At 51.5% G+C, this 109,470-nt stretch overlaps 2 protein-coding genes and 3 non-coding genes across 5 annotated transcripts; all 5 read right to left on the bottom strand.

The window, feature by feature from the left end:
- Positions 1-3,824: 3,824 nt before the first annotated feature.
- On the bottom strand, positions 3,825-44,048 carry SEPTIN4 (septin 4). The gene is given in 15 exon segments (XM_038759280.1): positions 3,825-4,077; positions 5,321-5,420; positions 5,586-5,748; positions 5,869-5,965; positions 6,916-7,017; positions 7,105-7,222; positions 7,314-7,448; positions 7,624-7,747; positions 7,883-7,969; positions 8,175-8,268; positions 8,603-8,905; positions 39,016-39,023; positions 40,397-40,441; positions 41,927-43,154; positions 43,156-44,048. Coding segments are annotated over 15 exon segments (3,480 nt in total). The 5' UTR covers positions 43,972-44,048; the 3' UTR covers positions 3,825-4,017.
- A 3,331-nt stretch (positions 44,049-47,379) lies between these two features.
- Positions 47,380-105,505, bottom strand: TEX14 (testis expressed 14, intercellular bridge forming factor). Its single transcript, XM_038759743.1, has 28 exons — positions 105,370-105,505; positions 96,918-97,032; positions 96,115-96,280; positions 94,496-94,632; positions 92,838-92,919; positions 91,507-91,640; positions 90,527-90,640; positions 89,726-89,849; positions 87,965-88,143; positions 87,710-87,861; positions 85,859-86,049; positions 85,297-85,429; positions 83,612-84,468; positions 82,291-82,397; positions 80,198-80,283; positions 76,111-76,371; positions 71,473-71,573; positions 68,011-68,130; positions 67,327-67,489; positions 63,730-63,814; positions 58,435-58,506; positions 54,995-55,122; positions 53,552-53,626; positions 51,810-51,915; positions 50,135-50,230; positions 48,953-49,062; positions 48,454-48,511; positions 47,380-47,560 (listed from the first exon to the last, which is right to left on the bottom strand). The coding sequence occupies exons 1-28, from the start codon at positions 105,503-105,505 to the stop codon at positions 47,524-47,526; spliced, it is 4,125 nt and encodes a 1,374-aa protein (XP_038615671.1). The 3' UTR covers positions 47,380-47,523.
- Positions 61,368-61,583, bottom strand: LOC119939871. Its single transcript, XR_005454827.1, has one exon. It is a non-coding gene; the product is annotated as a small nucleolar RNA U3 (small nucleolar RNA).
- Positions 101,372-101,587, bottom strand: LOC119939869. Its single transcript, XR_005454826.1, has one exon. It is a non-coding gene; the product is annotated as a small nucleolar RNA U3 (small nucleolar RNA).
- On the bottom strand, positions 103,172-103,388 carry LOC119939868. Its single transcript, XR_005454825.1, has one exon. It is a non-coding gene; the product is annotated as a small nucleolar RNA U3 (small nucleolar RNA).
- Positions 105,506-109,470: the final 3,965 nt, after the last annotated feature.

The following is a 109,470-nucleotide window of genomic DNA, read 5'->3' as shown; positions in this document are numbered from 1 at the left end:
TAACTGAGGCCCAGAGAAGTGAAGCGACTTGCCCAAAGTCACACAGCTGACAATTGGTGGAGCTGGGATTTGAACCCATGACCTCTGACTCCAAAGCCCGGGCTCTTGCCACTGAGCCATGCTGCTTCTCAAAACACTGTTCTAAGCGCTTGAAGGGGGAACAAGGTAATCAGATTGTCCCACGTGGGGCTCACAGTCTTAATCTCCATTTTACAGATGAGGGAACTGAGGCACAGAGAAGTGAAGTGACTTGCCCAAGGCCACACAGCTGACAAGTGGCTGGGCCGGGATTAGAACCCATGACCTCTGACCCCCCAAGCTCTATAGCACTTATAAGAACAATGATGGAATTTTTTAAGTGCTTACTATGTGCCAAGCACTGTTCTAAGCCCTGGGTAGATACAAGGTACTTAACTTGTCCCACGTGGGGCTCACAGTCTTTATCCCCATTTGACAGATGAGGTAACTGAGGCGCAGAGAAGTCAAGTGACTTGCCCAAGGCCACACGACAGACAAGTGGTGGAGCCAGGATTAGAACCCATGCCCTCTGATTCCCAGGCCTGGGCTCTTTCCACTAAGCCATGCTGCTTCTCATGATAATGATGGCATTTATTAAGCGCTTACTACGTGCTGTTCTAAGCACTAGGAAGGATACAAGCTCATCAGGTTGTCCCACGTGGGGCTCACAGTCTTAATCCCCATTTTACAGATGAGGTAACTGAGGCCCAGAGAAGTGAAGTGACTTGCCCCAAGTCACACAGCTGACAATTGGCAGAGTTGGGATTTGAACCCATGACCTCTGACTCCCAAGCCCATGCTCTCTCCACCGAGCCACTTACGTACGCATCTGTAATTTTACACATAATGATAACCATGGTGGTATTTGTTAAGCATTTACTATGTGCCAGGCACTGTACTAAGCGCTGGGGTGGGTACAAGCAGATCAGGTTGGACGCAGTCCCTGTCCCACGTGGGGCTCGCAGTCTCGATCCGCATTTTACAGATGAGGTAACTGAGGCCCAGAGAAGCGAAGCGTGTGAGCTCGTTGTTGGGTAGGGACCATCTCTATTTGTTGCCCATTTGTACTTCCCAAGCGCTTAGTACAGTGCTCTGCACATAGTAAGCGCTCAATAAATACGATTGATGATGATGATGATGATTGTAACAATAATAATAATAATAATGGCATTTATTAAGCGCTTACAATGTGCAAATCACTGTTCTAAACACTGGGGAGGTTACAAGGTGACTAGGTTGCCTCACGGGGCGCTCACAGTCCTAATCCCCATTTTACAGATGAGGTAACTGAGGCCCAGAGAAGTTAAGTGACTTGGCCGACGTCACACAGCTGACAACTGGCAGAGCCGGGATTTGAACCCATGACCTCTGACTCCAAAGCCCGGGCTCTTTCCACTGAGCCGCGGTGCTTCTCAAGCAGCTTGTAATTCCCAAGCGCTTAGTACAGTGTCCTGCACACAGGAAGTGCTAAGTAGGATTGAATGAATAAGGACACACGGCAGAGACGGGATTAGAACCCATGACCTTCTGACCCCCAGGCCCAAGGTGTAGCCACTACGCCCCGCTGCTTCTCTATCATCATCAATCGTATTTGTTGAGCGCTTACTGTGTGCAGAGCACTGTACTAAGCGCTTGGGAGGTACAAGTTGGCAACATAGAGAGACGGTCCCTACCCAACAGTGGGCTCACAGTCTAAAAGGGGGAAATGTATTAACGTGGGGCTCACAGTCTTAACCCCCATTTTACAGATGAGGTAACTGAGGCTCAGAGAAGTTAAGTGACTTGCCCAAGGTCACACAGCAGCCATGTGGGGGAGCCGGGATTCAAACCCATGACCTCTGACTCCAAAGCCCGGGCTCTTTCCACTGAGCCACGCTGCTTCTCTATGTATATTAATGTCTGCCTCCCCCTCTAGACGGTGAGCTCCATCAATCAATCAATCGTATTTATTGAGCGCTTCCTGTGTGCACAGCACTGGACTAAGCGCTTGGGAAGTCCAAATTGGCAACATATAGAGACGGTCCCTACCCAACAGTGGGCTCAAATGTGGGTAGGGAAGGTGTCTACTAAATCTGCTGTGTTGTACTCTCCCAAGCTCTTAGGACAGTTCTCTGCACACAGTAGGTGCTCAGTAAATACCTACTGTATTTATTGGGCCTGGAATGCCCTCCCTCTGCCCACCCACCAAGCTCGCTCTCTTCCTCCCTTCAAGGCCCGGCTGAGAGCTCACCTCCTCCAGGAGGCCTTCCCAGACTGAGCCCCTTCCTTCCTCTCCCCCTCGCCCCCCTCTCCATCCCCCCCATCTTACCTCCTTCCCTTCCCCACAGCACCTGTATATATGGATATATGCTTGTACATATTTATTACTCTATTTATTTTACTTATACATATCTATTCTATTTATTTTGTTTTGTTGGTATGTTTGGTTTTGTTCTCTGTCTCCCCCTTTTAGACTGTGAGCCCACTGTTGGGTAGGGACCGTATATGTTGCCGACTTGTACTTCCCAAGCGCTTAGTCCGGTGCTCTGCACACAGTAAGCGCTCAATAAATACGATTGATGATGATGAATAAATACGACTGATTGATCGATTGGATCTATGGACGACATACCACTGCCCAGCGTGTGGAACTTTTTCCTCGTTGACAACTTTCAAACGGATTAGGGATAGGGCCGACAGCAATCTCCTTTCCGCTTCACCTGTGCACTTCGACCTCTACCCTTGAAACACCTGATAATTACCTGACCCTCAGGCCCACGGGATTTAGGGCTCTCTCTGCAATTTATTTTAATGCCTGCCCCCCCCCCCCCCCCCCCCAATAATGATGGCATTTATTAAGCGCTGTTCTAAGCGCTGGGGAGGTCACAGGGTGATCAGGTTGTCCCACGGGGGGGGCTCACGGTCTTAATCCCCCTTTTACAGATGAGGTAACCGAGGCACAGAGAAGTGAGTTCCTTGTGGACGGGAAACAAGCCTTCCAACGCTGATGTATTGTACTCTCCCAAGCGCTTAGTACAGTGCTCTGCAGGCAGTAAGCGCTCCATGAATTCTACTGATGGGTTGAAAACTTACCAGGGTTTTCAGCCGAATCCCAGCTCTGCTCCAAGATTCCTTCCCTCACGTCCAACGGGCCCCCTGCCCCTTTCCATCATCTCAGCCTCAGTTTACCCGGGTTTGCCTAGAGGACCCCCCAAGTATCAGCAGGCCCACAGGGCCCGGATTAGGAACCAGCAGCCTCAAGATGGTAGCGGCCACCCTTGGGCCAGCTCGTAGCCCGTGGGTCTCCGATAGCCTTGTTTCCCGGCAACTGGCGGGGTTGCCCAGCGACGGCCATAAAGTCCAGCTCAGCTGGGGAGGTTTTGTGCCGCCCGGTTCCCACGGCTCCGGCGTCGGAGGTCGGTTCCCCCCGGGGGTTGTTCTGCCCAAGGTAGGAGTGCTAGACTGTGAGCTTGTTGTGGGCAGGGAATGCCTCTTCCGTCTCTATGTACTGTACGCTCCCAAGCGCTTAGTACAGTGCTCGGCCCACGATCGATCGATCGTGCCCGCTTGGCGGGCACGGCCTCTGTCTGGGCAGTTGGGGCCTGCGGGGCCGAGCCGGGCGGGGGAGGCCCCCAGCGGGCCCTAAGCCCCCCGCCCTGTTTGATGGAAAGGGGTAGCGGAGGAGAAGAGGGCACTGACCCGTCGGAGGTGAGGGAAGGAATCTCGGAGCAGAGCTGGGATCGGGCTGAAAATCCCACCAAATCCCAGATCCTGCTCTCCGCCCCGGGGGCTGGGGCCAGGCGGGGACGGCAACAGGGGAGCGGAGGTCGAGTTCGTTAGACTTTATTTCCTCTAAGTCTCTGGGGCCGGGCCGCGGGGCGAGAGCGAGGCGAAGGAGCGCTAGCTGGAGGAGCCGGGAGGCGATTGAGCTGCGGTGAAGGGCCGGCGCAGGTGGGCCCTGGAGGAGGCAGGCCGGACGGGGCTGGGGGCGCGGCGTGGCGCTGGGCCGGGGGAGAGAGGCTAGTGGGATTCCTTCATCTGCCGCTGGATCTTCTGCAACATCTCCTGCATCCGCCGCAGCTGAAGAGGACACCCGGGTCAGTGCGGGCCCCGCTGCCCGGGCCGCCTCACGGTGCCACGACCGCTCCGGCACAGACAAACGGATCTGCTCTTCGGACATGCGAGCCTAGCGTGGCTGAGCCGCTGCCCCGGGATGCGGCCCTTCCTTTCTCTCCTCTTCCCTCTCTCCCTCCCAGCAGGGGGACGGTGCTTGGGACCCCCTAAACCGGCTGAAGTGGGGGCTGCCCCCTTTGCTTTCCTTGTACCTTGTGGCCCTGGTGGGCTTGGTCACTCTTCTCATCTTTTTTTTTTGTTGTCTCTGAGTTTTTATTGTTCCATCTTTCCATATTTGCCTGTGGCCATTCCCCCCACACCACTACACCCAGAGACATAAACACCCCCCTGCCCCACCCTCTTATTCTGAGAGAGGGAAACTCTTGAAGGGGCCAAGACCCCCATTTTAATCTCCACCCACGGATTTTTCCCTGGGACTTAGTCCGGCATTCGGCACCCAGGTGCTTAATAAATCCAACGGTGACTACTCCTACTAATTGTGTTTGTTAAGCGCCGACTCCGTGCCGGGCATCGGACTAAGCACCGGGGCGGATACCAGCAAATCAGATCGGACCCAGTCCCTGTCCCCCATGGGGCTCACAGTCTTAATCCCCATTTCACAGCTGAGGTCGCTGAGGCACAGAGAGGTGCGGTGACTCGCCCAAGGTCACAGAGCAGACAAGCGGCAGAGCCGGAATTAGAACCCAGGTCCTTCTGGCTCCCGGGCCCGTGCTCTACCCACTAGGCCACGCTGCTTCTCCAACCCGGCCAAGTAGGAAAAGCGCAGGACTGGAGGTGAGGACAGCTGGGTTCTAACCCTGGCTCCGCCACTGCCCCCCACCCCCCACCCCTTGGTGACCTTGGGCCAGTCACTTCACTTCTCTGTGCCTCAGTTCCCTCACCTGTGAAATGGGGGCTAACAACATGTTCTCCCTTCCCCTTAGGCCGTGAGTCCCAGGGACCTGCCTGTACCGAGCCTACCCCAACGCTTAGCACGGTCCTTGGCACCCAAGCTCCCCCGCAAGACTATAAGCTCACTGTGGGCAGGGAATCTGTCTATTCCTGTACTGTCCTCTCCCAAGCGCTTAGTACACCGCTCTGCACACAGTAAGCGCTCAATAAATACAACTGAATGAAACAGGATTGAACGAATGAAGCGCCGGCGATTGTGACAGTTCCCCTCCATGCCCCCGGCCCCCACCCCTCTCACCTCCTCATCTTTCTCCCGAATGAGCTTCTCGGTCTCGGCGTCAGCCCCGGGGGGGACGGTCGGGATGGGAAAGTCTGTGCCGCTCTCCCGCGTCAGCTTGCTGAGGGGGGAAGGGGCGGGTGGTGAGGGGCGAGCCCCGGGAGCAGCTGGGGGTTGGCAGATGGATCCCCCCCATTTCCACCCCCCGTTCCCCCGCACGCCTGGGGCTCGGGGTCTCCGAGTGGGCCTTCCCGCCTACCGCCCGGCGGCCTCCGGACGGGCCTACTTGCGGTTGCGCTCCTTGACGACCATGCGGGTCATGCTCTGGATGCACTGGGCTCGGTAGTTCTCATAGTGCGTCTCTCGGGTCACATCTTTCAGGTCCTGCATGTGGGTGCGAACCAGCATCGTCCGCAGCTTCACGAAGTCGCAGTGGGCCGGGTTCTCCACTGCGGGGCAAGGCCGCACGTCAGCCCGAGGACGGGGGGCCGCGGGGCGGGAGGGAGGGCGACCGCGACCCCGGCCCCCCCAGCTCCCCGCCCCGCGGTCCCCGCCGCCGGGAGCCTCACCTTCCACGATGCCCCAAGGGTAGAGCCTGCCCCGCACACGCCGCCCTCTGGCCTCCACCACCGTGTTGCTCCCGATGACGGCGAAGGGAATGCTGTCCTGGGAGAAGCCAGCCGGCCAGCCGGCCGGCCGGCCGTCAGCCGCGCTCCCTCGCGGCCCCGTGGGTACGGCCGAGGCCCGGGGGCCGACCCACGTTTGAATCCCGGCTCGGCCGCGCTTCTCTGGGCCTCGGCTTCCTCCTCTGGAAAGGGGGGATCCCGTACCCCCGTTCTCCCCTCCCTTTAGACGGCGGGCCCCGGGTGGGAGCCGGGGGGACCCCTCATCCCCCTCTCCATCCCCCCCATCTTACCTCCTTCCCTTCCCCACAGCACCTGTATATATGTTTGTACATATTTATTACCCTATTTATTTATTTTACTTGTACCTATCTATTCTATTTATTTTATTTTGTTAGTATGTTTGGTTTTGTTCTCCGTCTCCCCCTTTTTAGACTGTGAGCCCACTGTTGGGTAGGGACTGTCTCTAGATGTTGCCAATTTGTACTTCCCAAGCGCTTAGTCCAGTGCTCTGCACATAGTAAGCGCTCAATAAATACGATTGATGATGATGATGATGATGATGATAATAATAATAATGTTGGCATTTGTTAAGCGCTTACTATGTGCAAAGGACTGTTCTAAGAGCTGGGGGGGGGATACAAAGTGATCAGGTTGTCCCATGTGGGGTTCACAGTCTTGATCCCCATTTTACAGATGAGGGAACTGAGGCTCAGAGAAGTGAAGTGACTTGCCCAAGGTCACACAGCAGACATGGGGCGGAGCCGGGATTCGAACCCATGACCTCTGACTCCAAAGCCCGGGCTCTTGCCACCGAGCCACGCTGCTTCTCTGATCCGGGGCTCAGCCCGGAGAGAGCACCGAACCCGTACGGCCGTTCCCGCCGTTGCTCTCACGTCTATTCTCCGCCCCGCTCGGCCCCGCGACCACCCGCCCCCTCGGAGCCCCTTCCGCCGGTGAGTGCCCCGCTGCCGGGGGGCTGGGCCCACCCACCTTCAAGGCCTGGTCCTGCAGCTTGAAGTCCTCGTCCTCGTCCGAGTCACAGTCTGGGAACTGATAGATCCGGATCCCAAAACGTTCGATCTCTTCCCGGATCTGACGGGGAGATGGCTGCTGGGCCCGGCCCCTCTCCCGGCCCTTCCTCCCTGACTTCCTCCTCCTCCTCCAGCCCCGGCCCCGCACCTTCCGTTTCTTGTGCTCCACCTCGGGAGGCGTCAGGGTGTCCGCCTTGGCCAAGATGGGCACGATGTTGACCCGCTGGTGCAGGGCCTTCAGGAATTCCACGTCCAGGGGCCGCAGGCTGAGGAGGGAGAGGCCCGTCACCCGGGCCCCGGCCCCGGCCCCTCCGTCTCTGCCCACCCGGGGCCGGGCCGGGGTCGGGGGAGTCGTACCCGTGGCCGAAAGGGGAGATGAAGTAGAGGCAGCAGTGCACCCGGTTATCCTGGATATTCTTGCGGTTCAGGCCACTTTCATCCCGGAAATACTGCTCGAACTGCTGGTCGATGTAGTCGGCCAAAGGCTTCCAGCTGGGCCGGGGTCGGGGGTGGCGGGAGAGAAAGGGACAGACACACAGAGACGCGGAGAGACGGAGAGGAGATCGCTGAGGCCCCGCGAGCAGACCTGTCCGTCCGTCCGTCCGTCCCCTCTCCCCTCCCCGCCTCGGTCCGCCCCGGCGTTGCGGCGGCGTGGCCCCGGACGCACCACTCGGTGTTGTTGACCGCGTCCCCGAAGCCCGGCGTGTCCACGATGGTCAGCCGCAGCTTGATGCCCTTCTCCTCGATTTCTACGCTGTGCTTGGTGATCTCCACCGTCTGGGTGATCCTCTCTGATGGGGGGGCCGGCAGGGAGAGGCGAGGGACGGGGGAGGAGCTGGTGGGCGATGCCAAGGCCACCCTGCCCGCCCCCGCCCCCCCGCCGACAAACGAGGAGCCCGTTTCCCGGCCTGGGCCGGTCCCCTCACCCTCGGCGTTGAGGAGTTTGCGATCTCTGTACAAGTCGGTGAGGAAGAGGCTGTTGATGAGTGTGGATTTGCCCAGCCCCGACTCTCCTGGGGGGACACAAGGCGGGAGAGGCCACCTCAGGGGTCCAGGTCCCGGACGCGGGGGGCCTCGCCCCAAGCCGGGCCCGTCCCCTGGTCCGCGGACGGGGCTGCTCTCCCCTCCTGGCTAAGAACAGGCCCCTCCGCTCCAAGCCCGCCTGCCTTCGGCTCCCGTTACGCCTCAGTTTCCCTCTCCCGACCCCTCCGGTCCTACCTGCCACCATTAGAGTGAAGTCAAAGCCCTTCTTCACAGACTTGCGGTGGACCTGGTTGGGGAGCGTAGCAAAGCCCACGTACTCCTTGTCGTCCTGTCCCGGGGAGAAGGGCCCGGCTCCGGTCAGGGGAGGGGCCGGGGGAGCCCCCGCAGCCCAGCACCACCCTCCACTTCAGCCCACAGAAGCCGGAGGAGTCCGGACCCGCCGTTGGGACCGACCCAGGGCCGGACCCTCCCGTCCGTCTGCCCCGTGACTCCCCCGGCTGGGCCCGACCCCCGTGAGTTCCACCGATGGATGCCCCTCGGCAGGGGCCGGGCTTGCCAGCTGCTCCCTGGCAGCTGGTTCCCGTTGGCCTGGAGTCCTCGGGGTGGGAGATGTGGTGTCCCTGGCTGAGGGGCAGGGCCGGGGGCCTGGGGGGACACCCTACCTCAGAGGAGTCGTAGGGGTCAACCTTGCCCCAGGGGCTGCGGGGCCTAGTCAGGGGGCTGAGCGGGGCCGGGGCCGAGATGTGCTGGTGCCCGTCGGGGGGCCAGGGCCGAGCTGGGGGCCTGGGGTCGGGCTCCGGGCTGGGCTCCAGGGCTGCGGGCAGCGCCTCCGGATCCCTACAGCTGGGCTCCTCCGACTCCGGCCGCCGGCAGCCGCCCCCACCGCCGCCGCCGTCCCCCCCGGGGAACTCCTGGACGAACTGGGCCAGTTCTGCCTCCTCGGGGTCCTCCAGGAAGCGCCTGATCTGAGGAGAGGTGGGGACGGGGGACGGGGGACGGGACCGAGAGGGGGGAGCCAGCCGGGGTCGGGGGGGGGGGACCCACAGGAGAGGGAGGGGGGAGCCGAGGAGAGGGAGAAGGCCCAGGAACAGAAGAGGAAGAGGGACGAGAGAGCCCAGGAGAGGGATGAGGCAGCCGGGGAGAAGGAAGAGGAGGACGGAGGAGGAGGAAGAAGGAAGGAGTCGGGGGAGAGGGAGGACAAGGGCAAGGGTGGCAGGAGAGAGGCCAAAGGAGAAAAGGAAAAGAGGAAAGAGCTTGTTTTAAAAGAACTGAAACACAGAACAAATACGTTAGCAGCAAAGCGGAGGTAGGACCCGGCCGCCCCCGTTCTGCCCCAGCCCCGGCCCCTCGGAGCCCCCCTGGGGGGCGAATCCTGGGCCTCAGGACCGCTCCTGTGGGTGGGCAGGGTCTTTGGCACCCAGGGGTCGCCGGCCCCCCGGGGTCGCTCTCACGGCTCCCAGACTTGGGAGGGTGCTCAAAGATGGGCCCATCCAGTGGGCGGACTGGCCCAAATGTGTCCGCTCCCAGCCCCTTCCTAGGAGTGGGGGGCTGCGGGTGGGATGGAGGCCGGGCCAGGCCAGCAACAGAGGGGCCGGGGCCGAGACCAGAGGAGAAAAAGATGAACGCCTGTCATGAGGAAGAGAGGGAGAGCCAGGGGGAGGAGGTCAGAGGAGGCCACAGTTGGTGCCCTCGGGGAGCCTGGGGCCCTCTCGGGGCTTGGTCAACGGTGCCCGGGAGTCTACCGGAGGCCCCCGCAGCCCCAGGGACCCCCAACCCTTCATTCCGGGCCCGGACCCCCGAGTCCGGCCTGGACGGGAACCACACGGTAACTGCGGTGCCCAAGGGCTGGCTCCCCAAGAAGGCAGACAGGAGGGAAACCAGCAAGCGCGGGCCACAGGGGAGGCAGAGAGTAGGCACAGGGGGGAAAAGGCGTGAGGCGGGTGAATGGCAGAGAGGGGAAGGGAGGCTGATGGAGGCCGACTAGCAGCTTGGCCTCCACGCTGTGGAGTATCTGGGCGCCCAGCGGGCCCCACGCAGCCCAGCCCGCAAGTTGTGTCATTCATTCATTCATTCAATCGTATTTATTGAGTGCTTACTGTGCACAGAGCACTGGACTAAGCGCTTGGGGAGTACAGATCGGCGACAGTTAGAGACGGTCCCTACCCACCAACGGGCCCACCGTCATCCTCTACCCCCAGCGCCCCCAGCCCACGGGGCAGCCCAGCGAAGGTCTACCTGGCGCCGGCGGCGAGGCTCGGGGCTGCCGTCCATATCTCCCGCGGACGGACGGACGGACGGACGGACAGTCACTCCCTCCACCAGGGCAGGGCTCTGCTGGGCCGGGGGCGGGAGTGGGCCCAAATAGAGGAGCCTCCGGGCCCTCGTCAGCACAGCCCCACCCCTTGCCCGGAGGCAGGGCCACCTCTCTCACCTCCTTCCTTCCATCTGTCCGTCCATCCATCCGTCCATTCGTCCATCCCACCCTCCCCTCACCCCTCCCATCCTCGGCCCTCGCCCGCCCACGGCCTCTCCCTGGCATCCCCGCGGTCCTGAGGGCAGCCTCGCCCGGGGGGCTGGCGGTGCCAGGCTCGGCCCGGCCCTCGCCCGCTCAGATGTGGCCCTCGAGACAATGGACAAGGGCCCCGTGGCAGAGCCAAGCAGGGCACCGGCCCCACTCCCCGGAGCCGTGGGCGAGCGGGTGGGGACCGCGGGGACTCCCCACGCCTCGGGCTCGGACGACCCGGCTACCCGAGGGCTGACTAGGCCGGCGGGCGGTGGGGACGGGCCCCGTCGAGGCAGCAGGGGCCCTGGGGAGCCAATTCCATCCCCGAAAAGCAGGGTGGCCTGATGGACACAGCCCAGGCCTGGGAGCCCTTCTGACCTGGGTCCTAATCCCGGCTCCGCCACTAGTCTGCTGGGTAATAATAATAATTACTATTACAGTATTGTCTCTATATGTTGCCAACTTGTACTTCCCAAGCGCTTAGTACAGTGCTCTGCACACAGTAAGCGCTCAATAAATATGATTGATTGATTGATTGTTAAGCACTTACTATGTGCCAGGCACCGTACTAAGCACTGGGGTGGATACGGTCAAACCGGGTGGGACGCAGTCCCTGTCCCACATGGGGCTCAGAGTCTCAATCCCCATTTTACAGATACAGATGAAGAGGCCGGGCTTTGGAATCAGGGGTCATGGGTTCGAATCCCGGCTCTGCCAATTGTCAGCTGTGTGACTTTGGGCAAGTCACTTAATCAATCAATCAATCGTATTTATTGAGTGCTTATTGTGTGCAGAGCACTGTACTAATCAATCAATTGTATTTATTGAGCGCTTACTGTGTGCAGAGCACTGTACTAAGTGCTTGGGAACTTAACTTCTCTATGCATCAGTTCCCTCATCTGTAAAATGGGGATGAAGACTGTGAGCCCCTTGTGGGACAACCTGATCTCCTTGTAACCTCCCCAGCGCTTAGAACAGTGCTTTGCACATAGTAAGCGCTTAATAAATGCCATTATTATTATTATTATTATGAAGTAACTGAGGCCCAGAGAAGTGAAGTGACTTGCCCAAGGTCACACAGCAGACAAGCGGAGGAGCCAGGATTAGAACCCATGACCTTCTGACTCCCAGGCCCGAACTCTACCCACTACACCATGCTGCTTCCCTAATAATTATGGCATTTGTTCATTCATTCATTCATTCAATTGTATTTATTGAGCACTTACTGTGTGCAGAGCACTGGACTAAGCACTTGGGAAAGACAAGCTGGCAACATGTTAAGCGCTTACTACGTGCCAAGCAGTGTTCTAAGTACTGGGGGAGATACAAGGCAATCAGGTTATTCATTCATTCAATCGTATTTATTGAGCGCTTACTGTGTGCAGAGCACTGTACTAAGCGCTCGGGAAGTACAGTTGGCAACATCTAGGGACGGTCCCTACCCAACAGTGGGCTCACAGTCTAGAAGGGGGAGACAGACAACAAGACAAAAGAGATTAACAAAAGAAAATAAATAGAATAAATGTGTACAAGTAAAATAGATAGAGTAATAAATCTGTACAAACATATATACAGGTGCTATGGAGAGGGGAAGGAGGTAGGGCGGGGGGATGGGGAGGGGGAGAGGAATGGGGGGCTCAGTCTGGGAAGGCCTCCTGGAGAAGGTGAGCTCTCAGTAGGTTATCCCACGTGGGGCTCAGTCTTCATCCCCAATTTACAGATGAGGGAACTGAGGCCCAGAGAAGTGAAGTGACTTGCCCAAGGTCACGCAGCAGACAAGCGGCAGAGCCAGGATTAGAACCCAGGTCCTCTGACTCCCAAGCCCGGCTCTTTCCACTGAGTCATGTGGCTTCTCTACCCTCGGGCAAGTCACTTCCATTTCTCTGTGCTTAAATCAATCAATCGTATCTATTGCGTGCTTACTGTGTGCAGAGCACTGTACTAAGCACTTGGGAAGTACAAGTTGGTAACATAGAGAGACGATCCCTACCCAACAGCGGACTCACGGTCTAGAAGGGGGAGACGGACAACAAAACAAAACATATTAAGAAAATAAAAGAAATAGAATAAATATGTACAAGTAAAATAAATAGAGTAATAAATCGATACAAACATATATCCATATATACAGGTGCTGTGGGGAAGGGAAGGAGGTAAGACGGGGGGGATGGAGGGGGGAGGGGGAGAGGAAGGAAGGGGCTCAGTGTGGGAAGGCCTCCTGGAGGAGGTGAGCTCTCAGTAGGGCCTTGAAGGGAGGAAGAGAGCTAGCTTGGTGGATGGGCAGAGGGAGGCCATTCCAGGCCCGGGGGATGACGTGGGCCGGGGGTCGATGGCGGGACAGGCGAGAACGAGGTACGGTGAGGAGATTAGCGGCGGAGGAGCGGAGGGTGCGGGCTGGGCTGGAGAAGGAGAGAAGGGAGGGGAGGGAGGAGGGGGCGAGGGGATGGATGGACAGCCTTGAAGCCCAGGGTGGGGAGTTTTTGCTTGATTCGTAGGTTGACAGGCAGCCACTGGAGATTTTTGAGGAGGGGGGTAACATGCCCAGAGCGTTTCTGGACAAAGACAATCCGGGCAGCGGCATGAAGTATGGACTGAAGTGGGGAGAGACACGAGGATGGGAGATCAGAGAGAAGGCTGGTGCAGTAGTCCAGACGGGACAGGATGAGAGCTTGAATTAGCAGGGTAGTGGTTTGGATGGAGAGGAAAGGGCGGAGCTTGGCGATGTTGCAGAGCTGAGACCGGCAGGTTTTGGTGATGACTTGGATGTGAGGGGTGAACGAGAGAGCGGAGTCGAGGATCATCATCATCATCATCATCAATCGTATTTATTGAGCGCTTACTGTGTGCAGAGCACTGTACTAAGCGCTTGGGAAGTACAAGTTGGCAACATTTAGAGACAGTCCCTACCCAACAGTGGGCTCACAGTCTAAAAGGTAGTCACAAGGTTTCTGCTGCATAGGGATGGGGCACGGGCCTGGGAGTCACAAGGTTTGCTGCCATTTGTCTGCTGCTTGGTGTTGGGGCACGGGCCTGGTAGTCATCATCATCAATTGTATTTATTGAGTGCTTTCTGTGTGCAGAGCACTGTACTAGGCGCTTGGGAAGTACAAGTTGGCAACATTTAGAGACAGTCCCTACCCAACAGTGGGCTCACAGTCTAAAAGGTAGTCACAAGGTTTCTGCTGCATAGGGATGGGGCATGGGCCTGGGAGTCACAAGGTTTGCTGCCATTTGTCTGCTACATGGGGTTAGGGCACGGGCCTCGTAGTCATCATCATCAATCGTATCTATTGAGCGCTTACTGTGTGCAGAGCACTGTACTAAGCGCTTGGGAAGTACAAGCTGGCAACATATAGAGACAGGCCCTACCCAACAGAGGGCTCACAGTCTAAAAGGTAGTCACAAGGTTTCTGCTGCATAGGGAAGGGGCATGGGCCTGGGAGTCACAAGGTTTCCTGCCATTTGTCTGCTGCATGGGGTTAGGGCACGGGCCTCGTAGTCATCATCATCAATCGTATCTATTGAGCGCTTACTGTGTGCAGAGCACTGTACTAAGCGCTTGGGAAGTACAAGCTGGCAACATATAGAGACAGGCCCTACCCAACAGAGGGCTCACAGTCTAAAAGGTAGTCACAAGGTTTCTGCTGCATAGGGAAGGGGCATGGGCCTGGGAGTCACAAGGTTTCCTGCCATTTGTCTGCTGCATGGGGTTAGGGCACGGGCCTGGTAGTCATCATCATCAATCGTATTTATTGAGCGCTTACTGTGTGCAGAGCACTGTACTAAGCGCTTGGGAAGTACAAGCTGGCAACATATAGAGACAGGCCCTACCCAACAGAGGGCTCACAGTCTAAAAGGTAGTCACAAGGTTTCTGCTGCATAGGGACGGGGCAGGGGCCTGGGAGTCACAAGGTTTGCTGCCATTTGTCTGCTGCATGGGGTTAGGGCACGGGCCTGGTAGTCATCATCATCAATCGTATTTATTGAGCGCTTACTGTGTGCAGAGCACTGTACTAAGCGCTTGGGAAGTACAAGCTGGCAACATATAGAGACAGGCCCTACCCAACAGAGGGCTCACAGTCTAAAAGGTAGTCACAAGGTTTCTGCTGCATAGGGAAGGGGCATGGGCCTGGGAGTCACAAGGTTTCCTGCCATTTGTCTGCTGCATGGGGTTAGGGCACGGGCCTGGTAGTCATCATCATCAATCGTATTTATTGAGCGCTTACTGTGTGCAGAGCACTGTACTAAGCGCTGGGGATGTACAAGTTGGCAACATATAGAGACAGTCCCTACCCAACAGTGGGCTCACAGTCTAAAAGGTAGTCACAAGGTTTCTGCTGTATAGGGACGGGGCATGGGCCTGGGAGTCACAAGGTTTGCTGCCATTTGTCTGCTGCATAGGGTTGGGGCACGGGCCAGGTAGTCATCATCATCGATCGTATTTATTGAGCGCTTACTGTGTGCAGAGCACTGTACTAAGCGCTTGGGAAGTACAAGCTGGCAACATATAGAGACAGGCCCTACCCAACAGAGGGCTCACAGTCTAAAAGGTAGTCACAAGGTTTCTGCTGCATAGGGAAGGGGCATGGGCCTGGGAGTCACAAGGTTTCCTGCCATTTGTCTGCTGCATGGGGTTAGGGCACGGGCCAGGTAGTCATCATCATCGATCGTATTTATTGAGCGCTTACTGTGTGCACAGCACTGTACTAAGCGCTGGGGATGTACAAGTTGGCAACATATACAGACAGTCCCTACCCAACAGTGGGCTCACAAGTCTAAAATGTAGTCAAAAGGTTTCTGCTGCATAGGGACGGGGCATGGGCCTGGGAGTCACAAGGTTTGCTGCCATTTGTCTGCTGCATAGGGTTGGGGCACGGGCCAGGTAGTCATCATCATCGATCGTATTTATTGAGCGCTTACTGTGTGCAGAGTACTGTACCAAGCGCTTGGGAAGTCGTGTGACTTTGGGCAAGTCACTTCACTTCTCTGGGCCTCAGTTAGCTCCACTGTAAAATGGGAATTAAGACTGGGAGCCCCACGTGGGACAAGCTGGTTACTTTGTATCTTCCCCAGCGCTTAGAACAGTGCTTGGCACATAGTACACCAAGGTTGCGGGCCTGTGAGACGGGAAGGACGGTAGCGCCGTCAACAGCGATGGGAAAGTCAGGGGGAGGGCAGGGTTTGGAAGGGAAGACAAGGACAAGGATGAAGACTGTGAGCCCCCCGTGGGACAACCTGATCACCTTGTAACCTCCCCAGCGCTTAGAACAGTGCTTTGCACATAGTAAGCGCTTAATAAATGCCATCATCATTATTATTATTATTATGAAGTAACTGAGGCCCAGAGAAGTGAAGGACTTGCCCAAAGTCACTCAGCAGACAAGCGGAGGAGCAGGATTAGAACCCATGACCTTCTGACTCCCAGGCCCAAACTTCACCCACTACGCCATGCTGCTTCCCTAATAGTTATGGTAGTTGTTCATTCATTCATTCATTCATTCATTCTGTTGTATTTATTGAGCGCTTACTGTGTGCAGAGCACTGGACTAAGCGTTTGGGAAGTACAAGTTGGCAACATGTTAAGCGCTTACTATGTGCCAAGCAGTGTTCTAAGTACTGGGGGAGATGCAAGGCAATCAGGTGATTCATTCATTCAATCGTATTTATTAAGCGCTTACTGTGTGCACAGCACTGTACTAAGCGCTTGGGAAGTCCAAGTTGGCAACATATAGAGACGGTCCCTACCCAACAGTGGGCTCACAGTCTAGAAGGGGGAGACAAACAAAACAAAACATATTAACAAAATAAAATAAATAGAATAAATATGTACAAGTAAAATAGAGTAATAAATCTGTACAAACATATATACAGGTGCTATGGGGAGGGGAAGGAGGTAGGGCGGGGGGATGGGGAGGGGGAGAGGAATGGGGGGCTCAGTCTGGGAAGGCCTCCTGGAGGAGGTGAGCTCTCAGTAGGTTATCCCACGTAGGGCTCAGTCTTCATCCCCAATTTACAGACGAGGGAACTGAGGCCCAGAGAAGTGAAGTGACTTGCCCAAAGTCACGCAGCAGACAAGCGGCGGAGCCGGGATTAGAACCCAGGTCCTCTTACTCCCAAGCCCGGGCTCTTTCCACTGAGTCACGCGGCTTCTCTAGCCCCGGGCAGGTCACTTCCATTTCTCTGTGCTTCAGTCACCTCATTGGTAAAATGAGGATTGAGACTGTGAGCCCCATGTGGGGCACGGACCGTGTCCAACCTGATTAGCTAGTACTCCAATCCTGGCTTCGGTTTCCCGGGAAGGTAGTAGACCCGGACTGTAGTAGTCCCGGACCCCTGACTGGGGCCAGGAGGGAGGGAGGGGAAGGAAGCCTCATCCACAAGCACTGTGCTAAGCGCTGGGGTAGATACAACACCACCAGGGCCCACATGGGGCTTCCGATCTAAGTAGGAGGGAGAACAAGTATTGAATCCCCATGTGCCGATGAGGGACGGAGGCACGGAGAAGTGAGGTGACTTGTCCAAGGTCACACAGTACAGCTGGCATTAGAACCCAAGTCCCCCGTCTCCCGGGCCTGGACTCTATCCACGCTGCTTCTCGAAGACACTGGGGGATGGAGTGGCTGGGCGGGGGAGAGGGTGGAGAGATGAGAGTCAAGGAAGGCTTCCCGTTGATGTGATTTTGGAAGAGTTTTGAAGATGGGGGAGAGCGGGGGGCTTGCCAGACCTGAAGCGGGAGGGCGGGAGCAAGGGGCTGAAGGAGAGGAACGAGAGCGCGGCGCGGAGAGTAGGTTGGAGTTAACGGAGTTGTCTCTCCTGGCTCCATTCATTCATTCGTATTTACTGAGTGCTTACTGTTGCAAAGCATCGTACTAAGCGCTTGGGAGAGTACAGTATACCAATAAACACATTCCCCGCCCACAGTGAGCTCACAGTCTAGGGGGGGAGATGGACATTAATAGGAAAAAAAGAACCGAAGGCCCGGAGAGTTAGTTGGCGTTAGTGGAGCTGTGTCTCCCGGCTCCGCCCAGGAGCGGGCACAGAACTGGGGGCAGGTCCTCGGGGGGCTCCCTCCGGGCTCCGAGGAGACCCCAGTCAATCCCGGCTTCGGTTTCCCAGGAAGGTAGTAGGCCCGGACCCCTGCCCGGGGCCAGGAGGAAGGGACGGGGAGGAGGCCTCATCCGTGGGACCATTCTGGAGCGGAGCCGAGAGCCTTATCGACGTGAGGGAAAGCGGGGGAAGGACGTGGCCTAGAAAGGTTCTCTCCGTGCTGATGCCCTTGATGAGCAGAGGAGGGACAGAGAGAGGAGCGGGAAAGAAGAGAAGCAGGAGGAGGAGGCGGCGGCGGTTCTGGCCGGCAGCCCGGAGCCGGGATCCGCAGGAACTGCTGGGATTGTCCCTTCCTGCCCTCCCCAACCCTGTGGGCGGGGGGGCACCGGCTGCTGGCCCGGGCGAGGGGTGGCAGGCTGCCTCTTCTCCCCAGATCTGGTGAGATGGGCTCCACCAGGCTTGCCAGTTTCCTCCCAGCAGCGTTCAGTTTCTCCCCACCCGCCCGGTGATCGCTTCCGCAACAAGGGGAAATTGAGGTGCCAATTTACAGCCTCTCACTAAGGCCGCCCTGAGGTCGAAGCCAGGATCCCTGTCCCCAGACAGTCAAGACCTGGAACAGCTCCTAGGAGGCAAGGGTCCTGACTCCCAGCCTGGCAACCTATGACTCTGGTGCCTCCCACCCTGACCTTACCAGCTCAATCAGAGGGTGGACTGCAGACTGTCAGCTCCTTGACAGCAAGGTGCATATCTACCAGCTCTCTCCCAAGCACGAGAGAGAGAAAGAGACAGAGAGTGCACTGCCCCACGCTCTCTATGTGGCAGCAGGACATTTAGAGGAACCACGTCCTTCACGGTTGTCTCTACCATCACTAACCTTTCCATCAAGAAGCCCTTCTAGAGCTTTCATCCAGCAGCTCTCATGGAAAGAGCAGCACGGGCCTGGGTGCCAGAGGACCTGGGTTCTCATCATCATCATCATCATCAATCGTATTTATTGAGCGCTTACTATGTGCAGAGCACTGTACTAAGCGCTTGGGAAGTACAAATTGGCAACATATAGAGACAGTCCCTACCCAACAGTGGGCTCACAGTCTAAAAGGGGGAGACAGAGAACAAAACCAAACATACTAACAGAATAAAATAAATAGAATAGATATGTACAAGTAAAATAAATAGAGTAATAAATATGTACAAACATATATCCATATATACAGGTGCTGTGGGGAAGGGAAGGAGGTAAGATGGGGGGGATGGAGAGGGGGACGAGGGGGAGAGGAAGAAAGGGGCTCAGTCTGGGAAGGCCTCCTGGAGGAGGTGAGCTCTCAGTAGGGCCTTGAAGGGAGGAAGAGAGCTAGCTTGGCGGATGGGCAGAGGGAGGGCATTCCAGGCCCGGGGGATGAATCCCAGCTCGGCCACTTGTCTGCCGTGCGACCTTGGGCAAGTCACCTCTGTTTCCTCATCTGTAAAATGGGGATGAAATCCCTCTCCCTCCTACTCAGACGGAGAGTCCCACGTGAGCCCCACATCCAACCTGCTTATCTTGTATCCACCTCAGCCCTGAGTTCAGAGCTTGGCACACAGTGAGCGCTTAGCAAGTACCATTATCACTATCATCATCATCATTATTGCTATAAATTTATCCAACGCTTTTTGATGGGGGCCCTACTGATAGTTGCGGCTGCACTCTTACTGGGGAAAACAACTTCCACTATCTCCAGTGTGTGAAGCGTTTCCCTTTGCCTTAACCTTGGCCCCTTTGGCGGGAGCCACCTCACTCTCGACGGTCACAATTCCGAGGGTCCCGGCCCGGCCCTCCCCGCTCCACTGCATGCGGCGCACACCCATTCGGCAAATTGCCATCCTGACCCCACTGGGCCTGGCTCTGTCCCAACCTTTCTTCTCTAGGTCTCAGCTTCCTTATCTGCGAAATGGGGAGAACAGCCTCAGTCTGTCTGCCTGTCTTCAGAGCCTGGGGGGGTGCCGCCCACCTTGCCCTTCCCGGGCCCTCTCTCCGGGAGGAGTTCTCAGCACAGGGGCAGAAGGGGGGTTTTAAGGGAGGGAGGGAAGCGGAAGGGATCAGGCTTCAAAGAGCTAATCGATCAATCGATGGTATTTATTGAGCGCTTACTGTGTGCAGAGCACTATACTAAGCACTCAGGAGAGGCCAATACAACAGAGTCAGTAGAGTCATTCCCCGTCCGCGTGGAGCTCACAGGTCGGAAAGCGACCATCATCTGGGGATCCCTCCAGCCCCCACTGGAAATTCTCAGGCTGGGAGACTGGGGAGCCGAGGGGTGAGGTGGACAAGGAGGGCAAGGGGAGTCGTCTGGCTCAAACCAGCCCCGTGGAGCAGGGACCATTATGAGAGGAGACTATGTTGGCCTCCCGGGGCTCAGATGCGTCCGTCAGCAAGTTTCGGGTAATTGGGTTGAATTTTATCCCCCAATCTGGGCTCCTCCTGGAGTGTATATACAGTGGGGACCCGAGGCAGCTGGAGCAATCTGGCCGCTCGGTTTGTTTCCTTCCCTCTCTTTCTGACTTCCTGCTACTGGCAGCGCAGAGCAGGGCCTGTGGAATGTCCCTCCGCCGTACACCGACACCCCCCCCCACCCCTCCCCGGCACAGCACTTAGAGACGGTGTTTTCCCCCAAGGTCCCACGGCACGTCAGAAACATCGGGAGGGCCTGGAGGGCCTTAGGTATCCAGTCGTCTGAAGCGTGCTCCCTGACTCGGTTTCTCCGCTCCCCTCTGCTTCTAGACTCTAGGCAGGCAAAGGAAGTGTCCACCACTTCAACTCGGCCCAAACGTTAAATCGGCGGCGTTCACCGAGGGCTTCCAGTGTGCAGGGCACTGTTTTAAACGCTTGGGAGCAGACAGTACGGTGGAGTTGGTGGACGGGATCCCTGCCCTCAAGGAAGCCTACAATCGAGACAGAGAGAGAGAGAGGCACGCAGGCAGGCCCCATGTTTCCCCTGGCCCACTGAAGGATATAGGTACTTCTGGATGGGGCGGCCAGAGAGGCCTATCAAGAGGGCCACCCCCAACTCCCGCCCGACGCCCGTCTCCGCAGATCCCCCCCAACGCTTGACCCGTCTCATCGATGTCCCTGCCCGCTGACCCTTTCTATTGCCAGACGGTCCCGCTCGCCCACGGAGGGCTCCTCTCAGCGTCCTCATCCTTGGGGTGTTCCAGCAGTCTCCCAGGGTAAGGGGTGGGGCGATGACCGGTCCTTCCCGCCGGACGTGGCCCAGGAAAACTGGCTTGGCGGCAGCTCAAAGCGTTTCCCTCCGAGAGATTCCCAAGGCTAGGGAGGGCCAGGGCCGGAGGAGTCTGGCCGCGCAGCCGGCACCTGCTCCCGGAGGCAGCAACACGGCCGGGCTGCCGGGAAGCGGCGTGGCCTAGCGGCTAGGGTACGGGCCTGGGTTTTAATACCGCTCTGCCACGTGACTGCCGTGTGACCCTGGGCAAGTCGCTTTGCTTCTCTGGGCCTCGGTGACCTCACCTGCAAATTAAGACTGTGAACCCGTGCGGAACGGGGACCGTGTCCAACCTGACACCCATGTAGCTACCCCAGGTCTTGGCACATAGTAAACGCTTGACAAATCCCACCCAAAAACCAAGAGGTGGGAGCGAGAAAGAGGAGCCTGACAGAGAGGGGATGCTGTACGCCGGACGGTCGGTAGGCCCGGCTTCTAGTTCTGCCCCAAACTCCTGTGTGTTTTTAGACCGGGCCCGGGGATGGTGCCCTCTCTGTTTACCCTGTACCTGTCCCGGCGCTTAGCACGGTGCCCGGCACATAGCGAGCGCTTGGTAAATGCCACCGTTGAGGCGGAGGAGGAGAGATGAAAAAGATCGGCATTCGGGCCAGAGACCCGAGCTCGCAGGAAATAAAGAAGAATCTTTGCCCTCCGGGACGGTCTCCGGCCTTGACTTTACCCAGCGTGACCCTAGCCGTCGCTCTCGGACCCTCGCCTGGATTTCTCCAGACCCCTCTTGAACCTGCTGATATTTCGGCCTGTTTCCTGTGGGAATGAATTCCATACGCTCCCCACCCGCCGGCCTTTCTGCTTTGTCCCTTGCCAAGTAGTCTTTGCCTCTGGGTTGGGAGTGTTTCCCAGAGCCAGCCCCCCAGGGAGAGGGGGTCTGGGGCTGGAAGGAAGAGAGGAGGCTCCCATGCAGCAACCCTATTCCTAAAGAGGCCGGCACGGGGCCCGGACGGAGCATCCGGGCCCCGGGTGGGAGGTGGTCTGGGTTGAGGGGTGGGAAGGGGGTTTGCAAGGGGGAATAAGCCCCTCCAGTAAACACTGTCACCCGCTGGGGACACGAAGTTGGTCTTAAATAGAGAGATGGGCAGAAAGCATCGCGACCTGATCTGAACCGGACTGGGAGGCCACGCCGAGCCCCGCGCTCCCCCCCAACCCCCGGGTCCCTGCCGGCCTGGGAATCTGAGCCAATGTCCCTCCCCTCGGGGTTCCCATCCCGGGCACAATCCATCTGTCCGTCCCCCTGGCAGAGGGGGTGGGCACCGCTCTGCCCCTGCCAGACCCCACACAGACACCAGCGGGGGCCGGTCACAGGGTTGGCGGAAGCTTCCGGACGCGGCCTGAAAGTGGGTCGCGGCCCGGTCCCGGGGGATGCTGCCTTTCGGACCCGGGAGCCCTGGATCCGATCCGACGGGGCGGGGGGGGGATTCCTGCCATCTGGGATGGGCTTCCAGCTTCTCCTGCGCCGGGCACCGGGCAGACCTTTAGGGGCTGGGGAGAAGGGAGGGAAGGAGGGAGGCAGCATCACAGGCCCTCAGCTGAAGACAATTCTCCTGGTCTCCTGTTTGCTAAGCCCCGATCATCTGGGAATTGGGCGGGGGGGGGGGGGTGTTGGCTTGACGCCCTTCTGACCCTGGGGGAGAAGCTGGTAGAGGGAGGCGGTGCCAGCAGCAGCCTGGGCAGGCTTCCAGCAAAGACTAGCCCAGCCAGGAGACGTTTGGGGGACAAACACACACCGCCAGGACTCCGGGGGGGGGGAGGGAGGGCTTTTTCCTCTCCTAGGATGCCCACGGCAGGGGGGGCCGACACGAAGACTGCGAGCCTGCTGTTGGGCAGGGACCGTCTCTATATGCTGCCAGCTTGTACTTCCCAAGCGCTTAGTACAGTGCTCTGCACACAGTAAGCGCTCCATAAATACGATAGAATGAATGAATGAACGAACAAAGGGTGGGGTGTGCGGGTCCAGAAGGGGGCTGAAGTGGAGGGGAGGGGGCCTCGGCCCGAGGAGGAGGAGGAGGAAGAGGATTCCCAGCAGGAGCTCCCCTTGGCGGGGGCCAGACAGTGGGGTTCTGTGAGGAGCCTGCCTTGTGACGAGGTGTTGATGTGAGGAGCCCAGGTGTGTGTTTGTGTGTCTGCGTCTGTGTGTGTGTGTGTGCGCTCTCGCACTGTCCCCCTCCGCTCGCTCCCACCCCCCTCGTCCCCCGAGCTGAATGGCGCTGTTTTCGGCCGCAGCTGCGCTGGCCGGGGGAGCGTCGGTCGGTCTGCCTGTCGGTGTGTCCGTCTGCCTGTCGGTGTGTCCGTCCGCCCGTCGGTCCCCCCTCCCGGGGCCCGCAGGGAGGCTGCGGGCAGGCAGGGTCGGCGGTCCCCGGTCCCCCCCGCAGAGAGCCGACCCTCCCCAAACCCACCGAGCCGTCGGCTCAGCGCCGGCCCCGCCGCCCCCGCCCTCAGGGTGGGCGCGCACACACATCCACACAGATGTATACAGATTTATGTGTATATATATATATATGCATACATACATATATCTACACACATATGTATATATACACACATGTGTGTACGCACACACACATGTATACTTATACATGCATGTATACATATACACACACATATATATACACATATAATAATAATGATGGCATTTATTAAGCGCTTACTATGTGCAAAGCACTGTTCGTATGCATACACATATACACAAACACACATGTATGTATGTATGTATGTATATATATATAAATCTATGCAGGCGCCCCCGTGGGCCGGGCCGGGCCGGGTGAGATGAGGTGAAGGCAGGGCGGGGGCCCCTCTGTCCCGGCGACCGGTGGCCCCCGGCGGAGGGGGGGAGGGGGTGGTCCGGCCCCGCAGCCCCCGCTGCCCCCGGGGCGCCCGCAGTGCGGCCGCGGGGCCTGCGGGCACCGGGAGACAGGGGCCCCCACCGGCCCCGCTTACCATGTGTGCGGGCGGGCGGGCGGGATGGGCGGGCGGATTGATGGACGGACGGACGGACGGTCCGCTCCCCGCGGGCCCGGACTGCGGCCCGGACGGCCCTGCTCCTCCTCCTCCTCCGCCTCTCCTCTCTCTGTGCCCGGGCTCCCAGGCCGGCCGGCTGGCCGGCGGGGAGGGGGCGGGGCGGGCCCCCGGGCCCCGCTCCTATAGGCCGGGAGGCGGGGAGGGGCGGGGCCGGGACCCCCCCCCCAGGCCCGCTCCTATAGGCCGAGGGGCGGGGAGGGGCGGAGCCGGGACACACACCCGCCCCCCCGGCCCGCTCCTATAGGCCGGGAGGCGGAGAGGGGCGGGGCCAGGACCCCCCCCCCGGCCCGCTCCTATAGGCCGGGAGGAAGGGGGCGGGGCCGGGACCCCAGGCCCAAGCCTATAGGCCGGGAGGCGGGGAGGGGCGGGGCCGGGGCACACACCCGCCCCCCCCGGGCCCTCTCCTATAGGCCGAGGGGCGGAGAGGGGCGGGGCCGGGACACACACCCGCCCGCCCCCCCAGGCCCGCTCCTATAGGCCGGGAGGCGGAGAGGGGCGGGGCCAGGACCCCCCAGGCCCGCTCCTATAGGACGGGAGGAAGGGGGCGGGGCCGGGACCCCAGACCCGTTCCTATAGGCCGAGAGGCGGGGAGGGGTTGGGGCCGGGACCCCCCCCCCCCCCAGGCCCGCTCCTATAGGCCGAGAGGTGGGGAGGGGCGGAGCCGGGACACACACCCGACCCCCCCCCAGGCCCGCTCCTATAGGCCGGGAGGAAGGGGGCGGGGCCGGGACCCCAGGCCCAATCCTATAGGCCGGGAGGAAGGGGGCGGGGCCGGGACCCCAGGCCCGCTCCTATAGGCCGAGAGGCGGGGAGGGGCGGGGCCGGGACCCCAGGCCCAAGACTATAGGCCGAGGGGCGGGGAGGGGCGGAGCCGGGACACACACACACACACACACACACACACACACACACACACACACACACACACACACACACACACACACACACACACGTCTGCCAGCTCCTATAGGCCGGGAGGCGGAGAGGGGCAGGGCCAGGACCCCCCAGGCCCGCTCCTATAGGCCGAGAGGCGGGGAGGGGCGGAGCCGGGACCCCCCCCCCCCCATCATCATCATCAATCATATTTATTGAGCGCTTACTATGTTCAGAGGACTGTGAGCCCACTGTTGGGTAGGGACCGTCTCTCTATGTTGCCAACTTGTCCTTCCCAAGCGCTTAGTCCAGTGCTCCGCACACAGTGAGCTCTCAATAAATACGATTGATTGATTGATTCGAGTCAGAGGACCTGGGTTCTCATCCCGGCTCTGCCATCTGTCTGCTGTGTGACCTTGGGCCAGCCGCCTCACTTCCCTGGGCCTCAGTGCCCTCATCTGTAAACTGGGGATGAAGACTGTGAGCCCCACGTGGGACAACCCGATGACCCGGTATCTACCCCGGTGCTTGGAAAAGTGCTTGGCACATAGTAGGCGCTTAACAAATACCATCGTTATTATCATTATAAGATCAGGTAGGCAAGTCTTAGCTCAAAGAGTAAGCGAGGGGAGCCTGCCACGCTAGGATTTTGCGGGCAGGGAAGCCAGAGGTGGAGGGTGGGGGGCCCTTCAATCAATCAATCAATCAATCAATCAATCGTATTTATTGAGCGCTTACTGTGTGCAGAGCACTGTACTAAGCGCTTGGGAAGTCCAAGTTGGCAACATATAGAGACAGTCCCTACCCAAAAGTGGGCTCACAGTCTAAAAGCAGACAGGGTGGTGGGGGAGGTCCCTTGTAGTTCTCCTGCCCACCGAGGCTGGATCCTGCAAGGCCTGGGATTACTGACGATGGGCTTCTCACACCGCCCGGATCCCCTGCATCTCTGCGGACCCGGGGCTGGCGGGCCAATCAATCAATCAATCAATCGTATTTATTGAGCGCTTACCGTGTGCAGTCAGGCCTGGGCCTGGGGGCCGGCCGCCGCTAATAAGACCACCCCGCCTCCTTGGCCGGCGAGGGGAGGGACGGGCCGTCCGGAGGGACCGTCCCATCGGGCCCGGGAGCGCAGCGTCCCAACCACCGGCGAGAGGCCTCGGAGAGGGGACGGGACGGAGAAGCTGCAGAGGCCACCCTGGCTTTAAACGCATTAAAGGCCTAAGGGATCAGAGCGACAGCGGCCGGGGGCAGGGCAGGTCCCAACGACCGGGATTGACGGACATTCAAGATCGGAGTCTCTCTTCCCAAGGATTTGAGCCTGATCCCTGAGATTGATGGATTGATGGAGGGACGGAGGAGGCGAGAAAGAAAGCTTGGTGGTGCCCAGGGCCCCTTCCTGGGCTCCGTCCCGTTTCTTCTCCCCAGATGAGCGTGAACGGCCTGGGCCCCCCCGGCAGAAAGCTCCCATTTGAGAAGCAGTATGGCCTAGTGGACAGAGCCCGGTCCTGGGAGTCAGAAGGTCGTGGGTTCTAATCCCAGCTCTGCCACTTGCCTGCTGTGTGACCTGGGGCAAGCACTTCACTGGGCCTCAGTTTCCTCACCTGTAAAATGGGGATTGAGACGGTGAACCCCACATGGGACAGGGACCGTGTCCAACCCGATTTGCTTGCATCCACCCCGGCGCTTAGTACAGTGCTCTGTACATAAGGAACCACCTAATCAATTGACCGATTGTTCGATTGGGCCCAAGAGAACAGCCTCCCTCATCCCCAATCCTCTCCCCTGGCACCCAAGCTGGCCACTTCTGTCCGGGCAGATTTGTCCAAAAGGGCTTCGGGGCCTACAGGTCCCCCGGGAGCCCATCAGGACACGGTCCCATGGGCACAAAGTCCAAGCGGGAGGTGCGCTGCCCTTTGGGAGGGAGGCCCGGCCCCCTTGGGCCTCCACTGGTTCCGGGATTCTCGCGGCTCAGTCCAGGCAGGCCCCTTCTCGGCCTCTGTTACGCAGAGAGGACACGAGCTCTGTAGGGACTGTCTCTCTATGTTGCCAATTTGTACTTCCCAAGTGCTTAGTACAGTGCTCTGCACATAATAAGCGCTCAATAAATACGATTGATGATGATGATGATGATGATAATATGGGGCCGAGATTCGGTCTGAGTGCTCGATAATCGTCATTCTGCAAAGCACTCAAGTGAGCACTGGGGTACGTACAATACAATCCCATGGGACACAATCCCCGTCCCACGTGGGCCTAAGTAGGAAGGATAGCAGGAATGGAATTTCCACTTTACGGACGAGGAAACTGGGAAGTGAAGTGCCGTGTCCCACGTCACCCGGCAGGCAAGGGGTGGAGCTGGGGTCAGAACCCGGGAACTCTGACCCCTGGGCTGGGGTTCGTGCCAAGCGCTTAGTACAGTGCTCCGCACATAGTAAGCGCTCAATAAATACGATTGATGATGATGATGATGATAACATGGGGCCGAGATTCGGTCTGAGTGCTCGATAATCGTCATTCTGCAAAACGCTCAAGTGAGCACTGGGGTACGTACAATACCATCCCATGGGACACAATCCCCGTCCCACGTGGGCCTAAGTAGGAAGGATGGCAGGAATGGAATTTCCACTTTACGGACGAGGAAACTGGGAAGTGAAGTGCCGTGTCCCACGTCACCCGGCAGGCAAGGGGTGGAGCCGGGGTCAGAACCCGGGACCTCTGACCCCTGGGCTGGGGTTCGTGCCAAGCGCTTAGTGCAGTGCTCTGCACACAGTAAGCACTCAATAGACTGAATGGATGAATGAAGGAAAAGTCTGGAAACCTCTCCCAGCCCCTCCTAGCCTCCCAGATCAAGTCCACAGAGTTCAGCCGGCTTTCTGTTTTACACATCAGCTCTCCTCACCCACCATGTCCCAGCTCGCACTCTCTGCTCCTTCCAAGCCCGTCTCCTCAGGCTCGATCTCGCTCCCCCGCCCATCCCCAGCCTGGTCCTCCCTCCCCCTGCACATCCTCCCCGCCTTCAGAGCCCCCCTGGCCCCCACGAAAACTCCACACCCTCCCCCATCCAGTCATTTGACTAAATAATAATAATAATGGCATTTGTTAAGCGCTTACTATGTGCAGAGCACTGTTCTAAGCGCTGGGGGGGGGATACAAGGTGACAAGTTGTCCCACGTGGGGCTCACAGTCTTAATCCCCATTTTACAGATGAGGTAACAGGCTCGGAGAAGTTAAGTGACTCGCCCAAGATCACACAGCAGACGTGTGGCGGAGTCGGGATTCGAACCCATGACCTCTGACTCCAAAGCCATGCTGCTTCTCTAAGACCAACACCCCGGCAGTCCCCCCTAGCACCTCATAATCACGACGGCGGTATTGGTCCGGTGCTGACTATGCGTCGAGCACTAAGTGCTGGGAGAGATAATAATAATAATAATAATAATGGCATTTGTTAAGCGCTTACTATGTGCAGAGCACTGTTCTAAGCGCTGGGGGGGATACAAGGTGATCAAGTTGTCCCACGTGGGGCTCACAGTCTTAATCCCCATTTTACAGATGAGGGAACTGAGGCGCAGAGAAGTTAAGTGACTCGCCCAAGGTCACACAGCAGCTGTGTGGCGGGGTTGGGATTCGAACCCATGACCTCTGACTCCAAAGCCACGCTGCTTCTCTAAGACCAACACCCCGGCAGTCCCCCCTAGCACTTCATAATCACGACTGCGGTATCGGTCTGGTGCTGACTATGCGTCGAGCACTAAGTGCTGGGAGAGATAATAATAATAATAATAATAATAATGGCATTTGTTAAGCGCTTACTATGTGCAGAGCACTGTTCTAAGCGCTGGGGGGGACACAAGGTGATCAAGCTGTCCCAGGTGGGGCTCACAGTCACAGATGAGGGAACTGAGGCTCAGGGAAGTTAAGTGACTCGCCCAAGGTCACACAGCAGACGTGTGGCGGGGTCGGGATTCGAACCCATGACCCCTGACTCCAAAGCCACGCTGCTTCTCTAAGACCAACACCCCGGCAGTCCCCCCTAGCACCTCATAATCACGACGGCGGTATCGGGCCGGTGCTGACTGTGCGTCGAGCACTAAGTGCTGGGAGAGATCCAAGATAATCGGGTCAGAGCCCACTCCTTGATATCCTAGACTACTTGCAGGTCACTTGTAACGTCCAACGAGTTGCCTGTTTCTACCGCTTGCGACTATTTTTCAGTCCGTCTCCCTCACTACAGTGTAAGCTCTTGGTGGACGGGGGCTGGGTCTTGGGCTCCAGTTGTATTTCCCTGAGCAGTCAGTGCAGCCCACCGCACTCAAGAGCCGCTTAATCAATCAATCAATCAATCAATCAATCAATCAATCGTATTTATTGAGCGCTTACTATGTGCAGAGCACTGGACTAAGCACTTGGGAAGTACAAGTTGGCAACATATAGAGACAGTCCCTACCCAACAGTGGGCTCACAGTCTAAAAGGGGGAGACAGAGAACAAAACCAAACATATGAAGCGCTTACTCTGGGGTACTCTACTTTGGGGTACACTGTACAAACCTCTAGGGTAGACAGTAAGCTCCTTTCTCTAGACTGTCAGCTCCTTGTGGGCAGGGAACATGCCTACCAAATCAATCAATCAATCAATCGTATTTGTAAGCGCTCAATAAATACGATTGAATGAATGAGGATGGACTTTTTGCCCAGGTGGGGCAGGTGGGCCGGGGTCTCCCGATATATGTATATATGTTTGTACGTATTTATTACTCTATTTTACTTGTACACATCTATTTATTTTATTTTGTTAATACGTTTTGCTTTGTCGCCTGTCTCCCCCTTCTAGACTGTGAGCCCGCTGTTGGGTAGGGACCGTCTCTAGATGTTGCCAACTTGTACTTCCCAAGCGCTTAGTACAGTGCTCTGCACACAGTAAGCGCTCAATAAATACGATTGAATGAATGGATGGATTTATTGAGCACTTACTGTGTGCAGAGCACTGGACTAAGTGCTTGGGACGTACAAGTTGGCAACATATAGAGACGGTCCCTACCCAACAGTGGGCTCACAGTCTAGAAGATCTGCTATAGCATACTCTCCCAAGCGCTTAGTGCAGTCCTCTGCACACGGTAAGCGCTCAACAAATACCACTGATGATTGACGGATCGATCGAGGTACATACAAGCTAATCAAGCCAGACCCAGCCCCTGACCCACCTGCGGCTCACGGTCTAAGGATGAGGGAGAACAGGTATTGAACCCCCATTTGAAAGACGGAGGCACAGAGAACTGAAATCACTTGCTCAAGGTCACCCAGCGCGGAAATGGCGGAGTTGGGATTAGAACCCAGGGCTTTTGGCTGCCAGGTCCATCATCATCATCAATCGTATTTATTGAGCACTTACTGTGTGCAGAGCACTGTACTAAGCGCTTGGGAAGTACAAATTGGCAACATATGGAGACAGTCCCTACCCAACAGTGGGCTCACAGTCTAAAAGGGGGAGATGGAGAACAAAACCAAACATACTAACAAAATAAAATAAATAGAATAGATAGGTACAAGTAAAATAAATAAATAAATAAACAGAGTAATAAATATGTACAAATATATATATATATATATATATATATATATATATATATACAGGTGCTGTGGGGAAGGGAAGGAGGTAAGATGGGGGGGATGGAGAGGGGGACAAGGGGGAGAGGAAGGAAGGGGCTCAGTCTGGGAAGGCTCTCTCTACTAGGCCACACTGCTTTTCCTGCTAGAACTTCCTTCTGCCTGCTCTTGGCAGTTGAAAGATTTTCAGGAGCTCCCCGTCTCAGTCCCCCTTCTCTCCAGCTCACTGCGAAATACTTGGGACTGATCCTTTCGAATCTTAAATAGGAACTCTCCCGTGTCTTTTGTGCGATCTCAATACGTCTTGGGGAATTTGGGTTGAACACAGACAGAACGACGGGCCTAAAAATGATGTCCCAGCTGGGGACAGCCGGACCTAACCTGGAAATAACACTTTTTAGGCCAAAATCCTAGCCGGATACCAGCCAGGTCATGGTTATTGTAATAAACATAAAAAGGTAGGGTTTTTAAGGAAGAAACGGGCATAAACATAAAAAGGTAGGGTTTTTAAGGAAGAAATGGGCAGGTCTCTGCCCTGAGACCTGGGCCGAGGGGAGAAGCCTGGATTCACAGAGCTGTGCGGAAGGGCAAGGTTGGGTGGCTGGCTGGGGAAGCGGGAGGAGGAGGAGGAGGAGGAGGAGGAGGAGGGTTAGGGTTAACCAATACCAGTACCACGGCGTTTACGTTAATTGACGATCAGATCCAGCACCATCACGCGTGGGACTCACGGTCTCGGTGGGAGGGAGAACAGGCACCGAATCCCCATTTCACAGACGAGGTCACTGAGGCCCACGGAAGTGAAGTGACTTGCCCAAGGTCCCGCACCAGACAAGCGGCGGTGCCGGAATGAGAACCCAGGTCCTTCCAACTCCCAGGCCTGTCATCTATCCGCTAGGCCGTACTGGCCTCTCCAAGCCACAGACAAAGTTGCCAATTTGTACTTCCCAAGCGCTTAGTACAGCGCTCTGCACACAGTAAGCGCTCAATAAATGCGATTGAATGAATGAATGAATGACAAAGGCAGATGAATTAACGCCGAGACTCTCGGACTCATCGGCCGCCTCTGATCCGACCTGACCGTATTGGGCACCCGGAGGAGATCGCAGCCAGCCACTCCGGGATCCCAATCCTATTGCTCTCCGGCCACCGGAAGACGATAAGCCCCAAAACAGAACCACGAACCAGCTTTCTCAAGAACAACCTCCACGTGGGGGCTAAGTGGGTGACATCCGGCCGGCCTACCGCAGCGTGGCTCAGCGGAAAGAGCCCGGGCTTTGGAGTCAGAGGTCGTGGGTTCAAATCCTGGCTTTGCCATTTGTCAGCAGTGTGACTTTGGGCAAGTCACTTCACTTCTCTGCGCCTTAGTTACCTCATCTGTAAAATGGGGATTAAGACTGTGAGCCCCCCCGTGGGACAACCTGATCACCTTGTAAACTCCCCAGTGCTTAGAACAGTGTTTTGCACATAGTAAGCGCTTAATAAATGCCATTATTATTATTATTATTATTAAATATATCCTCTCCCAAGGCCGCTTGGGGTTGATTTTGACCCTCCCTGTAAGCAGGGGACGGGAGCCTCTCTAGACAGACTTCAGGGTCCTACCTCCTTACTCCTCTCCAGAGTCACCCCCACTTCCCCTGGGCCGGACGCCTGGGCCCGAGATCCGCCCACCTCCCCGCGCTTCCTTCTCCCAGCATGGAGGAAAGCTGCCGGCGGGTCAGGAGAGCCTGGGGGGCGGTCCTCCTCCTCCTCCTCCTCCTCCTCCCCCTTCCCGTCCTCCCTTATATACAAACTAGTCAGGTTGGACACGGTTCCTGCCTCACATGGGGCTCAGAGCCTTAATCCCCATTCTACAGATGAAGGAACTGAGGCACAGAAAAGTGAAGTGACTTGCCCACAGTCACCCTGCAGACGAGTGTCGGAGCCGGGATTAGAACCCAGGCCTTTCTGACTCCCGGGCCCACCCACGCTCTAACCACTAGGCCATGCTCTTTTTACCAGCCCTGGACCTCCGGCTAGGAGACAAGGAGCAGAAGTGGGGTTCGGGCACCGCCCATGCGATGATCTTTTGGAAACCCGGTGACACTGGGCTGAACCTTCACGCTTGCTCTCGGGAATCAATCAGTCAATCAATCGTATTTATTGAGCGCTTACTGTGTGCAGAGCACTGTACTAAGCGCCTGGGAAGTACAAGCTGGCAACATATAGAGACAGTCCCCACCCAACAGCGGGCTCACAGTCTAGAAGGGGGGAGACAGAGAACAAAACCAAACATACTAACAAAATAAAATAAATAGAATAGATAGGTACAAGTAAAATAGACCGTACGCTCGCTGCGGGCGGGGAATGTGTCCACTAAATCGTACTCTCCCGAGCGCTTAGTACAAGGCTCCGCACACGGTAAGCGCTCAATAAATGCCATCGACTGATTGTCCCCTCCCCTCACACTTAGCAAGCGATGAGAAAATACCACAGTTATTAAGGACAGGCAGTCAGGCCCAAGGACAAAATCAGCCGAGCCCCGTTGGACTTGGGCTGGTGTCGAATCCGTTGCTGCGAGCCATCCCCTCTGGCTCCCCTCAATCCGGGATTTGGGCGTTGGGGGTTCACCCGAGATTGACACGTGGAGCAGCGGACCAAATGTACCTTCTGCCGGCGGCCAGGGGTTCCCTTCTGGGAAGGGGCCTGGAGCGTTTAGAGCTCCTTGGAAGGGTAGCCCACCCGCCCGTCCATCCTCAGACACGTGCTCGGCACACAGTAGGTGCTTCACAAATATCATCGTTATTATGACTATCCACGTATCCATCAATCCGTCCACGCGTGCACGCACGCATCCATAGATGCAGGCATCCATCCGCAGAACGGAATTCCCGGCTCCAGGAAACCGTGTCCGGCCCAGTCCCCGGGGCCCTGTGAGAAGGCGGGAGGGGCTGACCGCACGGGGCCCGGCCGAGACTTTCCCATTGAGCCGCTGCTAATTGGGTCCCCAAATCGGCAGGAATGTGTTTCGCTTGGTCTGGGTGGAGTCCAGCACGCAGCTTCTCGGTCCGGGGACGGTCGGGCCCGGGGGAGGCGGGGTTGTCTGGACTCTTTCTTCCCACTCGGGGCGGCCAGAGGGATCAACATTTGGCCAAGGGGACCCGGGGTGGGAGAAAAGGGAGGGGGGCCTCTGCCAACTTGTACTTCCCAAGCGCTTAGTACAGTGCTCTGCACACAGTAAGCGCTCAATAAATACGATTGATTGAATGAATGAATGAATGAATGAATGAATGGGGACGCCTTTTCCGTGAATGAGGAGGAGGAGGAGAAGGGGGGGTCGGCTGGAGCACAGGACGCTCACCCCAACGGCAGGCGCTGCTTTGGCTCGGCAGGGAAAAAAAAAATTTCGTGTTTTTTCTGGTATTTGTTAAGCGCTTACTATGCGCCAAGCACTGTACTAAGCACTGAGGAAGATCTAAGCTAATCAGGCTCGGACACAGTCCACGTCCCCCGTGGGGTTCCCAGTTTTCATGCCCCTTTTCCAGACGAAGCAACCGAGGCCCGGATGAGTTAAGTTTTAGATTTTTAGACTGTGAGCCCACTGTTGGGTAGGGACTGTCTCTGTATGTTGCCAACTTGTACTTCCCGAGCGCTTAGTACAGTGCTCTGCACACAGTAAGCGCTCAATAAATACGATCGGTTGATTGATTGATTAAGTGACTTGCCACTGGTGCTTAAGAGGAAGCAGCGGGGTCTGGTAGAGCCCGGGCATGGGAGTCAGAAGGACCCGGGTTCTGATCCCGGCTCCGTCACTTGACTGCTGGGTGGCCTGGGGCAGGTCACTTTGCTTCTCTGGGCCTCAGTTACCTCATCTGAGCACCTCTCGGGGTGGGGCTGGGGGCGGGGAGAAGATGGCTGAGAGAGGGGGGGCCTCATCCCTCATCCCCGCCTGGTACCTCCACGGAGGCGGCCCGGTCCCAAACCCGGAATTCCCCCACCCGATCGCTGGGAGCCATCTCCTCCCAGCTCCTGGGAAGCGAGCGGCACTGCGGAGCGGTAATTGCCGGGACGGGATGAGAGTTATTTTGGGAAGGAGCTGTCTCGCTGCCAGGGCTCTTGACTTCCTAAACCAAAACAAAACGAGCCAAGCGGGGATGGGGGGGGTGGAGGACCACGGCGAGCTGGGCCAAAAATGTCACATCCGGAATGCAGGGGACGATTAACCCCACCGCTCCCCAGCCTTAGGTTGAAGCCAACGGCGGGAGACGGACGGGGCGGTTGCTGGCTTGGAGAGGCGAGGGACGGATCCACAGGGCGGCAAACCGGGAGCTGGACGCATTTCCCTGGACTCGCCCTGGGTGGGGAGCTCAATAGCCCGTGGCCCCTTGGGAGGCTCCAAAGCCTCCAGGGGCCACAGACGGCCCTGTCGCTCCTTCTTTCTTTGGGACGCTTTAGGCGGGGAATGTGTCCACCAACTCTTGCATTTTATCCTGCTCAATGATTTCCTCAAAAATGCTCCTTCGGGATATTTTGGGCAGGGACCTTATGGTACTGGACTCTCCCAAGGGCTCGGTGCAGCGCTCCGCACACAGTGTGTGCTCGGTGAACCCCACTGACGATGATATTTTGGCGTTCCAGGCGGGGCTCCTTCCTGAGAGGAACCCAGCTGGCCATACCTCATTAGCTGCATCCACTAATTCAGATCAGAGGAGCAGCGTGGCTCAGTGGAAACAGCCCGGGCTTTGGAGTCAGAGGTCGTGGGTTCAAATCCCGGCTCCGCCAATTGTCAGCTGTGTGACTTGGGCAAGTCACTTAACTTCTCTATGCCTCAGTTACCTCATCTGTAAAATGGGGATTGAGTCTGTGAGCCCCACGTGGGACAACCTAATCACCTTGTATCCCCCCAGCGCTTAGAACAGTGCTTTGCACATAGTAAGCGCTTAATAAATGCCATCATCATCATCATCTCCCTCATGGATCCTTTTAATAAGTTTATTTTTCAGCTTGTCTCCCCGTTAAGAGTGTAAGCTCCCTGTGGGCATGTATCATTTTGTTATCAAGTGGATGCTCAATAAATACTACTAATACTTCTACTACCACTACCAGTTTCCCTATTCCCCTGGTCTCTTGGTCCCACCTCTCCTCCCCCTCATACTCCTAACCCTCCATCTTTTATTCTTTTATTCTCTGAGTCATCTCTTCCCCTCTGCCCTTCACTTCTCAACCTCTTGCTTACTGTACGTGCCCTAACACAAGTTCTCTCTCCGAGAATCACTCCCCAGTCTAAAAGCCTCCTGAAATTCTCTCCTTTTGGTCCCTTGGAATGGGGAAGAGAAGGGGATGGGGACCCCCCCAAGCTCACTGTGGAATGCGTCTACCAACTTCGTTGGCTCGTACTCTCCCAACCGCTTAGCCCGGTGCTCCGCACACAGGAAGCGCTCGATAAACACTACTGATGAGGAATATAAGAGATGCTGAAAGGCTGCCAGAGCACCTGGTCGTTTATTTAGAGAGTAAACTCCTTGCCTGCTTACTTGGGAAGTAAATATAAACTTTCGGTCCCCATCCGGTAAAAATTAGGGCACTCTCAAGCACTCACTAGGTGTCGCGCACTGGGCTAAGCACTGAGGCCGGTACAAGATAATCAGGTCGGCACAGTCCCTGTCCCACAAGGGGCTCGCAGTCTGAGTAGGAGAGAGAAGGGGTACCGCATGTTACAGACGAGGAGACTGGGAAGTTGAGCGACTCGCCCAAGGTCATCCTCAGCAGGCGACTCTTGTACTTCCCAAGCGCTCAGTACAGTGCTCTGCACACAGCTCAATAAATACGATTGAATGAATGACAAGAGGGAGAGCCCGGATTCGATCCGAATCCCAGGTCAGTGCTTTTTCCGGTAGGCCATGCTGCTTCCTGCCCGGGCTCAATGATGCCATTCCTCCTCCTCCTCCTCGTCCGTGGGCAGAGCCGGCCGGGGGAGGAAACGGCACCCGGCTCTTGGGCTCCTTCGGATCTACGTGACGTGCGCGTGGCCCGGGAGAGGGTTAATCTCCACGACGACGGCAGCTTTGGGCAACAGCTGGGCCCCGGGCTGGCCCGGATGAGGAGCTTTAGCCCCGCATCCCGCCGCAGGGACAGTGGTGGCCGAGAACGATCCCGAACAACAGGCGCTTCCCCCGGCTGCTGGCCGCCTTCAATTCGGCCCCTGAAATAGAGCTCAGAGGCTCCGCTTTTCATTCGCCTGCCCGTCCTGACCATAAACCCGGACGCTTGGCCCATGTGCTGGGATTAATAGCATTTGAGAGAGACTAGAAACCTCTGAGAGTCGAGGGGAATAATAATAATAATTTTCGTATTTGTTAAGCGCTTAGTATGGGACGAGCACTGTTCTAAGCGCTGGGGAGGATACAAGGTGATCAGGTTGTCCCACGTGGGGCTCACAGTCTTCATCCCCATTTTACAGATGAGATCACTGGGGCACAGAGAAGTGACTTGCCCAAAGTTACACAACAGACAAGCGGCAGAGCTGGGATTTGAACCCATGACCTCTCACTCCCAAGCCCGGGCTCTTGCCCCTGAGCCACGCTGTGCTTCCCCAAGCGACATAGAGGTCAGAGAGGGACATAGAGGTAGGGGAACCCTGCCCCTAACCCCCAAAAGTCCTTTCCCCTAAGGAGGTGGAGAGATCAAATAAAATAAATAGTACATATCTATTCTATTTTATTTTGTTAGTATGTTTGGTTTTGTTCTCTGTCTCCCCCTTTTAGACTGTGAGCCCAATGTTGGGTAGGGACTGTCTCTGTATGTTGCCAATTTGTACTTCCCAAGCGCTTAGTACAGTGCTCTGCACATAGTAAGCGCTCAATAAATATGATTGATGATGATGATGATCCCTGATGACCCCAACCAGGGAAGGCTGGAAAAGAGACTTTCAGGAGGCAAGGTGGGGGGAAAGTGCTCCGGTTTCCCGTACCCGGAAGGCGCGGCTGCTGCTCTGAGTGCTCCCTGCTAGCCACAGGTTCCCAGCGCCCTTCTCCTCCGAAGGTGGCCTCCTCTGCCACCCCTATTCGGAAGGAACCGCCCGGGTCGGGGAGATGGCCCTCCTCTCCCCTGGGGCCCTCCATGGCTTTCTGAGGCCACCTCACCTCCCTGTTCCCCTACTACGATCCAGCCCGCGCCCTTGGCTCCTCTAATGCCAACCCGCTGGCTGTACCTCGATCCCCGTCTGGCTCGCCGCCGATCCCCTCGCCCACGTCCCGCCTCTGGCCCGGAATTCCTTCCCCCTTCATAGTTGACAGACCTTCACCCTTTTCGCCTCCAAAGCCTTAGTGAAAGCACGTCTCCTTCCAAGAGGCCTTTCCCGCCTAAGCCTTCATTTCCTCTTCTGCCCCTCCCTCCTGCATCACCCTTACACTTGGATTTGCTCCCTTCATTCATTCCATCGTCAGCCCTATGGCATTTGTGTCCATATCCGTAATTTATTTATTTCTATCGATGTCTGCCTCCCCCTCTTGGCTGTAAACTTCTTGTGGGCAGGGACTGGGTCTACCGACTCTGTTTTAGGGTACTCTCAAGTCTTTGATGCGGGGGGATGGACTGACGTCTGGACACCTTGGTGGGGCTCCCCAAAACAAACCCCCTAAACCTACTTCCCTGAACCTCCACACAACTCTCAGCTGGTTCTCCCTCCTCCCTTCCCCACTACCCAAGGAGCCTGTGATGGCCCCAGTTCCGGGATCAGCTGGATCCTGGGAGGCCACAGCCCAGGTTCTGACCCCCAACAGACTGTTTCTGACCCAACCCCACTTTCTTGGGTTGAAACTGGACTTCTTCCTTCCCCACTCCCCATCCCGACCCCTGCATCCAAAGAGATCTCTCAGTGTGGCTTATAGGAGCGCGGGCCCGGGAGTCGGAGGGACGTGGGTTCTAATCCTGGCTCCGCCACGTCTGCTGTGTGACTTTGGGCAAGTCGCTTCACTTCTCTGGGCCTGTTACCTCATCTTGATAATGGGGATGAAGACTGGGAGCCCTACGTGGGACACGGACTGTGCCCCACCCAATTAACTTGCATCTACCCCAGCACTTAGTACAGTGCCAGGCACATAATAAGCGCTTAAGAAATACCAGTATCCTTATTATTATTATCTCTCTGCCGCCTATTTCTGGTTCCACATCCTGCACTGGCACAAACCTACCGAGCCTACTTGCCGATGGATAGACCCACCCATCCGTCAGTGGTGTTTATTGAGCACTTAGTGTGTGCTGAGCACTGTACTAGGCGCTTGTGCTAGAACGATACACTATGTTAGGTAGACATGTTCCTTGCCCACGAGGAGCTTACTGTCAAGAGCGGTAGAAGGCTCAAGGCTCAGAACTATGTAATGTGGATTGGGGAAAGTGACCTTCTTTTGAAGGTTTACCAAGCTTGAGGTCGGGACCGATCCGACTAAGTGTCCGGGATGGTTTCCGGAATGAGCCCGCCATGACAGAGGGGAGCAAAGGAGGAGAGAACACTTCCAATCGCCCCCGTTATCCCCTGCCGAGCAGAGCACCTCCGAGCCCCCGCGATGCTCCCCATTCCGGTTTCTCGGAATCTGCAAGGTGCCTCTGGCCCCTTTACAAATGCCAGGCCGTTTGGGGTTGGGGGAGTCCGGGGGAGAGATGAGGGACACTGCTCCCTCCGAGCCTGGGGAGAGGCCAGCTTTAACCCAAGTGAAGGGCCAAGGCTGGGGGAGCAGGGAAAAAGGGCGAGAAAGAGCTTTTCGGAGAATCTCTTACCTCTTCATCTGTTGAAGTTTGGAAGGCGAGCAGTTCCCAAGAGGCGACACATGGAATTCACAGTCAGGCAGAGGCGGGGCAGAAAAAGACGACGATTGACTAGAGATGCCCGCTTTGGACCCTCTCGGCCCCCAAAGCAACGCCACCTCTAATAGTCCATTCGGCTCTGGGGTAGCTTTTCTGACTCCGTGAGGCAGGGCAGACCTCACCCTGCTATTTTCTAATCAATCAATCAATGGTACCTACCGAGCACTCACTGTGTACTACGGGTTTGGGGGAGTACAACATAACAGGGTTGATAGACACGTTCGCTACCCACAACGAGCTTACAGTCTAGAAGGGGAGACAGACATTGATATAAACAAACGAACAAAGAAAAGAATAGATAATCTCCCAAGGGTCTCTCCTCTGATTTCGGCTGGGTTTGGCCTCGAGTTGGAAATCTCAGGCCTCCTCTTACTCTGAGCTTCAACTGACACGATGCTTTTCTCCTTAGAGCTGCGTTGCCGCCGAAGCCGGGCTAGCTGACGCTCAACACCTTCTTTCCCCTATTACGAAAGGCCCCCACCGGACTGAAAGACTCGATGGGGTACGCATAAGCTAGGGGGTCAAGCCGAACCAGCAGCAGCCGGCTCGGGATGGATTCGATCCCTGAGAAGCAGGGGGCCTTAGTGGAAAGAGCAAGAGCACAGCCAGAGGACCCGGCTCCTACTCCCGACTCCGCCACTCTTCTGCTGGGAGACCTTGGGTGAGTCACTTCACTTCTCCGGGCCTCGGTTCCCTCATTTGGAAAATGGGAATCAAGCCCCACGTGAGACGGGGACTGTGTCGGACCTGATTAGCTTCTATCTACCCCAGCGCTTAGTACAGTGCCTGCTAATAGCAGGCCCTTAACAAATACCCCATTAAAATACCAAACATATATCCCTGCTCTTTCAGAAAGGGACAGAAATACCAACGGACAGAGCAATCATCATGGCCTGGGTTGTGTTTTAATGTTTCATCACTCCTGAGGTGTCCGTCTCCAATCCCTTCTCCCCACCCTAAATTCTTCAACTGGGAGCCTGCCGAGGGATAGGGAACAGTCTCATTCCCATCTGTGTATTCTCTCCCACCGCTTTTTTCAGGGCTCTACACACAGTAAGTGCTTAATCAGTACTACTACTACTACTACTACTAGCACTACTGCTACAACAACTACTACTACAACAAATACAGTTCCACAATCCCAAACCCCACACCAAATACAGTCACAATTAAAATCTAAACGCCCATCCTCGGAATAAAACAGCCCCTTTGGGGCCCAAATAAATGTCCCCCCGGGGGGGTACCGAGTCTGGTAAATTGTGGCGCAGGGACCAAATAGAGAAGAAACACAAACCTTTCAACCACCAGATGACCCTACTGTACATCTCCTCCGAAACATCTGAAAGAGGAAAGAAAGGAATCGATTTTTCTCGTCATCCCTTTCCCCGGGTCCCTCTCCCCATCCTCCCACCCTGGACTCCTGCTTCGGGAAAGATATAAAATCATTCTTGTTCTTTGCAAAACCCGTGACCAGTCAGCTGGCTCTCCAATTTGGTCCATCGGGAATCCCTCTGGTATCTGATTAGGTTCTTCTGACGCTCCTTCAACTTGGCAGTTCCCTTGTCATCCTGTCCACGACCAGCTCTGGACCCTCCCTTACATCCCGCATGCCCTTCCACGGATCATTTTTAGCTTCAATCTCTTCCTGGCAGGGTGGCCAGGCGGAAAGAGCACGGGCTTAGTTAGGCGTCAGAGGACCTGGGTTCTAATGCTGCTCCGCCGCTCGCCATGCTGTTTGACCTCGGGCAAGTCGCTTCGACTCCCCCGTCCCTCAGTTTCCCCATCTGTAAAATGGGGAGTCAAGACCCGTTCTCCCTCCCACTTGGACCGTGAGCCCCGTGTGGGACAGGGACTGTGTCGGATCTAGTTATCTTGTATCTATCTCACAGTGTTTAGCGGACTGCTCGGTGAATACTAAGCGCTTAACAAATACTATTATTGTTGTTATCATTCGCTCCCCGCTGTCCCTCACCCTTACAGAGTGCCCACACTCCACCCCCCAGGAGCAGCAGCATCTAGACTTGCATCATCATCATCATCAATCGTATTTATTGAGCGCTTACTATGTGCAGAGCACTGTACTAAGCGCTTGGGAAGTACAAATTGGAGATTTGCAGACCGGTTGGTACTTCCCTTAAGGTCCAGAGAAGTGGTCTGTTCAGACAACAAGAAGATAGTGGTCAGAGCCAGGCCTAAAACTGGTCTTGACACTCCCACCTCTGAGGAGGCGGCACAGGACTGGATGGGGGCCCCGTGCGGCCTGGTAGATAGAGCATCAGCCTGGGATTCAGAAGAACCTGGGTTCTAATCCCGGCTCTGCCGCTTGTCTGCCGAGTGACCTTGGGAAAGTCACTTCACTCTGGGCTTCAGTTCCCTCATCTGGAAAATGGGGATTTACACCGCGAACCCCGGGTCCATCCCAGTTACCGTGTATCTATCCCAGTGCTCACTAAGTGCACAGTGAGCGCTTAACAAATACCACAGTGATTATTATTAGTAGTAGCATTATCAGGGAAGGGGCCAATGGTTAATAAGGGGCCAGGCTTCTCCCCGCTACCACGCCGACCCAAACCAAAGGGTTTGGGTGCCGGGCACCCCATCACGTAGGTGACGGGAAGGCCAAACTGATTTTGGAAGGCAGCCAGCCAGCCAGCGCCGCGCTTCCCGGTGGGCTCCCTACTCTCTGCTTGGACCCGGAGCCGCCGTCCCGTGGGCCAGGGAACTCCCGACTCCCGAGCCCGCCGGTCCGACCTCTGCGGTTGCGGCCACGGCGGCTTTCGTGAGATCGAGGCTTTGGGGGACAGAGGAGGTTTCTGCCACGTACCCAGGAAGAACGCGCTAAACCTCGGGACGCTCCCCTTCTTGGCCACCCTGACGGGCCCGATCGCTTCCGAGAGGCAGCCGGGAATCCGCAGCACGTCTATCGGCTTTGCCAGACCGGAGGGCTGCTTGGGCTGGGAGGGCGGGACCGCCGGGCTCTCCCTGGGGATCACCAGCTCCTCACACAGGGGATCCAAGGCCACGTCTATCCGGGTCACGAAAGGATCCGCGGGAATCGTCTCCCCCGGAGGTGGAGACGGGCTCGTCTCCGGCTCGGGATCGGGGAACTCCACCTCGGCTCTCGGGGAAGAGGCTACCGGGCGGCTGTTGGATGGCGGGCCTGCTTCCGGATTCAGCAAGGCCCACCAGGGGGATTCGGGGCCGTATCTGGGCAGGGCCCGCGGGGGTAACGGTCTGGGACTGAATTCGGGGATCGGCTCCGGGTAGCCCACGGGGCCAGGGGAAGAGTCGAAGGCCGACTGGGCCGGTGGCCCCCAGAGGGGAGGTCCGGTCTCCGGACGGAGGGCGGCCCCCCAGGGGGTTTCCGTCTCCATCTTGACGGTGGCCCTCCGGGAGGCTTCCGTCTCCAGCTGGACGGTGGCCCTCCGGGGAGTGTCTGGAGCCGGCCGGATGGAGACCCTTCGGGGAGATTCGGTCTCCAGCTGGACGGCGGCCCTCCGGGAAGCGTCCGTCTCCAGCTGGACGGTGGCCCTCCGGGGGGTGTCCGGCGCCGGCCGGATGGAGGCCTTCCGGGGAGACTCGGTCTCCGGGTGGAGCGAGACCTTCCGGGGGGATTCGGGCTCCGGGCAGATGTGGACTCTGCGGGTGGACTCCATTTCGGAGCCCGCCACTACCCTGGAGGGAGATCTGACCTCCGGGTACGAGTAGCCCCGGTGACCGGCTTCGGGGTCCGGACGTCCCGAGGTCCGCTGGGCTAATTCGGCCTCCGTGCGGAGGGAGAACCTGAAGGCCGACTCCGCCTCTAAGCAGGACGAGCCCCTCGGGGGATGCTTGGCCTCTGGGTTTCCTGAGTCCCGGCAGGCCGACTCCGGGTCCGGGGTGGGGGCGGAGGCGCCCTTCTGGGACGGTCGGGTCCCCGGCGGGACCGAGGCCCTTCGGGTCGGGTCGGTTTGGGTCGCCTCATCCTTTGGGTGGATGAGATGTCTCCGGGGACACTTGGTCCCTTGTGGGGCTGAGGTCCCGGAGGGCGAGTCGGTCTCCGACTGGCGGGGGGGCCCGTCGGATGGGCTCGGCGGGCGTCACGGTCGTCTTGATGAGCGACGTCGGTCTGGGGGGGGACCCTTTGGTATCGGCGGAGAACGAGGTTCTGCGGGTCGCTTCGGAGCCCGAGAAAAGTGAACCTCTGTGCGAGGCCTCTTCTTTCTGCGGATTAACGCTCCGCTGCATGGCGATCAGCAGGGTGTCGGCTGCCATGGTCACTTTCCCGGGTTTGGAGGAGCCGCTGACGTGCGACGACACGTTCTGGGTGAACTCGGTTTTCCGCTGGGGCGGGGGGCCGCCGGCCGGTTCGGCCTTTTGCCGAGGAAGGGCGTCGGTTCTTCGCTGGGCCGAGCTTTCGGGGTCTCTTGGGGGAGAGGTAGCCCGGGTGCAAGAGGGTCCCCGGGGAGGGCAGGTGGCTGGGGCCGGCTCAGGTCCTCTTTGGGGAGAAGTAGCTCGAGAGACGTCGAGGCCTTTTGGTGGAGAAGACGTCTGGGAGGCGACGGATCCTCTCTGGGGAGAGGATGTCCGGGAGGCGTCGGGTCCCCTCTTGGGGGAAGACGTCCCGGGGGCGTCGGGTCCCCTCTGGGGAGAAGACGAAGTCCGGGAGGGGCTGAGTCCCCTGTGGGGAGAAGTCGGGGAGGCGTCGGGTCCTCGGAGGTAGATTTCGGCCGACTGCTGCGATGAGGCGCTCAGGGAGAACGTGGGGCCCCTCTGCGGGGAGGGGCTGAGGGAGACCTGAGCCGCTCGCTGAGCGCTCACCGACATTTTGGACCCCGCTTGGTTCATGGTACTCATGTGATAGATGGAGCCCTTCTGAGTGGAGCCCATGTTTGAATCCTCGGGCCCGGGCTCCGGTCCTGGCCCGGCTCCCCGGGAACCATCCAGCCTCAGTGACTCGGAAGGGACGATCTTCTGGTCCCCTGGAGCGGCGGTTCTGCCGAGAGAATCGAAATCGACAGTTCCCTTAGCGACCCCTCCAGTAGGTGATGTCACAGAGGAGAGAGCTTTCCCAGCAGGAGGCCCAGCCAGCCTCTTGCCTTTTTTCGCCTGTCGAAAGATCCCGGCCAATACCCAGAGGAGGTTGGTGATTTGGGGGGGTCTTTTCCCCTTTCTTTAACAGGGTTTGCTAAACCATTCAGTCAATCAATCAATCATCGGTACTTACTGAGGGCTTGCTATGGGCAAAGCATCATTCTGAGTGCTTGGGAGGGTACAATACGAGAGAATGAGCAGACTCATCATCATCATCATCATCAATCGTATTTATTGAGCGCTTACTATGTGCAGAGCACCGTACTAAGCGCTTGGGAAGTACAAATTGGCAACATCTAGAGACAGTCCCTACTTTCCCAGCCCATACTGAGCTTACAGTCTAGAAGGGGAGATGGACTTTGGTTCAGCGAAATGAGAGATGAAAAGCAGAATGAGAGAAGCAGCTCGGCCGGCCTAGTGGGTAGAGCGCGGGCTCGGAACTCAGGAGGACCTGGGTTCTAGTCCCGCCTCCAGCTTGGTGTCATCCTTGAGAGCTACCTGACATTCAGCGCTCCCCTCTTAGGGTCCAAACATGAGACCACGAGCTCATTATGGACGGGGAACGTGTCTGCTAACTCTGCCGTGCGCTACCCTCCCAAGCGCTCAGTTCAGTGCCCCGCACGTAGTCATCGCTCAATAAATACCACAGATGGATTCGAGAAGCAGCGTGGCTCAGTGGAAAGAGCCCGGGCTTTGGAGTCAGGGGTCAGGGGTTTAAAGCCCGGCTCGGCCAATTGTCAGCAAGTCACTTCACTTCTCTGGGCCTCAGCTACCTCATCTGTAAAGTGGGGATGAAGACTGTGAGCCCCCCGTGGGACAACCTGATCACCCTGTAACCTCCCCAGCGCTTAGAACAGTGCTTTGCACATAGCAAGCGCTTAATAAGTGCCATTATTATTATTATTATTATTATTATGGATTGATTGTGCCCAGTGGACCTCTGGACCTGGGCATCCTAGAAGAACTGGGGTTGGGCATTGCTCTCCCCTTCCCCTCTGCCCCACCACGCCAATCCCCTCCTATAATATAGTGGGATACAGGCCGTTGAGGAGGCAGGGGCTCGGACCAGGCCGCGGCCCTGTGCCATGTTGATTGTCCCGAATCTTCTACCTGAGGCTGCGGGCCGAGGAGCTGTCTGGTCTACCACTCCTCCCTCCTTTTCATCTTTCTCATCCTCCGTCTTCATCAGAAAGGAAGGGCAGAAATGGAGTATGACCAGTCAGGGCCTGGGTCTAGATGGCCGGGGGAGCCTCACCTCGTTATTTTCAAAGAGCCAAGTCTGTCTACTTCTGGGCGCTTAGTGCAGTGCTCTCTCCTCACTAAGCTCTCAGTGAGTACCGCTGATTAGTTGATAATGCCCTCTCGGGATAATTGCAGATGCGATTCAAACCAGCCTCAATAATAATAATAATAATAATAATAATAATAATAATAATGGTATTTGTAAAGCACTTACTATGTGCAAAGCACTGTTCTAAGCGCTGGGGAGGTTACAAGGTGACCTCAAGCTAGCAGAGCTGCAGTTTTTGGACCTAAGCCCTCCTTTCCTCTTCTCCCTCTCCCTTCCGTGGCCTCCTGACTTTCTCCCTTCATTCACGCCCCCTTCCCAGCCCCACAGCTCTTACAGGCGTGTCTGTAATTTATTTACTTCTATTAATGTCTGTCTCCCCTTCTAGACTATAAACTTGCTGTGGGCAGGGACTGTGTCTCTTTATTGCTGTATTGTACTCTCCCAAGCGCTTAGTAGAGTGCTCTGCACCCAGTAAGTGCTCGGTAAATACAACTGAATGACCGAATGGACCACGTTCGCGTAGGGAAGCAGCGTGGCTCAGTGGAAAGAGCCCGGGCTTTGGAGTCAGAGGTCATGGGTTTAAATCCCGGCTCCGCCAATTGTCAGCTGTGTGGCTTTGGGCAAGTCACTTAACTTCTCTGGGCCTCAGTTACCTCATCTGTAGAATGGGAATTAAGACTGTGAGCTCCCTGTGGGACAACCTTGTAACCTCCCCAGTGCTCAGAACAGTGCTTTGCACGTAGTAAGCGCTTAACAAATACCATTATTATAATTATTATTATTCGCTCCTTCCCTGAAAACCCACGGCAGGCCGTCGGCTTTTAAGGTCACGGCTTCTCATTCCGGCTAAGCTACGTTTTCCAAAGCGCAGGCTTCTTATCACGAGGAAGAAGAGTCTGCCCTCGCTAAACCGAAAACGGAAGGCGCCGCCTCAAGATCCGGTGGGCTTTTTTTACAGGTCTCACCATCATCTTAGAGAGTTGACCTCCCTCGGGGTACGACATCACAGACAGAAGCGTACTTTTTTTGAATCAACGTAATCAACTTTATTTAATTCTTCAAGAGGGCGCCTGTAAACGGGATGGCACGAAACGGGAAACCACGTCCAGCTGGACAAGCCACGGACACTCCCCGGTCCGCGTAAGTGAATGCCCGAATGGATTTTCGTGGACTGACTGAGGGATATTGTGGCAGTAGCCCATGCCTCTTCTCAAAACTACAGTTGGGTCAGGACCTCACCACCCTCTGGAGACCGGCAGGGATTGGCATGTCTGCTTGGCCAGGGGCTAGAAAGAGGTGGCTCCCATTAGTTTTGTCTACCCCATCATACACCGACTCCCGTATGACCCTCGTGGTATAGCTGGAAGGCCTCTTTCACAACATTTAGTTCAGAATTCGAAACCTTTCGGTGCCTTTGCCCCAAATCCCCCGGCCTGCCCTGCACGCGTTCTAGAAGACCAGAATTTGGACTTTCCTCAGCCAGGCTGCAACACTGTAAACACCCCCTGACACACGCACACCCCAAAATATAAAGAGGACTCCCATTAGGGACACAGGATTTATCGGGGAAACCTGCCCCGTGGAAATCCTGGCCTTCTATTTTTCAGGCAGAGATGGCATCTGAGGTTGGTCCCTCATCCAAAAACAGGGGTCCATTTCCTGACACTTGAAGCCAACAAAAAGAAGGGGCCCCAGTATCTTACGGTGCCACAATAAGAGCCGTGAATTACCCCGAACACATTCTACGGGTCGACGTTTACAGTATCTTCACAAACCAACCAAACCACGAGCCGCAGGCAGAGCGTGGAAAATTAGATCCCAAATACGTTTCCAAAACCAAACTGCCTCTCAAATATACGGCTCTTAAAAATAATGGACCGCAAAGACCGGTAAATAGACAGCCAGACCCCTTCTGTCTATTATCACTTCTGAAAGAAGTCTCAGTGTTGCAGGACCACTTATCTGATGAGGATCGTCGTGGATCACAGAGCCCTTGGCCCACAGAAAAGGGACAAGGAAAAACCGTCGCTGGACGCTCCTCCGGGATCGCCTTTCGCTCAGTCCGAAACGTCACTCTGATCCAGGATGATTATCCTATGTGTGTTCGATTCACGAAAGGGAGAAAGAAAAGAGGAGACAATCAGGTCACCAAGGGCATCTCTACACAATGCAGAAAGAAGGGGTCCCGATTTTTCTTTCTAACATGCCTAAGGCAAAGGGGACCTGCGGTCAGCTGCCTCGGACAAGAGCGCAAAATACTGCACGGGAATTGGGAATCGGTTTGCCTTCTCCCTCCCAAGCCACCCCCTGAGACTTTGGTACCATATATACTGCTTGGGACATCAAAGCTTGAGGCAATCTTCGCTTTTCATTTGAATCAGTCTGGAGCACGGGAGACCTTTTCATCATCTGAAGAACTCGAGGGTCTAACAGGGAATCCTTGGGCTAAACCCATCCTTGAGACACACTGGGGCTACCAGCCTTTGTAGGAGAATCATCATCATCATCATACAAAGGCTGGTAGCCCCATGTGGGACTGGGCTACATTAACAACTACTTAGCCTAAAGGCGTGGCTTAGCGGATAGGGCCCGGGCCTGGGAGTTGGAAGAACCTGGGTTCTAATCGCGGCTCTGCCACTTGTCTGCTGGGTGACCTTGGGCAAGTCACTTCACTTCCCTGGGCCTCGGTGACCTCACCTGGAAAATGGGGATTAGGACTGGGAGCCCATGTGGGACAGGGACTGCGTCCAACCTGACTGACTTGTAACTACCTCAGTGCTTAGAACAGGGCCTGACACATGATAAGCTCTTAACAAATACCATAAAAGAAAGAAATAAAAAAAAAAACAAAGGCCTCTCCAATCCTGGTCCAATTAGCAATTCTCCCACCTAAGGGGCCTGCCCTGGTCTAGGACAATGAACTTTAACCTGCTAATGAATTCATTCAGTAGTATTTACTGAGCGCTAATGAATCTGACTTTACTTACCTGGAGGGTTGGGACCAACCCAGTTGCTGCCACATTCTCTGTCTGTGTTCTTCTCCATCTAGTCAGAAAACAGAACACAGTCACTCATTCAATCGTATTTAGGGAGCGCTTCCTATGTGCAGAGCACTGTACTAAGGGCTTGGGAGAGCACAGTGTGACAATCATACAGATACAATCCCTGCCCACAACGAGCTTACAGCCTAGAGGGGGGAGACAGATATTAATATAAATTAATTAATTACAAAAATAAATAACCTAAATAAAGCCAAAAGCAGGCCTCCAGTCAAGCATAGGGTTTAACCGATTAATCCTGAACAACATTTTGATTTGGTCAGGTTGAGAAGGCCTGGAGCCGTTGCTCTGTGTATTTTTCTAGCCTGCGGCCACTTTAGAAATCTGGGATTAGGTTTCAACCTTCACATGGATAAACTTTCTTTTTTAAATGGCATTTGTTAAGCGCTGACTGTGTACCTGGCATTGTAAGAGCTCAAAAACTTACCTTCGGAAATCCCCGAATGACTCCCTGCTTTCCCTCCGTCCGCTCCGTTTCCTTTCCCTGCTTTTCTGTTCTTCGTTTCACCCGTTCCAGATTCTTTAATATTCGTCTCCCTTCAATGACAAACGGTTGTCAGATAAATACTTGATTTACCCCTCGTTCCCCTAGAGAAATGGTCCGGTTGGGGTTTGTCCAAAATAGAGTAATAGTGGATCCTCTAGACTGGAAGCTCCTTATAAGCAGGGAACACTTTAGAACAGTGCTTTGCACATAGTAAGCGCTTAATAAATGCCATTATTATTATTATTATAACACTTCTATCAACTCTGTCGTACTCATCATCATCATCATCAATCGTATTTATTGAGCGCTTACTATGTGCAGAGCACTGTACTAAGCGCTTGGGAAGTACAAATTGGCAACATATAGAGACAGTCCCTACCCAACAGTGGGCTCACAGTCTAAAAGGGGGAGACAGAGAACAAAACCAAACACACTAACAAAATAAAATAAATAGACTGGACTCTCCTTGGGGCTCAGTACACCATAAAAACCACCGATGGATATCTGTTCCTTCCGATTCCTTGAAGCGGTTCATTTCTCTCTGGCCCTATCTGAAGCTATGCCCTGAAGTCTATTTGCAGCCAAGAATTCAATTGAAGAATCGGATGGGAATAAACCTCTGTGCATTTTACCGCTGGGCTCGGTTCTGTAATTCACACCGCGAATAAAGGATGGCAATGAACAGGTAGCCCTCAATCCCGTGAGGGTGCTTCACGTCCACCCGTCTCCGTAAAGAGCGTCGACGGTCTGACCCGGTTGCGTGTCTTAGCCGAGTGTTTTGGCACACGGTGAGTTTTAACCACCATCCCCGGTGATAAGAAAAACTGCCCGGTAAAAGGCGGAAACCACAAAGTGCGTAGACGCGAATCAGAGAAAAACCTCTGATTTCCGCTAAGGCTCCAGGCTGGAAGGCAGACGCGTTTCTGTGCCCCGGCGCCGTGAGATTAAATTTGCTTTCTGCCCCGAGAAGAGTTCCCGAAGCTCGGACTGACCCGTCCTCCCCGGAACGCAGCCTTACTGTTATCAGACTTGGGTCTGATCCCCCTGAAAATCAAAGCGGGCCCGCTCTCTCCCCCGCGTAGTGAGGCGGGGGCCCATCCTTGGACCGAGTAGACTAATGACCTTGCGGAGCAATCTCGGGGATCTTGGCGGCTCTCTTCGCTCTTAGCGGTTGGTCCCAGCCACCCTTCTAAGTCATCGTCAAGGGTAGAGTGAGCTCTGGCCAAAGACATTGAAAAAAACATCAGACCATTTTGCTACATTCTGGTACGTGTTCCTCCCGTCTCTGCCCTGCTGTTTGCCCTTGGATCGGTCCCCTCTGGGCACTTGGTGGTCACCCCCAACCCCAAAGCACTCAATGTTGGGCAGGGACTGTCTCTATATGTTGCCAATTTGTACTTCCCAAGCGCTTAGTACAGTGCTCTGCACACAGTAAGCACTCAATAAATACGATTGATGATGATGATGTACACGTCCGCCTCCCCCTCTGATAATAATAATGACGACGATGGCATTTGCTAAGCGCTTACTAGGTGCCAACCGTTGTTCTAAGCGCTGGGGTAGACACAAGGTAATCAGGTTGTAGTCCCTGGTGTTTATCAAGAGTTTACTGTGTGCCTGATAATAATAATGACTACGATGGTATTTGTTAAGTGCTTACTAGGTGCCAACCATTGTTCTAAGCGCTGGGGTAAACACAAGGTAATCAGGTTGTAGTCCCTGGTGTTTATCAAGAGCTTACTGTGTGCCGAGCACTGTACTAAGCGCTTGGGAGAATCCAACAGAACAAGAGTCAGTAGATACACTTCCCGCCCATGAGGAGCTGACGCAAATGATGGCTTGTGGGGGTCTCCCCCATGAGCGTGCCACCCACCCCTCCGGGGCCAGACTGTCTTAGACGGCCACCTCCCTGCCAGGGGGCTCAGCAGCAGGTGGGCAAGTCGCTTCACTTCTCTGGGCCTCAGTGACCTCATCTGGAAAATGGGGCTTGAGACTGTGAGCCCCATGTGGGACAGGGTTTGTGTCCAACCCAATTTACTTGTATCCACCCCAGCGCTTAGTACAGTGCCTGGCACATGTAATAAATGCCCTAATTATCACTATCATTGGGGGATCATTCCCCACACCACGCACAACCCTGCCCACGGGACTGGGGAAAAGGACCCTTCTTTTCCGGTGGAAAAGAAGGCAGTTTTGCCCAGGGCAGTTTTGTCATCTACAGCTCTCAGTGCTTCTTTGGAAGGAAAGGAAAAGGTTTCTTTTAATGGCTGCGCCCTTCTGCTCATGGGAATTCGGCTGGGACTTGCTGTAGACCTGTTGGTTTGAAGGGGTCTAACAAGCTCTCAGAGTCCAAACCAGTTTGGAGGGATTAAATGTGTTCTCTCAGGTCACTGGGGTCCAAAAAAATCCCCCTCGCCTGTTTGGTTGCTTCCCAGACTTCCCAACCTAATTATCTTCTAACTACCCTGGTGCTTAGACCATTGCCTGGCACATAGGAAGCACTCAACAAGTACCATTAAAGACAAAAGGAAATTAAAATTTAGCCTAAATTACGAAGATACTTGCCATCGCAATCCTTTTTTAAGGCTACAGACCCTTAGACCAATTCCTGGTCACCCAGTACTTCGCTATTTCAAGTTCCATGGGAAAATCCAGCCCAGCATGCTATACTATGCCACGAGAACACACTCCACGTCGTCTGGTGCCAATGTTTTGAGAACTTTATATATGTCTATTATACGTGCCTGGCACGTAGTAAGTGTTTAACAAATACCACGATCATTACTATTAATATTACCTTTCTGTCTCTTCTGCCGTGTCCGGGGCTTCCTTTGTCCAGAAGTCGCTGGCATCCTTCCCCTTGGCCTCGATTTCTTTATCTTCCAAACGGTTCTGTTCTGCAGCTAATTCACAAGGCAATTTCATGAATAAAACATGATAAAACGGCCATACGATCCGTTGGAAGATATGAACCCGGTCGATCTGCCCTGCTTCACTCCATGCACGGGAATCTCTCCTTTAGGTCAAAGAAAGAAGAGGCCTTACTCTGAGGGAATGTGGGGAATCTCTGAAGGTGTGCGGCCTGTAATACGAACCGGGAGATCGAGGCAACCAAAAATAGACACAGTCCCTGCCCACAGAGAGCTTATAGTCTAGAGGCGGGGAAGGACGTTAATGTAACAGGCCTGGGGAATGGAATATCCCTCTTTTCCCTGGTGGGTTCTCAGTCCTTTAGTGTCAGAGTGGGGCTGGTTCTGGCCCACAACTTCACAAGGACTCCAGTGGGAGACAGGAAGGGGGCCGGCTGCCAGGATGATCCCGGGACAGGCGTTCTGGAGCTTCCTCAGAATCCTTCCTCTAGGCTCAACACGCGTCCGCTCGTTCCGCTCTCTCCCAAGCACCGAGTACAGTGCTCCACACATCCCAAGTGCTCAATAAATACCATCGATCGATCGATCCTTCACTGAAAGAGCACCCTCGGGTACTACCCCTTGGCCGGCTCTTCCCTAGCCGCGATCTCCCGCAGGATCTGCACTCTGAGTTTCCGACAGATTAAAGTGTTAGCGCCTGGACGCTTTTCTGGGGCCTATTTTCAGAAACGATCCACCCAAACCGAAGAAGCACCACCGTGGGCGCTTTACGTAAGCCCTGGGCTTACGTAGAGTCCAGGTTGGTAAAATCGGGACTCAGACCGTCATCCCCATGTGGGATGTGGACTGTGTCCGACCTGATTAGCTTGGCCTCCCCCATCTTTTAGAATAATAATAATTGGCATTTGTTAAGCGCTAGCTATGTGCAAAGCACTGTTCTAAGCGCTGGGGAGGATACAGGCTGATCAGGTTATCCCACGGGGGGCTCACAGTCTTAATCCCCATTTTACAGATGAGGGAACTGAGGCCCAGAGAAGTGACGTGACTTGCCCAAAGTCACACAGCTGACATGCGGCGGAGCCGGGATCCGAACCCACGACCTCTGACTCCAAAGCCCGGGCTCTTGCCACTGAGCCACGCTGCTTCTCTAGAATCAATCAATCAATCAATTGTATTTATTGAGCGCTTACTATGTGCAGAGCACTGTACTAAGCGCTTGGGAAGTACAAATTGGCAACACATAGAGACAGTCCCTACCCAACAGTGGGCTCACAGTCTAAAAGGGGGAGACAGAGAACAGAACCAAACATACCAACAAAATAAAATAAATAGGATAGAAATGTACAAGTAAAATAAATAAATAAATAGAGTAATAAATATGTACAGTGTACATATTTATCTAGAACAGTGTATGACACACAGTAAGAGCTTAACAGATATCATCGTTATCAATAAGGTAGTTCTCAAAACACCTCTCGCCTTGATGCTTTTTTTTCATACGTAAAAGTTGCATTATGACTGTTCTGGGGCCTCGTCTTTGCCCGTGCGGCAGTTTTTTAATTGTAGCTGTTTAGTCGCCTGTTTCACTTGTCCTCACGGAGGAAAAGGGCAGACTCCACCTCCGGTTAACAAAGCCCAATCCCAACCATCTCGGCTTAGCTGCCCTTACCGATTTCATCCAGTAGTTCCTGGGACGGGGGCGGCAGTTCATCAAAATAATGGCCCGCGGAGGCATCCGTTTCTTCTTTAAAAGAAAAAGAAAGCGACAAACCAGACGATTACTAATTTAAGGAAGTTGTGTGAGACCTAAGAATCGCAACGAACTTATCCACCCTAGGGCTCAATTCTTCCGAGTCATCAGGCTTCTCCGGTTCCCACTCTGAGGCTGTCCTCGCCAAGCCCAATAGACGAACTAAGGCGCTTAGATCATCATCAATCGTATTTATTGAGCGCTTACTATGTGCACAGCACTGTACTAAGCGCTTGGGAAGTACAAATTGGCAACACATAGAGACGGTCCCTACCCAGCAGTGGGCTCACAGTCTAAAAGGGGGAGACAGAGAACAAAACCAAACATACTAACAAAATAAAATAAATAGGATAGATATGTACAAGTAAAATAAATAAATAAATAGAGTAATAAATATGTACAAACATATATACGTATATACAGGTGCTGTGGGGAAGGGAAGGAGGTAAGATGGGGGGGATGGAGAGGGGGACGAGGGGGAGAGGAAGGAAGGGGCTCAGTCTGGGAAGGCCTCCTGGAGGAGGTGAGCTTAGATAAACTAGAAACTCCTATCTACACCCCGTGCTGAAGACAGTGCTTCTTGATGCTATTTGTTAAGCGCTCTTTTATGTGCCAAACACTGTTCTAAGCGCCGGGGTGGGTGTGAGTGAATCAGGTTGGACACAGCCCCCGTCCCGCGTGTGGCTCAGTCTAACCGGAGGGGAAATGGCAGCGAATCCATTTTCCAGCTGAAGAAACTGAGGCCCAGAGAAGTTAAGTGACTTGCCCAAGGTCTCACCCAGCAGGCAGGTGACGGAGCCGAGACTGGAACCCGGGTCCTCGGGCTTCCGGGCCCGTGCTCCTTCCACCGGGCCATGCTGCTTCTCGCATAGTCAGCCCTCGTCAATCAATCAATCAATCAATCAATCGTACTTATTGAGCGCTTACTGTATGCAGAGCACTGTACTAAGCCCTTGGGAAGTACAAATTGGCAACATCTAGAGACAGTCCCTGCCCAACAGTGGGCTCCCAGTCTAAAAGGGGGAGACAGAGAACAAAACCAAACATACTAACAAAATAAAATAAATAGAATAGATAGGTACAAATAAATTAAATAAATAAATAGAGTAAAAAAATATTTACAAACATATATACATATATACAGGTGCTGTGGGGAAGGGGGCTTCTTCCCTCCCCGCTCGGCTCCCAAATTTCTCCGTTTTCTTCATCTCCCTGCCCTTAGCCGGACGGAAAGATGGGCTGCCTGAAGCAACAAAGGGCACTTCTGAGGTTTTCCAAATATACTTCTTCAGACCACCCGACTGGCCACCAGGAAAGAGAAACAGCTCCTGAACAGCTCTTTTTCTCCGGTTCTGAAATTACCTGGGCCGAGCGGGGTGCTGACGCTAGTCGGTGCGTGGCTCGTTCTGGGCGTTTGACAGGTCGCTTCCTTTCCCAAATGATCTCGTTCGTCAGAAATGCTGGATAAATCCTGGATATCTGTAAAAGAGCTGAGGGAAACCAGCGGGGTCATTGGAGGGATACGGCTCAAGACGCTGAAAACCGCGTCATCAGTGGCATCGCTTAAGAACCGGCCCACTTTTTTGGTCATTTTGAAAAGGTCACTAAAAAGATGCCTAAGGGAGAACAAATTCTCTGAGAGGGAATGAATCCCTGACCATCACCGACCGTGTCGGTCAAGAAGAAAACGCTGCAGGTGGTCAGATTCTTATTTTTAGTATTGATAATAATAATAATAATGGTATTTGTTAAGTGCTTACTATGTGCCAAGCACTGCGATAGATACTAGATAATCAGGTCCCACCTAGGGCTCACAGTCTAAACCGGAGGGAGGACGCGTATCAATTCACCCTGGGCAAATGAGGGAACTGAGGCCCGGAGAAGTGAAGTGACTGGCCCAAGGTCACACAGCAGAGACGAGGCAGAGCCGGAACTAGAACCCAGATCCTCTGACTCTCAAGCCCGGGCTCTTTCCACGAGGCCATGCGACTTCACACGTGCCACGTAATGATGGCATTTATTAAGTGCTTACTATGTGCAAAAAGCACTGTTCTAAGCGCTGGGGAGGTTACAAGGTGATCAGGTTGTCCCACGGGGGGCTCACGGTCTTCATCCCCATTTTACAGATGAGGGAACTGAGGCCCAGAGAATCAATCAATCATATTTATTGAGCGCTTACTATGTGCAGAGCACTGTACTAAGCGCTTGGGAAGTACAAATTGGCAACATCTAGAGACAGTCCCTACCCAACATTGGGCTCACAGTCTAAAAGGGGGAGACAGAGGACAAAACCAAACATACTAACAAAATAAAATAAATAGAATAGATATGTACAAGTAAAATAAATAAATAAATGGAGTAATAAATATGTACAAGCATATATACATATATACAGGTGCTGTGAGGAAGGGAAGGAGGTAAGATGGGGGGGGATGGAGAGGGGGACGAGGGGGAGAGGAAGGAAGGAAGAGAAGTGAAGTGACTTGCCCAAAGTCACACAGCTGACAATCAGTGGAGCCTGGATTTGAACCCATGACCTCTGACTCCAAAGCCCGGGCTCTTTTCCACTGAGCCACGCTGCTTCCCATGTGTATTTGCATAAAAGTATATCTACTGATTCTGTTGCGCTGTGCTCTCCCAAGGGCTTTGTAAGAGCGCTCTGCACAACGTAAGCGCTAAATAAATACCATTAATGATGGCGGTGATGGAAAAGCATTAATTATCTGCACTTGATGATGGACTTTGCTACTCATCCAGGGGTCTAGTGCAGAGCTCTGCATTCTGGCGACCACTGAAATAGAGTATTTATTACTCTATTTATTTATTTATTTATTTATCTTGTACATATCTATTCTATTTATTTTATTTTGTTGGTATGTTTGGGTTTTTTCCTCTGTCTCCCCCTTTTAGACTGTGAGCCCACTGTTGGGTAGGGACTGTCTCTATATGTTGCCAATTTGTACTTCCCAAGCGCTTAGTAAAGTGCTCTGCACACAGTAAGCGCTCAATAAATACGATTGATGATGATGATGATGATGATGACGTTTACATACAAACAGCTTTCGAGCCTCAAGTCTGTCAGATCAGACTTTGTTCAGTACATCTAGAGCAGACTGGAAGAAGCCCGAGCCTGTGAGTCAGAGGACCTGGGTTCTAATCCCGCGCTGAGCTTTCCACTGGGCCACGCTGCTTCTCTAACGCCTGTTTTGCTGTCTGTCTCCCCCCTCATAGACTGTGAACCCGCTGTGGGCAGGAAGGGTCTCTCTTTGTTGCTGAATTGTCCTTCCCAAGCGCTTAGTACAGTGCTCTGCACACAGTAGGCGCTCAATAAATACGATTGAATGAATGAATGATGCCTGTTACATGTTTTGCTGTCTCCCCCCTCCTAGACTGTGAGCCCGCTGTGGGCAGGGAGGGTCTCTCTTTGTTGCTGAATTGTCCTTCCCAAGCGCTTAGTACAGTGCTCTGCACACAGTAGGCGCTCAATAAATACGATTGAATGAATGAATGATGCCTGTTACATGTTTTGCTGTCTCCCCCCTCCTAGACTGTGAGCCCGCTGTGGGCAGGGAGGGTCTCTGCTTGTTGCTGAACTGTCCTTCCCAAGCGCTTAGTACAGTGCTCTGTGCACCGTAAGCGCTCAATAAATACGATTGAATGAATGAATGATGCCTGTTACATGTTTTGCTGTCTGTCTCTCCCCTTCTAGACTGTGAGCCCGTTGTGGGCAGGGAAGGTCTCTCCTTGTTGCTGAATTGTCCTTCCCAAGCGCTTAGTACAGTGCTCTGCACACAGTAAGCGCTCAATAAATACGATTGAATGAATAAATCATCATCATCATCATCAATCGTATTTATTGGGCGCTTACTGTGTGCAGAGCACTGCACTAAGCACTTGGGAAGTACAAATTGGCAACATCTAGAGACAGTCCCTACCCAACAGTGGGCTCACAGTCTAAAAGGGGGAGACAAAACCAAACATACTAACAAAATAAAATAAACAGAAATAAATAAATGACTGCTGTGTGACCTTGGGCAAGTCACTTCACTTCTCTGGGCCTCTGTTTCCTCAACTGCAAAATGGGGATTCAATACTTGTTCTCCCTCCAACTTACACTGTGAGCCCGATGTGTGGACAGGGACTGTGTCCTCCCTGATTAATTTAGAAGACTGCTTGGTACACAGTAAGCACTGATCAAATGGAAAAAAATACCAACACACACACACACACACACACACACACACACACACACACACACACACACACAAACATATATGTCCGTAGGAAGCATGTATGTATATGTACGTCTGTATGTACGTATGCATGTACGTATGTACGTACGTATATGTACGTAAGAAGCAGCGTGGCTCAGTGGAAAGAGCCCGGGCTTTGGAGTCAGAGGTCATGGGTTCGAATCCCGCTCCGCCACATGTCTGCTGTGTGACCTTGGGCAAGTCGCTTAACTTCTCTGAGCCTCAGTTCCCTCATCTGTAAAATGGGGATGAAGACTGTGAGCTCCCCGTGGGACAACCTGATCACCTTGTATCCCCCCAGCACTTAGAACAGTGCTTTGCACATAGTAAGCGCTTAATAAATGCCATTATTATTATTATTATTACGTATACACACGTACATGTGTGTGTGTGCATATATAATTTACGTATACTCCATAGCTACAGTGTTTCAGGAGGAAACAACAAAAAAACCTAAATTCTCTGAGCCGAGAAGGCATCACATGCAAAGCTTTTCCAGCAAATCAAGAACTTAAAGCAGATTTTCAACAAAACGGTCTGAGTTTTTACATTTCTTTTTCCTTTTCCTTCCTCTCCTTGGGCGACTCTTCTTTCAACGTCTCCGCAGGTTCAGCTTCGAAACTGCGGAGAGAAAATGTTAGGTGATAAGGTTCATTAGTTCTGCGGGAAAAACTTGGGAACTGAAAAACGTTTTACATTTCAGTAGCCTAAAGCCCAATAATTATAGTCCTTTTATTTCAATATAACCATAACCGTTTTTTCATTCTTAAAAGTTGTTTTCCAAACACGTGACTGTTGAGCCCACATTTGTCGCTGGGAGTCGGAGCCCCTGGGTTCTGAGTCTTGGATCTGTCACATGCCTGCTGTGGGAACTATAGTAAGTCAGATAACTTGCCTCATTTTCCTCCTCTGTAAAATGGACTTTCGACACCCATTTTCCCTCCTACTTACACTGTGCCCGCTCTTCATGCAGCGTATCTAATACAACGGTTAGCGCAAAGTAATTATAATAATAATAATAATGGCATTTATTAAGCGCTTACTATGAGCAAAGCACTGTTCTAAGCGCTGGGAAGGTTACAAGGTGATCAGGTTGTCCCACGTGGACAACCTGACACAGTCTTAATCCCCATTTTACAGACGAGGGAACTGAGGCCCAGAGAAGTGAAGTGACTTGCCCAAATTAACCCGGCAGACAAGTTGGCGGAGCCGGGATTTGAACCCACGGCCTCTGACTCCCAAGCCCGGGCTCTTTCCACTGAGCCACGCTGCTTCCCTCGTGAATCAATCGATCAATCGTATTTATTGAGCGCTTACTGTGTGCAGAGCACTGGACTAAGCGCTTGGGAACTACAAGTTGGCAACATACAGAGACGGTCCCTACCCAACAGTGGGCTCGCAGTCTAAAAATGAATAAATATAAAAATCTATAAATGAATAAATAAATAAATAGGGACCTCCCTCGTGAATAAATTATTTATTATAAATTAAAATTAATATAATTGAAAGAAATTATTTATTCCCTCGTGAATAGTCACTAAACACGACAATGAATGAATGAATAAATAGTCTCTGTATGCGCTGACGGCCCGTACTACCCAAGCGCTTAAAGTACGCGGTGCTCAGTAACGTTTCACTAGATACAGGAGTGAATGAACTAATAATAATAATAATAATGACGGCATTTGTTAAGCGCTTACTATGTGGCAAAGCACTGTTCTAAGCGCTGGGGTAGATACTAGGTAAGCAGGTTGTCCCACGGGGGGCTCCCAGTCTTCATCCCCATTTTCCAGATGAGGGAACTGAGGTCCAGAGAAGGGAAGCGACTTGCCCAAAGTCACCCAGCCGACAAGTTGGCGGAGCCGGGATTTGAACCCACGGCCTCTGACTCCCAAGCCCGGGCTCTTTCCACTGAGCCACGCTGCTTCCCTCGTGAATCAATCCATCAATCGTATTTATTGAGCGCTTACTGTGTGCAGAGCACTGGACTAAGCGCTTGGGAAGTACAAGTTGGCAACATACAGAGACGGTCCCTACCCAACAGTGGGCTCGCAGTCTAAATATGAATAAATATAAAAGTCTATAAATGAATAAGTGAATAAATAGAAGCAGCTTTGTAGAAGCAGCTACAGCGTCAGAGGGCATGGGTTCAAATCCCGGCTCCGCCGACTGTCAGCTGTGTGACTTTGGGCAAGTCACTTCACTGCTCTGGGCCTCAGTTGCCTCATCTGTAAAATGGGGATTAAAACTGTGAGCCCCCCCCCGCCCCGTGGGACAACCTGATCACCTTGTAACCTCCCCAGCGCTTAGAACAGTGCTTTGCACGTAGTAGGCGCTTAACAAATACCATCATCATCATCACCAAATAGGGACCTCCCTCGTGAATAAATTACTTATAATTTAAAATTAATATAATTGAAAGGAATTATTTATTCCCTCGTGAATACATAGTCACTAAACACGACTTAATGAATGAATGAATAAATAGGGACCGTCTCTGTATGGGACAACCTGATCACCTTGTAACCTCCCCAGCGCTTAGAACAGTGCTTTGCACGTAGTAGGCGCTTAACAAATACCATCATCATCATCACCAAATAGGGACCTCCCTCGTGAATAAATTACTTATAATTTAAAGTTAATATAATTGAAAGGAATTATTTACTCCCTCGTGAATAAATAGTCACTAAACACGACTTAATGAATGAATGAATAAATAGGGACCGTCTCTGTATGGGACAACCTGATCACCTTGTAACCTCCCCAGCGCTTAGAACAGTGCTTTGCACGTTGTAGGCGCTTAACAAATACCATCATCATCATCACCAAATAGGGACCTCCCTCGTGAATAAATTACTTATAATTTAAAATTAATATAATTGAAAGGAATTATTTATTCCCTCGTGAATAAATAGTCACTAAACACGACTTAATGAATGAATAAATAGGGACCGTCTCTGTATGCGCTGACGGCCCGTACTTCCCAAGCGCTTAGAGCACGCCGCGCTCAGTAACGGCTCGCTAGATACGCGACTGAATCAACTAATAATAATGATAACGACGACATTTGTTAAGCGCTTACTATGTGCAAGGCACGGTTCTAAGCACAAAAGAGGCTACAGGGTGATTACGTTGTAAGCGCTTACTATGTGCAAAGCACTATTCTAAGCACAAAAAAGACTACAAGGTGATAAATTGCCCCACGGTAGGCTTACTGTTGCACGACATCACTACCATTAAGAAACTAATAACCGGTTTCTCAAAAGTATAAGCCCGCTGTTGGTTAAGAACCGTCACTACACATTACAGACTTGCACTACTCAAGCACTTACAACATTGCACCGCACATAATAAACACTCCACAAACACTATTGATTAGTGATAACAAAGCCCTTAATGACTTGCAGCACTTCGATATTTAGCATTAGCCCCGCGAATAAACGCGTAAGCCGCCATTTACTATTACTACTTCTCAGACAGAAACCACTCAGTATGTGTTCTCTCCCTCCAACCTTTACCGAAGAAAAGGCGGAACGGTCATCAATGGCAAGCGGCAGCTGTTCAAAACAGCACCGCAAGCCGGCTTCGCGCTCAAGAGAGAACACTCCAACTCCTCCTCGTGGTTTCAGTCTCTTTACACTTTCGATCTCACTTCTCTAGTTACATACTATAGAAATGATCCCTGAAAGTATAGTCTTAATCTAAACTCCCTCCGCGGGCCCCTCCAGCCTCGGGCCCGCCCGCTTTCAGCTCACGGTGACCGCCCTGGCACAGCCCGGCCCCCTCGGCCCCCTCACCCCCTTGGAGGGGCGGCGTGGGCGGCACCGTCCAAACAGTAGCTGCGGCCGTCTACGACGGGCTGGCGCGGCTGGGAACGGTTTCCGCGGAGGATTTCCCGGGAGCGGGCTTCCTCATTAGCATACGGCTCACCCGGCAGCCAATGGGAGGCCGCCGCCCCTCCCGCTTGGCCGCGCCCCCTGCCGGTGGGTCGGTCGTTGGGCACCCACCCGACGCGGGCGCCACACACCGGCCGTCATTCATTCATTCATTCATTCAATCGTATTTATTGAGCGCTTACTGTGTGCAGAGCACTGTACTAAGCGCTTGGGCAGTCCAATGAGGAGCAGGCTTCCTCATTAGCATACGGCTCTCCCGGCAGCCAATGGGAGGCCGCCCGTCCCGTCCCGTCCCAGGCCGGGGATCCCCAAGTCCCTCAGTCAGTCGCATTTATTGAGCGCTTCCTGTCTGCAGACCACTGTACTAAACGCCTAGCAGGGTACTATACAACAATAGAACATTCCCTGCCCAGCTCGCACAGACACAGACTTTAACGTAAATAAATAAAATTAGATATGTATAGTATGTTACTTAAAAGAAGCAACATGGTGTAGTGCTTTGAGAAGCAGCGTGGCTCAGTGGAAAAGAGCCCGGCCTTTGGAGTCAGAGGTCATGGGTTCAAATCCCGGCTCCGCCAATTGTCCGCTGTGTGACTTTGGGCAAGTCACTTCACTTCTCTGGGCCTCAGTTCCCTCATCTGGAAAATGGGGATGAAGACTGTGAGCCCCCCGGGGGACAACCTGATCACCTTGTAACCTCCCCAGCGCTTAGAACAGTGCTTTGCACATAGTAAGCGCTTACAAATGCCATTATTATTATTATTTGAGCCCAGGCCTGGGTGTTAGAAGGTTGTGGGTTCTAATCCCGGCTCCGCCAATTGTCCGCTGTGTGACTTTGGGCAAGTCACTTCACTTCTCTGGGCCTCAGTTCCCTCATCTGGAAAATGGGGATGAAGACTGTGAGCCCCCCGGGGGACAACCTGATCACCTTGTAACCTCCCCAGCGCTTAGAACAGTGCTTTGCACATAGTAAGCGCTTACAAATGCCATTATTATTATTATTTGAGCCCAGGCCTGGGTGCTAGAAGGTCGTGGGTTCTAATCCCGGCCCCGCCACCTGTCTGCTGTGTGATATTGGGCAAGTCACATCACTGCTCTGGGCCTCAGTGACCACATCTGGAAAATGGGGGTTGAGATTGTGAGCCCCGTGTGGGACGGGGACTGTGTCCGACCCGATTTGCCTGTAACCACCCCAACGTTTACTACAGTGTCTGACTCATAGTAGGTGCTTAACAAATACCAGAATTATCATTATTATCATTATTACTGCTAGATATTCATTCAGTCGTATTTACTGAACACTTACAATGTGCAGAGTGCTTGGGAGAGTACAATACAACAGTAAAAAGACACATTCGCTGCCCACGAGCTTATGCTCTGGGGTTGGGGGGAGAGGGATCACCCAAAAGGGGCGTGATACACCGGCTATAACACATAGAAAGACTGGGATAATGAACCACATATAACGGGAGAGAGGCAGTGTGGCCAAATGGATACAGCACCGATAGAGTTCTAACAGCGTTACTGAAGGCCCATCTCCTCCAAGAGGCCTTCCCTGACTGCGCCCTCCTTTCCTCTTCTCCCACTCCCTTCTGTGTCGCCCTGACTTGCTCCCTTTATTCATCTCCCCCTCCCAGCCCCACAGCACTTACATACATATCTGTAATTTTATTTCTTTCTATTGATGTCCGTCTCCCCCTCTGGACTGTAAGCTCGCTGTGGGCTGGGAATGTGTCTGCTATATTGTTCTGCTGTACTCTTCCAAGCATTTAGTACGGTGCCCTGCACTGCCCTGCACACAAGAAGAGCTCAATAAATACAATAAATGTGAGTGGTCCCCATCATCATCATCATCATCAATCGTATTTATTGAGCGCTATCACTGGAGGAGCCATTCTACGAGCCACCTAATTTGTGGCCCCGCCGCGGGGACCCTACTTCATCGTACCTTGTAACGGCTGGGGGCTGGAGTTTAGTGATCCAGTCTGAATTATTTCCAGGGATTCCTCCTGCTACTCTGCATCTCTTCCCACCTAAAAGCAAGATCCATCCATCCATCAGCCAATCAATCAATCATCAATTAATCCATCAATGGCACTGAATGAGCTCTTACTGTGTGCAGAGCACCAGACTAAGTGCTTCGGAGAGTACGTAATAAAAGAGTTGGCAAAGACGTTCCCTGCCCAAGACGGGCTCGTGGTCTAGACGGGGAGTCAGACATTAATATGAATAAATTAACTTTGGATAGGGATATAAGTGCTTTGGGGCAGAGGGAGAGACCTTCCTCTCCCCCTCGTCCCCCTCTCCATCCCCCCATCTCACCTCCCTCCCTTCCCCACAGCACCTGTATATATGTATATATGTTTGTACATATTTTTTTTTACTCTATGTATTTATTTATTTAATTTATTTGTACCTATCTATTCTATTTATTTTATTTTGTTAGTATGTTTGGTTTTGTTCTCTGTCTCCCCCTTTTAGACTGTGAGCCCACTGTTGGGTAGGGACTGTCTCTATATGTCGCCAATTTGTACTTCCCAAGCGCTTAGTACAGTGCTCTGCACATAGTAAGCGCTCAATAAATACGATTGATGATGATGATGATGATGGGGAGTTGAGGGCTCAAGCAGGGAAGGCTTCCTGGAGGAGATGTGATTTCAGCAGGGCTTTGGAGACGAGGAGAGTGGTGGTCTGTTGGATATGAAGGGTGAGGAGCAGGGGAGGGGGGGAACAAGAGGTCGACAGGGAGACAACCCACAGTGAGGCCCAGTGGGTGGCTTGGTCTTAGAGGAGTGAAGTGTGTAGCTGAGCAAGAGCCAATGACTCTATTCTGGGCACAGAGATGCTATTTTCCTTTTAGAGGAAATGTCTCCGCACAGCGTTTATGGCAAGCTATGGTGAGGTCGTCTCTGGGTTGACTACAATGTCATGCTTTGGGAAAGGTCATTTTATTCTGCACGCTAATGCCCACTCAATAAACCATTTATGACAACCAAGACGACGACTCTTCTTTTTAAGTCGTTTACAGTCTAAGCTCATTATGGGCCGGGAACGCGGCTACCAACTCTGCTCTTGCCCAAGCGCTTAGTACGGCACACTACACACAGTAAGCGCTCAATTGACTGGCTGACCCTGAATTCATCATCATCATCATCATCAATCGTATTTATTGAGCGCTTACTGTGTGCAGAGCACTGTACTAAGCGCTTGGGCAAGAGCAGAGTTGGCAACATATAGAGACAGTCCCTACCCAACAGTGGGCTCACAGTCTAAAAGGGGGAGACAGAGAACAAAACCAAACACACTAACAAAATAAAATAAAAATAGAATAGATATGTACAAGTAAAATAAATAAATAAATAGAGTAATAAATAAGTACAAACATATATACATATATACAGGTGCTGTGGGGAAGGGAAGGAGGTAAGATAGGGGGATGGAGAGGGGGACGAGTGGGAGAGGAAGGAAGGGGCTCAGTCTGGGAAGGCCTCCTGGAAGAGGTGAGCTTTGGGGGGTCGCGTAACTAGTTACGAATTATCAGAGGTTTCAGCATCCCCCTAGACTGTCAGCTCACTGTGGGCAGGGGATGGGACTGCCGACTCTGTTGCACTATACTCTCCCAAACGCTTAGTACAATGCTCTACACACAGGAAGCGCTCCATAAATACCACTGGTGAGGCAGAGTGGCAGCTCACGTTGCATTTTTAGAAGACGGATGCGATTTAAGCCAGCCTGCCAGAACTTCCCGTCACGGGTCACATGGCGACGCCAAAAGAAAAGCTACAAAGAGGGAAGACGGAAACCCTCCCAAACGCGACGAGGAAAGGGGCAAGAGTTTGAATCCTACATTTCAGGCCTATCAATTCAGATTCTCTACTTATCAAACCCTACAGCAGCCTGGTCTTTAGACCTCAATCCAAAGGGCCCATTTTGTCCTGGACCATCAGCTTCCCTAGGCCGGGCCCGGAAGCCACCATGGGCCCAAGACCAAGGAAGGTGGGCTAGCTCAGACCTGGGCAGGTAACCAATATTCGCCCTCTGTCAATCAATCGATCGCTATTTCACGAACATCTAGTGAACATCATCATCCAGTGAACATCATCCCCCCCATCTTACCTCATCCCCCCCATCTTACCTCCTTCCCTTCCCCACAACACCTGTATATATGTATATATGGTTGTACATATTTATTACTCTATTTATTTATTTTACTTGTACAGATCTATCCTATTTATTTTATTCTGTTAGTATGTTTGGTTTTGTTCTCTGTCTCTCCCTTTTAGACTGTGAGCCCACTGCTGGGTAGGGACTGTCTCTCTATGTTGCCAATTTGTACTTCCCAAGCACTTAGTACAGTGCTCTGCACATAACAAGCGCTCAATAAATACGATTGATGATGATGATGATGATCTAGTGCTTTCAGAGCACTGAATTTAGCACTTGGGCGAGTCCCGTACAATCGAGTCTGTGGACGCGATCCCTGCCCGCGAGGGGCTGACAGTCCAGAGGGAGGGCAGAGAGGCATCGATGGCTGGGGAGACGAGGGCCCTTGGCAAGTGTGACAACAATGTGACCGCCAAAGTCTTGCTCAACAGACCAGTCCCCCGGGATCCAGGGGAAGCAGAAGCCCCCCAAACACGACCCGCCCCTCCCCATATTTTGTGGGTGCACGGTTTTGCACCGGCAGGCGGGAGTTAGGCCCCGGATGAATTCAGAATCCAAACACCTGGGACTTAGCTAAGGCTGGACCAGGTTGGGCTCCGATTTTTAGCCCGAGCAAAGCTCTGACATTTCTCTTTGGCTCAGTTTCCCCCTCTAAGTGGGGGGAGACTGTGCCGTTTTGAGAAAACGCACTTGGGAGGCTTCCGGCTTCAGAGGCCCGGCCAACATTTCGGCCCAGAATGATTCCAGTTGTACAGAAAAACCACCATCCGCTAGGCCGTACTTTCGTGCCTTCCTCCGCCCCTTGGGTTGCTGGTTCAGCGGAACAGTAACAACGATGTTGGCATTTGTTAAGCGCTTACTATGTGCCAAGCACCGTTCTAAGCGCTGGGGGGGATACAAAGTGATCAGGTTGTCCCATGTGGGGTTCACAGTCTTAATCCCCATTTTACAGATGAGGTAACTGAGGCTCAGAGAAGTTAAGTGACTCGCCCAAGGTCACACGGCCGACATGCGGCGGAGTCGGGATTCAAACCCATGACCTCTGACTCCAAAGCCCGGGCTCCTTCCACTGAGCCACGCTGAACCAAGCCACGGAGTCGATCCAGACGCTCGGCCAAGACCTTACACCCTTCACACCCTTTCTATGGGCTACCCATTCTCTGTCTCCCCCTTTTAGACCGTGAGCCCACTGTTGGGTAGGGACTGTCTCTATATGTTGCCAATTTGTACCTCCCAAGCGCTTAGTACAGTGCTCTGCACATAGTAAGCGCTCAATAAATACGATTGATGATGATGATGATGATGAAAACGGATTTTAAGAGGAGTGAGCTTCATTTCCTGCGCCCCCCGCAAAGAACAAATAATTGCAAAGGTAGCTGACCTGACACTGGGTTACCAGGGTTTTCTTTTCCGATACAGATTTCCCTTGTGATTTCCATATCTTCCTCTTCGCCCTTCCCTTCCTCTTCTTCTCCCTCTTCCTCCTCATCTTCTCTCTCTTCCTCCTCATCGTCTCCCTCTCTTTCTTCTTCAGGGATTGAAGCCTGAGAAAAAAATGAGTGGGTGAAATTACATTTCTCAAAGGAAGTATGAAAGAGGAACTGCTAAAAAGCAGACCCTCCGGAATATCTCAGCTTTTCACGGCACCGGAATTCAATTTTATATTTTATTTAGGAATTGAACCTGTTTCCAAAACGGTACAATAGGGTGTTAATAATGTCTGGAAATCAATCAATCAATCAATTGTATTTATTGAGCGCTTACTGTGTGCAGAGCACTGTACTAAGTGCTTGGGAACTACAAATTGGCAACATATATCTTTCACTGGTCCAAGAAGATGAAATTCTAGACGTTTTACAGTTACAAAATACCCTACTCGGATCACAGTTCCCCAAAGGGATGACCCACTGGTGAAAATTCAACCGCAAAATCATTTCTGGAGAAGTCATTTCTACCTTTAAGAAACATGGGTTACGAAATCGACTGTGAAAATCTAATGAAATGAAAGGAACAAAACTCTTCCTTTTAGGCTCAAAATATCCTTCCCCCTGGAAGTGGCTCTTACCTCTTTTGCTACATTTTCTCGAGTGGTAGAGGGATACAGGTAACTTGGATCGGGAGTTAAAAATTCATCCGACATATCCTCTGAAGAAGCTGAAGAACAAGTCGTTTTGTTGAAATGCTCCTGTGGACAAGAAAATATGAAATAGGATGCTAAGGCTGCATGCCACCAAAATCTCTCAGTTTGTCATTCATTCATTCGATCGATCGTATTCGCTGAGCGCTTACTGTGTGCAGAGCACTGTACTAAGCGCTTGGAAAGTACAATTTGGCAACAAATAGAGACAATCCCTACCCAACAACAGGCTCACAGTCTAGAAGTGGGGAGACAGGCAACAAAACAAAACAAGTACACGGGCATCAACTGTCAAAAATCAGTCCACCGATGGTATTTATTTATTTAATTAATGTGCAGCTTTTACTATATGCCATTTATTGAGCGCTTACTGTGTGCACAGCACTGTTCTAAGCGTTTCTTGTTCACAAATGGCTTTGACCACCTGGTGATCACAGGTTGCTAACTTTTCCACCCAAAAAATGGGGGCTAATGCCGGCCTCTCCTTAACTCACCCGGGGCCGGGGGCACGTAAGGAGATTTTGGATAACGCAAGGAAAGCGCACCGAGGAGGATGGAGGAAAGGGTGCTATTCACGGTGGTTTTGAACTCTTCGCCCGCCACCTCCCTTCGGACGAGGAAGGGGTTATTAACGAGGGGCCTGGGAGTAGATTGAGCCCCTCAAAGGAAAATTCTGATATATTGGTATTTGTGTCAGACATGATATTCCCCCCCCACTGAACCGGCAGAAGGCTAGGAGGGCAAGACTGTCACCAACCCTGTTGTATCGTACTCTCCCAAGCCCTCAATTAATCGATGGTATTTACTGAGCGCTTACTACGTGCAGAGCGCTGTACTAAGCGCTTATGAGAGTACAAGCCCTGCACACGGCAAGCGGTGTGGCCTAGTGGCTAGAGCACCAGCCTGGGAGTCAGAAGGACCTGGGTTCTAATCCCAGCTCCGCCATTCATCCGCTGTGGGATCTTGGGCAAGTCACTTCAGTTCTCTGGGCTTCGGCTCCCTCATCCGTAAAACGGGGTTAAAACTCTGAGCCCCATGGCTCACTAGCTTGTATCTACTTTAGCACTTAGTAGTAATAATAATAATAATAATGATGGTGGTATTTGTTAAGCGCTTACTATGTGCCAAGCACTGTTCTAAGCACTAGGGTAGATACAAGGTAATCAGGTTGTCCCATGGCGGGCTCACAGTCTTAATCCCCATTTGACAGATGGGGTAACTGAGGCACAGAGAAGTTAAGTGACTTGCCCAAGGTCACACAGCAGACAACTGCAGAGAAGCAGTGTGGCTCAGTAGAAAGAGCCCGGGCTTTGGAGTCGGAGGGCATGGGTTCAAACCCCAGCTCCGCCAGTTGTCAGCTGGGTGACTTTCGGCCAGTCACTTAACTTCTCTGTGCCTCAGTTACCTCCTCTGTAAAACGGGGATTAAGACTGTGAGCCCCCCGAGGGACAACCTGATCACCTTGTAACGGCCCATGCGCTAAGCACAGTGCTTTGCACATAGTAAACACTTAATAAATGCCATCATCATTATTATTATTATTAAGTGGAGGCGGAATTAGAACCCACGACCTCTGACTTCCACGCTCATTCCACTACGCCATGTTAGTAGCGTGCCTGGCACATAGTTAAGAGCTTAACAAGTACCATAAAAAAAAAGTAAACACTCATAAATACCGATGACGACGATGATGGTGATGATGAAATGAAACCCAGGCTGAAGAATATCCTGAAAGCCCACGGCGATGCATTTTTCCATCATTCCGACTGGCTGGGAATGGCCCGCGGCAGACGGAAGGTCTCGGGGCCCGACTGCCACTAAACCAGTGGCCCCGTTTAGTCGTAATTAGTGGCCCAGAGAGAAGCCGGGTGACTTAGTGGCAACAGCACGGGCCTGGGCGCCAGAGGACCTGGGCTTGACTCCCGGCTCCAACACTCGTCTGCTGTGCGACCTTAAGCAAGTCACGTCACTTCTCTGGGCCTCAGTGACCTCATCTGTAAAATGGGGATTAAATCCCACGCTCTCCTACTCTACTCCTCCGCCGCTAATCTCCTCACCGTACCTCCCTCTCGCCTGTCCCGCCATCGACCCCCGGCCCACGTCATTCCCCTGGCCCGGAATTCCCTCCCTCTGCCCATCCGCCAAGCTGGCTCTCTTCCTCCCTTCAAGGCCCTACTGAGAGCTCACCTCCTCCAGGAAGCCTTCCCAGACTGAGCCCCTTCCTCTCCCCCTCATCCCCCTCTCCATCCCCCCCTTCTTACCTCCTTCCCTTCCCCACGGCACCTGTATATATGTATATATGTTTGTACATATTTATTACTCTATTTATTCATTTATTCATTCATTTATTCATTTATTTATTTATTTATTACGTATTTATTTATTTATTTGTTTGTTTTACTTGTACATATCTATTCTATTTATTTTATTTTGTTAGTATATTTGGTTTTGTTCTCTGTCTCCCCCTTTTAGACTGTGAGCCCCCTCCTGGTTAGGGACCGTCTCTATATGTTGCCAACTTGTACTTCCCAAGCGCTTAGTCCAGTGCTCTGCACACAGTAAGCGCTCAATAAATACGATTGATCGATTGATTGATTGAGCCACACGGGGGACAGGGTCCGGGTCCAACCTAATTCACTTTAGCATCCCACCCCAGGGCTTAGAACTGCAACAGCACATTTACACACAGTAAATGTGTAACAAAATAAAAGACGAGAAAAATGACCCCGGGGCTAAGTCGATGGAGTCAAAAGCAGTTTCAGGCCCTCAGAATGAGGCCCGGGGCCAGTGAAGTCGGTAAAAGCGTCCTGGAAGTGTATGGCTAGAATGAGGCCCCCCCTGGAATAAAAAAGAGAGAGAGCCTTTATTAAAAGTGCCTCTCCTCCAAGAGGCCTTCCCCGACTAAGCCCTCAATTCTTCTACTCAATCAATCAATCAATCATATTTATTGAGCGCTTACTATGTGCAGAGCACTGTACTAAGCGCTTGGGAAGTCCAAATTGGCAACATCTAGAGACAGTCCCTACCCAACATTGGGCTCACAGTCTAAAAGGGGGAGGCAGAGAAAAAAAAAACCAAACATACTAACAAAATAAAATAAATAGAATACTCCCTCTCCCATCCTCGCCACCCGCGCACTTGGATTTGTACCCTTTTCACAGCACTTACGTCTGCAGCCATAATTGATTTTAATGCCTGTCTCCCCTTCTAGGTTTTAAGCTCGTTATGGGCAAGGCAAGAGTCTACCAACTCTTTTGTAGCATACTCTCCCAAGCGCGTAGTACGGTGCTCCAGCAAGGGCTCAGTAAATACGATAGATTAGTCGATCTGATGGAGAGGAACGGGCAGATGGTGGGCACTGGCTTGATTTTTCTCCAGGGCGTTACTTACGCTGGAAAGCTTTTCGGCGCCTGCAGGCCTGCCCCAACTCTCCTGCAAAGCAGCTCCCGGTTCCGCCGCCTCGTACGTCCGTGGGGGCTGGGGTCTCGCTCCTAAAAATTTCAACTCGGTCAGGGGAGAAGCAGGGCAGGAAGGGCAGACGTGACAGTGAGCGGTAGGACACCGAGGGAAATCGGTCTCGGGCGTCGGCTATTTATTTATTTATTTAATTTACTTGTCCATATCTATTCTATTTATTTTATTTTGTTAGTATGTTTGGTTTTGTTCTCTGTCTCCCCCTTTTAGACTGTGAGCCCCCTGTTGGGTAGGGACCGTCTCTAGATGTTGCCAATTTGTACTTCCCAAGCGCTTAGTACAGTGCTCTTCACACAGTGAGCGCTCAATAAATACGATTGATGAGGAGGAGGAGGAGGAGCAGCGTGGCTCAGTGGAAAGAGCCCGGGCTTTGGAGTCAGAGGTCATAGGTTCAAATCCTGGCTCCACCACTCATCATCGATCGTATTTATTGAGCGCTTAGTGTGTGCACAGCACTGTACTAAGCGCTTGGGAAGTACAAATTGGCAACGTATAGAGACAGTCCCTACCCAACAGTGGGCTCACGGTCTAAAAAGCACTTACTATGTGCTAAGCACTGTTCTGAGCGCTGGGGAGGTTACAAGGTGATCGGGTTGTCGCACGGGGGGCTCACAGTCTTCATCCCCATTTTACAGATGAGGTAATTGAGGCCCAGAGAAGTGAAGTGACTTGCCCAAAGCCACACAGCTGATGAGTGGCGGAGCCCGGGATTTGAACCCCTGACCTCTGACTCCAAAGCCCGGGCTCTTTCCACTGAGCCAAGCTGCTTCTCATCAGCTGTGTGACTTTGGGCAAGTCACTTAACTTCTCTGGGCCTCAGTTCCCTCATCTGTAAAATGGGGATGAAGACTGTGAGCCCCACGTGGGACAACCTGATCACCTTGTAAATTCCCCAGCGCTTAGAACAGTGCTCTGCACATAGTAAGCGCATAATAAATGCCATTATTATTATTATTATAAGGCCGCCGTGACGTCTGGGCTTCACCGGACCTCATCCAGTCCCCTAAAATTCCCGTCTCTCCCAGAGTGGAAGTCTTTTTTCCGGGGCCTGGTTAAGCACGAAGTCCCAGGAGAGTGGAACTGGGTGTCCGTGGTTTCGGGCAGTTTCTGGGTTGGTTTGCTCAGTGTGCAAGTGTCCTTCACCCAAAAGGACTTCAGATTTGATCCTCTTCAACAACCAGCTTGGGGCATTAATAATGGCATTTTGTTAAGTGCTTACTATATGCAAAGCACTGTTCTGAGCGCTGGGGGGGATACAAGGTGATCAGGTTGTCCCACAGGGGGCTCACAATCTTAACAGATGAGGTAACTGAGGCTCAGAGAAGTGAAGTGACTTGCCCAAGGTCACACAGAGCAGGCACGTGGTGGAGCCGGGATTCGAACCCACGACCTCTGACTCCAAAGCCCGGGCTCTTTCCACTGAGCCACGCCTCCCTTTGGCCACCCAAGTTACCAGAGGCGGAGAGCAGTGTGGCCTAGTGGATAGAACATGAGCCAGGGAATCAGAAGGACCTGAGTTCTAGTTACTTCATCATCATCATCAATCGTATTTATTGAGCGCTTACTATGTGCAGAGCACTGGACTAAGCTCTTGGGAAGTACAAATTGGCAACATATAGAGACAGTCCCTACCCAACAGTGGGCTCACAGTCTAAATTGTCTGCTGTGTGACCCTGGGCAAGTCACTTCACTTCTCTGGGCCTCAGTTACCTCATCTGTAAACTGGGGATTAAGACTGTGAACCCTACGTGGGACACAGACTGCATCCAGACGGATGATCTTATATCTACTCCAGTGCTTAAGTACAGTGCCTGGCACACAATAAGCACTTAATATCGCTTAAAAAACAAAGCAAGGCGATGCAGGGAACTCAGACTCCACCACTTGTCTGCTGCGTGACCTCAGAAATGCTACTTCGTTTCTCCGGGCCTCAGTTTCCTCATCTGCAGAATGGGGATTCAGCGCCTGTGTTCCCCCTTACTTAGACTGAGAGCCCCAGGTGGGATCTGATTATCCTCTATCAAGCCCAGCGCTTAGCGCAGTGCTTGGCACATAGGAAGCGCTTAACAAATATCACAGTCTTCATCATCACTACAATTATTTTCAATCGTATTTCAATCGTACTTATTGAGCGCTTACTATGTGCAGAGCACTGTACTAAGCGCTTGGGAAGTACAAATTGGCAACATATATCATTCTTATCATTATTGATTATTGATGATTATTATCATTCTTCTTATTATTACTGTTCTTACTATTAAACTCCCTAGATTGTAAGTTCACTGTAGGCAGGGGCCGTGCCTATTTATTGCTATATGGCACTCTCTCAAGCGCTTAATACAGTACTTTGCAAACAGTACGGGCTCAATAAATACGACTCGATGAATGAAAAATAATAATAATCGTAGCGGTATTTGCCAAGTGATTTGTGCACATAGGAAGCGCTTAACAAATATCACAGTCTTCCTCATCACAGCGGCAGGGGCCGTGCCTATTTATTGCTATACAGCACTCTCTCAAGCGCTTAATACAGTGCTTTGCAAACAGTAAGGGCTCAATAAATATGACTCGATGAATGAATAATGATAATAATCGTAGCGGTATTTGCCAAGTGATTTGTGCACATAGGAAGCGCTTAACAAATATCACAGTCTTCATCATCACAGCAGCAGGGGCCGTGCCTATTCATTGCTATATGGCACTCTCTCAAGCGCTTAATACAGTACTTTGCAAACAGTAAGGGCTCAGTAAATACGACTCGATGAATGAATAATAATAATAATCATAGCGGTATTTGAGGATTTGTGCACATAGGAAGCGCTTAACAAATATCACAGTCTACCTCATCACAGCAGCAGGGGCCGTGCCTATTTATCGCTATACGGCACTCTCTCAAGCACTTAATACAGTACTTTGCAAACAGTAAGGGCTCAATACATACGACTCGATGAATGAATAATAATAATAATCATAGCGGTATTTGCTAAGTGATTTGTGCACATAGGAAGCGCTTAACAAATATCACAGTCTTCCTCATCACGGCAGCAGGGGCCGTGCCTATTTATCGCTATACGGCACTCTCTCAAGCGCTTAATACAGTACTTTGCGAACAGTAAGGGCTCAATAAATACGACCCGATGAATGAATAATGATAATAATCGTAGCGGTACTTGCTAAGTGATTTGTGCACATAGGAAGCGCTTAACAAATATCACAGTCTTCCTCATCACGGCAGCAGGGGCCGTGCCTATTTATCGCTATACGGCACTCTCTCAAGCGCTTAATACAGTGCTTTGCAAACAGTAAGGGCTCAATAAATACGACCCGATGAATGAATAATGATAATAATCGTAGCGGTATTTGCTAAGTGATTTGTGCACATAGGAAGCGCTTAACAAACATCACAGTCTTCATCATCACAGCAGCAGGGGCCGTGCCTATTCATTGCTATACGGCATTCTCTCAAATAATAATAATAATAATAATGGCATTTATTAAGCGCTTACTATGTGCAAAGCACTGGGGAGGTTACAAGGTGATCAGGTTGTCCCTTGGGGGGCTCACAGTCTTCATGCCCATTTTACAGATGAGGCAACTGAGGCCCAGAGAAGCGAAGTGACTTGCCCAAAGTCACCCAGTTGACGATTGGCGGAGCCGGGATTTGAACCCATGACCTCTGACTCCAAAGCCCGGGCTCTTTCCACCGAGCCCCGCGGCTTCTCAAGCGCTGAATACAGTACTTTGCCAACAGTGAGGGCTCAGTAAATACGACTCGATGAATGAATAATAATAACACACAGTAAGCGCTCAATAAATACGATTGATGATGATGAATGATAACCGTAGCGGTATTTGCTAAGTGATTTGTTAAGCGCTTACTACGTGGCAGGCACTGTATTCAGCACTGGGGTGGCCACAAGCCCTTTGGGAGCAGGAAAAAGCATTAAGCTGGAGTCCAACGTGCAGATGGGGTTTTACTTCTGCGTGACCTGCAAGGAAGAAAAATCTCTCCGGAACAATAAGAAGTTGAACACGCCGGACATCCAGAAGGACGGCGTCAAATTCACCGACGGGTTTGACGGCCTACCCTCGCTCATTCGTTCGGTGATATTTGTTGAGCGCTTACTGGGTATATGTTGCCAATTTGTACTTCCCAAGCGCTTAGTACAGTGCTCTGCACATAGTAAGCGCTCAATAAATACGACTGATGATGATGATGGGTATATATGTGTGCACGTAGCTCTAATTCTGTTTATTCTGATGGTTTTGACACCTGCCTCCACGTTTTGTCGTCTGTCTCCCCCTTCTAGACTGTGAGCCCGCTGTTGGGTCGGGACCGTCTCTATATGTGGCCGACTTGTCCTTCCCAAGCGCTCAGTCCGGTGCTCTGCACACAGCAAGCGCTCAATAAATACGACTGAATGAACGAATGAATTTGGGGAGGACCCGGTCCCTGTCCCACGTGGGTTTCCCGGTCTTCATCCCCATTTTACAGATGAGGCAGCTGAGGCCCAGAGAAGTAAAGCGGCGGAGGCGGGATGAAGTCGGGCTTACCGGTGGGCCGCCTGAATTCGCCCTCCTCTTCGGTGTCCGTCTCTGAGGGTCCTTCTTCGTCGCGGCCGTCACTGCGGGGGTCCCGGGGGGGACCACTCCGCCACCAGTTGGCCCAGTTTGGGGTCCTAGAAACCGACCGTCGCTCGGCTCCAGGGTCGGGCTCCATCTCACTGTCCGACGTGGAGTCGCCGCCGGGACGGTACCGAGGAACGATTCCTAACCGGCCGCTGGCGGCCTTCTCGGCCATCTCTTTCACCTCCCCTGCGTGGGAAAAGGAGGAGATTCACTCAGTCATTCATTCGATCGCATTGCCTGAGCGCTTACTGCGTAGTGCGCACTGTACTGAGCGCTTGGGAAGTCCAAGTCGGCGACACAGTAGTAGGAGGAGTAATAGGACGGGTAATAGCAATGGTATTTATTAAGCAACTACTGTGTGTAGAGCTCTGTACTAAGTGCTGGGGAAAAAAAATACACAAGTGAGAGTTCGACGTGATCCCTGGTGGCAACAGTATTTACTAAACAACTACTGTGTGTGGAGCTCTGTACTAAGCGCTGGGGGAAAAGAAAATACACAAGTGAGAGTTCGACGTGATCCCTGGTGGCAATAGTACTTACTAAACAACTACTGTGTGTAGAGCTCTGTACTAAGCGCTGGGGGAAAAAAAATACACAAGTGAGAGTTCGACGTGATCCCTGGTAGCAATAGTATTTACTAAACAACTACCGTGTGTAGAGCTCTGTACTAAGCGCTGGGGAAAAAGAAAATACACAAGTGAGAGTTCGACGTGATCCCTGGTAGCAATAGTATTTACTAAACAACTACTGTGTGTGGAGCTCTGTACTAAGCGTTGGGGAAAAAAAAAATACACGAGTGAGAGTTCGACGTGATCCCTGGTAGCAACAGTATTTACTGAACAACTACTGTGTGTAGAGCTCTGTACTAAGCGCTGGGGAAAAAAAAATACACAAGTGAGAGTTCGACGTGATCCCTGGTAGCAATAGTATTTACTGAACAACTACTGTGTGTAGAGCTCTGTACTAAGCGCTGGGGGAAAAAAAATACACAAGTGAGAGTTCGACGTGATCCCTGGTAGCAATAGTATTTACTAAACAACTACTGTGTGTGGAGCTCTGTACTAAGCGCCGGGGAAAAAAAAAATACACAAGTGAGCGTTCAACGTGATCCCTGGTAGCAACAGTATTTACTAAACAACTACCGTGTGTGGAGCTCTGTACTAAGCGCTGGGGAAAAAAAAATACACAAGTGAGAGTTCGACGTGATCCCTGGTAGCAATAGTATTTACTAAACAACTACTGTGTGTGGAGCTCTGTACTAAGCGCTGGGGAAAAAGAAAATACACAAGTGAGAGTTCGACGTGATCCCTGGTGGCAATAGTATTTACTAAACAACTACTGTGTGTGGAGCTCTGTACTAAGCGCTGGGGAAAAAAAAATACACAAGTGAGAGTTCGACGTGATCCCTGGTAGCAATAGTATTTACTAAACAACTACTGTGTGTAGAGCTCTGTACTAAGCGTTGGGGAAAAAAAAAATACACAAGTGAGAGTTCGACGTGATCCCTGGTGGCAATAGTATTTACTAAACAACTACTGTGTGTACAGCTCTGTACTAAGCGCCGGGGATAAAAGAAATACACAAGTGAGAAGTCGACGTGATCCCTGGTAGCAATAGTATTTACTAAACAACTACTGTGTGTGGAGCTCTGTACTAAGCGCTGGGGAAAAAGAAAATACACAAGTGAGAGTTCGACGTGATCCCTGGTAGCAACAGTATTTACTGAACAACTACTGTGTGTAGAGCTCTGTACTAAGCGCCGGGGAAAAAAAAATACACAAGTGAGAGTTCGACGTGATCCCTGGTAGCAATAGTATTTACTGAACAACTACTGTGTGTAGAGCTCTGTACTAAGCGTTGGGGGAAAAAAAAATACACAAGTGAGAGTTCGACGTGATCCCTGGTGGCAATAGTATTTACTAAACAACTACTGTGTGTAGAGCTCTGTACTAAGCGCTGGGGAAAAAGAAAATACACAAGTGAGAGTTCGACGTGATCCCTGGTGGCAATAGTATTTACTAAACAACTACTGTGTGTAGAGCTCTGTACGAAGCGCTGGGGAAAAAAAAAATACACAAGTGAGAGTTCGACGTGATCCCTGGTAGCAATAGTATTTACTAAACAACTACTGTGTGTAGAGCTCTGTTCTAAGCGCTGGGGAAAAAAAAATACACGAGTGAGAGTTCGACGTGATCCCTGTTAGCAATAGTATTTACTGAACAACTACTGTGTGTAGAGCTCTGTACTAAGCGCTGGGAAAAAAAAATACACAAGTGAGAGTTCGACGTGATCCCTGGTAGCAACAGTATTTACTAAACAACTACTGTGTGTGGAGCTCTGTACTAAGCGCTGGGGAAAAAAAAAATACACAAGTGAGAGTTCGACGTGATCCCTGGTAGCAACAGTATTTACTGAACAACTACTGTGTTTGGAGCTCTGTACTAAGCGCTTCGGAAAAAAAAATACACAAGTGAGGGTTCGACGTGATCCCTGGTAGCAACAGTATTTACTAAACAACTACTGTGTGTGGAGCTCTGTACTAAGCGCTGGGGAAAAAGAAAATACACAAGTGAGAGTTCGACGTGATCCCTGGTAGCAACAGTATTTACTAAACAACTACTGTGTGTAGAGCTCTGTACTAAGCGCCGGGGAAAAAAAAAATACACAAGTGAGAGTTCGACGTGATCCCTGGTAGCAATAGTATTTACTAAACAACTACCGTGTGTAGAGCTCTGTACTAAGCGCTGGGGAAAAAAAAAATACACAAGCGAGAGTTCGACGTGATCCCTGGTGGCAATAGTATTTACTAAACAACTACTGTGTGTGGAGCTCTGTACTAAGCGCTGGGGGAAAAAAAAATACACAAGTGAGACTTCGACGTGATCCCTGGCCCTCCAGGGGCTCACGATTTTAGAATAAGGTGGGAAAATCTTTGGTGACAGAGGCAAGAGATGAAATAAAATAAATACAGAAATCACGTTAAAGACAAAGTTTAGTTTCTTGAGCCTTTGATCCGGGAGAGAGAAGCAGCGTGGCTCAGTGGAAAGAGCCCGGGCTTTGGAGTCAGAGGTCATGGGTTCGAATCCCTGCCCCGCCACGTAGCTGTGTGACCTTGGGCAAGTCACTTAACTTCTCGGACCCTCAGTTCCCTCACCTGTAAAATGGGGATGAAGACTGTGAGCCCCACGTGGGACAACCTGATCGCGCTTAGAGCAGTGCTTTGCACATAGTAAGCGCTTAACAAATGCCGACATATTATTATTAAAGGCTGGTGCCGTAAACCTAAAAACACATCACGGAAGGGTGATCAAGCGCTTAGTACAGTGCTCTGCACACAGTAAGCGCTCCATAAATACGACTGAATGATCAATCAATCAATCATATTTACTGAGCGCTTACTGTGTGCAGAGCCCTGCACTAAGAGCTTAGGGGAACGCAATATAAAAAAGTTGGTAGACACATTCCCTGCCCGCAGTGAGCTTACAGCCTAGAGCGTGGCTCAATGGAAAGAGCCCGGGCTTTGGAGTCAAAGGTCATGGGTTCGAATCCCGGCTCCACCACATGTCAGCTGTGTGACCTTGGGCAAGTCACTTCACTTCTCTGAGCCCCAGTTCCCTCATCTGTCAAATGGGGATTTAGACTGTGAGCCCCATGTGGGACAACCTAATCACCTTGTATCCCCCCAGCGCTTAGAACAGTGCTTGGCACATAGTAAGCGCTTAACAAATGCTGTCATTATTATTATTACTATTATTAGAGGGGGGAGACAGAGATTCATATAAATAAATGAAACACGGTGGACCTTCTTGAGGGAAAAACACGGCCCAGATGGAGACTGTCGGCTCCCTTGAGACCGTAAGCTCATTGTGGGCAGGGAATGTGTCCGTTCGTTGTTGTACTGTACTCTCCCCAGCGCTTAGCACAGTGCTCCGCACACAGTAAGCGCCCGATAAATGCGGCCGAATGGATGGTTGGAAATGCACTTAAGCCAAAGTCAACAATTGAGACTCACGCGTCCATCTGGATTGCGTCTCTGCGCCTCGAGCACCTCTTAGCCTTGAGTCACGGACCTCAGAAGGTAAAAACTCCACGGCGGGCCTGAAATTGTTTGGAAAAGATAAAAACCAGTCAATCGGTCGATCGTATCTATTGAGTGCGTACTGCATGCAGGGCATGGTGTACTAAGCGCTTGGGAGAGGCCTTACCTCCTTCCCCTCCCCACAGCACCTGTGTATAGGTTTGCACGTATTTATTACTCTATTTATTTTACTTGTACATATTTACTATTCTATTTATTTTGTTAACATGTTTTGTTTTGTTGTCTGTTTCCCCCTTCTAAACCGTGAGCCCGCTGTTGGGTAGGGCCCGCCTCTATATATTGCCAACTTGTACTTCCCAAGCGCTTAGTACAGTGCACCGCACACAGTAAGCACTCAATAAATACGACTGAATGAACGAATGAATGAACAACGAGCTTACAGTCCAGACATCAAAACGCCCACTCTAATGCAGTTCTGCATCTCCAAGGAAAAAGACCCGCGTGGGCCTGAATTCACTCATTCATTCATTCAATCGTATTTATTGAGCGCTTACTGTGTGCAGAGCACTGTATTAAGCGCTTGGGAAGTACCACTCTCCTGATATCCATAATGGACTTACACGTCCAAATAGTGGAATTCCACCGCTCGACCCAAATCCAACTGGCTCAAACTCAGCCCGACGGACAGGGCAGGACCTCTCTTCCTCCCTTCAAGGCCCTCCTGAGAGCTCCCCTCCTCCAGGAGGCCTTCCCACACTGAGCCCCCTCCTTCCCCTCCCCCTCGTCCCCCTCTCCATCCCCCCCATCTTACCTCCTTCCCTTCCCCACAGCACCTGTATATATGGATATATGTTTGTACTTATTTATTACTCTATTTATTTATTTTATTTATTTTACTTGTCCATATCTATTCTATTTATTTTATTTTGTTAGTATGTTTGGTTTTGTTCTCTGTCTCCCCCTTCTAGACTGTGAGCCCGTTGTTGGGTAGGGACCGTCTCTATATGTTGCTCCCCCTCCTCCCCATCTCCAACGCCCCCCCATCTTACCTCCTTCCCTTCCCCACAGCACCTGTATATATGGATATATGTTTGTACTTATTTATTACTCTATTTATTTATTTTATTTATTTTACTTGTACATATCTATTCTATTTATTTTATTTTGTTAGTATGTTTGGTTTTGTTGTCTGTCTCCCCCTTCTAGACTGTGAGCCCGTTGTTGGGTAGGGACCGTCTCTATATGTTGCTCCCCCTCCTCCCTCTCTCCATCCCCCCCCCACCTTACCTCCTTCCCTTCCTCACAGCACCTGTATATGTATATATGTTTGTACATATTTGCTACTCTATTTATTTATTTTACTTGTACATATCTATTCTATTTATTTTGTTAGTATGTTTGGTTTTGTTCTCTGTCTCCCCCTTTTAGACTGTGAGCCCACTGTTGGGTAGGGACTGTCTCTCTATGTTGCCAACTTGGACTTCCCAAGCGCTTAGTGCAGCGCTCTGCACACAGTAAGCGCTCAATAAATATGATTGATGATGATGGTGATGATCTGTCGGGGGGTGAGGGGAGGCTGTCGTAGGGCCTCCGACTGGTGCGGTAAGTAGTGAAAGCCAACTAGCGAGCAAGTGTCAATCGATCGTTCAGACACGAGGGGCTGCTGAGGATTCTTCTGAGGAGATTGAGCCTGGCCTCTCTCCCGTCTAGCTCAAGTCCCCAGGACATCCCTGGACGGACTTTCCCCATTTCCTCACATCCCAGTGGCCACGAGGCCAGCCCCCTCCCAGCTCTCCACTTGGACCGACTTTGGGGGGGCCGCTGACGTCAGCAGCACCCCAGGAAGAACCACCTACTTCACACGCCTTTGGAAAAAACAAAACCACAGAACCCCCTCAGTGTCCCGACGGTCGTCGCAAGCAATTCCTATTTTCCCATAAACTTAACTGAAATAAAGTCTCCCCACCTCATAGGACCTTGGCTCCCCCTTCCTAAGGGAGGGGGCAACAATCATTAAAAAGCAGTTTTATCTCCCCACAGATTAATTCGAAATGAAGTCTACCTACCTCACAAAACCTTGGCTTCTCCCTCTTACGGAAAGGCCATCGTCTCCTTCAGAGTGCGGTAACTTGGTAACGTCTCTCTGCCTTCCCGCTGCACAACAGCAGAATTCCTGGGGCAGGGAGAGGGGAGAAAAAAAGGAGCCCAGGGCTCTCATAAGATCCCGCCGACTCGGTGAAGCTGTGGAAATTCTACTTTCAAGGTAATTCTCAATTTGGAGCCACAGCGCACCCACCAGCAGACGCTAATCATCGTCATCATCATCAATCGTACTTATTGAGCGCTTACTGTGTGCAGAGCACTGGACTAAGCGCTTGGGAAGTACAAATTGGCAACATCTAGAGACAGTCCCTACCCAACAGTGGGCTCACAGTCTAAAAGGGGGAGAGTGTGTCTAAGTGCACACACTTGTGTGTGTGTGGCACCTCTCTAGACCGTTCGCTCCTTGTGGGCAAGGAATTTGTGTGTTCTGTTGTGTCTACAGTACTCTCCCATGTGCTCTGCTCACAGGAAGTGCTCAAAAAATACAACTGACTGACTACTCAGTGTCCTCCTCCTGAATTTCCCTAACCTCATCTCCCGCCTGCCCAGACGGGCCCCCGTTCCCATCTTTCCCCATAGTCATCCACCAGGTCCGGCTGCTGCCGCTGCCTTGCTAAACACTTAGCCCGTGCCAGACACTGGACTAAGCGCTGAGCGGGGGATACCAGCAAATTGGGTTGGAGCCAGCCCCTGTCCCTCACAGGGCGCGCGGTCTTAATCCCCAGATTACGGATGAGGCAACTGAGGCATAGAGAACTGAATAATAATACTAATAATAATAGGCATTTGTTAAGCGCTTACTATGTGCAAAGCACTGTTCTAAGCGCTGGGGAGGATACAGGGTGATCAGGTTGTCCCACGGGGGGCTCACAGTCTTCATCCCCATTTTACAGATGAGGGAACTGAGGCCCAGAGAAGTGACTTGCCCAAGATCACACAGCAGACATGTGGTGGAGTTGGCATTCGAACCCATGACCTCTGACTCCAAAGCCCGGGCTCTTTCCACTGAGCCACGCTGCTTCTCTGAAGTGAAGTGACTTGTCACCAGTCACTGAAGTGACCTGTCACCAGCAGAGAAGTGGTGGCCCCGGGATTAGAGCCTTCTGACTCCCCCCCGGGCTCTATCCACTAGGCCACGCTGCTCCTCTGAGTGACCCGCTGGGAAAGTTTCCCGGCGGAGAGGTGATTCTGGAAGGACTTGGGAGAGCCGGGGGCCGGCAGACGGGGAGCGGGGTGGGAGTCCCGGGCAGGGGCCAACGCTTCCCTCCGGTTTTCCCACTTTACCCGATGGCTTCGTTCCGCTTGTTCCCCCATGGCTTCTCCGAGGACTCGACCAGACCGTCCGTCGAAACGTCCGGGACGGTCCCCGCGGGCCGCCTTCCTCTTCCCGGCCGTGTTCGGGGGGCTCCGGAACGGGTCCTCACGTCCGGAGGGGGACGGCACTGCCGGAGGAGCGTACTCCAGCATCGGGGGGCCCACGGCCTCCGGCGGCCGGGGCAGGCCGCCCCGCCTCAGGGCGGCCTGGGAGAAGGACCTAAGCCGTTGGGCGTGTTCCTGCATGGCCGCCAGCTGATCGATTTTCCACTCGGCGTTCTTGAGGGAATCGGTGGCCTGGTGGACTAACATCTGGGAGATCTTCAAGTTCAGAATGGACTTACTGATGTACTGCTCCATTCTGGACTTCTCGGCCCCACTTCCTCTCGCTCCTCCCTCCGTCCCCCAGGCCACGGACGGTTCCGACAGCTGACTCTGGAGCTCGGCCTCTTCTAGGGCCGACTCCGAATCTCCTTCCGAGAGCTGATCGACTGGGCTGGGACCCTCCCAGCCGGCCTCGGGGGGGTCGGGCCGTCCTTCCGTCGAAGCGGTGCTGCCGTCTTCCGCTCCGTCCTCGTCTCGAGAGCGGTCGGACTGAGAGAATCCTTCCGAATCCTCCTCCCGTTTCTCCAGGTACTGCGAAAAGACTTCATTTATTTCAAAACTTCGCAGGCTCTCATCCTCAAAGCTGGCACCGCAAGCCCCCTCGGGCTCAGACGAGGCATCTTGGCTCCGCAGGGTCGTCTGACTACAGTTCACGGCATTATGGCAGAGCACGGCTTCTTCCGTGAGATCCGACTGGTGGCTCGGTGAATTCGGCTGATGGCCTGTTGGGAGGAATCGAGAGTGTGATTTTCCTGCATTTTCTTTTTTTAACGGGCTGGCTACGTGCCAGGCACTAAGCACTGGGGAAGAGACACGGTTGTCAGCTTGGACGCGGTCCCGGTCCCGCTTAAGGCTTACGGCCTTAACCCCTAGTTTACAGACAAGATAACTGAAGCCCAGAGAGGTGACAGGACTTGTCCAAGGTCACCCAGCGGACAAGCGGCGGAGCCGGGTTTAGAACTCAGGTCCTTCTGATTCCCGGGCCCGTACTCGCTCCTTCTCATTCTCAGGACAGGTTCCCTAGCCCTTCGTCTCTTTCAGGTCTGCTACCTCTGTTGTACTGTCCTCTCCCAAGTGCTTAGTAGAGTGCTTTGCATGGGGTAAGTGCTCAGTAAGAACCCTGGATTTATTCTCTAGCTGTCCCCCATACCCCACTTTCTGCACGCCCATTCCACCCGAGTCCCCGGCCCCCAAACCGAATCGATGAGTTCACCCTCCTGGACTGTTGTGTGTGTCCGCAGGTCTTCCTCAAGGGCCCAGGGTGGGAATGTGGGGGGGACAGAGGAGGAGGAAGAGGAGGAGGTTGTGGTCCCATCTGTGTGTGCGTCCACCCCCCGAGAGGTATGTGTTGTCTGTGTCTGCGTGTGTGTCCTCCTCCTCAGCCTATTTTTGCCCTAGCTTTGCCCCGAATCGCCCCCACCCTCAAAATAATCAGAAACTTAACACACGACTGACTCATCAGCTGAGGTCCAACTCAATCACAGAACGGTTTTGGGGGCTGGCGGTGGGGGCCTGGGACTCTTAAATCTTGTTATTCGCTAGTTCCGTACCCACGTCCTTCATCGCTTCTACTTGCAGCCTGAGGACTTCTTTTTGTTTAATCGACGTCGATCGCAAATGGATTTCGCATCTCTGCAGATTTGAGCGTTCGGCGGAATGAGCTTTCTGGGATTCAATCAGATCCTGTAATAGAGGTGACATTTGCAAAGACGCTTTAAGGCCGTCCGCTTTTATTGAGCCGTGCTTAAAAGAAAAAGACCCGAAAGAGAAACCATCATCATCATCATCATCATCAATCGTATTTACTGAGCGCTTACAGTGCGCAGAGCACTGTACTAAGCGCTTGGGAAGTACAAATTGGCAACATATAGAGACGGTCCCTACCCAACAGTGGGCTCACAGTCTAAAAGGGGGAGACAGAGAACAAAACCAAACATACTAACAAAACCACTCAAAATGAAACAGAATCTCTACTCAAGTAACGCTGTGAAGCAACCGGGACCCCATCACCTATCACCGCAAGGAACAGAAAAATCCGGTCGTGATTTCTCAACGACTAAACGATGGGGATTTCCAAAGACGAGGGCGAGACTTTTTGGATGTGTCTGTCACCTGTAAGTCGTTCTTCAGAATGTACTGGATATCCTGAAGGTTCATGGAGCGGTCTTTCGGCTTGGCCCGTATGCCGGTCTTGACGATGTCGTAGTAAGGTTGGGCCAGTCTGACGTCTGCTTCTAAATGATTCCCCAGGAGGACGGCTTCTTTGATAATTGAGCCTTCTACACCGTTCCAGGGAAGCGATTCTGGGAAACAGATCGAGGAGAGAGGGGTTTTTTTGATGACAGAGAGAGCGTTCTGGATAAAGTCTGATCGGCGACTGCATCTGTCCTGGGCGAAACCAATGTTACTTTCCCCCCCGAAACCAATGCAAAGGCTCCGTTTTAGCACGGTCAGATGGTGCTCCGTTTTCGCTAACACCAACGGGTGACCCTGGGGTGCATACTCACACTGTACCGAGGCATATCTTATTAGGTGACTGGCCTGGCGGAAGGACCCAGGCTCTAATCCCAGATCTCCCACTTCTCTGCTGTGTGACCTCGGGCAAGTCACTTCACTTCTCTGGGCCTCGGTTCCTCCACCTGCAAAAGGGGGACTCGATCCCTGTTCTCCCTCCTAGAATGTGAACCTCACGTGGGACCCGATTATCTTGTTTCTACCCAGCGCTTACTATAGTGTCTGTCACATGGTAAACGCTGAACCAATATCATTAAAAAAAAAAAAAATAAGGGTCCAACCCCAGCCGAAGATTCTGCCTCCACCAGGGCTGAGGGGATGCCGGAGATGCCTGGAGATTTCAGTTGCCCTCTTTTCCCTAAATCCCTTCTAACGTCCCTTGCTTCTCCCTCCACAGCCTTAAATTTCCCTTCCGAAAAGCCGAGTCTCCTCATCTACGGACGCTTTCGTCTCCAGCCCCCGTTCCACGCGGAGGGGACATGAAATAAGACAGGGCCCGTGTTCACGGTGGAACCATCTCCTGGCAGAGAAAAATGGCCCCTGGGGAAACAGGCCTGAAGAGGGCTCAGAAATCATGGGGAGGGGGGAAGGGATGGCACAGGGGAGGAGATGAGGGAAAAGCAGAAATATAATTATTTAGAAATACAATTATTTCTATTAATTTCTGTCTCCCCCTCTAGGCTGTAAGCATGTTGTGGGCAGGAAATAATAATAATAATAATAATAATAATGATAGCATTTGTGAAGCGCTTACTATGTGCAAAGCACTGTTCTAAGCGCTGGGGGGATACGAGGTGATCAGGTTGTCCCACGTGGGGCTCACAGTCTTCATCCCCATTTTACAGATGAGGGAACTGAGGCTCAGAGAAGTGAAGTGCCTTGCCCAAGGTCACACAGCAGACAGGTGGCGAAGCCGGGATTCGAACGCATGAGCTCTGACTCCAAAGCCCGGGCTCTTCCCACTGAGCCGTGCTGCTTCTCTTTATTGCTCTATTGTACTCTCCCAAGCGCTCAGTGCAGTGCTTTGCACACGGTAAGTGCTCGACAAATAGGATTGATTGAATGAATGAATGAAAGAGGAGGGAAGAGGAAAGAAGAGTGAAGCTGTTAGTCTGGGCTGGGGAAGAAATACAAGGTGGCAGAAGCGAAGGCAAGAAAACCAACTGAGGAGCAAAGAACCTCACTGGTCCTCACCGTGAGGACAGGCGGACTTTTTCGGTCCGGTGACTTTTTACCTATTCTTACAACCCAAAGGGTAAATGGCAAAAGATCTTTAAGAGGACATTTTTCTTTCTTAAGAGACAAACCTCCCATTCTAAAGCTTGCTTTTCAGCACACCCGGGCCTTTCTCTACCTCGGCCGCCTGTTACGAAAGGCACAAACCGCAGACGACTGGTTTTCCTCCCGACGACAAATCAACGCCGGCAACTTCAACGTCCCGAAAATTACCCGTCAAACTCTCCTGCAGGATCACACAGAAGCTGTAGATGTCCGACTTGACCGTGGCAGCCTTTTGCAAGATGACTTCCGGAGCGGACCAGTTGAACAGTTGGGTCGGCAAGGGGATCCCCGTCGGGTCCCTGGGACGTCGGCCATCCTCGCTACAAAAATGCAATCGGAAAGAATAACCGGAATCACTGAGCCGCCGCTCCGCCTGCTCTCCGGACCGCCGCCCACCGTCGCCGACATGGTCAGGGTAGGTACCTTTCAATCGCATGCTCGAGGTTGGTAAGTCTCGCTTCGCTCATGGATACTATCTGAATTGCGTAGGAGCTGAGGGAACGATGGATAAATCCTCTCGTGTGTAAGTATCGCAGGGCGTCGTTCATCTGAAGCAGTAACTGTAAAAGAACCTCCATCTGCAATGCTGGAAACTGGGATCGCTGGGGGAATGAAACAAGAGGAAAAATCATAATAACTGTTATTTATGGGGGAATAAAACAGGAAGCAGAATCATAATAATTGTTATTTATTACTAATAATTAGTTATTTGTTAAGCGCTTACTATGTGCCAGGCACTGTATTAAGCGCTGGGGTGGATACGAGCAAATCAGGTTGGACCCAGTCCCCGTCCCATGTGGGGCTCACAGTCCCAACCCCCATTTTTCAGATGAGGTAACTGAGGCACAAGAAGTGAGGCGACTGGCCCAAGGTCACACAGCAGGCACCTGGCGGGGCCGGGATTAGAACCCAGGACCAATCAGAGTCAAATCGGCACCCAAGTGGACGTCGTTTATTTTGGGACGATCTTTCTTCAGGCAGATGGTGCAAAGAGTAATGACTGAACTTCTGTAGCCAGGACTCCAAAGTGAACGATGCGATGCCTTAAGCTAGCAGTCATTCAAGTTCCTTCCTTAATCGATCCATCAATCGATCGATGGCATTTATTGAGCGCTTACTGCCGGCAGAGCACAGTCTTAAGCGCTCGGGAGAGTCTGATATGACGCTAAGATATGAGTCTGATGTGACAGACTTTTAGACTGTGAGCCCACTGTTGGGTAGGGACCGTCTCTAGATGTTGCCAGCTTGTACTTCCCAAGCGCTTAGTACAGTGCTCTGCACACAGTAAGCGCTCAATAAATATGATTGATTGATAAAGACACATTCCCTGCCCACAGGGAGCTTATGGACTAGAGGGGGAGACGGGAGAGGGGGAGATGGGACCCTCCTTCCCTTCCCCACAGCACCTGTATATATGTATATATGGTTGTACATATTTATTACTCTATTTATTTATTTATTTATTTATTTTACCTGTACATTTCTATCCTATTTATTTTATTTTGTTGGTATGTTTGGTTCTGTTCTCTGTCTCCCCCTTTTAGACTGTGAGCCCACTGTTGGGTAGGGACTGTCTCTATACGTTGCCAGCTTGTACTTCCCAAGCGCTTAGTACAGTGCTCTGCACACAGTAAGCGCTCAATAAATACGATCGATTGATAAAGACACATTCCCTGCCCACGGGGAGCTTACGGTCTAGAGGGGGAGACGGGCATTAGCATAAGCATCTTTCGAAAAGCATCATCATCATCATCGATCGTATTTATTGAGCGCTTACTATGTGCAGAGCACTGTACTAAGCGCTTGGGAAGTACAAATTGGCAACATTATAGAGACAGTCTCTACCCAACAGTGGGCTCACAGTCTAAAAAGCAGACAGTAGCAGGGGGAAAGAGATGGGACCAAATATGCTCATCAGGGAGCAGCGGGGCTTAGGGGAGAGAGCTCAGGCTTCTAATCCAGGCTCCGCCACCTGCGTGACCTTGGGCAAGTCACTGCGCTTCTCTGGGCCTCAGTGACCTCATCTCTAAACCGGGGATTCGGACTTTGAGCCCCACGGGGGGCAGGGACTGTGTCCAACCTGACTACCTCGCAGCTACACTGCCCGGCATGTAGTACGTGCTTAACAAACACCGTCAACGAAAAAGAGCAAATGGGAAGGCACGTTAGAAGGAAATCATTTACCCTCTCATGCAGGATGCTGTACAAGGAACCGATATTGACCCTTTCGTAGACTAAGCGAGTTCGGTCCAGATTGTGGGACAAACACACAGCCATCAACTGAAGCAAATGGGGATGACGGAGTTTACTGCGAAAAAGAGAAAGGCTTTAGGGGATCGGGGCGGGGGGGGGTGAACGGGAAAATCAAACCGAACGACGCTTGATGAACTCCAATTAAATCCTCTCTGGCCAACCCAACAAACATCATCATCATCAATCGTATTTATTGAGCGCTTACTGTGTGCAGAGCACTGGACTAAGTGCTTGGGAAGTACAAATTGGCAACATAGAGAGACAGTCCCTACCCAACAGTGGGCTTACAGTCTAAAAGGGGGAGACAGAGAACAAAACCAAACATACTAACAGAACCTATCCAGGTCCGTCTAAAGATACGCCTGGGTGAAATCTACAGTATTTCTTGCCCGCCACCTCCTCTCGGAGTTGGTTAAGAGTTCGTAATTTTATTTCTGAGACTGGGGGTGGAGGCTTTATATAGCTGGAAAGTAGTTCACGTGAAAAGGGATGTATTTTACTTGGGCTAAAAAGAACATGTTCTTTGTCTCTCTATGTTGCCAACTTGTACTTCCCAAGCGCTTAGTACAGTGCTCTGCGCACAGTAAGCGCTCAATAAATATGATTGATTGATTTAGGTGCCGCGCCCCTTTACCCGACAAATTTGTTTTGAAGTTGCTTCTGTTCTTCAGGAATCGAAATGACGGTGCAAAGCTCCAGCAGATGCACACGGGCCCGTTTCTTTCTCCTTACCTACTATACTCCTGCTCGGCTATCAGCAAGTCGGCCAGGCGCAGCTTGCTACAGCTGGGGTGCGTTGGAAGATTGAGCTCCTTCACGGTGACTCTGGTGCCGCTCCACATTAAGCTGCGAGGGGAGAAAAGTCGGTTTCCAGGCTGCCCCGCCGCGAGGATCGGGTTTTTCCCACCCAACCCGGGCGGACGGAAAATTCCTTCCGGCCAAGTGGGGTGTCTCATCTGCGGCCAGAGTGACCTCCGGGCGGTCGATCAATGAGAAGCAGCGTGGCTCGGTGGAAAGAGCCCGGGCTTGGGAGTCATCATCATCATCAATCGTATTTATTGAGCGCTTACTATGTGCAGAGCACTGGACTAAGCGCTTGGGAAGTACAGATTGGCAACATATGGAGGCAGTCCCTACCCAACAGTGGGCTCACAGTCTAAAAGGGGGAGACGGAGAACAAAACCAAACGTACTAACAAAATAAAATAAATAGAATAGATATGTACAAATAAAATAAATAAATAAATAGAGTAAAAAATCTGTACAAACATATATACATATATACAGGTGCTGTGGGGAAGGGAAGGAGGTAAGATGGGGGGATGGAGAGGGGGACGAGGGGGAGAGGAAGGAAGGGGCTCAGTCTGGGAAGGCCTCCTGGAGGAGGTGAGCTCTCAGTAGGGCCTTGAAGGGAGGAAGAGAGCTAGCTTGGCGGATGGGATGTAGGAATGGAAGCACTACACATTTGTAGCTGAACACAGCACTAAATCTTCCTTGGTCCCCCCCGGAGCGCTGGGGTTGGGACTGCCAGCCACTGAAAGTGCTTTAAAACAGCTGGATTGTTCTATCAAATGTTTCCATAAATCCCACGCTACGCTGAGCCTATGCAGAACACCTGATACGCAAGGAAGTCATTTAGAGAGCATTTGAATTCGGAAATCTATTCCGGTTCAATCGGTAAATGTCCGGGGCCAAGGTCCAGAGTTCGCCTACTTTGTCATGGTCATATGCGGTCCGCTGGAAAAAGTGAAGGTTGATTCGTCTTCGGCCTGAAGCACGTCTTTCTCCCCGATGACCGGCACGGAGCTGAGGAAGGCCGGACGGGTGGTGCCCCCGGGGAAATAAAACTGAAACAAAAACCGCGTCTGAGAACAGGAAAAGCCAGCCGAGAAAGGAAATGAAACCAAATGAACAACTGCCAAGGATGTTTGGTTTGGGGACAAAAATCAGGTCTCAGAGCCACCTCCACCTTAATATTATCTATTAATAATAATAATAACATTTATTAAGTGCTTACGATGTGCAAAGCACTGTTCTAAGCGCTGGGGAGGTTACAAGGTGATCAGGTTTTCCCACAGTCTTCATCCCCATTTTACAGATGAGGTAACTGAGGCCCAGAGAAGTGAAGTGACTTGCCCCAAGTCACACAGCTGACAACTGGTGAGCCGGGATTTGAACCCCTGACCTCTGACTCCAAAGCCCGGGCTCTTTCCACTGAGCACTTAAGAGAGCCAGCAAAATCACACCACCATCCTCCTTCCCCTCTTCCTCCTCCTCCTCGTTCTCTTTAATAAAACGTAGCCTCTCAGACACTTTTAGCCCTTGAAAATACTCCGAAGCTGGAATCGATTTATTAGTTTGAGGGTGAGAATCCTAAATCCCAGGGAAACCTCCCAGCAAAGGCAGATTAGCAGGGAGCAAAGCGTGCCTTGGGCTCAAAACCTTTCAGCGCCATTTGATTTTCAATAACCCGGGATGGTTCCTTCCCTCCTCCTTCATTGATGATTACAGGATCCATTTATACACTACCTAAATGTCATCCCAAAATGAATTTAGGGATGGGTCTTTGCCACCTGAAGGGGAGAATCTGGACACAACAGCACAAGGGGAGGGTGGGGGACGGACACAACTGCAATCCGGGGAGAGGAAACTGCAGACAAAGCCCAGAACGACTGTCTCTTCTGCCCTGCTGGAAGTGTCTCCATGTCTGCCTCGTCTTACCTCCATCATCACCATCATCAATCGCATTTATTGAGCGCTTACTATGTGCAGAGCACTGTACTAAGCGCTTGGGAAGTACAAATTGGCAACATATAGAGACAGTCCCTACCCAACACTGGGCTCACAGTCTAAAAGGGGGAGACAAAACCAAACATACTAACAAAATAAAATAAATAGAATAGATATGTACAAGTAAAATAAATAAATAAATAAATAGAGTAATAAATATGTACAAACATATACACATATATACAGGTGCTGTGGGGAAGGGAAGGAGGTAAGATGGGGGGGATGGAGAGGGGGACGAGGTGGGGGGGCTTTACCTTCCCAAAGCCAAAGCTGTATATGGTTTTTGACGAAATGAGTCCTGACTGCAGCGGTCTATTCTCAGAGCTGTCGGGGTTTCTAGTTTTTCAAAAGTAAGAAGTCAGGGTCAGCGCGTGGAAAAATACCGGCCCCCCACCTCCCCAACACAAATCGAGCTGCTTCGTTTGGATCGACTGGATGGGGTTGATATTTGCATTTCTAACTGTGAGATGTACTTGCCGAAACACTGGCGGAAATGACGGCAAAGAGCACACATACAACCGCAAGCCCTCAGCCACGCTATCTCTCTCTCTCATTTTCGTTCAATCGTATTTACTAAGCGCTGACTGTGTGCGGAGCGCTGTGCTAGACGCTTGGGAAAGTACGCTGCAGCCATAAAGAGTGACAATCCCTGCCTACAATGGGCTCACAGTCTAGAGGGAGAGAGACAGACATCATTGCAAATAAATGAAATGACAGCTACGTACCTAAGCGGTGCTGGGAGCGGGGAAGAGCAAGGGGAGCAAGTCAGGGTGATGCAGGAGGGAGTGGGAGATGAGGAAAAAAGTGGGGCTTAGTCTGGGAAGGCTTCTTGGAGGAGATAACGTAGTGTTCCCGTGTGTTTCCCCTTTCAGACTGTGAGCCCACTGTTGGGTAGGGACTGTCTCTCTATGTTGCCATCTTGTACTTCCCAAGCGCTTAGTACAGTGCTCTGCACATAGTAAGCGCTCAATAAATACGATTGATGATGATGATGTTGCCAACTTGTACTTCCCAAGCGCTTAGTCCAGTGCTCTGCACACAGTAAGCGCTCAATAAATACGATTGATTGATTGATTGATTGTGTGTGTCTGTGTACATATTTATTACTCTATTTATTTATTTATTTATTTTACTTGTACATACCTATTCCATTTATTTTATTTTGTTAGTATGTTTGGTTTTGTTCTTTGTCTTCCCCTTGTAGACTGTGAGCCCACTGTTGGGTAGGGACTGTCTCTAGACGTTGCCAACTTGGACTTCCCAAGCGCTCAGTACAGTGCTCTGCACACAGTAAGCGCTCAATAAATACGATTGTTTGATTGATTGATTGATTGTGTGTGCCTGTGTACATATTTATTACTCTATTTATTTATTTATTTATTTATTTTACTTGTACATACCTATTCCATTTATTTTATTTTGTTAGTATGTTTGGTTTTGTTCTCTGTCTCCCCCCTTTTAGACTGGGAGCCCACTGTTGGGTAGGGACTGTCTCTAGATGTTGCCGACTTGGACTTCCCAAGTGCTTAGCCCAGTGCTCTGCACACAGTAAGCGCTCAATAAATACGATTGATTGATTGATTGATTGTGTGTGTCTGTGTACATATTTATTACTCTATTTATTTATTTTACTAGTACATATCTATTCCATTTATTTTATTTTGTTAGTATGTTTGGTTTTGTTCTCTGTCTCCCCCTTCTAGACTGTGAGCCCGCTGTTGGGTAGGGACCGTCTCTCGATGTTGCCGACTTGGACTTCCCAAGCGCTCAGTCCAGTGCTCTGCACACAGTAAGCGCTCAATAAATACGATTGATTGATTGATTGTGTGTATGAGAGAGTACCTCCCCTCCTCCCCACATCTCCCTGTTGGCCTCCTGAGTTTGTTGGGGGGGTGCGGAGGGGCTGTCTTACCCTTGAACGATGCTGGCAAGCCTGGACTGGGGGCAGAGGAGTCTCTGGGGGCAGTCAACCCGCCGCAACAGGTCCCGGGGGAAGCCTTGGACGAGGGCCTGCGTATGCGCCGCGCAGCGCTCCAGGAACTCCAACGCCTGCCGGAGGGGAGACATTGCGATGGGGCATGGGAAATATGTTTGTACATATTTGTTACTCTATTTATTTATTTATTTTACTTGTACATACCTATTCTATTTATTTTACTTTGTTAGTATGTTTGGTTTTGTTCTCCGTCTCCCCCTTTTAGACTGTGAGCCCGCTGTTGGGTAAGGGACTGTCTCTAGATGTTGCCGACTTGGACTTCCCAAGCGATTAGTACGGTGCTCCGCACACAGTAAGCGCTCAATAAATACGATTGATGATGATGATGAAAAACCACAACCACCACATGGGATGCTCGCCTGTACTCCTCGGCCGGGGAGGAAATGAGAGCTCTCTCACTCAGGCCGGTTGGGAGTGGAAGAGGTGGAGAGGAAAGATGGGAGGGAGGGGAAGGAGGATGGGTGAAAGAGGAAGGGAGGGAGGAAAGGAAGGAAGGAAGGAAGGAAAGGAAGGAAAAGAGAGAGGGAAGGATGAGAAGGTAGGAAGGGAGGAAGAAAGGGACTGAAAGGGCAGAGCTCCAGGGGGAGGGCCGGCGAGGAGAGATGGGGCTGTTGGCTTTTGTTACTTTTTAGCTTCGTGGTTCTCCTCTTATTGTACTCTCTCAAGCGCTTAGTCGTCATCATCATCATCAATCGTATTTATTGAGCGCTTACTGTGTGCAGAGCACTGTACTAAGCGCTTGGGAAGTCCAAGTTGGCAACATATAGAGACGGTCCCTACCCCACAGTGGGCTCACAGTCTAAGTGCTCCAGAGTCCAGTGCTCTGCACAGAGCCAGCACTCAATAAACACCCCTGATTGACTGGCTGATTGATAAGTGTCTCTGGGTGGTTAGCAGTCACCTACGTGTGCTCCCAATATCTTTCCTTCTTTCTGAAATCTCCTTGTAAAAAATTCACCAGCCTTCCACCCCACTACCCCACACCGCAACTAACACGGCTCGGGCGCAGGCGGCTGCTGAAGCAATCAATCGATCGATTGTTTTTAGTGAGTGCTTACCGTGTACGGAGCACTGTACTGAGCGCTACTGACTGAAAGCCGGGAATGGAGGACTGAATTAGTCCCGGGAGTTCAATGAGGCTGTTCACGTCTGCTAGGGGATTTCCCCCAGAACCTAAAGGGTCCGGAGCCTTGGAAATCCACATGAGAAGTCGGGGCCCAAATGCTCTCCTCTCCATAAGAAGCTTCCAGTGACTGAAGGAAGAGTGTGTTTGTGTGTGCTGGGGGGGAGAAGATCCATGAAAATTTAGGGCTCAGGAATTCATACAACAGAGACCTTATTTTAATTTGGGATACAATAAAATGGGGCACCGATGTCAACTGATTAGCCAGTTTTTTAAAAATGTTTTCTATGGATACATAAAATCCACTCCTGTGAGTTGAATCCGCCTTAGTGCTCGTGGCCCGTTGGCCTTTCCTCCGAGCCAGGGCCCGGTGCCCACCGGGGCCGGGGGAACGCGGCCTTGGCAACCTCACCTGGGCACTTTGGTCCTTTGCGGCCGACAGGAGCCAGGCGCGCGGGGTTCTCCCGTTTTCGTCGTGGAGCCTCAGGTCCCCCCCGGCATCTAGCAGCTTGCTGAGGATGCCCTGGTGGGCCGAGAAGGCGGCTGCGTGCACCGGGCTGCTCCCGTCGGAACAGCGGCTGCGGGAGGAATAGGGGAGGGGAGGGGAGAGGAGGGAAGGGAAGGGAAGGGAAGGGAAGGGAAGGGAAGGGAAGGGAAGGGAAGGGAAGGGAAGGGAAGGGAAGGGAAGGGAAGGGAAGGGAAGGAAGGGAAGAGAAAGGAAGGAAGGGAAGAGAAAGGAAGGAAGGAAGGGAAGGGAAGGGAAGGGAAGGGAAGGGAAGGGAAGAGAAAGGAAGGAAGGGAAGGGAAGGGAAGAGAAAGGAAGGAAGGGAAGGGAAGGGAATGGAAGGGAAGAGAAAGGAAGGAAGGGAAGGGAAGAGAAAGGAAGGAAGGGAAGAGAAAGGAAGAAAGGGAAGGGAAGAGAAAGGAAGGGAAGGGAAGGGAAGGGAAGGGAAGGGAAGGGAAGGGAAGGGAAGGGAAGGGAAGGGAAGGGAAGGGAAGGGAAGGGAAGGGAAGGGAAGGGAAGGAGATCAGAGGTCCAAAAGTGGGAATTTGGGTTGGGCCACAGGACTGGCCTGGATGAAAGGGGGCTAGGTCATCGAGCCGGCCCTAGGGGGTGGAGGAGGGAGGGCGGAGAGGGAGGAGGGGAGCACCTCCTTCCCGTCAGGCCTTAGGCACCGACCACTGAAAGCCACCTCCGCTGTTTGCGATACTCACTGATTTGGGTCGGCTCCATAGTCCAGCAGCACATCGACGACCTTAGGGAGTCCTAATAACGCGGCTGTGAAGAGCGCGGTCTGCCCCAGAGAGTTCACTGAGTCCACATGGACACCTGCACAGCAAAACACCAAGACCATGATGATGATGATGATGATGATGGAGGAGGAGGAGGAGGAGGAGGAGGAGGAGCAGCTAAAAGGGGGCACTCAACCAGCTGTCCCCCCGAGACTTTTAGATTTTCTTTTTAATCTCTTAGCTGGCCCAAATGAACTACTACAGGGAAGCACTGTACTAAACCCCGGGGAGGATACAGGCAAATACAGTTGGAAACAGTCCCTGTCCCACCATGGGGCTCGGTCCCAATCCCCATTTTACAGATGAGGTAACTGAGGGCCAGAGAGTGAAGTGACTGAATAATGATAATGGCATTTGTTAAGCGCGCTTACTATGTGCCAAGCACTGTTCTAGGCACTGGGGTAGATACCGGATAATCAGATGGTCCCATATGGGGCTCACTGTCTTAATCCCCATTTTACAGATGAGGAAACTGAGGCCTTGTATACTTGTACATATCTATTCTATTTATTTTATTTTGCTAGTATGTTTGGTTTTGTTCTCTGTCTCCCCCTTTTAGACTGTGAGCCCACTGTTGGGTAGGGACTGTCTCTATATGTTGCCAATTTGTATTTCCCAAGCGCTTAGTACAGTGCTCTGCACACAGTAAGCGCTCAATAAATACGATTGATGATGATGATGATGAGGCTCAGGGAAGTGAAGTGACTTACCCAAAGTCACACAGTTGACAAGTGGGGGAGCCGGGATTAGAACCCACGACCTCTGACTTCCCAAGCCCGGGCTCTTTTCAGTAAGCCACGCCGCTTCTCAATAATGACATCACTTGTTGAGTGCTTACGAGGTGCCAGGCACTGTACTAAGTGCCGGGCGGATACAGGCAAATCAGGTTGGACCCAGTCCCTGTCCCACGTGGGGCTGGCTCTCAGTCTCAATCCCCATTTTACAGATGAGGTAACTGAGACGCAGAGAGGTGAAGTGACTTGCCCAAGGTCACAGAGCAGACACATGGCAGAGCCAGCATTAGAACTCATCCCCCTCTCCATCCCCCCCCCCTGTCTTACCTCCTTCCCTTCCCCACAGCACCTGTATATATCTATATATGTTTGTACGGATTTATTACTCTATTTATTGATTTATTTTACTTGTACCTATCTAGTCTATTTGTTTTATTTTGTTCATATGTTTGGTTTTGTCCTCTGTCTCCCCCTTCTAGACTGTGAGCCCACTGTTGGGTAGGGACTGTCTCTAGATGTTGCCAACTTGTACTCCCCAAGCGCTTAGTCCAGTGCTCTGCACACAGTAAGCGCTCAATAAATACGATTGATTGATTGATTGATTGATTGATTGACCTCGGTCCACTACAGCATGCTGCATCGACCTGCCCCGGCCGGCCCTTAGTCCCGGGGGTGATAACTGTCTAAGGCAGACTAGGATGAGTCAAGGAGTCAGCCGCTCCTCTGGGGCCGCTAACCTTCTCGCTGGGCCTCCATCTCACCTACTTCCTTCCTCAGTGATGGCGTTTATTAAGCGCTTACTATGTGCAGAGCACTGTTCTAAGCGCTGGGGAGGTTACAAGGTGATCAGGTTGTCCCACGGGGGGCTCCCAGTCTTCATCCCCATTTTCCAGATGAGGGAACTGAGGCCCAGAGAAGTGAAGTGACTTGCCCAAAGTCACACAGCTGACAGTTGGCGGAGCCGGGATTCGAACCCATGATCTCTGACGCCAAAGCCCGGGCTCTTTCCACTGAGCCACGCTGCTTCTCACGTATGTGCTTCTCACGTACATATATATCTTCTAGGTTCCTCCTTCTCTTCGGGGAAGGTTGGAGGGAGAGAACACATGCTGAGTGGTTTCTTTTTTTGAGCAGTAATAACAGTAGAAGGTTTGCTCATTCATTTCTATTTATTGAGCTTTTCCTTTATATAATAAATTCATATAATAAATGTGTATAATGTAGTATATTACATATATAATGTAATATAATAATAATATAATATAATAATAATATAATATATGATAATATAACATAATAATATAATGTATAATAATATATAATGATACATTACATTATAATTATATAATAATATAATTATGTATAATTATTATGTTATCACATGATAATATATAATATAATAATATATAATAATGATAATGTATGATTATAATATAATATAATGTATTATATAATAAATGTATGTGATAAATGTATATGCATATAATAATAAATATATAATGTATAGAAAACATTTATGTAATAAATGTTTTATTTATTATATATCTTCATATATATGTAGATCTATATCTAGATATAGATATATCTCAATGATTCATTGTATATATCTTCTAGATATATATGTAGATCTATATCTAGATATATATACAGATGTAGATATATATGTAGATCTATATCTAGATATAGATATATCTCAATGATTCATTGTACTCTCCCCAGCTCACTAAATACGACTTAATGAATGAATGAATGAATGAATGAATGAATGACTAGCAACCACCTCTAATACGCTGTCAATTCGATTGCCCCGCGATTTTAAGTACACGGTAATTTAGCATTTCGACACAGCATCCAGACTGTAAGCTCGCTGTTGGGTGGGGACCGTCTCTCTGTGTTGCCAACTTGTACTTCCCAAGCGCTTAGTACAGTGCTCTGCACACAGTAAGTGCTCCATAAATACGCTTGATTGATTACGACACTAATGACAGGCAATGATGGCTTCCAATGCCTAAAATGATACTGCGTGCAAAGTACGACGCTAATGCCAAGCAATAATAGCTTCCAATGCCTAAAATGAAACTATCAATCAATCAATCATTCAATCAATCGTATTCATTGAGTGCCTACTGTGTGCAGAGCACTGTACTAAGCGCTTGGGAAGTACAAGTTGGCAACATATAGAGACAGTCCCTACCCAACAGTGGGCTCACAGTCTAAAAGGGGGGAGACAGAGAGAACAAAACCAAACATACTAACAAAAGAAATAGAATAGATATGTACAAGTAAAATAAATAAATAAATAAACAGAGTAATAAATATGTACAAAACTATGTGCAAAGCACCGTTCTAAGCGCTAGGAAGATTATATTGTCCTTCCCAAGCGCTTAGTCCAGTGCTCTGCACACAGTAAGCGCTCAATAAATACGATTGATTGATTGATTGGTAGATTATAAGGTGATCAGGTTGCCCCACGGAGGACTCACTAACGCACAAACGCTATCATTAACACTAGGAAGCTCATAACAAAAACATGAACAGCTTCCAATATTTGAACTAAAACATCAACACTCCCGTAGAGAATACCTCCTTCCCCTCCCCACAGCACCTGTATATATGCATATATGTTTGTATATGTTTATTATTCTATTTTACTTGTACATATTTATATTTGCTTTATTAATATGTTTTGTTGTCTGTCTCCCCCTTCTAGACTGTGAACCCGCCCCCTCCTCCCAGCACCTATATATATATATATATTTGTACATATTTATTCTATTTATTTCATTAATATGTTTTGTTGTCTGTCTCCCCCTTCTAGACTGCGAACCCGCCCCTCCCCACAGCAACTATATATGTACATATGTTTGCACATATTACCTTATTTTAATTATGCATACTTTGTTTTATTAATATGTTTAGTTCTCTGTCTCTCCCTTCTAGACTGTGAACCCGCCCCTCCCCACAGCACCTATATACATGTACACATGTTAGTACATATTTATTACTTTATTTAAATTATGCACATTTTATTTGTTTATTAATATGCTTTGTTCTCTGTCTCTCCCTTCTAGACTGCAAACCCGCCCCTCCCCACAGCACCTATATGTGTACGTGTTTATTACTTTAAATTCTGCATACTTAATCTGTTTTATTAATTAATATGCTTTGTTCTCTGTCCTCCCCCTCTAGACTGTGAACCCGCTGGTGGTTAAGGACTGCTTCCATATACTACCAACCCGCACTTCGCGCGCTTAGTACAGTGCTCTGCACAAGGAGACGCTCAATAAGGCTCGCCTCCTCCAGGAGACCTTCCCAGACTTAGCCCCTTCCTTCTTCTCCATCCCCCCCCTTCTTACCTCCTTCTCTTCCGCAGAGCACCTGTACATATGTTTGTACATATTTTTTATTCTACTTACTTTAATTGTACCTATCTACTCCGTTAGTACGTCTGGTGCTGTTCTCTCTCTCCCCCTTTATACATTGTGATTCCCCTGTTCGGTAAAAACTGTTTCTCTAAGTTACAAAGTTGTACTTCCCAAGCGCTCAACACAGTGCTGTGCATATAATAACCGCTCAATAACTACCACTAATAATAGAAAGTACAAGTGAACTTTCTACTACTATGACTACTCGAAAATAGAAACCACTCAGCATGTGTTCTTTCCCTCCAACCTTCCCCGAAGAGAAGGAGGAACGGTCATCAATGGCAAGCGGCAGCTGTTCAAAACAGCACCACAAGCCAGCTTCGCGCTCAGGAGAGAACACTCCAACTCCTCCTCGTGGTTTCAGTCTCTTTACACTTTCGATCTCACTTCTCTAGTTACATACTATAGAAATGATCCCTGAAAGTATAGTCTTAACCCAAACCCACTCCGCGCGCCCCTCCAGCCTCGGGCCCACCCGCTTTCAGCTCACGGTGACCGCCCTGGCACAGCCCGGCCCCCTCGGTCCCCTCACCTCCTTGGAGGAGCGGCGTGGCCGGCACCGTCCAAACAGTAGCTGCGGCCGTCTACGACGGGCTGGCGCGGCTGGGAACGGTTTCCGCGGAGGATTTCCCGGGAGCGGGCTTCCTCATTAGCATACGGCTCTCCCGACAGCCAATGGGAGGCCGCCGCTCTCCCGCTTGGCCGCGCCCCCTGTCGGTGGGTCGGTCGTTGGGCACCCACTCGACGCGGGCGCCACACACCGGCTGCCATTCATTCATCCATTCATTCATCCATCCATCCATCCATCCATCCATCCATCCATCCATCCATCCATCATCCATCATCATCATCATCATCATCATCATCATCATCATCAATCGTATTTATTGAGCGCTTACTATGTGCAGAGCACTGTACTAAGCGCTTGGGAAGTACAAATTGGCAACATATACAGTCCCTACCCAACAGTGGGCTCACAGTCTAAAAGGGAGAGACAGAGAACAAAACCAAACATACCAACAAAATAAAATAAATACGATAGATATGTACAAGTAAAATAAATAAATAAATACAGTAATAAATATGTACAAACATATATACAGGTACATATATACATATATAGGGGGAGACAGACACCACAATATTCATTCACTCACTCACTCACTCACTCACTCAGTAATTCATTCAATCGTATTAATTAAGCGCTTACTGTGTGCAGAGCACTGTACTGAGCGCTTGGGAAGCACAAGTTGGCAACATATAGAGACGGTCCCTACCCAACAGCGGGCTCACGGTCTAGAAGGGGGAGACAGACAACAAAACAAAACATATTAACAAAATAAAATAAACAGAATAAATGTGTACAAGTAAAATAAATAGAGTAATAAATACGTACAAACATATATACAGGTGCTATGGGGAGGGGAAGGAGGTAGGGCAGGGGGGATGGGGACAGGGAGAGGAATGGGGGGCTCAGTCTGGGAAGGCCTCCTGGAGGAGGTGAGCTCTCAGCAGGGCTTTGAAGGGAGGAAGAGCCTCCCACAGCCTGGCATGACGCACCATCTACAAAACAACGGTCACAGCGTGTCCGAGTGGCTCCACCGCGGGCCTGGCATTCAGAATCAACCACCCGACAGTATCGCTTGGGCGCAGAACTCTGTACTAAGCGCTTGCGAGGGTGCACGACAACGGAATTAGCTGACACCTTCCCCACCCATAACGACTTTACAGTCTAGAGGGGGAGACAGACACCAAAATAAATACTCTATAATTTAAAGATTTGCACGTAAGGGCCGTGAGGCTAGAGCTGGGGTGAATATCACTCCAAAATCTCTAGGCTGTGAGCTCGTTATAATAATAATAATGGCATTTATTAAGCACTTACTATGTGCAAAGCACTGTACTAAGCGCTTGGGAAGTACAAATTGGCAACATATAGAGACAGTCCCTACGCAACAGTGGGCTCACAGTCTAAAAGAGTGGGCAATACCTTTCCTTCGTAACACACTAAAGAAAAACCACTCAGCTTGTGTTCTCTCCCTCCAGCCTTCCCCGAAGAGAAGGAGGAACGGTCATCAATGGCAAGTGGCAGCTGCTCAAAAACAGCACCGCAAGCCGGCTTCGCGCTCAGGAGAGAACACTAACACTCCTCCTCGTGGTTTCAGTCTCTTTACACTTTCGATCTCACTTCTCTAGTTACATACTATAGAAATGATCCCTGAAAGTATAGTCTTAAGAAACTCCACTTCAACTGACATGCCAGGATGATTCCTTCCGATCATTCGATTATGGTGGCTGTATCAACCGCCAGCCCTTTCGCGTTCTAAAATTAGGCCGGTGTTAAAGGAAACAATCACCCCCAAACAGCCCGGTTCCTCTCAACGTACTTCTTTTTCCTGCCTTTATCTGGATAGAAAGTGTTCCTCTATGCTGGAGAACCAGGCCTTCTTCATTACCAGCGCTTAGAACAGTGCTTTGCACATAATAAGCGCTTAATAAATGCCATTATTATTATTATTATTATTAACAAACGCCACCATTATTATTACCTTACCAATGTCTCTTCAGCCAATCAAATGCCAGGTTCCCAAAGTGGTTACTTTTTTTATCTTTCTGTTTTCTTTCTTCCCCGGTGCCACAGGCGAGAAATAAAGCCGGCAACAGGAGCAGTAATAACTGATGTGTACTAAGCACTTACTTTGTTCTAAGTACTGTACTAAGCAATCAATCAATCAATTGTATTTATTGAGCGCTTACTGTGTGCAGAGCACTGTACTAAGTGCTTGGGAAGTCCAAGTTGGCAACATCTAGAGACAGTCCCTACCCAACAGTGGGCTCATGGTCTAAAAGGGGGAGACGGAGAACAAAACCAAACATACTAACAAAATAAAATAAATAGAGCAGATAGGTACAAGTAAAATAAATAAATAAATAGAGCAATAAATATGTACAAACATATATCCAGGTGCTGTGGGGATGGGAAGGAGGTAAGATGAGGGGGATGGAGAGGGGGACGAGGGGGTGATGAAGACTGTGAGCCCCCCGTGGGACAACCTGTTCACCTTGTAACCTCCCCAGCAGTTAGAACAGTAATTTACACATAGTAAGTGCTTAACAAATGCCATTATTATTATTATTATTATTATTATTATTATTATTACTAAGCCCCCGAGCCTCAGTTTCCACGTAGGGGCCGGTCCTGCTGGGGCGGGGCGGAGGAGCGGGATGGACTGCGGAAGATAACCAGGTCGAACCCAGTGCTTGTCCCAGTTGGAGCTCATAGTCTAATTAGGAGGGAGGTCAAAATCTCCATTTTGCGGATAAGAAGAGAACTGGGGCAGTGAGAAGTGAAATGACTGCCCCAAGGTCACAGGGCAGACAAGCGGCAGAGTCAGGATTAGAACCCAGGCTCTCTGACTCCCAGGGCCGGGATCTTTCTACTAGGCCACGATGCTGTCTCAGACAGAGACACTCCAGAAGTTAACTTGAAGAAAAGCCAAGAAAAGTCGGGAAACAGCATGACCTAGTGAGTGGGAGAGCACAGGCCTGGGAGTTAGAAGGAGGTGGGTGTCTGTTGTGCGATTTTCGGCAAGTCACTTCTCTGCGCCTCGTATACTTCATCCGCAAACAAGACTGTGAGCCCCGTGAGGGACATGGACGGGGACCCTGATTGCTGCGTATCTACTCCTACATTTAGAACATCATCATCATCATCAATCGTACTTATTGAGCGCTGACTGTGTGCGGAGCACTGTACTAAGCGCTTGGGAAGTACAAGTTGGCAACATAGAGAGACAGTCCCTACCCAACAGTGGGCAGTGAGTGGCACATAGAAAACAATTAACAAAACTTAAAAAAACTTAAATCACTGCCCTTACTGTGTGCAGAACCCTGTAAGCACTTAGATGGGTACAACAGAGTCGACTTACTAGAACCCCATTAAAAGTTCTGGAATATTAACTAGCAAAATTGTGTTTTTTCCTCCCTATTGAACAATAAAGCCTTAGTGACTTGAAAATACGAATCACCCTCTTGATAGCCTTGTTTAGCATCTCATTTAGCATCTCATTTAGCTATCTTATTCACAGCCTTGTCTAGCATGACATACTACTATATTGCATATATACTGTCTTTTTTTCACCCCCACAGCTACAAAAAAACTCTTGACAATATACGACTTAGCTTTTCCCACATGCTGATATCGGGCTCACTCACGTTTTTTTAGAATTTTTTTCACTTTGATGTAGTTTCCTTGTTGAACACATTCATGCAGTTCAGCTTCTATCGAGTCGCTTCTCACTGAGCCAAGTTGAACAGGGCAGGGGATTGGAAGATGAACAGCTCGAGACATCCTGAAATCAGGAGAATTATAGCCTTAACGGGGCTGAATCACAAAAGCAATGATTAAAACGAGCCCGTTTGGGATAGTAGGTTTAAATTGATCTTACTGCTAAAACTTGTGATGAGGAAAGATGTCTTCTGCAAATGGATTTTTAGACCAGTTCAATAATGTGTGGGCAATACAGCCTGAGTTCAGTATATTCACCCCCAATTGCAATGATTAAATGAAAGTAACAATCATGTAGGTGAGAGCTCACCTCCTCCAGGAGGCCTTCCCACACTGAGCCCCTTCCTTCCTCTCCCCCTCGTCCCCCTCTCCATCCCCCCATCTTACCTCCTTCCCTTCCCCACGGCACCTGTATATATGTATATATGTTTGTACATATTTATTACTCTATATATTTATTTATTTTACTTGGACATATCTATTCTATTTATTTTATTTTGTTAGTATGTTTGGTTTTGTTCTCTGTCTCCCCCTTTTAGACTGTGAGCCCACTGTTGGGTAGGGACTGTCTCTAGATGTTGCCAACTTGTACTTCCCAAGCGCTTAGTACAGTGCTCTGCACACAGTAAGTGCTCAATAAATACGATTGATTGACATTAGTGATGTGCATATACCTATAATTCCATTTATTTTGATGGCACTGTCACCTACTTGTTCTGTTTTGTTCTCTGTCTCCCCCTTCTAGACTGTGAGCCCGTTGTTGGGTAGGGACTGCCTCTGTATGTTGCCAAATTGTACTTTCCAAGCGCTTAGTACAGTGCTCTGCACACAGTAAGCGCTCAATACAACTGAATGAATGAAGGAATACCAATTTGCGAGGACATTTCATTTCTCTTATATAGCGTGGAGGAAAACTTGACTAGAATTATACATTGCTTAGCTGATTAAAATATGATAGTTATTGAACACCTGCCTAGGATATGCAGAGCACTGTACCAAGCACTTTTTTTAATGGTATTTTATGGTATTTGTGTGATCCTGATCCCCATTTTACAGCATCTGGGAGAAGAGCACAGATGGTGGTCCCTTTCTTAAAGAGCTTATCCTCCTAGGATATTGAAAATTAACTTAAAAATTAATACATCAAAGACTTTTTTCTTTTTGAGAAGCAGCATGGCCTAGGGCACTTGGCTGGGTGGCCCTGAAGCAGTTTGAAAATTAACTTAAAAATTAATACATCAAAGACTTTTTTTCTTTTTGAGAAGCAGCATGGCCTGGGGCACTTGGCTGTGTGGCCCTTAAGCAGTTCGATACCCACCCCAAACTCCATAACCTCTAGAGTGGTGGGCAGGGAACGTGTCCACCAACACTGTTTTTAATTGTATTTTATTTTAAGTGCTTATTATGTGCCAGGCACTGTACTAAGCACTTGGGTGGATTCGACCTGATCGGACTGGACACAGTCCCTGACCCAAATGGGGCTCACGCTCTTAATCCCATTTTACAGATGAGGGAACTGAGGCCCAGAGAAGTGAACTGAATTATCCGGGGTCACACAGCAGACAGGTAACGGGGCTCCCTACTGTCAGGACCTCCATGAGGCCCCTGTGGGAACCTTTAGAACCGCCTCATGTGAGAACCACCATGCTGCCCTCACGGGAGCGTGGCTCAGTGGAAACAGCCCGGGCTTTGGAGTCAGAGGTCATGGGTTCAAATTCCAGCTCCACCACTTAGCTGTGTGACTTTAGGCAAGTCACTTAACTTCTCTGTGCCTCAGTTCCCTCATCTGTTTATTTATTTATTTATTTTATTTTGTTGGTATGTTTGGTTTTGTTCTCTGTCTCCCCCTTTTAGACTGTGAGCCCACTGTTGGGTAGGGACTGTCTTTAGATGTTGCCAATTTGTACTTCCCAAGCGCTTAGTACAGTGCTCTGCACATAGTAAGCGCTCAATAAATATGATTGATTGATTGATCTGTAAAATGGGGATTAAGACTGTGAGCCCCATGTGGGACAACCTGATCACCTTGTAACCTCCCCACTGCTTAGAACAGTGCTTTGCACATAGTAAGCACTTAATAAATGTCATTATTATTATTATTATTATGGGTTCAAATCCCGGCTCTGCCAATTGCCAGCTGACTCTGGGCAAGTCACTTCACTTCTCTGTGCCTCCGTAAGTTACCTTTGCCAGGGGAGAGCGCAAACGCAATCCCCCACTACCACAAATTATGCAGGTGTAAATTGTATTAGGGATAAAATTTGGCCGAAGAACTTCCTAAAATGGACAGTGCGCATTATTTAATATATCCCCTGCGGTACTGAGGACCTCACTGGCCTCTCCTTCCCTCTGACTTTCCCAAGTCTCACATTCTGATGCTAGTAATTTTTCCGAAATGACACTCCCTTAACCCCCATTTACGCAGTCTCCAAGAAATGAAATATTATTACAATTATGCCATTTATTGAGAGCTTATTAGGGGTCGCGCTGGTCTAGATACAAGTTGATCGGGTCTGACAGAGTCTCTGTCATCATCATCATCATCATCATCAATCGTATTTATTGAGCGCTTACTGTGTGGAGAGCACTGTACTAAGCGCTTGGGAAGTACAAATTGGCAACATATAGAGACAGTCCCTACCCAACAGTGGGCTCACAGTCTAAAAGGGGGAGACAGAGAACAAAACCAAACATACTAACAAAATAAAATAAATAGAATAGATACGAACAAGTAAAATAAATAGAGTAATAAATATGTACAAACATATATCCATATATACAGGTGCTGTGGGGAAGGGAAGGAGGTAAGATGTGGGGGATGGAGAGGGGGACGAGGGGGAGAGAGGGAGCCTCCCCCATGAGGCTCATACGTTCCCATAGAGACTCACAGGTTAAGAAGGAAGCAGACTGTAAAGCCCTTCTGAGCAGGCAACGAGTAGAGAAGCAGTGTGGCTCAGTGGAAAGAGCCCAGGCTTGGGAGTCAGAGGTCATGGGTTCTAATCCCGGCTCCGCCACTTATCAGCTGGGTGACTTTGGGCAAGTCACTTCACTGAGCCTCAGTTCCCTCATCTGGAAAATGGGGACTGACTGTGAGCCCTCCGTGGGACAGCCTGATCATCCTGCATCCTCCCCAGCGCTTAGAACAGTGCTTTGCACATAGTAAGCGCTTAACAAATGCCATGGCTATTATTACTCTCCCAATCGCTCAGGCAGAATGGTCTGCCCACAGTAAGCTCTGATTGAACGACTCGTTAACGACTCGTTAACCGAAAGACAGAGGGGAATGAAATGCCCATTTTACAAACGAGAACCGAAAGACAGAGGGGAATGAAATGCCCATTTTACAAACGAGAACCGAAAGACAGAGGGGAATGAAATACCCATTTTACAAATGAGACAACTGAGCTACGGCAAGATTATGCATCCAAATCACCCAACAGGCGCCCTAAATACGAGAACCCAGGTCGTCTCTTTTGGCGGCCCAGTACCCGTTTTTATAAGTCTCGACCCCTTCACTACCAGCTTCAGCGCTTAGAACAGTGCTTTGCACATAGTAAGCGCTTAACAAATGCCATGGCTATTATTACTCTCCCAATCGCTCAGGCAGAATGGTCTGCCCACAGTAAGCTCTGATTGAACGACTCGTTAACGACTCGTTAACCGAAAGACAGAGGGGAATAAAATGCCCATTTTACAAACGAGAACCGAAAGACAGAGGGGAATGAAATGCCCATTTTACAAACGAGAACCGAAAGACAGAGGGGAATGAAATACCCATTTTACAAATGAGACAACTGAGCTACGGCAAGATTATGCATCCAAATCACCCAACAGGCGCCCTAAATACGAGAACCCAGGTCGTCTCTTTTGGCGGCCCAGTACCCGTTTTTATGTTTCGACCCCTTCACTACCAGCTTCAGCGCTTAGAACAGTGCTTTGCACATAGTGAGCGCTTAACAAATGCCATCGCTATTATTACTCTCCCAATCGCTCAGGCAAAATGGTCTGCCCACAGTAAGCTCTGATTG

This window comes from Tachyglossus aculeatus, chromosome 17 (genome assembly GCF_015852505.1).
Source record: "Tachyglossus aculeatus isolate mTacAcu1 chromosome 17, mTacAcu1.pri, whole genome shotgun sequence".
Lineage (NCBI taxonomy): Eukaryota > Metazoa > Chordata > Mammalia > Monotremata > Tachyglossidae > Tachyglossus > Tachyglossus aculeatus.
The sequence above is the reverse complement of the archived record's forward strand: the minus strand, read 5'-3'. Positions and strand labels throughout refer to the sequence as shown.

What these genes read in the sequence shown, in the direction of transcription:
- TEX14 (XM_038759743.1), bottom strand. Translation starts at nt 105,505, where the DNA reads ATGTCTCGAGCTGTTCATCTTCCAATCCCCTGCCCTGTTCAACTTGGC. An exon ending in ACAGCTTTGGCTTTGGGAAG is followed by an intron (nt 91,641 to 92,837) that starts GTAAAGCCCCCC and finishes TTTTTGTTTCAG; the next exon opens with TTTTATTTCCCCGGGGGCAC. An exon ending in CCCCGAGATTGCTCCGCAAG is followed by an intron (nt 49,063 to 50,134) that starts GTCATTAGTCTA and finishes TTGTCATTGAAG; the next exon opens with GGAGACGAATATTAAAGAAT.